General features: G+C 43.8%; 3 protein-coding genes and 1 long non-coding RNA gene across 8 annotated transcripts; 2 read left to right on the forward strand and 2 right to left on the reverse strand.

Moving 5' to 3' along the window:
- Positions 1-1,233: 1,233 nt before the first annotated feature.
- On the reverse strand, positions 1,234-19,597 carry cant1 (calcium activated nucleotidase 1). 4 transcript variants are annotated; one of them, XM_033044295.1, is made up of 5 exons: positions 19,446-19,595; positions 11,916-11,941; positions 10,756-11,416; positions 8,240-8,443; positions 1,234-5,290 (listed from the first exon to the last, which is right to left on the reverse strand). In XM_033044295.1, the coding sequence occupies exons 3-5, from the start codon at positions 11,387-11,389 to the stop codon at positions 4,920-4,922; spliced, it is 1,209 nt and encodes a 402-aa protein (XP_032900186.1). In that variant the 5' UTR covers positions 11,390-11,416; positions 11,916-11,941; positions 19,446-19,595; the 3' UTR covers positions 1,234-4,919. The 4 variants fall into 4 exon arrangements, with proteins under 4 accessions (XP_032900186.1, XP_032900187.1, XP_032900185.1 ...); XM_033044296.1 differs by lacking the exon at positions 11,916-11,941 and adding an exon at positions 11,992-12,091; XM_033044294.1 differs by lacking the exon at positions 11,916-11,941 and having other exon boundaries at positions 19,446-19,597.
- A 294-nt stretch (positions 19,598-19,891) lies between these two features.
- cog1 (component of oligomeric golgi complex 1) lies at positions 19,892-50,133 on the forward strand. Of its 2 annotated transcripts, XM_033044293.1 has the most exons (15): positions 19,963-20,501; positions 21,731-21,972; positions 26,316-26,497; positions 26,703-26,873; positions 27,708-27,864; positions 30,926-31,136; positions 32,230-33,027; positions 33,653-33,799; positions 37,023-37,184; positions 40,235-40,362; positions 40,463-40,571; positions 41,322-41,431; positions 44,037-44,115; positions 44,699-44,754; positions 49,348-50,133. In XM_033044293.1, the coding sequence occupies exons 1-14, from the start codon at positions 20,187-20,189 to the stop codon at positions 44,738-44,740; spliced, it is 2,853 nt and encodes a 950-aa protein (XP_032900184.1). In that variant the 5' UTR covers positions 19,963-20,186; the 3' UTR covers positions 44,741-44,754; positions 49,348-50,133. The 2 variants fall into 2 exon arrangements, with proteins under 2 accessions (XP_032900183.1, XP_032900184.1); XM_033044292.1 differs by lacking the exon at positions 44,699-44,754 and having other exon boundaries at positions 19,892-20,501.
- LOC116987947 lies at positions 48,309-53,356 on the reverse strand. The gene is made up of 3 exons (XR_004415831.1): positions 53,345-53,356; positions 49,925-49,930; positions 48,309-48,421 (listed from the first exon to the last, which is right to left on the reverse strand). It is a non-coding gene; the product is annotated as an uncharacterized LOC116987947 (long non-coding RNA).
- A 6,192-nt stretch (positions 53,357-59,548) lies between these two features.
- map2k6 (mitogen-activated protein kinase kinase 6) lies at positions 59,549-118,796 on the forward strand. Its single transcript, XM_033044299.1, has 12 exons — positions 59,549-59,893; positions 79,899-79,965; positions 83,028-83,076; positions 87,940-88,053; positions 97,444-97,563; positions 98,572-98,688; positions 101,598-101,649; positions 102,260-102,387; positions 104,663-104,740; positions 106,242-106,381; positions 113,409-113,454; positions 117,559-118,796. Exons 1-12 carry the CDS (start codon positions 59,740-59,742, stop codon positions 117,634-117,636), a joined length of 1,143 nt encoding a protein of 380 aa, XP_032900190.1. The 5' UTR covers positions 59,549-59,739; the 3' UTR covers positions 117,637-118,796.
- Positions 118,797-144,179: the final 25,383 nt, after the last annotated feature.

A 144,179-nucleotide genomic window follows, 5' to 3' on the forward strand; every position in this document is an offset into this window, starting at 1 on the left:
GATGTAGGCATGAACAATTACATTAATCCATCCAAACAAAGTCAATCTAACACAGGAAAGAGAATTGAGACATAAGGAGCTGCAGATGCTGGTTTACATCAGAAGACAAAGTGCTGGAGTAACTCAGCAGGTCAGGCAGCATCACTGCAAGGTTTTGATAGGCAACGTTTCGGGTCAGGACCTTTCAGTCTGAAACTTTGCTGATCCATTGTCTGCCAGAGAGAGATGTTGCTTGACACACTGAGTTACTTCTGCACTTTGTGTCTTTTCCTTAAAAGATTAGAATAGAATCTGGTGAACGATTTACATCTATGTATAAGTCACTCCTTTTTCATTATTGGACTTTCTTAACAAATTCCCAGTGCCTTTTCACAAACAATTCTGCCCAAGGGACTGAATGAATTAACATTAAACATATCCCCTTATTGTATTAAAAAACAATTATGACCAAAGCAATTATTTGAATCACAGAAGCCAAAATCAAAACTGATCATCTAGTACAAGCCACTACCTCACTATTACTGTTTTACATTAAAGATTGTTTTATTTTCACATCAAACACACAAGGCAATTTTTAATTTATTTTAATTTAGAGATACAGCGTGGAAACAGGCCCTTCGGCGCACAGAGTCCGCACCAACCAGCAATCGCTGCACATTAACACCACCCTACACACACTAGGGACAATTTACATTTATATCAAGCCAATTAACCTACTAACCTGTATGTCTTCAAAGTATGGGAGGAAACCGAAGATCTCAGAGAAAATCCACGAGGTCACGGGGAGAATGTACAAACTCCGTACAGACAAACACCCATAGTCAGGATCGAACCCGGGTCTCTGGCGCTGAATGTACTGTAAGGCAGCAACTCTACCACTACGCCACCATGCCGCAGCAGGCAATTCAATTTTTTTGTTTCTGTTGAACTAATTCAGAATTCTGTTCACTAATTCTGTTCAGAATTAATGTATTCCTGAACTCAGCATTAGGATCATTATTTTAAATGAACAATAAATATTTTCTTAAATAGCTTAATACAATTTTCAGATGCTCAAACTCAATGATGATGCTCAGTAAGATAGTGGGGGCAGAGATTTTACTTGGACTGCAAGTTGCAGTGCAAAACAAATGTGCTTTTATTTTTCAGCATTTTGGACCAATGTTCATTCAAACTCACCTCCCTCACTGACATAAAATGTGCCACAAAGAAGCACCAACTGGTAGAATTATAAATCAGTAACTGCTGCATTTATTGAGCATAAATGGTTAATCACAAAGAGTAAACATGATTGTCTGATCCTTTACCTGTAAAACATCTGTGTTAAATTGACTGAAAATTACTTAAACTATGCAGAACCATTTTGAAGTTTTATTGCTCTAGATTAAAGATTATCTTGGTAAATTAAATATCATTTAATTTGTTTAACCCTTCAACAAGTACATTATCCATTAGAAATAGGAGGGTAATTCCATAGATCCTTGAGCCTATTTTATGAATAGTCAGTAATTAAGTGACTCAACTTTCACACCCTATCGCTATATCCCTTAATTCTCTGAAATTAAAAACATCTTTAATGATTGAACAAGCACAGCCTCACAAAATTCTAAAAAATCACTAACATCTGGAGACAAAACTTCCTTGTTTCAAAATCCTCAACGTTTGATCCTTTATCCCAGGACCATAGGTTTAGTTCCAGCATCTCAGGTCTAAAGCAATCCCTTTGCTTAAACATTTCAATGTGATCAGCTCCACTCTTCTGAACCCCAGAGAATATAGGTTCACAAACTTGCTTCACTGGACATCCATCTTATCCCAAAAATTACAGTTGATTTTTTAAATTTCAGTGCCATCCAGCCAAGCATATCCTTTACAAGATAAGATGACCAAAACTGTACAGCATTAAAGTTCTGTACAATAATACACGTTTGAAAAAATAGTTCAAGTTAGTATTCACAGAATAGTAAAAGCTGCTTAAAAGATCTCCAACAAGAGGATCTGTTCTGATACCTTAACATTCAATGATATACTGATACCAAATCTTACAGTCCTTCTTGGGGGTGGGGGTGGGGGGGTCGGGGGAAGGGAAAGTAAGGGAAAAAGTAGGCCGATATTTGGCAGAAGTCTTACTTCATCTACTACTTACATTTTGTGAAGGTAAGAGTACGTCCCTCAGGTTCTTATTCACCAATGCATAATAATAAGTAGAAAACATAGACCAGAACAATGGTGAAATATATTCCACTGAAGCCTGGGTCCCCTACTTGAGCCCGACTACATTTGTCGGGTTTGAGCGGGATATACATATTGTAGAAACAAGGATCTGCAGATACTGGTATACCAAGGAAAGACACAAAATCGCAGAATGACAATGGGTCAGGCAGCATCGTCAGAGAACATGGACAGTTGACGTTTTCGGTGGAGACCCTCCCACAATACACATGTTGTGTCCTAATTCAGTATTTTGTAAATAAAGACATTTTAGCAAGTCTTGTTTCCTGCGTTAAGGACACAACTGACACGAGGATGTTCTGCCATTAAATATATTAATTGGCAATGACTTGCCTGTTGTACCAGAGTTTAAACCCAGCCAAATTCTCAACAGCACCAATGGAAAATCTCATGAAAACATCAGGAATCAGATTTTAAAGCTGCTAGTTAATACTTTTGAATTTGACCCAGCTAACTTAAACTGGTATCGGATCAGAGTGCAAAAATCATACTTGCCCAGGCACTATAATATATTATCTTGTGAGGCAACAAGATGTTGCAGAGGCAATAAAAGATACAAAAGCATAGGAAAACTTCCAGCCTAAGATACAATCCAATTCAGGAGATCAATCAGGAGCTGTCAAAGATATTTATTCGCATGGCAGAACTACAGAGTGGCTAACTAACGAGACATTGCAGATGTTTGTGGATTTCTTGAACATTTTATGAAGCTCAGGGAACAACTTGAGGGATATGGGTATCCGACATTGACCCTGGAAATTCCATGCATTGAGAAACAAATAAAATTATATACCACTTTCCTCTGATATACCTCCACAAACTATGGGCGGACAGTGGCCCAGTGAATGGCCCGCAAAGAAAGCGGGAGTGACCTGACAAGAATGGAACTTCTTCTTTTGCGTATGGCGTGCACAGCCTAAAGTTGTATACCAAGGGTAGACGCCCAGTCCAGGTGGATGGCTTTGATGCCCCCAAGGAAAAGCCTCAGTGGGCAGTCATTCACGATGTGTGGGATGGCAAGCAGGGCTGTCTGTCATCCCCCACTTATGAAGGTGATGGGCTGTTCTTGTGGGCATAAATACGAATGGACCGTTATCCTGCCTTGAATCAGTCCTAAATGTTGTCTAGCTAAAATATTCTGATGTACACAGACTAAATTTATATACCCTGCGAAACAGCAGTTGGGTTCACGACATGCCTTGACTTTTCTGGGTGGGAGAATATCTATTAAGGACGGGAGCAGACATTTCAGCAGTATTCCACACAAAGGATCATTACAGTAACAGAGACAGAGTGGGATATGTTGGGTTGGTAAAATGGATACAGAGTTATATAGCCCTAATTGGCAAGGTTGGTTAGAAATATGTTTAGCATTCAGGCAGCAGTGAGAGCAATTTTAGCGTGGCTGGAAGGTGAACTGGCAGAAGTGTGTTGCTCTTAAATTATACCTCTTCGCCCCAACATGACAATGCAGAAGACTTCCTTTTAATGCATCTTTGAGTTTTGCTCTTTCTTGATTTATGTTTTAATTGGAAATCTGGAATAAACACACACTCTATTTCAATTGCATGTTTGAAATTAGTATATTTACAGTGATGATTGGGCCATGAATGAATTTAAAAATAAAACAAGACCTCAGGATTGGGTCGTGTTCAGGTTGACCACACCTTCAGATTAATAGCAACCAAGAACCATGTTTGGAAAGCAAACTTTCTGAATATTCTTGGAAGCAGTAGAACTTTCATCCAAATCCCACCAGCTTTACACCCGAATAGACCTTCACCCCATTTTGCCTGGATAATTCCAGCTCCAACAAAATGGAAGCTCAATACTATCCCGCAAGCATCAGTGCGGTTGATCACCACTCCATCCACCACCTATACTTAATTCCATCTGTTACTCGGATACAGGAACATCAGTTACAACTGACACTGTAGCAACCCACTCAGGCATTTCAAGAGCACACCCCTGATCTATCACACAAATGGAAGTGGCTCTAGGCTCATGAGAACATTACCAGCTTCAAGTTACACATACAGACTTGGAAATGTCTTGCCATTCCTCATTTGCTGTTGCATTAAAATTGTGGAATAGCTTTGTCAAAGTAGCTGGTAAGTACTGCATGCTTTATGAAGAATAAGGAACAAATATTGGCCGAGCCACTGATACCCATTTTCCATATACAAATACATATATGTAACAAAACATGCTGGGGGAGTTCCTTTAAAAACAGTTACTGATATTGACCAAATCATATCGCGCTATACATGTGAGCTAGTAATTTTACCATTTCTTTCTGATTCCAAGATATGCAACTTCATTTAAGTTTAAAGTTAACAAGTCCACAAATCAACAAACCAAACCAGTATTAATTTGAGTTTGTAGGAGAATGGACAAGTACATTTTTCGGCACCTTTGCAGACTTTATGGCACGTAAATACAAAGAAACATCCCAGGTATACATTTTTAATGATGACGCGATAATCTGAAAAATAGCTTCAACTTTGAAGGAGAGCGCAGAAGTGATAATTTTGAAATACCTCAGAATCAGTTCCTTCAAAGAGCCCATTACAAAAGAACACACCTTCAGATTAATAGCAACCAAGAACCATTCTTGGAAACCAATCTTTCTGAATTTTCTTGGAAGCAGAAGAACTTTCATCCATACTTTTTGATCAGGAGGAAGCTTATATGAATTCTAACCCTTCATATTTAACGTCAGCCACTTTCGTTTCTTCTAAAAGGAAGCGTCCATCTAAAGTAAAAGCCATAATATAAGTAGCTATTTTCCCATTATCTTCCTCAGATTTCAGCGACACAATGATCTGGTCGTCGGTATCAGGAATGAACTTGAAGGAGGAGAATCCACGGGTTGGATTAACCTCACCAATCTTGCTCACCGCGACTTCTTTAAAATCTTGGGTACATTTAATAATGAGGTTTGTTCCTCTGTGTTCATCATCTTTCTCATTGTAGCGTTCATTGCTGGCTCTCCGTGGCAGAAAGAACCAGCGTTGCAGCCGATCGCTCCAGGCAGCAGATTCGTGAATAAGATATCCTGTGTTGGGAAAAGAAAATTATTCACATTCCACGAAGAGTATAAACTTCCAAATTGAATTTTAATTACCAAAATAGAGAGTTTAACAAAAGGATAATTTCATAAGTTCATAAGTTCTAGAAGCAGAATTAGGACATTCGGCCCTTCAAGTCTATTCCACCATTCAATCATGGCTGATCTATCTCTCCCTCTCAACCCCATTCTCCTGCCTTCTCAGCAAAACCCCCCAACACCCTTCCTAATCAATAATCTGTCAATCTCAGACTTAAAAATATCCAATGATTTGACCTCCACAACCGTCGGTGGCAATGAATTTTACAGGTTCACCACTCTCTGACTAAAGAAATTCCTCCTCATCTTCTTTCTAAAGGCAAGTCCTTTTATTATGTTAGCTTTCATAGCAAAAGGATTTGAGTATAGGAGCAGGGAGGTTCTACTGCAGTTGTATAGGGTCTTGGTGAGACCACACCTGGAGTATTGCGTACAGTTTTGGTCTCCAAATCTGAGGAAGGACATTATTGCCATAGAGGGAGTGCAGAGAAGGTTCACCAGACTGATTCCTGGGATGTCAGGACTGTCTTATGAAGAAAGACTGGATAGACTTTGTTTATACTCTCTAGAATTTAGGAGATTGAGAGGGGATCTTATAGAAACTTACAAAATTCTTAAGGGGTTGGACAGGCTAGATGCAGGAAGATTGCTCCCGATGTTGGGGAAGTCCAGGACAAGGGGTCACAGCTTAAGGATAAGGGGGAAATCCTTTAAAACCGAGATGAGAAGAACTTTTTTCACACAGAGAGTGGTGAATCTCTGGAACTCCCTGCCACAGAGGGTAGTCGAGGCCAGTTCATTGGCTATATTTAAGAGGGAGTTAGATGTGGCCCTTGTGGCTAAGGGGATCAGAGGGTATGGAGAGAAGGCAGGTACGGGATACTGAGTTGGATGATCAGCCATGATCATATTGAATGGCGGTGCAGGCTCGAAGGGCCGAATGGCCTACTCCTGCACCTAATTTCTATGTTTCTATGTTTCTATTATTTTGCTATGGTCTCTGGTCCTAGACTCTCCCACTAGTGGAAACACCCTCTCCACATCCACTCTATCCAGGCCTTCCACTATTCTGTAAGTTTCAGAGGTTTCCCCTCATCCTTCTAAACTCCAATGAGTACAGGTCCAATGCCTTCAAACACACATCATATGTTAACCCACTCATTCCTGGGATCATCATTCTTGTAAACCTCCTCTGGCTCCTCATCAACGCCAGGGCATCCTACCTCAGATATGGGACCAAAAACTGCTCTCATAATTGTGCTAGTTATAATGCAAAGTTAAACATTGTTATCAAAAAGATAAATAGAAAAGAAGAGCAGCACAATATAAAGTGCAGCTATTTAAAAGATATCCTCCTCTCTACAGATTTCACAGCACTCTCAAGACGCTTAAGCAACATTTGAAAGTGATAAAGCAAAAACAGTTGCATATTATAAACCCACCCATTGCAACTTGCCCTGAATCCAGCATTGAAATTGTGCTGATGACAAGGAAAGGCTGGGATAACTAGCAAGCACTTTAAGACTTTAGATTTTATGGAGACACAGCATGGAAATAAGCCCTTCGGCCCACCGATTCCATACCCACGTGCGATCACCTCGCACATTAGGGACAATTTTACAATTTAGAGAAGCCAATTAACCTGCAAACCTGTATGCCTTTGGAGTATGGGAGAAAACTGGAACATCCAGAGAAAACCCACGGTCACAGGGAGAATGTACAAACTCCGTACAGACAGCACTCCGTAATCAGGATCATGCAATGATTTCAATGATCCTCCCTAGTTTAATGGAAATGCGTTTTGGTCGATCCAAATAATATAACCAAACCTGAAGGAGATACTGTCAACAAAGAAGGGTTATCAATGTAACAAATAAAAATGAAAAAGGTGCATCTGGCAATAGAGCCCTTGAAATAGCCCTCGATCCACCATCAGAATCTAAGTCTATTACTTTTCAACCCTAAATCAAAACATAATTAAAAAAACAAAATAAGGGCTTGTTGTTCAGTAAGTGTAATTCTCAATTGCAATCCAGTCCCAAGCATTATAGGTCTGCCCTCTCGGTCTTTAGATGGGAACACAGCTTTAAATTGTGCATTTCCAGAGCCAAGCAGAAATGCAAAGAAGATTTATCCATACGGTGATTAATGAAGGGAAGTCATATCAATGGTGTATTCTAGTACTTGTCAAAACAAATTGTAATGCACATTAAGGCTTAATCAAATCTAAATCAGATTTTTAAAGCATAATGTAATCAAGTTTAGAGAATGGATTGCTTAATGGACATGACTTCAGAATTAAGGGACAGAAGTTTAGGGGTAACATGAGGGGGAACTTCTTTACTCAGAGAGTGGTAGCGGTGTGGAATGAGCTTCCAGTGGAAGTGGTGGCGGCAGGTTCGTTGGTATCATTTAAAAATAAATTGGATAGGCATATGGATGAGAAGGGAATGGAGGGTTATGGTATGAGTGCAGGCAGGTGGGACTAAGGGAAAAAAGTGTTCGGCACGGACTTGTAGGGCCGAGATGGCCTGTTTCCGTGCTGTAATTGTTATATGGTTAATGGGCAATACGCTAATTTTATTAAAACCGTGTTTAATCTTGTGATATAGTAGATCATAGCTTTAAAGAAGCCTGTGACCCTCAGAGGGGTGCAGTGACATGAATATTGTAACCTTGATACAATATTGGAGCATACCCACATTAAGTTCCAATTTTTTGACATTTGCATTTTTATGATCGAGGATGTTGTTCTTTCTGGCGTCCTTTCGTATCTCCAGAGGAAAATTATCTGATGCAATTCCTGACACACCCTTTACAAAAAGCCAGATTACACTATAGGTTTTTCCACATGCAAGCTGAGTCACCAAAGGTACACGTCCGCTCGAGCTTTCTTACCTGGAGAGCTGATTCCAGCCGCTGTGCGGAGGGCATTGTAGTGAGGCACCCAGTTTTCATGATTAACATCACCTTTGTAGCCAATAACCTTCACCCACTCTGGATTTTCATTGACTACCTCGCCTGTGGTTGTTGTCCATTCTTTACCCAGTCCACCTACATAAAGGCGCTCATCTTTTACTGCCAACCATTCAGCTTTGAAGCCTTAAGAAATAGCACAGAAGTTTATATTGAAGATTTATGTAAAATTCTGCATGAATGTCATATATCTGAAACAGGAACCAGACTTATCCTTTCACGGATCTGAATGACTCGTGCATATCCAGCAAAATAGATTTTATGTTTGCATACACATCAATAGACTGATATAAAAGAAAAAATGACAGCTGTAAATAATGGGGCCTTACAGCACCAGAAAACTGGTTTGATCCGGACTACGGGCGTTGTCTGCATAGTTTGTACGTTCTCCCCATGACATTTGCTCAGGTGCTCCGATTTCCCTTCACACTCCAAAGACATAGGTTTGTAGGTTAATAGGCTTTGGAAAAAAATTGTAAATTGTACCTAGTGTGTAGGATAGTGCTAGGGTATGGGGAGCACTTGTCGTTGAGGGCTCGGTGGGCCGAAGGGCCTGTTTCTATGCTGTGTCTCTAAACTAAAATATCTCCAAATTACCTACATGACATACTAAGTGCAAGGATACAGTTCTGCTTAGTTACTGGAATATTAATGCAATCTCCCATGACTCATCCCAAGATACTGGATCATCAAAAACAGCGAGAAATCTTTAGGTTTCATATTTTAACTAAACTGCGTCTAATCGTTCAAGAATGTTTCCCCCGGAACAATTCCACTGTGGAATAATTATTTTTCCATCACAGTATTTTAATTCTCCTGTAAAAATGTTTTGTTTACAGAAATCCAATGTGCTGCAAAGTGTCCAGAGACTTCTTATAGGACAAGGGAGGGAGAACCCCCAGTATGTTCTGGGCAAAATTCCAAATCCAAGAGCATGTTATATATTGGCAATAATAATGGATTGGCAGCAGGCCACTGGCCCATTCTTGCAGAAGCCATCCCAAAACATAATGGGCAGGAAGGAACGGCAGATGCTGGTTTACATTGAAGATAGACAGAAAATGCTGGAGTAACTATGCGAGTCAGGCAGCATCTCTGGAGAAAAGGAACAGGTGACGTTTTGGGTCGAGACCCTTCTTCAGACTGCAGTCAGGGTTGAGGGAAACTAGAGGTATGAAAAGGTACTATAAACAAATTAATGAAAGGTATAAAAAAGAACAAATCAAAGCCAGCAATGATGATCAATAGTCCATTGTTGGCTGTGAAAAAACCCCATAATGGTGCTGTAACTATCATATATATAAATAACAGCTTCTGTGCAGCAACATTTAAGAATCCAAGAATTGATTGTTGATAATGTTATCATAATAACTTACAATTATTAAGTTTTACAGTAATGTGCCCCATTTGTTCGTTATGGCAATTTTTCCTCCTGTTCTTTCATCCTCACTTCAGAATACCCAAAGAAGCCCTGGACATTTTTCACTGAGCTGCAACTGCGTCTCCGTTCAATCTTCACTTCGATTTCCCTTTTTCCCCCCCATACCGATTAAGTTCAATCCTTTCAGTATCAAACCAGCTTTGCTCCAATCTCCAAGCTTATTTCTTTTAAAAATCACTTCATGTCTCCTTAATGCCTTTTCCATTGAACTGCCCAGCTCATTTTCCCCCCAGATCCACGGGATCTCCTTCTATATCAGTTCCTCTGCTTCCTTCCCCATTTATGGCCCTCATTCACATCTTCTCATTTTGCCTTTGCAAACTACACCCTATTACAAATATTATTTTCTGCTGCAAAGTACTTACTATTTTTGTCACCTTCAAAGAACACTTCTTCCTGTTTATGGATTAGCCCCTATACAAGATACTAATAAGAGTAGCTATTTGTGTTTTGCTATACCATAAATTGCCCATTAAACGTGGCTGAGGTAATCCTGAAGGTTCTGCATCTTTAAATGCATAGAATTAGAACTCCCTGTCCATGTTTACAATGTCTTTCTTCATCCCATTGCTATAACATCCCACAATCCCTGTTTAACTCCACATCTGGTGCATTGTTAGCTCCTTAAACACTCGCCCAATTTCGACAAATATTAATTATATAGCTTTCCGCCTTTTTTCAATACTTCCTGGAACTCAAAGTCTTCAATCTTACCAGAGCTTTCTCCATCTTGGAGAGCATCAAAAATCTACCTCTTCAATCATTTATTTGGTCTATTTTGTTAACATTTTGCTGCATTACTGGGTATATGCTGGACAAAATACTTTACTCCAGGTTTTTTTTAAAGCAAATGTGTCATTATAAAAACAAAAAATAAATAAACCAATCTTTACGCAAATTACTAAAGATTTATGGTAATTGGAAAGTTACATTATTGTACAAGGACAGTAGAGATTTATAATGCATAAATAGAGAGAGGGTAAAATTACTGGCGTACCTTTCTCAACAGTCCCGTCACCATCAGATAGGATTACCCATGGGACAGCCTTGTCCCCATCAATATCATAAACTACTCCTGTCCTGTCGTCCACGGTGTACAGCTTTCCATTAAATGCTATTAGCTCCGACAATTCCATGCCACGTCCTTTTTCTGACAAGTGCGTTTTGAGAACGGAACCATTTTTGTCCCATTCTACAGTCACTTTGTCCCCACTGTTTGATAAAGTCAAGTAGCCTTTCTTGAAGTAACTGACCCAAGTGTCACTGTTCGATTTAGGTTTTGAGTTTGTGTCCAGGTCAGCAATTAGCCCGATACGGTATTGGATGCCTTCCGCTGTTTTCTGTGGCGGTGAAAGAGGGTAGGTATCGTTGTACCTGTCCTTTGGAAAATTAGTCATCTGCCAGTTGTGGACATTTCGTATCTGAGGATTATTTGGGGTGCTCTTGTGGAAATATACCATGTATAATATGAAGAGAGTGACAGAAGCTAGCAGTATAGCCTTCCATTTCAGGTGAAAACGAGAATCTCTTGTTTTTGTCATGGAAGCTATAACAGGAAGACCACCAATGGATATGCGAAGAGAGCTCATAGAATCATTTCCTTGAGGTAAACCATAGAGGTGACCAGACATGAGGCTGCAATAAAGGCAGAATTATATCTGAAAGAAGAAAATTTAGGCAAAATAAATGTTTGGTAAAGTGTGTTCATTCTGTGTCAATATACTTCAAAAATATGCAAACAATATTGCATGATGGCTATAAAGGCGATAATTATATATGTGAAATCCTAGCCCAATTGCAGTAATCAACAAAAGCATTACTTTCAGCAAAGCTGCGGTTTCTGCAAAATAAGTTACTTTTCCTGTAATTGGCACGACTACATGCCACAGGACATATTTTTTTCACCACATATTGGAAGTCTTGAAAAAACATGTCTGCTAATCCCCGAATACATAATTAATCAAGGCATTTTACACACTTAGCTGTACTTTGCAGTTGACACCAGAAACAATTCTACAATTAAGCTTAATTTGACAATAAGGCTTCTCAAGTGCAAAAGATGATTTTTTTTCCTGCAAGTATTGATCTACCAAAAAAAACCTCACTCCGATTTAATAAAATTTAACATGGTCTTGAACACCCTATTTCTTTACTTACATCATTTTAACTTTATGTATAGTTAACTGAAATACAAAAAATAAAAATAATTATTGGTTGTTTTATCTTGTGTTACCTTTCCCATGATGGGTCTCAGATCTGAAACATTAACTCTGTTTCTCTTTCCACAGATATTGCCCAACCTGCTGGTGTTTCAAGCACTTTTGATATTACATCTAACAAATAAAACTCCCAACCAAAACATGTCTAACAGGTTTGGCCTGTTTATAGCTCTTGCATTAGTTCAGGTAAAGAGAACACTATTTAAGAATAACAAAAGCAGACAAAAATACTGGAGAAACTCAGCGGGTGAGGCAACATCTATGGAGCGAAAGAATAGGTGACGTTTTGGGTCGAGACCCTTCTTGAGACTTCAGAATAACAATGTTCATAATGAACACGACATCAGTTTCCAAATGTTAAAATGTGCCTTTGCATTAGATTCACACACATCTTTGATGATCACTACCTTGAGATCTAAAAAGGCCAAGTATAGATCTGACCATGTATGGTCATTAGCTAAAAAGCTTTGGTATGTTGGACACACACCTTAACAGACTACATCTGTCTACAAATAAGACACAGATTTCAGTAACGTCAGGTTTGCCCAAATGCAACTAATAAAAAGGGCTCATTATTCAGAACTCCCATAGGATTTTAGCCTTGGTGGATGAATCCAGCATCAGTACATTCCTCCCTCAAAGAAAAGCTTCAGTTATATGCTCTGTGCTGCATCCAGTGATATACGAACATGACTATAAGCAATTCATCCAAGTTCTTAGAAATACATGTGCAAACCAATGATTTGAACACCTAAAACACCAATTTGGTATGCCTTTTAGATTCAACTTTAAAAAAAAAGTAAAATGAACTGCAAGTACTGCAGTAGCAAACATTCAAATACAAATTTAGATTCACTGGTTAAGTTCCTAGTTCAAAGTTGCTACATCAGTCAACAGGATATTACAGACTTATTTCCCTTATAGAGTGCAACGTGTCATAATTTTGCTCACATGATGGATGTACCAAGAAGAAATTCAAAGATTTTCCAAATTATTAATCAAAAACAGTCAATGATCTCATGAGTTTGTCTTTATTAGCCCGAAATCTGAAATGAAAGGCAGAAAGTTTGGACTTGGGCAGCACTGTGGTGCAGCTGATTGAGTTGCTGCCTGACAGTGTGTTTGGTGCAGACCTTGGGTGCTGTCTATGTGGAGTTTGCAAGTTCTCCCTAAGACCACGTGGGTTTGGTCCTGTTCCCGTCACATACCAAAGACGCATGGGTTTGAGCCTCTGTAAAATTGCCCCTAGTACGTAGGTAGTTGATCAGAGAGCGGGATAATATAAATCAAATGTGAATGAGTGATCAGTAGTTGGTGTAGACTCGGTGGGGCGAAGGGCCTGTTCCCCCGATGTATCTCTAAGACTAAACTGAAATTAAACAGCCTTGTTAGTTTATTTTCATCACAACTTCCTCAGTTATTTGAGATATTAACCCTTTACATCCAAGAGACTACAGCCTTTGATAAAATAAAGCAGAAAATGAATTAAATGTCACAATTTAGCCTTGCCTTATGAAATTTGTGGTTCTGAGGTGATCCATGACTGACATAACGTACAATGTCAGACAAAAGACCATGAATCATCTTCAATAGACCTCTCCACCATCCAAAAAGGTTGCTTTACAAATTATACGAAGAACAACTTGCTAATGCACCTTAGACATGGAAACGACATCCCAACTACTTGAGTAGGAAGGAACTGCAGATGCTAGTTTACACCAAAGATAGACACAAAATGCTGGAGTATCTCAGAAGGAGAGGCAGCATCTTTGGAGAGGGTGACGTTTCGGGTCGAGACCCTTCTTCTGAAACATCATCCATTTCTTCGCTGCAGAAATGCTGACTGTCCTGCTGAGTTACTCCAGCATTTTGTGTCTATATCAACTACTTGAGAAAAAAAATAAAAAAAATGCACTTATATATTACCTTCCTTGTATCCTAAGAAGTGCAATTAAAAAAAATTGTTATTGTGAAACTGCACTGAACATAATTGCTTAACCCAAAGTGTCACATACTGCAATATGGAAGGACCAGATATACTGCTTTTTAGTGATCACGAGTGAAAGATAAATATTGGACACGTCGCCAAGAAAATAGAGCAATCGTTTACATTTTGGAGGAGGAGCCGTCTTGGGGAACGGCTGCTAACCAGCAGCCGTCCGTTTAATCAATTTTCCCCCCAGTTTTTAGTAAGTCTTGTCTTTCGTTTGTAGGAGAAATGGACTTCTTAATGTGGGGGGAAGGAGGTAATCGTACTTCTAGGTCCCTACCTGGTCGGTGAGGCAGCTTTTTCTCCGGGCTGCCCGTCGACCCGTCCTCGTGGGCTACCAGCGGGCTTGGAGCGCCGTTTCCTGGCGGGGACCGCCCAGCACCTCGGCTTCGGTGGCGGCACAGCGCTGGAGCGTTATCGTGGTGCGGAGCGGGCGATGCCTTGCCTGGGTCGCCGCGCTGGATTGACGCGCTGGAGCTCCGGTGAGATGTGACCGCCGAGATCAACACCTCCGGGCTGCGGGTCTGCGGAGCGGGCAGCGCCGTCTTTAACATCGGGGGCCTGGGAGCTCCAACCCGGTGCGTCCCTGTCGGCTTCGGAAGCCGACAATCCCCTGCTAGGAAGCGGCCGTTCCAGGTGGCCCAGCCACTGTGAGGACTCTCCCGACGCCGGGGCAACTCCACCCGGCCAGAACGGCCAGGAACATCGGGCCTCCGTAGAGGCAATAGCGGTGGCCTCAAATAGGCCTGACTTCTGGGAGAACTGGGGTTGGGGACTGGACTTTGTGCCTTCCCCCACAGCGGTAACCATTGTGGGGGGATGATTTTTCTGTGTGTAGTTACTATGTTAGTCTGTGTCCAAGATGGCTGTCGGAAGAGAGAGTGGACGCTGGCGCGCTTTAGCTGCCGCTGCTCTCTCTTCACATTGTGTTTTTTGATTTTTTTTGATTTTGAGTCTTTGGAGCGATTTCTATCTTTAATTTGTATATTGATGATGTCCTTATTATTTATTTTTCTCCGACTATATGTTTTTTTCTCTTCTGTTAATCTTTGTAAGGTGTCCTTGAGATTTGAAAGGCGCCCGAAAATAAAATTTATTATTATTATTATTATTCACTCGAGATACTTAATTTTCTGGTAATGCAACAGTCTCTCACTGCAGGGAACTGTCGGCTGAAGTCCCCAGAGTGGGACTTGCATCCAAAACATGTGATTTAGATGAGAAAGTGCCACTAACTGAGCCACAGCTGACACACTGCTATAATTATGTTAACCAAACAGGAAAACATGTATCTGACCATTCAATGTTTTTCTCATCTAACAAATGTTAGAACTCTACAATCGAAAAAAATGACACAAGTGGGTTTGTTAACTGAAGACCAACACAAGGAATGTGCAATGGAATAGTTATCGATTAAGCCAGTGGTCTTACAATATTCCACTCTGGAAATCCTACTTAATTTTAAGCTTCCTCTATTTTTCAGTGATGGTACAACTAAGCATGGGAAAGGTAGAAAAAAAGTATTTCTCCAGTTCTTCTTCTCCATTGCTCACATTCCTAATATCACGTCATGCTTTTATTTCAATTACCTTATTTTTTTCTCCTGATCGGCTTCTTGGCTTATTTCATCACCATTGGTTTACAATCAGTTCAAAGTCTTGCTTTAATTCCTTTCTGTAAACAATGTGAATTGCCTTTTTTTTATTGATAGTTGCAGGAGATTTCATGGTAATGCAGGAACTATTGTTAACAGGGGCAAAGTCTATCTTGCAAGATCAGTACATCTTGCAAGACAGTTAACAGGTTAAAAAAGCATTCTAAAGAACCAGTGAAAAATGGTAATTATGGTATTAACATGGGACAAATAAATTTATCATCATCCAAACTCTTACCAAGAGATAATGAATTTGGGTATTCTGGATTACTAGAAACTGACAAGATAATTAAAAAACTTAAGTTGTTCACTCAGATGCTGTTCCAAATCTTTAGTGAACTAACATTACATTTACAGTAAATAATATTAACTTGAGACAACTTACTAGCCTCAAACTGTGAGGTGGCTGTCGGGATCTTTATATGCAAAGGGAAGCAGGCATTGCTACAATGATGAAAGTTACTCAAACTGTTGAGCATATGTTCCCCAAGACTGGATTGGAAAGTGTAAACAGCTGTAGAGGGAAGGCCAGTCCTTATTTGTTTACAAACAACAACAAAAAAATGGACGTACCCATGCTTTAGTGAGAAATGTTCAAATTTTACATTCCTATGAATTCAAAGCATTTGAAAGAATACTTTACGATTGTGCCACAAGAATGTCCTACGTATATGGTTGCAACTGCATAAGGCTTTGATGAGGAGGCCACATGTGGAGTATTGTTCACACTCCCGTCCCTTTATTTAAGGAAGTATGCACTAACATTAGAGACAGAACAAAAGAGATCCGCGAGGCTAATTCCTGGAATGGGAGGGAGCCCGAGGGATTATCTTATTGAAATGTATAAGACGTTAAGGGGGCATGACAGGGTAGATGTTGAGATGCTTTCATCAGTGGGAGAATCTCGAACAAGTGTGCATAGTTACAATACAAGGATGGGATCATTTCAAACTGAGGTGCACAGGAATTTCATCTTGTAGAGGAGAATCTCTTGAATGTTCTCATCCAGAGGTTGTGGAGATAATATCATTGGATGCATTTAAATGAGGTTTTGAAGTTTTTGAAAGGTTGGGAACTAAAATATATGGGAAATGGTGGATCATATTGAATAGCTCAGGTGCCAGGTCTGGAAATAGGCCCTTTGGCCCAGTGAACCTGTGCTACTCAATATCCTACCGGTTATTGTGTATTTACATGGCTTGTTGCACCTCTTAAAATGCATGACTTCACATTCCTTGTATTCCATTTGCCACTCTTCTGAACAATTGACTACTTCATCTCCATCTTCCTTCCTTCTTGGGCTCAACCACACAGACAACTCTTGTATCATTTTCACTCTTCCCTATCTTGTCCCCTATATTCAGGTCTGAATCATTACTACATATTACAAGGTGTTTGGAGGGATATGGACCAAGCGCAGGCAGGTGGGACAAGTGTAGCTCGGACATGTTGGCCGGTGAGGGCCGAAGGGCCCGATTCCACAATGTATCACTCTACGACTCTATGCAAAGGATTCCATATTGACCTTCCACAGAAATGTCAGACATTTATTTCTTCCTGCTTTTAGTTTAGTTTATTGCCACATGTATCGAGGTATGGTGAAATGCTTTTTGTTGCGTGCTATCCAGTCAGTGGAAAGACTATACATGGTTACAATAAACGGAGTCATAGAGTGATTCTGTATCTCTTCCTTATGCAACCGAGCTAACTCTGGGTCTAATTTGCATTATCCCTTGCATCTCATGGGCTTCTAAATTGTTTGACTAGCCTGCCAGGTGGCCTTGTCAATGGTACTGCAAAAATCCATGCCAATTTTATATGCACTAAATTTATCTATCAGGCTTGTTACATTAAAAAAAAAAGACATAATTCAGACAATGTTCTCAGAATTAATTCACACTAACTATTCCCGATTAATATATTACTTTCTAAATATACAGTTCCTACAAATGAATTACAATAATTTGTCTAATTCTAATAAACTGCCCACCACTGAAGTTTAACTGGCCAACGATTCACTTTGTTTAAAGGGCGGGACAAACCAAGCCAGCAGTCCAACAATCTGCTGGCACCAGTCCTGTAGCCAGAGGGATTGAAATATTGTAGTTGGGGCTTCTGCAGAGTTTTCCCTTGCCAAATGGTGCTATTTATGCCAAAGAGTGAGCCATTTTCCACTTTGCTGTGCTATGGAATTGCCTTCGTCTTCAGGTGCTGATCTACATTAAGCAATAATGTGCAACACCTTCAAAGAAATAAAAAGCTCAAATTTATCTTTACTTGAGGTTGAATGCCAATTGAGTATCAATCCAAATGACAAAACAAGGGATTGAATGGCAATTTAAATCATTTAACAAACTCACGGACAATATTTTTTGTTTCAAGTACAAGGTATAATGATGTTGTTGCTTGTGCTTTCAAACCATCAAAATTAATCAGCTCTGTAATGGGTGTAACCTGCCCTTGTTGATGGTGAGAGCTGGGTGGATTGAAAAGAGAAAGAGGGAACGAGATTGATATTCAACTCAGGCACATGTCGTTTAACTCAAAAAGTAATCATGGCTTGAAAGCCTCCTTCGGCACAAAGGACCAGTAAGAAATGTAAACTTCGGCAATGTCATTCAAATACCAAATGAAATCTATGGTCTGATGGATAAGCATACAAAAGTGGATTTCTAAACATTGCGATCAAATTAATTGAAGCAAAACTTGTTTGATCAGGTACATCAAGATCACAAAGTAAATGCTTTTAAATCCATCGGTCTATGTCTAAACGGTACAGGCTGTTAATTCCCATTGGAAAAAATCAGAGTGGTTTAACAGATGTGTACAACAAACAATCTGCTGGAGGTTTGAGTGGGGGGTGGGGTGTAGATGATGGGGAACAGGGAAGAATTGTCAACGTTTTGGGTCAAAACTCTACATTAAGACTGATGGATGTATGACCCCTGTATTAAATGAAGGGTAAAGTTGCAGGAGAAGGCTGTACAAGGGAAAAATAAAGAAGTCGAGACAAGGAAGTGCAGATGCTGGTTCAGCAGCATCAGCAGAGAACATGGATAAGTGACGTTTCGAGACCGACCCTTCTTCAGACTGAAAAAGTTGTGCTTGAATTTTAATACAAAGCTATATAATTTGATAGGGAATTGCACATAGGTTTCAGGGGGTTGGCAATCACATTTGCTGATCAGCTTGCATTCTGCAATTTAGTTGAGCCACAAAATGCTTGAGCAACTCAGCAGGACAGGCAGCATCTCTGGATGGGTGACGTTTCGGGTCGAAACCGTCCTTCAGACCCAAAACGTCACCCATTCCTTCTCTCCAGAGATGCTGCCTCTCCTGTTGATTTACTCCAGCATTTTGTGTCTATCTTCGGTGTAAGCCAGCAACTGTAGTTCCTTCCTACACATCACCCATACATACATTACTAGTTCTATCCTACACAGATGTATGTGTAATTTGTGCATCCTCCATGTAACAAAGATCCTGAAGAACTATTACTAGGATTGTCTGAACAAGGGTCTGGACCTTTCCTTTTCAGGAGACTCTATTCCTTTACTCCTGTCCTGCTGAGTTACTCCATCATTTTGTATCTGTCTTCGGTGTAAACCAGTATCTGTAGTTCCATGCTACAGATTGTATATCTGCAACGTTGTAACAGGATCTGGGCGATCCGGATCCGCGGGCATTTATTTGCGGCAAAGCTTCCTGATAAGAGTGAGGAATGGCCCGGGACGAGCAGGCCACCGCTGCATTGCCCGTTGAGACGGCGGCCCATGCTCCGGGCTCCTCGCCACCGCGGGCAACCCTGTAAAGTCAACACTTACCGCCGTCGTCCGGGAGCTTCACACCGGCATCAGAGCCGCGGGTGAGGAGCTGTCACGCCGCTCGCTCACCTGCGAACTTCCGCTGTTGCAGCTGCGCCGCCCCCATCACACGCCCCGCTCCTGGCTGGTTGGGTGAGAGGGAGGAGGGAGAGCCGCCGCAAGCCACAGCCCGGGCGGGGGGAGTCCGCCGCGCAGCCGCAAACACAGCCTCCACCGCCACCACGGAAGCTCCACTCCGGCGCATGCGTCGGACGGGACCGCTTCTCATCCGAGCCGGAGGTTTGGCTTCCACGCATGCGTCGATCAGGCGATCTCTGGGCCTGGGCGCTCGAGGTTTTGCTTCCACGCGTGCGCAGAACAGGGGCGCTTCAACCACCTCCCACTCGCGCTGTTGGTTCGGATTCCACGCGTGCGCAGAATGAGAGACCTCCAACCGTCCCCAAACGGTTGGTGGAGGTTTGAGTGTCGCGCATGCGCTGTCCGTGGGGGCCGTCCACCCCGGGCATGCGCACTCCTCCACCCCACACACAGTCCCTCCCCGTGGAGCCACGTCTCATGTCGGCGACGGCTTCCGTCACAGGCCGCTGTTGATACGATGCTGCCGCTCGCCGCCGTCCTGTGTTATGGTGGTCCCGGGTCTGCTGCTCGGGCCCGTCTGACCGTCCTTCTCTAACTGCCAGGGAGCGGTGACCATCTTCCCCCTCGGGCGCGAGTTCCCCGCGGCCTCCGTCCCGCCGAGCCATGGCCGTCCCTGCCAAGAGCCTCCGCGTCAGCGACATCCACGACACGGCGTCGCTCTTCGAGCGCTACAGCACCGAGGAGATCCGGCAGGTGGAGCGGCGGGTCCGCTCCGAGATCGAGCACAAGAAGGAAGAGCTACGACAGATGGTGGGCGAGAGATACCGCGACCTGATCGAGGCGGCCGACACCATCGCCGACATGCGGCTGTGCGCCGACAAGGTGGTGTCATCGGTGCAGGAGATGTTCGAGTATTGCACCAGGATCAAGCCGAGTGCCGCCGGCAGAGCCGCCGCCCCCTCCGCCCGCCGCAACCAGGTCGGTGTCCAACATCCACCGCGGACCTGACCCCTTCCATTCCACTCCAACGAATACCTCCCTTCCATTCAACTCCATCTACATTATTATTATTATTACATACACCTCACACTGTCACAGTAAATAAGGTGGTCAAGAAGGCTTTCAGTACATTGGCCTTCATCAGTTTGGGTGTTAAGCATTGAAGTTGGGATATTGTGTTGTAGTTGTACAAGACTTGGTGAGACCGCATTTAGTGTTGTGTTCAGTTTTGATGTTCCTGCCATAGGAAGAACGTTATTAAGCTGGAAAGAGTGAATGGAGATTTACAAAGATGTTGCCAGGACTTGGTAGGCTAGGACTCTCCTCCTTGGAGCACAGGAGTAAGCTGAGGGGTGATCTTGTGGAGATGTGTAAGATCATGAGCGGAAAAGCCCGGGTGAATGCACGGTCTTTTACTTAATAGTAATCTGAGGAGCAATTTTTTCACATAGATGGTGGTGGGTATATAAAGCGAGCTGCCAGAGGAGGCAGTTGAGGTAGGTACTATAACAACTTTTAAAATACATTTGGACAGGTAATAAATTGAGGGAAATGGGTCAAATGTGGACAGGTGGGACTAGCATAGATGGGCATCTTGATCGGCTTGGGCAAGTTAGGCTGAAGGGCCTATTTCCGTGCTGTATGAGTATTATCTGTCTTGACAGCGGTTTAGTGATTCTTTGAGAATCAGATATGTTTATCTGTCATGTGCACCAGATAGGAGCCGGAACGAGGAAAGTTCTCGCTGTAGATTTACAGGTACATTAAATGAAACAACAACAATAAATACATGCACTATAAATCAAGAAATTATTGTTCAATGAAGTTGGGATCACTCTTCAGTCAGAGGTTGTGGATTTAACAACACAATTTCATATAGCAGTAATATATCAGAGTGACAATAGTTCTGCAGTATTAAATTGGGAAATGTATTTATGGGACAACACTGCTATAATTTATATATAATTAGTTACGGTTCAGAGATGGTTCATGGGGCATCAGGAAAGCTAGTTTTAAGATTTCTTGTCTGATTAACTGGAATAGATATGAGCAAAAGTAAAAACTGGTGAATACACAGCTGGTGAATTTGTATCTGGAATGTTTAAAATAGGTTATTGTTTTCCCAGAAAATATGATATTCAGATTGTTATTTGTACCAGTAATGTAAAATGCAGATATTGATTTTGTTTTGTTTATTTTTGCCTCAGGTTCAGCAGCAACCACAGGAGAAATTCTACAGTATGGCAGTGCAGATTAAACTCCTCTTGACTATGCCAGAGAAGATTTGGAGTGCCTTAGAATCATCGCATTATCTCTATGCTACGCAGATGTACTTGTTATGCTGCCACATTCATAGCATCCTCCAACTGGACTCCTCACGTTCCCATTACAGCCCTGTCCTGGCACGCTTTCCCATCCTTGTACGACAAGTAACAGCAGGGCACTTCAGGTTAGCTGGTTATGAATAAAAAAACATTTTCCTTTATCGTGCCATTCATTAGTAATGTATTACTGGCACAAAATATACTATTTCATTCTAATTTGACGTGCTTGAGCAGTAGTGCAAGTAAGCTTTGATCTCGCCTTCCACTAAAGGTTTTTTAATTTTACTGTGAAATTGCTACCCTTTTAAGAATATTGTTTTATTTAAGATTTCATAATGGGTGGGATACTAAAAAAAGGTGGAGGTGGTGGTGAAATTCGAATAGTTGAGAATGTGGAGACACAAGGGATGTTAACTGTTGCATCAGCTGAGAAATCTGGGATTTCTTATGGACTGTGTCAGTTTATTGTCATTTACACCAGAGTCTGAAGAAGGGTCTCGACTTGAAACATCATCTATCCAGATTCTCCAGAGATGCTGCCTGACCCGCAGAGTTACTCCAGTAATTTGTTTCTTTCATTGGTAAACCAACATCTGCTGTTCCTTATTTCAACGTGTATTAATTTAATTATTTCTACCATATTTCTCCCCGTAGTAAAAGATTTTAAATCTAGAGAGCATACGCTTAAAGTGAGAGGGGAGAGATCTAAAGTGAGATGGGGAGATCTTGTTCGGGCTGCAGCAACGACCAAGCTGGTGGGATAGGATTAAGCTGCAAGCACTTTGTGCAGCATAATGTTGCTAATATTGTTCCAGTCAGAACTCTCCTTTTTTCAGATGCTTGGTACTGGTGACATGAGACCCCAGTTTGATCCTGACCTCGGGTGCTGTCTATGTGGCGTTATCACATTGTCCCTGTGACCACATGGGATTCTTCCGGGTGCTCCATTTTTCCCCCTCGCACTCCAAAACTGTGCATGTTCGTAGGGTAATTAGCTTCTACAAGTTGCCTGAATGTGTAGGTAGATGTCGAGAGAGTGATATCATAGAACTGGTGTGAAAGGGTGATCAGTGGTCTGTGTCGATGGGCCGAAATGCCGGTATCCGTGCTGTCTTTAAACTAAACTAGACTGGGATACATCCAGTATGCCAAACCGTACACAGAGGAAATGAAAGGGGATGGCAAGCAGAAATGTGGATGAAATGTATGAGGTAAATGTAGACAGGAAAAAAATCAGTTGGCTAAAGTTAAAGAATTTAATGTCATCCGTAAACCTGTAACATGCTTTACAGATATACTCTTTTGAATGGTTAATGGAATGCCAGAGGTGAGCATTAGGTTACTGAAGTGTGGTGTTACTTTTTACCTCGTCTTACATCCTAAAGGCATGCTTGATATCCTCTGCAAGATAATATCGAAAACTGTACAAATGAGCATGTATGCTAAATTGTAATTTGAATCCTTTCGGGGCTTATGAAAATTAGCCATTCATGGATCTGTGGATAATGTCTTGAATTAGAGGATTAATTAGCTTAATATTTTACTGAAAACTTGTACAATTCTTGCAGAATTTTGACCCTGAAACATCGACCATCCCTTTCCATCCACAGGTGGTTCTCTACCCATTGAGTTCCTGTAGCCGATAGATTCCAGCAGTCTCTTGTCTGTTCATTTTACAATTGTGTTAATTAGTTTCTTTAGTCCCGTTGTTCAAAACTAATCAGAATCAGCTAATTTGATTTCATGATGAAATTTTGGATTTTAAAGATGGGTAAACGATGTCCTTTATGTTTGAGAGTACACATAATACACTTAATGACATATCGCAGTCCGAACACAATTACTAACTCATGGTTCATAACTAACAAATTCATTTCACTTGCACTTTATGTGCAATGTGACGAATAAAACTGATTGTTGTTGTATGGTTAGCTTTTGAACTATTTCTATATAGTTAAACTTCGTTTGTGATGTGTTTGGTATTGTACATTATTCGATTTTCTGGCATCCTAACTTAACTGTCAGGGGCTTTGTGAATGAAAATGATCCACGGCCTTGTAAATATTCAATGCACATAGAAATTTTGCTGCCAAAGGACATTACCTTACTTCATTGTTCTTCATAGATCATAGAACACATTGTCCAGTACACTTATGATCCTTTCCTTTCTATATTGAGAAATACTATTCAAAATCACATTTCAACCTCCATTCCTACTTCATGCCTATTTGATAAGGTTGTTTCTTTCTCTCGCTCCCTACTCATCTATAACACACTCAAACTATGCAATGCGCTTAATCTATTTGTCACTCTGATCCTCCACCAACTCCTCTCCCCGTAAAGAAAATAGTGAGGCCAGTAGAAGAGAAATATGACATTCAACCCTTAGATTATGGCCAATCTTCTACTCCGTCACCATTTCCTGTACTACCTTCAAAACCCTTGACTCCTTTAATAACCAAAAATTTATTTGTGATTTTGGTCGCAATTATTGAGTGAACCTCCTCGGGGTAGGTTTAGCACCTTTTGAACAAATATTTTCTCATTTATTCTTAAATGGACTTCTTGATTGAGACTGGCAATCAAGAAGTCCATTTAAGAATAAATGAGAAAATTCCAGTTCTAAACTCCTTAGCTACCGTTTAAATATCCTTTTTGCAATTTTGTACATTTCAACGAGGTTATCTCTCATTCTTTTGAACTCAAGAGAATAGAGGTGCAGCATCTGTTTCTCCCCATGTGGGCAGCAAGGTGGGTCAGCTAGTGGAGATGCTTCCTCAGCGCCAGAGACCTCACGTTCTCCCTGTGATCTCACTGGTTTCCTCCGGGTGATCCAGTTTCCTCCCACAACCCAAAGTCTTGTGGGTTTGTAGGTTAATTGGATTCTGGAAAATGCCCCTATACAGAGAGTGGATGCGAACATGGGATAACATAAAGCTGGTGTGAATGGGTGATTGATGATCGGCTTGGACTCAGTGGGCAGAAATGGCCTGTTTCCATGCTGTATCTCTGAAAACTGAACTAAAAGCTAACACCACCAGTGCAACTGGTCTAGTGAATATTTGCTGTACTCTGACAAACAGGTATGCACAGTTTTGGGTAAAATTGCACATCACAATGACCTCAGGAATTAATACTGAGACAGAAACAGAGCTATGAATACAGAACATAGGTTAATAGCTCATGGGCTGCATTAAGGCCCAGAATAAGTTTAGAGGATTATTTTGCCCACTTTTAGAACTTGTTCCTAACTCATGAAACGTCTATTTTAAAGATCCAATTTCTCTGGCATCTTTTGACGACACATGGGCTATCTTCATTTGTGGGATATTTCCATTACAAATTCTCCATCTTTTTATGTAAGGGATTAGGCACATATAAGGCTTCTAATTTCATTACATTTGCTATGAATGTAATAGTTTTAGCATGAATACAATCGTTTAGGTAGGAAATGGCAAGCAATTTTACACTGTTGATAGTGGAGTCAAAATAGAACCACTAAACTGATGTTAGAAAAAGACAAGTATGTGTTGCACAAATGGAAATTGAAACTACTAATAAATAGTGGATGCAAGTTGAAAGTTCCTTTAATTCATGATCAGCAAAGAGCAACAACAGTTTTAACGTATACTAGACCAATTGGGACACGTTGGGTCCCATCCCCTCAACGCGCGGGGGGGGGGGGGGGGGGCGGCCTGCGGCGTCACACACGCACTAACCACTCCCCACACACACACTAACCACCCCCTTGATATTATATTAATATTATTCATTGGCTCCTTTTACCCCATCCCCGCCCTATCCACTGATGCATAGCCCCCAACTCGCAGGCACGTCTAGAGAGGCAGGGGGATAGAGAGAGAGAGGGCAGAGAGAGGGGGGGCAGAGACAGAAGGAGGGGGGAAGAGAGAGAGAGAGAGAGGGGGGCAGTGAGAGAGGGGGGGGAAGAGGAGGAAGGGAGCGGGCAGCGGGGCAGGCGTCAACCAAAGGACCAGCGGCTTCAATCCAGAGCCGGGGGGGGGGGGGGGTTTTCACAGAGGAGGGCTGATTCCCGAACGCTCCCGTTGGCGGCTGCAAGCTTCAGGCTTCATGCAGGCTTCAGGGCCTGAGTGGTCGGGGGGTGACATTACTCGCAGCACGTGGAACACAGCGAAAAACCTGGGGTGGGGGGTAACTTCACTCGCACCGCGTGGAATACAGCACGAGCAGAGCAATTGTGACGTGCCCATCTCATTCATTTTCAAAGATTTGTGAACATTTTCATAAATTATTTGAATTTTTCAGGTACGACGATTTTGGAGATATCCATGTTATCGGACATTGGTCATTCACTTTCTTCCACAGTGTATGGAAGATTAAAAATGCTTGTTTTATTGAATTTACCGAGTTATAAATTGTATGGTCAGACTTTATTTTGTCCTATGATGGAAGGAATATGGTTTCTTAACTCTCTATTTTTGTAATGTAGATCGTCCATTTTGCATGAAAGTAAAACACTTCTTAAAGGCCGTGCAGTATCAGACCAAGCTATTGCAGAGGCTCTCTGTTCTATTATCCTACTGGAAGACAGCTCACCACGCCAAGCTCTCGCTGATTTTCTTCTGGCTAGGAAATCAGCGATTCAACAGTTACTGAACCAACCACAGCATGGTGCGTACCAGTCTTGCTCCCATTTCATTTGCCTGTTTGATTCTAACCTCTGGATAAATGAAAGGGGAAGGTGTTGCTTATTACGATTAGTGGTATTTATATCAAAAGATAGTGAATTCTGTTTTACATTTGTTTAAGTAGTAGAAGTAGTTCAAAGATTGGAAGGCTGGACCACATTTTGAGCTTATTATTGCAATGTTTTTAGGAGCTGGTATCAAGTCACAGGTGTGTTCATTGGTTGAACTGCTAGCCACCACAATGTATCAGGCTCAAGCTGTATTTTACACCCCAAGTCACGGAAAAGCACCAGATTCTACACTAACCTGTGGCCTTCTCTTTACAACCTTGGAATCCATTACAAATGAGTCTGCGGCAGGTATGTGCTAGTCTGTAAATTTCAGTTACATTTGTCTTCAGACGTGTATTGTGTTTGTTGAAGGGAACTTGGCCTTTGCTTCCTTCTGTATCGAGAGTATTGGTCGATAGAAATTTAAAAATTATGAATTAAATTAATTCTGAATGGGAAGTAGCCTTGCCTTGTTTTGTAAATAACAAGAAAGAGTACCTACTTTGATGTAAAATGTCCTCAATATGCTGTGCTGTGCGAGTAATATCATACAATATCGGATCAGGTTATTGCAAAGGTTCTCTGTTCCAGTCGATTAGTGTTAGTTAACTTTTCCAAAGAATCAGTAATAAATGTTTACATGGGGTGTCATATTAAGCCATATAGATTAAGTTCTACGATCATGATCTTGGGCTAAAATGGTGAAAGTAGCAAGGGATAAGTTGCCCATGGGGGAGAGGAACACAGAAATATCCTTGGTTACTCCTGTTAACTATTTGTTTGTTTGAAAATAAATTGTGCAGTGTTTTTTTAGTTCCTGGATTTTCACATTAAAAATTGATTGCTTGGCTGACTATAAAAGGAATAGCAGCACCAATAAATGGGTTTAGCAGCATGAGATATGCATACGAGTCACTAGCAAAACTTGCAGGTGATTGCTTACACATGTTGAGCAAAAATCTAGTGCAGCATCAGATTTAATGTCATGTTGAAACATTTATTTGTGTGAGAATTTTAGTTTTAACAGTCATTATCTGTGATTTTAAAAGTCATTGCTAGCCAGCATGTATTATTAATGAGAATGTGTTTGCATTCACTGTCTGAGCAAAGGTAACTAAACATATTTTTCATTAATCTGTGCAGAAAAGGGAATCACAGTGTTAAAAGAAGAGGTGAAATCTGAGAGTTGGTTCAAATATTTGCCTCCTTCCATTGTGAATTTTCAGCCATCTCTAAGGACCCTTGCTCATCCAATAACCCATGATTATTTGAGAGACACTCTTCAACAATGGATCAACATGTAAGAAATTGGGTTTTGGTTATTATTTGTATTATATATATATGTAATATATTATATTATGAAGAGTAGAAGCTGTTGTCATTGAAATAAATTGCTTTTTAATGGCTTGCCAATATTGCCTTTGAAATCAAATGTTTGTAGATTTCTTCATCTCTACGACTGAGAGCATCTGCCTCTCTTTACTGACTGCTTGCCTTTAGCTACCTTCTTCCTCTACATTCCTCTCCCAAACACAGCTACAGATGTGTCCTTGTTTATCTTGAGTCTCTAGCAATGTTTGATTATTCAGAACTATTTAAAATTAGTGTATGAATTTCTGAAACTTTTTAAAAAAATTTTTAAAAAATATTTTATTTTTATTAGAAGTACAGTAAATTACAGTAATACACATCACATATATGTTATTACATTTGTTGTACCACTTCATTTTTCGAGCTTTAAAAAAAGGTAGAAATAAAAGAAGTAAGGAAAGTGAGCAAGAATCGTGAAGGTGCAGGAAAGTGTTGGGAGAAGAAAGCCCCTTAGGGAAGAGGTTAGAGAAGGAAGTAAAGAAAGAAAATAGACCCTAGAAAGAAAAGAAAAAAAAGGAAAAACAATCGCTCTATTATAACACAAAACTCCGCAAAAAAGGATATACCAACCGTGTTTTTTTTTAGTTTTTATTTTATACCCCCCGTTACCAGATCCTGATACCATTTATATTTTAAATTACTATTGCACCTTATGCTTGTAATAGTTCCATAAATGCAGACCACGTCTTTTGGAAGTGGTCTGCTTTGCCTGCTAGGAGGAGTCTCATCTCTTCCAGGTGTAGTGTTTCGAACATGTTTGAAATCCACATTTTTATTGTTGGTATTGGAGCATTTTTCCAAAATTTGAGTATAAGCTTTTTTCTGAAACTTATTGTGGGTTTTTTTTGTGATGGTATGCTGGTCGGCATGTGTAATTGTGATGTTGAGGGAAACGTAAGTGAGGGGAGGGCAGGGCTAACAGGTTATCATTCAGGGGTAAAGAAGCTTCTGACATGACAGAGAATAATGCAAACAAGGAGGGAAAGTCCACCTATTAATGAGAGAGAACACAATGGCAGTAGTTTCTTATGGGAAGTATTTCAAAATGGAAGAGGGTGGTCACTTTGCTGAGTTTGTACTATAGCCACCACCCACAGTAGTCCACAGTAATTAGAGAAATAGATGTAAGTAAATTGCAGAAAGGTGAATAAAATTAGGGTTATGATGGTAGGGATTTACGGAATTTTAACTTTCAGGGATTGCCTTAGTGCTGGAGCTTGGATGGAGTGGAGTTTGTTAAGTGCATTCACGAAAGTTTGGGGACAGTGGCCATAATTCTGTATGTTTCAAGATTGTTATGAAAGAGATCAGGTTGGTCCTCAAATTAATTCTTGAATTAGGGGAGAATGTTAATTTCATTAACACAGGAGAAGCCCTTGTGAAAGAACATTTTGCGGTAAACTGCTGTAGCTGATGGAAATCTTTTGGAAAAAGCCAGCATGTCTTTATAATGGTCAAAGCAAAAGATGGCAACATTATGGGATGTTAGTTGACAAAGGATATTGAAGATTTATTTGGGGAAGAAATACAAAAGGTGAAACGTGGTAGGTACAGGCGACTGGGATCAAGGGAGTCTTCTGAGGAGTATAGAGCAGGAAGAGAGAATATGGGAAATATACAAGGGCAAAAACAAAACTTTGTCAAGTAGGATTAACAATCAAGACATTCTATGAGTATATCAAGAGCAAGGGAGTAACAAGGGAAAGAATGGGTCCCTTTAAGGACCAAATAGATAATATATATGTGGAACCAGGTGATGTCGTTGAAACCCCAAATGAATACTTTTCATCTACTCACCAAAAAAGAGGGACTTGAAGGTAGTGAGTTCAGGGAGGGCTACTTGAATAATCAGTAGCAGGTTAATTTTAAGAAGCAGGAGTTTTTAGATTTTTGGATAAATCTCCATGGTCCATTGAGATCAATCTCGGGTTACTATGGAAAGCAAGGGAGAAAGTTGGGGTAGTGATAGCGATTATAGTATCTTGTTACCCACAGTTGAGGTGTCAGAAAACTGGAAGACAGCGAATACTGCTTGTTTATTTAGGTAAAGACTAGGGGTAAACCAAGTATTAACAGGCCAACGAGTCTTATTTCACTGATAGAGAAGTCATTGGAGAATATCTTAAAGGATAAGATTTATGTTAATTTGGAAAGGCAAGGGCTGATCAGAATTACACAGCATGGCTCTGCAGGGCAAATCTACCCCACTATTGCCTCATTGGTTGCCTCGGAAAAAATAACATCATTGTAAGTTATACAATTGCGGCATTTGGAACTGTCTATTTCACTCGTGATGTAGAAGGGGGCTATTTTGTCTTGTCTTTAGCTTACAGTACAGCTCCATTCTCCATTAATTTTGATCTGTCCTCCCCACATTGTCATTTAACTCCCCCGGGTTCTACCACTCACTGCACACAGTGGCTAAATAACCTACCAACCCACATGTCTTTTCTGAAGCATCTAAAGATGGCACATATCAATGAGAAAATATGCAAACTCCACAAAGACACCACTGGAGGTCAGCATTTAAAGAGATGGCAGCTCTTGTAGCTGTACCAACCACAGTGAATGGGTAGCTTGTGACGTGGAAATGTACACAAAAATAAACTCTTACTTCTTTTTACATTGTTACTATCTTATCTTATAACAACATATATGCTTTCTATAAGACCTATATAGCATCTATACTTTTAATTAGTTGTAAATCAGCACTGCAAACGTGGATTTTTAAAAATATGTGTTTGTTTTTGATCAACACTTTTCCTCAAAGACCACTCGCAGTCAGACTATTTGTATTATGATAGTCAAACTAAAATGGAATGGTGAATATTGGTATAGTCATATTTCAGATATTGACTTTTTTTTGGCAAAAATGTGTTTGTGGGGAAGTAGGATAGGGAAATTAAGCATAGGCTTTGTGGGAATTTGTAATAAGATAAAGATTCACAAAATGATGTGATTTGATTCTAAAAACTTTCACTTTTATTTAGGTGTAAGGATGACATAAAAATGGGAATTGGGAATCTGCTGATCTACGTGAAAACTATGAAGGGTCTTGCTGCAATCCGAGATGCAGTATGGGAACTCCTCACGAGTGAATCAATATATCAGAACTGGAAAACTGTTTGTTGCCGACTCTTGGAGAAGCCTTTCTCTTTCTGGGAAGATTTTCTTCAGCAACTCTTCCTTGACAGATTACAGGTAGAATATTATCCATGTTTGGCCTAACAAACTTTGATACATTAGCATTCAAACTGAATGACAATCCTGGCAAATAATTCCTATTAAAAAAAAAAAAATCAGTATACCATGTCTTTTTCATTACTCAAACCACGAATGTATTATCTTTAAAAATGTTTGCATGTCTTTATCTGACCTACAAAAGGAATAAACTCCACCCATTGTGGGATCTTGAGCAACTGAATGGCTCTCACTTGTTCAAGCTGGGAGAGCTGGGAGAACTAATGTTTAGTTTGTAATTGCTAGTGTTTGAAAAGTCAAATCAAGAATTTTGTTTTATTTCCCTTTTTTATTACTAAATTCCAGCAAATATGGTATGTCATTAAAAAATACCTGGTACCTGCTTCATCGGATAAAAGTCTGCAAATATTCTGAAGTAGTGGAACAAATTATCACAAACATGGGCTGCCATCTTTTGCCTGGGCAAATGTCTCCATTATCCTGGTGACATATTTGACATCAAGCTGAGCTTTCTATTCCATATTCCATCGTCTTAATTTCAGCATGGACTGGCTGCTTCTTTTCAGACCATTTGAGCTTAAAACCCTCTCTGACTTCTGGACAGGCAGTTTCAATGTATTTCCATCTGGCCTTCTATCTTTCTACAAGACTCATACCATTCATTTCTCTGACTATTCAATTTAAAAATAGTCTTTGTGTTTTTGCAGTGCCCACGGCCTTGCTTCTGCCTGTCGCTGTAACCTTCTCCCTTGCTGTAACTTTACTCCACTCCTGCTTCCATTATTGTCCTGTCTCACAATGAGGGCTCTTGTCTCTTCTTCCCAGCTCCCCAAGTTTTTTTTATAATTCATGTGTTTTGGCTTCTGCGTGATGTTTATTTGATCCTCTTTCCCTTACAAAGAGGGATGTTTACTTTGTTAGGAGTCCTTGTATTAATCTAGATTATTGTTGCCACTGAAACCAAAATCAAAGTAATTTTGATGTTTCTCTTATTTAACAGTTTAAAATGTGAATATCAAGGAAACGCTGTATTTGAGAATTGGATAAAATGGTTCGATAGGACGCATTATGTGAATGCCTTTCTTTTCTCCAGGCACTGACAAAAGAAGGTGTGGAATCCATCTCAAGCAGTTCCAAACAGCTCTTGATTTCAGCTCTACAGGAGCTTCAGACCAAGAACACCAGAGCTACTACGATTAAACCTGTTGAGTTTGAATACAATGTTGCTGCATACCTTTGGTCAGAGAGCAATAATGATCTTTTACCAGACACTGCCTGGGTCAGTGTTAATAATCGTAGTCACTTTGTAAAGAGTGGACTTTCTATGAAGGCTCAAGCTCTTACACTTTGTGTTCAAAGTTTTTGTTCGGCACTTGATTCCAAATTAAAAGTTAAACTAGATGATTTAATAATGTATCTTCCTCCAGCTGCTACTGCTGTAAAGGACAATGTAAATATCTACTCATCTTCGCAACTACAGAATTCTGCATTTGATAGGTACGCTGATAACGCTAAGGTGGAAGCCATGCTGCAGACACAGTGCCTTTCCTGTGTACACTACATTCTGAACTGCGTGAGAGCAGAGCTTAAAATGGCAGAAGGGAGATTGCAAAACTGTACTTACTCTCCCACTGATTGTAATCTCAACGCCGTCCTTTTTATGGCCAGATTATGTCAGTCAATAGGAGAACTCTGCCCTCATCTCAAACAATGCATTTTGGGCAAGTCAAATGGTAACGATCTTGTATGTGAGCTCCGTCCTGTTAAGAGGTTGGGCAAAGAGAAACTGCAAGAAGTGAAGCCAGCACAGGCTAAATGGCAGGAAATAAAGGATCAGCTGTTGCAACAGAGCACGAGTGCTTATGGAATTTGGAACGCTGCCATATCAAAGGTCAGTCTACTTTTACCTGATATTTGTTTTTTTTAAAGTGAATTTTACAGTGCTGAGGCTGAAGAGAATTAAAATTTGCAAGGCAAATTCTGTGGATTTGAGTTTTCTTACTTGTGCTTAAAAAGCATAATCTAAGTTAGGAAAGATTTCCACAAATTTGATCAATTGCAGGACACTTCTATCCACTTTTGTAAAGCATTTCTGCAAATTACCGCTATTTGTAAATAGTTGCTACTGTGACGGCTCTCCTGCAGTTATGCCTGCCTTGTCTACTTCTCAGCCACAATTTTTTGAAGATTATTCTGCAATTTAGCTTTGATATTCCTAAAATACAGGTATCATTTAAACTTTGGGAAATTTCATTTTGTGTTTTATGGTTCATTAGAATTGTTAGATGTAGAATTTGAAAAATGAAATGTCTGCTATGCAACCTCTTTCCCCCTGAAACATGTTCCTTTCAATCTAGTGCTTCACCCAAGTTCAGTTAGAATATTTGATACTTTTTTGTTGTAACTTTGGATGTTTGCTAGATTAAAAACACTCTTGTAAATAAGTTCTTGTCGTTTTATGCCAATACTAGTCATTTTATGTTTCTACTTTTTCATTGATTATTTTTCTTTTTAAGGCTCTAGTTTCCCATTTCACCAAAACATTGCACTCTTGTACAACTGGAGCCATTTTATCCACAGCCACGAGCTGGGATGAAATTGAAATTCAAGAGGAAACAGAGGCTGGGAATAGTGTGACCTCCAAAATTCGTCTTCCAGTGCAGGTTAGAATGGCTGTTTGTTCTTCACATTCAAATAATTTGCTTTCTACCATTTAAAACAAAACTTGTATAACCAATCACTGATATCACCATTAATATCTTATTGGTAGTTAAGATCCCTATTTGTTTTGTAGTACTCAAATATTTAGATGTTGTTTATTTGTCCCTTTCTATTTCCCTGGACTACCAGCACCATTTTCTGCTCCTTCCCATGCATCTTGCATAATTGTAGGGATGTTTTCTGTTATGAATGATATTCAGCGTATTAAATTGAATGCGCCGGAGATGACGGTAGCCTTGTTCTTATTGCAGGTTTTCCTGAAGCTCAACATTATTTGTTTTAAAGTTGTTTTTCCCTATTTGTGGACAAGTCATTTCAAATAAGCAGTCCAAAAAACTACAAGTCCTAATTTGGGTCAGGGTTTTGGTGCTGTGGACATTATTTTGCATCTGTTACATTACTAAATATATTTTTATTTAACATCCTTGTTCAATTCTATATCACTGTACGTTAATTGGTACATGTGACAATAAAAGATCTTTGAAACCTTTGAATTAAAATCTGATTGTATCTAAGCCCTGGTTAAGAACACTTCAAGATTTCCACAATCTATTTGCAATTAATGTTACGTAAGTAGCTGCAACAAAACTCCGATCTAAGGTTATTTAGAAGCAGGGGATAAGTAGTTCAGTCTGCAAAACAAGATCTGGCCTTTGCATTAGGTTCTCTCCCCCATTTGTGAGCCAGGTTTGCAGGTCACAGCAGCGCAACGGTAGAGTTGCTGACTTAGTGCCACTGACCCGGCTTCAATCGTGACTATGGGTGCTGTCTGTGCGGAGTTTGTACGTTCTCCCTATGACCTGGTGTGTTTTCTCCGGGTGCTCTGGTTTCCTCCCATACTCCGTGCAGGTTTATAGGTTGATTGGCCTCTGTAAATTTACCCTAGTGTTGTAGCATAGAACTAGTGTATGGGTGAACACTGGTCTGTGCTGGCTCGGTTGGCCGATGGGCTTGTTTCTATGCTGTATCTCTAAAACAACATTAAGAGTTATTGTGGATCTCCAAGTCATAAGTACTGGGTTATCGTGACTTCTATTGAGTACTAACTAGATTTGCTCTACTGTTATTTTTGAATAACTTGTACTACTTACCTCCTTCCCAAGAAAGTAGTTATTAAGCTACCATAGAATCATAGGCTATAGAATGACTCAATCAAACACATTTAAAGACAATTTAGCAGGACTTTGCTGTGCAAATAAATTATATATAATTAATATTGTAAAAATAAAATGATAACGTATTGACATTATTTAAAGCCATTTTTGGCCCAGAATCCAAGATGCATCTAAAGGTGGCATAGGGTGTGGACCATTCAATTCTTGATAAGCAGATCATTATTTGTCTGTTCTCAATGTATTATCTGTTTGGGGACAAATGGTCAACAAATAAACTTCAGTCCATGGCCTTCAAAAGAGGTGTTATTTATAGTGAAATATAACTGTTACTTGACTGCTGCCAGAACTTGTTGGGTTATTTCTGAGGTAGTAAAAGTAGTGCTCATGGTAACTTGAAACCACAGATGTCTGTAATCTAATCTATCACCACCGTAGATGTGGAAAAGTCTTAAATCCTGACTCCACATAACAGTGTACTGCAATGTACACGAGTAATTACTCCCATTAGTGAATACCGTACTTCCAACCCCCGGCCCCTGTTGGATTTATTTCAGTGGATATTTATTCGTAGAAGTTTGTATGTTTATACTGATTTCCTCTTCCAGTTATTCCTCTGTTCTACCTGCATAGATTTGATTTGCAAGAACGCTAAATTTGTATAGTGACAAATGCACCCAGTAATACATTTTGACTGCATATTTATCTGAGCCTTTGGAGATATCACGACATATCATCAATTTCATTTTTACTATTCATTTAGAATTCTCGCGGTAACGCGAGATAATTCTACATGAATAGTAAAAATGAAATTGTTGATATTTAGCTAATAAAATCTCTCAAGATTTTTGTCTCCACTTATTTGTTAAGTTAAAATGCTGTTAATTCCTAGTGAGAGGAAAATATTCCTTAACAAGAGCAACAGAATGAGTGTCTAAATGGAACCCAATTATAATTTAAAGTCAGATTCTGGATTTTATCCCCCTTTGCCCTTAATTATTAATTACTACAAATTGCAACCGACAAGTTTTGGCTCATTAATTGACCCCAGTCTTGTGAATCAGCCTTGTGCTTAGTTTCAGCATTGCCTTCAGTCCTTGAATCAACTTTCTTGTGAACTAGAACTGGCAAGCTGCAGTCTAACTGGCACACAGTGTATTTTGTTATTTCCTCCTCCAACTTAATATTGCTGCTCTTTCAGTTGAACTCTCGATGTTATCCAGTTTAAAAATCATTTATTGACAACTTTGTATGTTCTCTTTATTTGTCCTTGTGTGTATCATTTTGCACTACTTAAAATTATCGCTGATAAATTTTAAATGTTGTCAACATTTTTGAGCTGCTACCTCTGATTCCTCTGCCTTGCATTGTTTGCAACAACTCACAAATCTGAGAGTGCAGATTAATGTGATTCATTTGTCAGGGTGGCAAGTTACTTTGGTATGATAGATATGCAAGAATTGTGCCGTCCTCTCCATGCTTTGCTTCCAAAAAATCAAATTGTAGGTAGAATCAAGAAATATATTACAGAAGATATGCACACATTTTGACCAGTTTAATAAATGCAGGGAATTTGACCGAAGCACCGAAAGAGCTGAATAGAAATGACAATTATTTAAGTGCCGAATGTTCGCCTCTGGTTTGCTCTGTCTCCTATTATTATCCACCTCAACGATTTCTCTTACCTGCTCTTTGAATTACAGCAGCTGTCCTCCCACTTTATATAATCTCCTTGTTGAAATACAAAGCGAGTTGGAAAGTCACAGTGAGTTTGTGACAGTTATATTTGATGAATCATTTTTCCAGTGGTGGTGTTTCATCTTTTATATTTTATTCTTTAATTCGCAATATTGGAAGTTAGAAATAAATTATTTATTTTTATTTTGCACTAGTTTCTATGGAAGTCAATGATGTTAAAGTTCATATGGCCATTTGCAGTTTTGATACTAAATCTCTTACACTGTTGCTTGTCTTCCATAAATTTGTTTTTAAGAGTAATTAAATTACCCCAGCATTTAATTTGTGTACGCCTTTGTTTCTTTCCCCTCTGTAGCCTTCTTGGAATGTTCAGTCACTTCTCTTTCATTTATGCCAAGAAATAAATCGGGTTGGAGGTCATGCTCTTCCTAAGGTCACGCTTCAGGAGTTGCTGAAAGCTTGTTCGAATGAGGTGCTTTCTGGTTATGAAACTCTATGTTCCATGACCACGGATAAGGTATGGATGATTTTTTAAAAATCTTAGTTTGTACTAGACCAAGTGCAGACCCGTTGGGTCTGTTCCACCAATGTGTGGTTGTGGGGGGGGGGGGGGGGGGGGAAGGCGGCATGCAGCGTCACACACACTAACTATCTCCCCCCTCCCCCCCCGCACTCACGCTAATTACCCCCCTTGATATTATATTAATATTATTAATTTACTCCTTTTACTCCATAACCACCCTATCTACTGACGCATAGCCCCCAACTTGCAGTCACATCTAGAGAGGGGGGGGGGCGAGGGTAGAGAGTAAGGGCTGCGAGAAGGGGCAGAGCAGAGAGAGGGTGAGAGTGAGGGGGAGGGGGGGGGGAGGAAGAGGGAGGGTGGGGGGAAGGGGGTAGGGGTGTGTGGAGGGGAGGGAGGTTTAGGGGAGGGACGGTGGGGGAGGGGAGGAGGGGAGAAAAAGGGGAGAGAGAGAGAAGGGTGGGGGGGAGGAGAGGGGGGGAGGGGAGAAGAGTGAGAGGAGAGGGGGGAGGGGAGAGGAGTGAGGGGGAGAGAGGGGTGAGAGGAGGAGGGGAGGAGGAGGGAGGAGGAGAGGGGGGAGAGAGGTGAGGGGGGGAGGAGAGGGGGGAGAGAGAGAGAGAAAGGGAGAGAGACAGGGTTGGAGAGAGAGAGAAAGAAAGAGGGATAGGGAGAGAGAGAGAGAGAATGCCTTTTTACTCAACCAAAACCCCCCAAACAACCATTTGCAGGCAGTGCTTTTTTCCTCAAACTAACCATAACCATATTTTCATTTTCAAACCAAATTAAGGGTACTTACTCACAGCTGTGTAGACATTTGTTCAGTCATTCAGAGCTCAGACCTCCATGTTGCAGACTGATTGGGGCACACCACTTCCTGGTTTTATAGTCCCTCCCCCCTGCCGCCAGCGGGGGAAGCTGAGAGAATGGGGAATTTTGTAAAATCATTAATATCTCTGTCATTTTTCATCGACGGGAAAAATCCTCGGCACACATACGGCGGAGGGGGGCTCTGAGCAAGGTGGCCCAAAATGACGGGCGTAGTTGGCGGCGTTCTCTCGGAAATCGCAGCACAGAATGCCAAAACCGGTCAAGAACAGACTTTTAGTAATATAGATTGCTCTGGACAATATCATGACTCAGCAAGGTGGTGCAGCAATAGAGTTGTTGCCTTACAGTGCCAGAGACCTGGATCAATCCTGATTGTACAGAGTTTTTGCTTTCACTCGATGACCTGCATGGGTTTCCTCTGGGAGCTCTGGTTTCCTCCCACACTCCAAAGACATACAGGTGTGTAGGTTAATTGGCTTGGTATATTTGTAAATTGTCTCTAGTGTGTGCAGGATAGCGTTAGTGTGCGGTAATTGCTGGTGGGCGTGGCTCGGTGGACTAAAGGGCATTTTTCCACGCTGTATCTCTAAACTAAACTCAATAATAATGAAAGAGAGGATTTAATGAAAACTTTGAATCACATAAAGTTTAATTGACTGGGTAATAATTGTGAAAATACTAAAGATATCAAGGACTATTTAATTTGAACATTATGAGCGTAATTATTTTACTGCAACTTATTGTTGCTCGCAAAGTTCAACCTACTGCTAGTCATTTAAACTTGGCCACAATAACAGGCATATCAACATTTACCCTTTCCCAATGTGCCACCTTGTAATACCTTGTGTGTCTGGTTAGTTGATATCTAATCCAATAGGTACTGACAGGACACTGATATGCCTCCATACAAAGAAATTTAGAAATATAGATGTCAGTACAGTTCTTTGCTAACATGATCTCCGTATGAAGGGTTTGTGTGTCTAGTATGTATTGTCCTTTTCCAAGGATCATAAAATTGTTCTTTGGGTTGCCTCAACTCATGCACAAGAAGTTACATTTTTGCTGTGCCTGTAAACTCAAAAGTGCAAGACTGATTATTTTAGTTGATTTTGTGCTGATGTGACATGTGCTTCCTGGACATCAGCATGCTCAGAATTCTTGTTTTATCATAATAAAGTCAAAACACTGTAGAAACTTTTTTTGGGAGTTGAAAATTGATTTTCTGCCATAAATCCAGTAAAGAATTGAAAAAGTAGGGGCATTTCCAAGACTATTTTATTCATATATTCACTGCTCAATGTTTAATGACTTTGCAACATAAAGTAATGACAGTGTTGACACATTTGGTCTTCATATTTAAAGACATGAAAACATTGTAGAGAAAGTTCACAAGACTGATGCCTGAAGTGAAGGGGTTGATATATGAAGAAAGCTTGAGTGGGTTGGGACTATAAATTGTGCAATTTAGAAGAGTAAACAGTAATTAAATGTCAGAAAAGGACACAAAGTGCTGGAGTAACTCAGCAGGTCAGGCAGCATCCCTGGAGAATTAATACTTTGATAAAGAAATTCCAGAAGAAAATAGGTAAGCAAGTCAATATTTTAGGAGTCTTCTGCATACACACTTGTTTCAGTAAATTGCTTTGAAACCCAGCGTCTTTTTCTACATCAAAGAGTAAATATAAAATATTTTTACAGCCCTTGAATAATCTCTCTTTGTTTGATTTGATCAAGGATATTCAGAAATTGCTAGTTCCTCCTTGCATTGACAAATCTTGCTTACCTTGGCAAAGCTTTCCGTACTGTTTTGAATTGCAATCTTATCCTGAAGCATTTAAAGATGTTGTTGTATGTGCTGATGATTACTATGTTTTTATTTATTTTATTCCTCCGTTTATGTTCTATTTTTTTAGATCTACAGCTTTTAAATTTTTTTGCCAATTCACATGAATTGATAGGGAAACCAGTTTGCGATATCACTTCTTTAGTAGAATAAAATCTCCCTTGGTGGTCCTTCAGTTTGTGTATTTTTCTACGGTAAATTGCCGAACCCTTGTTATTTCCAACAGCAGTGTGATTAGAGAGCTTTATTTAAGATCCAAAGTATTTAAGCTCCAAAGTGATTTTTTAATATCAAAAAGTACTTTAATAAAATGTTATTGAACTAACTATGAAGTATATTTGCTAACTGGTACTTCTGCCACTTGGCTTTTCAGGCTGATTCTGCGTTCCCTTTAACTCAGAACAGAGCTTTGCAGCTGCTTTTTGATCTGAGGTACCTTGTTTCAATTTTAACAGTCAGAATCGATGAGGTGAAAAGCAGCAGGAATCAGCAGGAACCAAGGTAAGAAACGTTTTTGAAAAAGCCTGTATATTTTATGCAAGAGCTTTTATTGAAGAAGCATCTTGGGAGATTGATTTTCACTCTGCTTTTACTAAATTAGGGTTCAAAACGTGGTGGATACTTTGGAAAGTTACATTGATCCATTTGATTTGGATGTTTTTACTCCACATCTTAACAACAATCTGAGCAAGCTCTCTCAAAGGACTTCAGTAAGTAGAACAATGCAATCCGATATCTAATGTTTTGTATTTTTCTGGTTCACTCCTCGGTTGGATCCAGTGGCAGGGAAGGGTGCAGAGTCCTCGGCCCAGGAGTTTGGAGATGGGTTTGATTAGCATTGCGGTTATGAACGCAGAACTATAGTCAATGTAAATAAGAGTTTGATTGTAGGTGTCCTTCTATCCAGATGTTGCAGGAATGAGTGTAGGGCCATGGAGATGGTGTCTGCCATGGATCTGTTGCAACGATGCGTGAATTGCAGGGGATCAAGGCTCTCTGGAAGGCTGCAGTTGATGTGTGCCATAACCATCCTCTTGAAACATAGTGAAATAAGACATCTGGAGCACAGCTTCCAGCTGCTTTGTCAACTCCAGCTCATTATATCATCCCCATTCTGTCAAAAGTATGTTCCCTATCCTTTGATGCCTAAAATTTTCAAATAAATATCTCATTCCAAAAAATGTGCTTAAAGACCTGTTTTCCTATCACTGAAAATCGAAACTTGCAACTGTATCAAATCGTTGTAATGTAAAACCTGCCAAATCGAGGAAGGGCTGCAGTGAACATATTGAAAACATTTTGAATCTGTAATCAGTATTTATAAAGAAAACAAGACATCTGCAGTGCACAAGGTAAAGGCATTGTTGAGTTCAAACTGCTTCTTTCCCTCGTTCCCCGCTTGGTCGTGACCCTGGCAATGAAATGTTGTATTGATGTGAAAAATCGCTTTTGTTCTTCAGGTGCTTTTTGGATTATTAACTGGCACAGAGAAACAATACACCAGCAGAAGTACAATATTTAACTCTCAAGAACCTCATAACATCTTGCCATTGGCTTCCAGTCAGATCCGGTAAACAAATCCTTATTGCATTTGTGTGGCGAGCTTAGTAGGGTTTAACTGTTGTAAATTAGTGTGTCTGTCATCCAACAATGTTGTTAGATACGACCAAACTATTTCTATCAACTCTATCTCATGTATTGGTTACAACAAGTCTCGTTTCTTCCTTGAACCATGGAAGTTGAACTACATCACTTGAATATCATACAAGCTTTCTTGTCACTTTTTGTTCAGATTAGAGTTCCACCTTTCCCATGCATCTTAGTTAAGTTGATCTGGCAAGTTGGCAACGGCAAAATACCAGAGAGACAGGAATTCAGAAATAACACCCACAATGGTAGAAATACACTAAATGATCTGGCATCGGACATGTGATGGACTGAAATGTGCTTTCAATGGCTGAAAGTGGGCTTTAAGGCTTACTTTCCCATTGATGAAGCTCTAACTTCTTGCAACTCTTTTAAATCTTTTACATGTAAAACCAGCTGAAGCAGTTCAGGGTTGAAATGAACTTGCAGAAACTAAAAGTAGTGGTGGTGTTGCTAACGATGATAGTCCTGAGTTAGTGAAAAATACTGATCACCTGCCTAGCTGAGCAGAGCAATGACAGGTGGAATTTAATCCTGGAAATGTGAGATGCTACTTTCTGGGAGGTCTATTATGGGCAGGGTGTGAATGATGGGGCCCATGAGCTACTGATGAAATAGGTGGATCTTGGTGTACAAGTCCATAGAACCGTAAAGGTTGCGGCACAGGTGTGAAAGAATGCTTAAAATATAAGAGCATTGTCAAAGTGCAACTTTAAAGAATCCTTGGTTAGCCTACAGATGCAGTATTGCATGTATTTGCATTTGCCGTATGAAGGAAGTATATGAATGGGTGGTGAGAATGCATTGGTGCACTAAGATGCTTCCTGGGAAGGAACGTTTGTTATTGGCAAAGATCAGATAGGCTGGATTTGATTTGCTTGGCGGGGAAAGCTGAGAGAGAGAGAGAGAGAGAGAGAGAGAGAAATAAAAATTACAAGGGTGTGGATAATGAGAAACCTTTCCCTATAGCAGAGATCTCTAAAGCCAGACGGCACCGATTTAATGGAGCAATTAGAGAGGAATCTGAGATTTATTTTTTCCACACAGAGAGGTGGTTTCAGTCAAGCTGGTACTCTCACAACATTTAAGAATTATCTGGATGAGCACGAAGTGGCAAGACATAGAAGGTCTAGCATAGACAAGGTGAGCCTCCGTTCCTGTTTCTGTGCTGTGTGGCCAGGTAATTAACTATATAATGATGAAAATGTAGCTTGCACATGTTGGCAAACTTGCATCTACCTTGGGTTTTGTTGTAATTGAGGTATCCCCGCAGTTCAGTGGGGCCTAGAAGTTCTCCACAATAAATCAGAATATCAGGGTACCTAGTTGAGAAATCCAGGGACGCAGGTTACTAGAGCATGCCAGGTCTTGAGATGATGGATGACTGGACTTTTTCTGTACTCAGTGCAGAGTGAAAAAAGGTGTTCCAAGTCAATAACCTTTCATGAAGATAGCACATATGTTGCAGAGTTGTTCTTTTGTGCTTAAAGAAAGAGCAGAACTCACATTAAGGTGAAAGGTTCATGTTGCTGTAACTTTGTTTTGGATTGAGTAAAATTGCAAATTATTCAATAGCATATTGACTGTATTTTTGGCAATAAATCATCTAAATCTAGGTTTTACAAGCATGTTTGTTTTTGGTATGAAGATTTATCCTCTGTTTGCCAGCTTGCAAACTGGCACAAGTATAAATGATGAAATAATTGTAGCTGGTGCAAAGAAGCAAAATCTGCTTTTCGTTTTAGACACAATTGGTAGCTTATTAATTTGACTAAGTGGCATTTTAATATCCCCAAAGAGTAATTTGTTCATTCTTCTTACCCATGATCGTTTGATACTTAGTTGAATGGATGGGGCAGGTTTGGAGGGATATGGACCAAACACAGGCAGGTAGGACCAGTGTAGCTGGGACATAGAAACATAGGAAGTTGGTGCAGGAGTAAGTCATTCGGCCCTTCGAGCCAGCACCGCCATTCAATATGATCATGGCTGATCATTCGGAATCAGTACCCTGTTCCTGCTTTTTCCCCATATCCCATGATTCCGTTAACCCTAAGAGCTATATCTAACTCTCTTGAATACATGTTGACCGGTGTGGCAAGTTGGGCCTGTTTCCACGCTGTATCACTCTATGACTAACTCAAGTCAAGTCCAGAGAGTTTATTGTCATGTGTCCCAGATAGGACAATGAAATTCTTGCTTTGCTGCAGCATAACAGAATATTGTAAGCATAAATACAGAACAGTTCAGATCAATATACACATAAATAAACAAACAGATAAAGTGCAATAGCTGTTACAGTTCAGAGTCTGTTTGTTGGCAAGTTTAATAGCCTGATGGCTGTGGGGAAGTGGCTGTTCCTGAACCTGGATGTAACAGATTTCAGGCTCCTGTACCTTCTACCCGATGGTAGCGGAGAGATGAGTGCGTGGCCACGATGATGTGGGTCCTTGATGATGTTGGCTGCCTTTTTGAGGCAGCGACTGTGAACTGTACAAGTCAATAATATTATGAATCTCTGATTCCAGATTTGGTTTACTGCCACTTAGCATGACACGTTCCCGAAAGCCTAAGTCAACTACCCGAGCAAGTGAAGTTAAGAAACAGGTCGGTGCAGACTTTATTTTATGTGTTTACTTTGATGTATGGATGTGTTTTGATCTTAAGCTCTTGTACCACAAAAGCAAAACATCTAAATCTAGTTTTTACAAGCATGTTTATTTACCTGAAGAAACCTTTTAACTTTTTTTAATTTTAATTTATTGGCATTTCATCATCAAAATTGGTTTAAAGTGGTCTCTCTTAATCAGTTACACTGTGCACAACACCACAGAACTGATAGATAAAATCTATCTATAATGTTATTTTGCAAGGCGCACAGCTCCGTAAGGTTATTGCTAATTATTGAGTATTCATTTTTTGAAAAAGGTAAAGATCTTTTCAATAGATAACACACTAAATCAGCAGAGCAAGGGCATCGTCTTATTGAAATCAGCCATCAGCTATTCGCGTCATTCCCTCATTCATGTGAGCACGACTTTGGATTATTTTGACCATGTGGCAATGTTAAATTGGGCCTGGTGTGTTTTAGTTTCTTTAGCACGGTGCTACATAAAATGCACCATTTAGTAAAACCATTTTTTTTAAATTTGCAATGTGTATGCAATTTAACTGGTTTCTGTAAATTTAGTTTCAGCTGAAGCATTGGCCTGCCACAGCTGCAACCTTTTGATGACGCTTCACTGGGTATTTATAGTCATGTGTGTAGCGTGTTTAGCTTTGCATTACGCTTGGGTAATCATATACAATAAACAGCATTATGATTGGGTAACCACCAATACCAGTGTATTTGTAATGAGCAAGTGTGCATTCGTGTGAAGTCAGTCAAGCTGACTTAATGCAAGTTCTTCCAAAAGCATTTGGATACGATACGATAGACCTTTATTTATCCCAGGAGGGAAATTGATCTGCCAAAAGTCATAAAGCACAAAATACATGAAACATGAAATCAAAGAGATGAGTGGAAAGGATTGGGGATGTGCAAAGAGTGGGGAGTGGGTGGGGGGAGGGGAGTCAGTCTACCCCACGACAGAAGGGGGAGGAGTTATACAGTTTGATAGCCACAGGGGAAAAAGGATCACCTGTGTGAAGGAACCAGCCTAATTCAGAATTAGGCATGCATGATTGAAAGGAATTACCTTTTCTCTGTTCCAATGAATAATGAGTTTCATATCAGCTCTGAAATTAAATGTATCACGATTTTTAACAGGCTGACATTAAATTTTCAACTGACTCTACATTTTGAAAGAACAAACTGCTTAAGTCTTAGGACCCCATTCTATTTGTGCAATATGAACCTTAAATTGCTAAAATATAAAGATGTGCTTATAGTTATTAAAAGAAGAATAGGCTTCCCTGTCTTAGTTCATAAGTTATACAAGCATAATTAGGCCATTTGGCACATAAAGTCTACTCCGCCATTCAATCACGGCTGATCTATCTTTCCCTCTTAACTCCATTCTCTTGCCTTCTCCCCATAACCCCTAGCACCCATAATAATCAAGCATATGTCAATCTCCGCCTTAAAAATATCTATTGACTTGGCCTCCACAGCCTTCTCTGCTTTGTTTTTATTTGTGGCATATTCTCTTCCGGCTAATCTATTTGCTTACTTTAAAATATTTTTTGTCATTTTTTTTTCTCCCCTTGGTCTAATCAATATAATTGTGTGTAGGCACAAATTGCTGGAGTATCTCAATGGGACAGGCAGTATCTCTGGGGAGCAGGAATGGGTCTCGACCCGAAATGTCATCCATTCCTTCTCTCCAGAGATGCTATGTGTCCCACTGAGTTACTCCAGCATTTTGGGTCTACGGTTTAAACCAGCACCTGCAATTCCTTCCTGCACAATATATTTTTGGAGTTTGGTGACAATACCGAGGAAAAGGAAAGATGATTTCCACAATTTCCTGCCAGGTTTTTTTTATAGATCTTGGTATCATTGCAAATTTTGTGATTAACTGAATAAGCATCAAAGTTACAGGAGATTTTGCAAAATATTTGAGCTATCCTTCACTCCATAGATGCTGCCTCACTGACTGAGTTTCTCCAGCTTTTTTGTCTACCTAAGCTATTATGTCTACATTTGTGATTTGGTTGTCTGCATGTTTAGTTTTATGAAAAGAGTTGCACCATGGATTCAAAAATTCAATTTATTATTATCTTAGTTGAGGTTTTTGCTACTGAACAGAGGATGGTCCATATCTGGAATGAGCTGCCAAAGGAAGCTATAGAAGCAAATGCAATTACAACTTTTAAAAGTAATTTGAATAGATATATGGTAGGAAGATTGGTATTGTCCAATACGGGGAATTAGAACTAGCTCAATACGCCAACATGATAAGCATGGACAAGATGGGCTGAAGGGCCTGTTTCCATGCTGTATTCGTAACGGACACTTTACAGCAGGGGCTCCCAACATTTTTCGTCCCGTTTATCCCTGGCAACTTTAATAGCACATAACAATGTTATTTCACTTATTTATGAACAACTAATGATGAACAGATACCGGTATACCAGAACCAAACACAGTCAATCAATGAGAAAAAATATGTACAAATCTAGAATCAACAAATGTATCCCCTGGGTAGGCAAAATTTACCGGAGCTTGGAAATCCTTGCTTTACAGTTTAACAGTACGCACATAAAGGCTATTGTAACTTTTGACATTTTATATAAGAATTGTTATTTTCTGGGGTAAATTTGAGTTATTTAATGGAGGCACTAATGCTCTACCAAAATTCAAATGCACTGGTTATTGTTATCTGATATTTTAAAATAATTATTTATTTCTGTTGCCCAGAACTACTTTTTGTTATGATTTGAGTGTTCTGCTTTACTGCACAGCCGTTACGCACTTTAGTTGAAACTGTAAAGAACCACCAGGATGCGGCAGGGGTGGCTTATAGTAATGGGCTGGTTGCTTGCAGTTTTGCAAAAGTAATGGTGGAGTTAGGCAGGGGTGGTGTCAGTGTGACTTTTTGATGGCAACATAGCAAATTTAATAGTTGGCTGTGGTTGAATGTGCGTATTCCTTCAATGACTGGGTTTTTTTTTTAATGCATCTTGCAAAGTACTCGTACCTTTTATCTGCCATCATACACAGAAATAATTACATTTCATGAATAAATATAAAGTGCTGAGAGCCATGAGGCAAAGTTAAATGCAGAACCACAAAACTAGATCATCTTTGAATCAGCTCAAAATTGTTAACTAAATTGGTACATAGTTGCGAGTCTTTATGGTACTCGCTATATGCCATGTATGAATTATTTGTGGATAAAATCAATTGATGTAATTAATACCACAAAAATTATTCTTGTACTTTTGTTTGTAAATGTGAGGAGTTGCTGCCTTGTGTTCATAATGCAGCTTTTTTCAATATCCCTCTGTGCATGTGAGGTGTGTACTTCAATGAAATGTTGAATGGCTGGCAGAGTAATTTCTAATTGATGCAATGAAAGTCTGTGTTGACATTGTGTCGGCTGTGTTCAATTACTGTGATGAAAGATATTCAACAATACCAGTGTTGGAGGATATTATTGGACAAACTCTGAGGTAAATTCAGATCTTTTGGTTCTGTAGAATGAGAATGATCAGCTTTGGTAGAAATTACTAATCTACATCACAGCAATGGTCTGCAAGAAAAAAATACAGGGGGTAAGATTATACTGGATCAAGTCCCTTAGACACCTATACCACTCACAATCCCCACATGCTTGGGTCAGATTCTGTACCCTGGAGTCCAGCAGCAAGTTCTGAATGGCAATTGGACTGAACTCTGTAAAGCACAAAGGCCCATCCTTGAAACACGGTGACAAATGTTTGCAATAGGAGGAGAACTGACTGAACGTTATGGCCTTCCACCACAGTGAAGGATATTGATTCCACAGTGGTGGATGTTCATGTTGCACTCTATTGTGTATTGTGCTCTTTTTGATTGTGCATGTGGCAATGAATGTGAACTTGAACTTGAATAGGCAGAGCTTAGAAGTGATTTGTGTTTGTAAGGCGCTTTATTAGTTGAGATGTGCTACTAAGGATCAGGCCCATCTTTTCAATTTTATAATAGCTGAATCTTTTTAAAAAAAATCACAATAAAAGGATAAAGAGGTAAATAATTAAAACAATAACTTTATGGGGTAAGAATTCTCATTGAAATTGGAAGGGTTTGGGATTTAGTGCCATATCTCTTGAGTCTCGAGGTCCAAGTGGCATTTTTTCCACATTCAAGTGAAAGTTCTCTGCAAATCTGGTCCCTGCACCAGGGTAATGTAGCTTGACATGGTCATTCTGAACTTCCAGATGGGAAATCACATATTGGCACTCCAGCACTTAATGGCCATTCAAACTCCTGACACTTTCAATCTGATTTGCGGGCAAAATTTGCCAAGAGCTGGCCCAGCATTCTGTAAATGTGAAACACTGGAAAGCAATGACAAAATTACTGAACAACTTCACATGTGGTTCCTTTGTATCATTGTATTCAGTTGCCATCCTGCTGTTTAAAGTGTAACGTATCAAAGCATGTGAATGCATTGTCAGGAAGACTGCATGTGCCACTGTTTTACTTTGATTTGCTGTGAAGGAGGTGGTGTGGTGGCAGTAACTGCATTTACTGTGAACCATTGAATAAAAAGAGCTGTGCTCCAGATATTAACCATCTTGTTTATTACCTTCAGCCGATGGAAACTTCAATTGGAGCCAAAAGGGTTTCATATCTCAGTTACTCAGTCAGGTGAACAGCTGTGACTGGCCAGAAATACTTTGTAGCCTTTAATGTATGCCGAGTAATAGCCTTCACTGTTTTAGTTGTAATTATTAGTAGGATATGTAACAAACATATTTATTTACCTTATGCAATCTCTATCCCAAAAATGACTACATTAGGTTTAAGTTTTTTTTTAATAAGCAAGTAATGGCGACATTGTATCTTTAATCCTCAAGCAGTTGTGCATAACGTATTGTGCTCATAATGATCCTTCTGAACTCCAAAGAGAATTCTCGCTGAACAATTCTAGCAGTTTATAGACCTGCTCCTCCGTACAAATCTTTATACAGAGAGCAAGGCGAAGGGTGAGAACCTAACCGAGCTTGCCGACTTGACCAAGAATCAAAAAGTGATCACACAACTACAATCAGCTATTTGTTGCAGCATGCGCTGTTGGATTAGCCGTGACTAATGAAGGACGTTGCTTGCTCTCTCCCTAGCGTACCTTTAGTCATGCATGTTGAATCTATGCAGGAGGTAGTGCTCAAAGCATTTTTTTTCTGTTGTAGATGCTTCCCATGTTGACCGCGGAAGACGAAAGTATGAAGCCGGGCGCCTTATTTCATCAGCTGGCTGCTTTTCAAGATGATGAGACATCGTCATCCTCAGCATCATCGCTCTTTAAATTGGGTTGGCTATCGAGTATGACCAAGTGATAATGGCAGCTTTGATAATAACTGATACAAACTTTGATGTAGATATAAATTAATAAATACAAAAAAAATCAACTGCCATTGACTGAAAAAGTGTATCGATGTCTATAACGTACAATTCTGAATTGGTGGCCAGGATTAATTGCAGGATTTTCAATTGTATCTGTTGGCATTATTAAAATACAAATTTTCTATAAAAAGATATCCGCATCATGGAGACTTGAGTACGTCAACTTGGATCCTCAATGCAGATCAATAATCCCTAATGATGCTGAATTAAATAACAAGCTGGTAATGTGAGCTTGTCTCCAGGGTGCAGAGGCAACATTGTAATGAGTGGATTCTTCAGCTGTTCATTTGTGTGGCCATTCTCTGTCAGTGAATAGTTTTGGCTGTACACATCTTTCAAATCACAACTTTGTTTCATTTGCACCATGATCTGATCCTATTTTGATTCTTTATATTATCAACATTTTCATTGCTACTCGGTTAAAGGAGGATGCAACCAGAATAGAGCTTGCAAAAGATTTCCATCATCTTCCATGCAGCACAACTGTAACATGGATTTGTGTTCTATATATGTTGAGATTAAAATTTAAAATATATTAAGCCTTCAATATTAGTTAAATACATTTTTTCCCTCTAAAAAACAACCGGTTTGCTCTTAGCTAATCTCATATGTTCATGGGAATAGATGATTGGATTTTTGCCATATTGCTATTTTCTACATCTCAAACTGCGGAACATCCTGGACCGCTCACCCCCTCCATGACACACAGGTCAACCTGAGGAGTATCTTCAGCAACAGACTGCTTCCACCAAGATGCAGTACAGAACGCCACAGGAGATCCTACTTCCCTGTGGCTGTCAAGCTGTTCAACTCCTCCCCCTTCTGTAGTGATGGAAAACTGAGACCCCTTCCCCAACCCAATATTTGCACCTCCCCAAGCCTTTCCACATTGCTTTAATTTCAGTTTTCATGTATCTTGTGTTTTTATGACTGTTGGCAGATCAATTTCCCTCCTGGGATAAATAAAGTTCTATTGTATCGTAGAAGCAACACTGCAGAGCAATCCTACGAAAATGAAGACAAAAGAGACAGCAGATGCTGTTGGTGGGTCAAACAGCGTCTGCAGAGGGACAGGGACAGTTGAGTTAATGCACTGCATCAAGAGAAGAGTTCCTTCGACAGTTTGTTTTTGCCTCACTATAGTGGAGCTGTGTGATTATTGCAATTAGCTACCGTAGCTGATGTTTAATATGTTAAATCCTTAGTATGCATATTGTTTGGCATTTTGTTACATTCAACACTGACTTAAAATGGTGTTAGTCATGTCTCCATAGTAATACGAGACATTGCATGTTCAAGGTACATTCCTATTGAGGAACTACAATAGAACTGCACTTAAATGTTTCGCCAAGAGACATTCAATCATAGGAAACCAAATCTCTGATTGTAACATTATAGTTTGTCCTGTTGTATTTGAGCAATCTTTTTGCTAATGTAAATTTTGACAAATGACACAGAGATTTTGCATTAAGTGTAGCTTAATGTAAGGTTGGGGATAAATTATTGTTAAGTGCACACTGGTAAATGTGTAGTCACAGCAGGGACCCATGTGTTCGAAAACTGTTGATTTGGTGGTAGAATTAAATATTATTAAAGGAAGATTATTAAGGTAAAAAAATGTGTAGCATTAAATCCAAACATACAAGTGATTCGCACTTCTTTGCACAGCTCCATGGAACAATGGAAATTTGTGTCTGAATTCTGTCTGGAAATATTATAGTTTCCCCTGTCAAGTGAATAGGTGCATACCTGACTAGAACTACTTTGAGAGCTGAAAAGGCTTTTGTTGGTTGTCATTGGCGATGAAAGGATAAAACTGCTGACTGAAGTACTCCTGTTTGCTGTGTTCGCTGATATGGTGAGGATTGCTGATAATATAATGCAGTTGAAACTTAACACTTTCTGGTTCCAGTGTTACCATAAAGTTCCTCTGCTATGCTTCCCGTATTGTTAAATCTTTAACTTTGGTTGTACTTTGAAACATTGGAAGGAGTAAAAATTGTGGATAAATAGTGGCAATATTTTGTTGTGGTGCATGCTCAAATGATAAGTTTGAAGTTGGCCTGAAATGCGAGTGCATTTTAAATGGATAAATGCTGGTCTTCTTCTCTCGTGTCGATCTTCCATGTTTCAAATGTTGAAATCGCTGTCATCGTCCGTCCTGAAAAAGACGCAAGCTTCCGGCGACAATCAGTGGGAGCCATCGCTTGTTGCAATAGATGATGGTGATAGCAGAATTAGCTCAGGATGCTTCCAGTTTCCAGCTCTGTGATGTGGACGCCTGCCATGGGGCCGATAGATGCTGGTCACTCAATTACTTTGTAAACTGAACAAATAGTGTTAGAGTAACCCGCTGTGTCTTTTTCTATAAACAAGCATCTGCAGTTCTTTGTTTTTACTGTATAAACTTCATTCTTTATATAGTTCTTATTGTAACCCTGATTTTATAAATAACTATAACAAAACATCTTGGACGTAGCACATTTTGGACAGTCAGAAGCATAAAACAAACTGCAACAGTGGGACGAGTGAACAATCAGTTATTGACTGTCACGTGTGCCTTTGGAGCTACTTCAGATGATTTGTTTCTCATTGTTCCACTGGAGAATATCGTGACATCTATAAAAGGATGCAAGACAGTGTTACAGCACATTGAAGGAAAAGTACAGCTGGTAACATTTTGAAAAATGATTTCTTGGTAGCTGATTTCCTCTAACAGTCGTGTGTATGGAAAAGGATAGCATGTTGGTGGTACTGCTGCTGGTGGCTGCAAAGAGACAAGACATGACTGCTGGAGACATCTCTTTCATTGAGGTGGCCGTGATAGAGATTTGTAGTGCAAGGTGCCACCAGACTCATCGTGATTTCACATGCGAAAGAGGAGCTACTGTGCTTAATCCCACCATTCCAGCTTGTGGTCTTATGGTGTTTAGGATTTTATGCATGTAGATTGGAGTATGTGCCTGCAATGTGACAAGACCTTTTTCCTTTGGCAGACATTCCATATCCCCAGTACATCTTGGTGGGAAAAAAATCCCTTTAAGAGACATGAATGAGGAATGTATGGTTAACCTATGGTCACAGGCATTTGATTCTTAATAATGATTTGGACTCGAGTTTGTGTCTTACCTGCCTTAAAGTTTATTTTTATTTACTGTGACTAATTCAGATCAATTATATGTGTTTCGTTTCAGAGTTTTTAATGCTTACCGCCTTCTTGTACGTTACTTTTGCCCAATTTTTTGTGAAGATTTTGTGCTTGGGTGTCCTTTCAGGTGCTTTCTTGCCAACAGACCTGACATGTATTAATTATCCTTGTAATCTTGTTATCCTGATCCTCCTTAATCACGTGATATGCTTTCGTGGTGAGTTACTCCCTCTATGGGTTCTGTTTGGATGCACTCATCGGACTCTTAAACCTGCCCCTTTTCTGCCATTCCCTACCTAAATGTCATGCTGCTTGTTCTAAGCAGGCTCATTTTGTTGATAAATCTTGCCACCAAAGGCTTCTGATCACCTGTTTTCACTTCTGAGATTCAATTCATGTTCTTGATCGTGCATCAAACTGAAAGCTGCTGAAAAAGTAAAAGAGTTAATGTCTCAGCTTGAGGATCCCAAAACTGCGAAGCCCATTCAGCTGAAGGGCGGGTGGGGGAAGCAAGATGTCCATGATCGGGTAAATGCAGTGATACAGGAATAAGCTACAAACAAGGTTAACTGGTAAATGGGTGCAGTTGGAGAGTGCAAACTTTGACAAAAGACTCTAAACAAAATAATATAGACAAGACTCCTGACGTAGCATTTCAGCCTCAAACATTGACAGTTCCTATCCCTCCACAGATGCTGCTCAACCCACAGAGTCCCTGCAGCAGATTGTTTGCTTGATAATGGTGGTGGCAATGGCTGCGGTAGAGTTGCTGTCTTACAGCACCAGAGCCCCAGGCTCTATCCTTACTACGAGTGCTGTCTGTACAAAGTTTGTACATTCTCCCTGTGACTGCGTGGGGTTCCTCCCATATTCCAAAGATGTGCAGGTTTGCAGGCTAATTGGCTTCTGAAAATTGTCCAGTGTAGGATGGAACCAGTGTATGGTTGATCACTGGTCAGCGTAGACTTGGTGGGCTGAAGGGTCTGTTTCAAGTTCGAGTTTGCTTATATTGTCACTTAAACAACTAAGGTACAGTGAAAATTGAGTTACCATACAGCCATACTAAGTGAAAAAGAACACAAAACACACATAAAATAAAAATTTACATAAACATCCACCATATTGTATCGTGGAAAGCCATGCCTTTTGGATCAGTCTACAAACACTGAATTTAAAAAATGGAATGAACCAAAATTCCCTCTGATTTTTCTGGTTGGCAATTCAAGTCAAGATGTGCAAGTGTGGCGTGGGGTTCAACCGTTCATTCTCTTGCCCCATCACTCCTGCTTGGATTACATAGAAACATAGAAAATAGGTGCAGGAGTAGGCCATTCGGCCCTTCGAGCCTGCACCGCCATTCAATATGATCATGGCTGATCATCCAACTCAGTATCCTGTACCTGCCTTCTCTCCATACCCCCTGATCTCTTTAGCCACAAGGGCCACATCTAACTCCCTCTTAAATATAGCCAATGAACTGGCCTCAACTACCTTCTGTGGCAGAGAATTCCAGAGATTCACCACTCTCTGTGTGAAAAATGTTTCATCTCGGTCCTAAAAGATTTCCCCCTTATCCTTAAACTGTGACCCCTTGTTCTGGACTTCCCCAACATCGGGAACAATCTCCCTGCATCTAGCCCGTCCAACCACTTAAGAATTTTGTAAGTTTCTATAAGATCCCCCCTCAATCTTCTAAATTCTAGCGTGTACAAGCCGAGTCTATCCAGTCTTTCTTCATATGAAAGTCCTGACATCCCAGGAATCAGTCTGGTGAACCTTCTCTGTACTCCCTCTTACATTCTCATTTCTGCATAACATCAGTTTCCAACCACTCATCTCACAAGACCAATCTGTGGTTATCTCATTGGGGGTTGATATGTTTAATAATCCCCGGAGCGTCCAAGTGTCTGTACTCCCTCGAGTCATTTTGGATCTCCCTGCTTATGCGCCAGCTGGTTGATTTAAGAATCCCCCCTTCACATTCTGATATCTCCATTCATTCCTCCTTCAGTCTCCAAACTTTACTCATCCTGCTCTGCTTTAGTTTAGGTTAGAGATACAGTGCGGAAACAGGCCCTTCGGCCCACCAAGTCTGCACTGACCAGCATTCACCCGTACACTACCACTATCCTACTCCCACTAGGGACAATTTACAATTTTACCGAGCCTATTGGCCTACAAACCTGTATGTCTTTGGAGCGTGGGAAGAAACCCACGCACGTCACGGGGAGAACGTACAATCTCTGTACAGACAGCACCCGTTGCCAGGATCGATCCCGGGTCTGGTGCTATAAGGCAGCAATTCTTCCACTGCGCCACAGTGCTCTTTGTACTCTGTACCTGCAACATTGCCCCAGTCTATTTATGATTCAACCAATATTCTGCACCTTTTGCAACCATCTCCCCATTTACCCAATCCATTTTTTTTCTCCTCCCACTGCCAATTGGAGACCAGTTTTTGGAATGAAAATCTCTCGAGCATCTTTTTTTGTGTGAGGGTCAGTAAAGAAATACCAGTCTGTGGGCAATCAATATCAGGGCAGCAGAGATCAAGAAACTCGGATAGTAATGATAACTGTTTCTGCAGGTGTACATTTTTTACAACTTAATTTATCTGTATCTATTCCACTTGGTGCCATTCTAACTTTGAATGTTTTACCCAACATTTGTCTTTATAACATTCTGGTTACCCGCATGAGTGTGAAAAATGTCTCCCTCTTGTGCTATTCTGAAGAAAATGCATGATACTTTTTTTTGAGACCCATAAGTGAAAAATTAAAACTAAAACGCATGCAAACTGGAAAAACAGCACAGCCTGTTTATTGCCCAAGATTCCAGCATCTGCGGCCTCTTGTGTCTCCAAACCTGCTGTCCCTTACCTGGTCTGCCATCTACGGTACGTGACTTCAGGCCAACCAAAGCAATTAATTCTTAGGTACACAAAAATGCTGGAGAAATTCAGCAGGTGCAGCAGCATCTATGGAGCGAAGGAAATAGGCAACGTTTCGGCCCGAAACGTTGCCTATTTCCTTCGCTCCATAGATGCTGCTGCACTCGCTGAGTTTCTCCAGCATTTTTGTGTACCTTTGATTTTCCAGCATCTGCAGTTCCTTCTTAAACAATTAATTCTTAAGTGCTTTCTGAAATGGACGAATGGGCAATTATGGTAACGGGGCGAGGGGGGGCTGCCGAGAACTAAGAGGGACCCGGCGGGCTGGCCATGTGTGGCGGCAGGCCTGATTCACCGCTGTGAGAAGAACTTTTGAATCTTTGTCGGCGCCAGAAACGTGGTGACTTTTTGTGTACTGCCCAGGTGCTGTATGATTTTACCGGATTGTATGTAAAAACAAAGAATTTCACTGTACCTAAGTACATGGGATAATAAAGTCTTGAATCCTTGATGTTGGGCAATGAGTGCTGGCCTTGCCAATGAAACCAAGATTTAGAGTGTGCAGGAAATATCATCAGTGCTGAGCTACTATCTACCTCAGACTATTCTTAATCGTACTTTGCTGGGTTTACCTTGCGCTCAATGTTATTCCCTTATGTATCTATCTATACACTGGCTCAATTGTAATCATCTATTGCTTTTCCGCTAACTGGATAACACGCAACAAAAGCTTTTCACTGTACCTCTGTTCACATGACAAACTAAACTGAAACATTATCCCAATCAGCCAAGTTACCCAAATTATGTACGAAGATATATCTGGTGTTTGCCATTAGACATAACTTTTATTTGATTTTTTTTTTTTTGAAGTCCACATCAATGTGATTTATTTTACTTCTGACAGCTTATGATCATGGGTAACTCCCCGAATGTGTAGGAAAGAACTGTAGATACTGGTTTACACCGAAGATAGACAAAATGCTTGAATAACACAGCGGGTCAGGCAGCGTCTCTGGACAAAAAAAAAAACAGGTGATGTTTCGGGTCAGAACCCTTTGGACTGAAAGATAAAGAAGGCCAGAACAAAACAGGGCAGGCAACAGATAACCTCAGGAAGGATGGAGTCCATAATGGCCCAAAACTCCCTGAATACTGAACCTCAGTTCCATGGGCGTGCCTACATTCAGAATCTTATTGACTTTGACATTATTAATTGTTCATCTGTCTTTCTAAAATGACTTGAATGGAAATTTTGAAACACGAAACTGCAGAGGCTGGTTAATTCACAAAAGGACACAAAGGGCTGGAGTATCTCAGCAGGTCAGGTAGCATCTCTGGAGATCATGGGAAGGTGACTTTTGAGGTCTGAAGAAGGGTTTCAACTCAAAATGCCCCCTGCCAATATTCTCTAGAGATGTTGCCTGACTTGCTGAGTTACTCCAGCACTGTGTCCTTTTGAATGGAAATCTCAATTGATGCTACAAAGAACTGTAATATCATGTTAATATTATGCTTTTTTTTATGCCATTGTGGCATCAAGTAGACCTGTTTAATTCTAAATAGTACTTACTGACAAAAGATCCAGATCAAATCCATCTCATGGCCTTGCAGGAAACTTGTTGGAAAGTCAGCAAACAAGTTAATTGTCATTATTTCTTATCAGCAGCTACATTGTTATCCTGGCATACAATACCCCTAATATAGCATTGCTTGTGTATATTGATTAGCATGTTCATTTAGATTTTGTCAGCAATATTCTACATCAATGCAAGAAGTTAGGCCTATCTTTAAATTTTGTGGATTATCAAAGTAGTAGAGATGAAAAGGTGCAATCTGAACATCCCAATGTTGACTTTGATTTTAACTAAAGCATTGCCATAGCAACAATTTTGATACTGTTCCGCTGCTGCTAATAGTGTTTTCATTTTCATTGTTCTTCCTTTGGGATGCAGCCTGTCATTTTAATGCACCTTTTATGAAGAAGCAAATTGCTCTCTTGCAATTCTCACTTCCTCTTCCTAACCTAAGGCGACTTTTGGCTCTGCAGTGAGAAGACATGCAACAGCCACTGAAGAAGCACCTATTCCACCCGTACAGAAGGGTGAGATCAACGCACTGTCGCAAGAAACTGGACTTAAATCAACAGTAAATCCCAAATGATAATCATCATTGCATTTATTGCATTGAAAGGAAAATATCGTCCACGTTTTGTTTCTAATAAGTCAATTTATCAAACCTAATGTTTAACAAGAGACCAATATCACATTTCACATCTATTATTTGCCGTTTTAACAAACGTAGCTTTAATGTAATGCATACCAAGAAGTGCAGATAGGGTATTCCATGCCATCTTATTCACCTAAGGGCTCACTTGATTATGGCTTGCGACACCTTCATTGATTTTGGCGAGCGGGTAGTACCGATCTTTGTGACCAGAACCAAGTGCAACTCAACCAACCTAGGCAGAAATCTAATTCCGTGCCAACACCCTTTATCTGCAATGTAGTAACAAGATGCACAAGATTGAAGTTACTGGGGTGAGAGTGCAGGGACATTCAGAGGAAGGGTCCAGACTGTCTGTTCCCTGTCGGACTTTACTGGTTTTACCTTGCACTAAACCTCATTCCCTTTATTGTCAATCTGCACATTGTAAATGGCTCGATTGTAATGATGTTTTGTCCTGTCGCCGACTGGTTAGCACGTAACGAAAGCTTTTCACTGTACCTCGGTACACGCAAAAATAAACTAAACTGAACGTCCTCAAAAGATGCTGCCTTACCCCCCCCCTCCCATCCCATTCCTCCAGCCCATGGTCTTTTTGCTCAAGATTCCAGCATCTGCAATTTTCAGCCCATTCATGAATTACTGATGAATTCTGCACTGGTTTGTTTGTGGGATCCACTGCAACCCGAGATGACTGCTCCAGGCACAAGTCTTCATGTATCATTCAAGGCAACTGGTCCTGCAGTGGATGAAAGTGTACTTTATGGAAGTGCATTAAATACATGGAAGAATCGTAACTGAATCAGGGAGAAGGCAGGAATGGGGTGGAGATTCTGGATGATGAGCCATGATCAAAATCATAATCATACTTTATTAGCCAAGTATGTTTTGCAACATACGAGGAACTTGAATATTGAATGCCGGTGCAGGCTCGAGGGGCCCAATGGCCTACTTCTGCACCTATTTTCTATGTTTCTAAATAGTTAGACAGGTACATGGGCAGAAGATAGACAAAATGCTGGAGTTACTCAGCGATTCAGGCAGCGTCTCTGGAGAGAAGGAATGAGTGTCTTCAGCCTGGTCTTAAGAAGGGTCTCAACCCAAACCATTTCTTCTCTCCAGAGATGCTGCCTGTCCTGCTGAGTTACGCCAGCTTTTTGTGTCTATCTTCGGTTTAAACCAGCATCTGCAGTTCCTTCTTACACAGGTAAATGGACAGGAGGGGCCCAACGGCCTACTTCTGCACCTATTTTCTATGTTTCTAAATAGTTAGACAGGTACATGGGCAGAAGATAGACAAAGTGCTGGAGTTACTCAGCGATTCAGGCAGCGTCTCTGGAGAGAAGGAATGAGTGTCTTCAGCCTGGTCTTAAGAAGGGTCTCAACCCAAACCATTTCTTCTCTCCAGAGATGCTGCCTGTCCTGCTGAGTTACGCCAGCTTTTTGTGTCTATCTTCGGTTTAAACCAGCATCTGCAGTTCCTTCTTACACAGGTAAATGGACAGGACAGGTTTGGAGGGATATGGACCAAATGCGGGCAGGTGGGACGAGTATAGCTGGGACATGTTGGCCTGTGTGGGCAAGTTGGGCCGAAGGGCCTGTTTCCACACAGTATCACTATGACTATGCATATATTCCTCCCCTCCTAGACTGAGAATCAATGTTCCTTCTGCAGTTGGACTACAATCCCCAGAATGCCTTCCCCTCCAGCAGGAAGAACGCGATGACACGCTGAGAAGTTTGGAGCTGGTGAACTGAGCTCCGGCCGATCATGTAGCTGCAGCTCCGTAATTACCGAAACGGCTTTTTGCAATTGCAAACCTTCTGCTGTTTGCAGCTTGCTTCCGAGCTGTGCAACCGGCCATTCCCTTCTGCACAGCTCGCAGCTGCAAGAAATCGGTCAGGATTCCCAGGTGGATGAAAATTGGGAGGCAGCTGATTTTTTTTTGTGTGTGCGCTTTGCATCTTTGTTGCAAAGCTGAAAAGGCAAAGTCTTCTGTGATTCCCCTCCCCCTCCCATTCACAGCAAAGGGGGGAAAAAAGAACAAAAAAATGTCGCTGTCAAAAGGAGGTAAGCTATGCACAGATATATCCGGAGATAATGCAAAAAGATGAGCATTTTGTGCAAAATGCAAAGATGCACCTTGAGGTTTGCAGCTTTAGTGCTAAGTTACAAGGCTTGCAGAGCTGATTGCATTTCCTGTTTTAGCTGAACACACTGAATTTGCATGTTTGGGAGCAGGATCCTGAGGCTGGGTTTTGCTGTTCAGCTGGTCTCTGACGTGTTTGCATTCCGATTACTGAGCTCGGTGCTTTTTTGCAAACAGATCGAGGTGCTTATACATTACGTAAGCCGCTGCTCAAGTGGGTGGTGGGGTGGAAGCGTTTAAATGCGTTGCATTGATCAGTAAGGATGCGTGCAATCGTAATTTGGATCGAGCACGCACCAAATCCGGGGGGGGGAAAGAACTTTTGCAAAATGTTCAGCTTGGGCAAAAGTGCAATGCACCGCTCGCAGATACGAAAGTAATTTTTTAAAAACTTGCAAAAATTAAACCAGCGACTGTTGTATTCGGAATGCATAAAACGAATGCATTTCATATCAAGTTGCAAATTCAAAGCAAAGTCTACGCCTCCTTGGAATTTAATTCTCTGTGCGGTAATGTTATTCGCCTCATCCATTGCTGATTATATCTGATACTTGGAACGATTGGGAGAGTTGGACTAATATTAGACTTCGGCACTCGGGTTTGTTTTTCCTCCTGCGAGTGTAAAACAATCCCGTGCCCGACGCTATTTGTGTGAATTGGGCATTTATCGCCTGTAAGCACAAAGGCAGGGTGCATCTGTCGCCGTCTTTTGCATCTATTAATGAGACGGTTGCGACAGTTGTGTGTCCGATTGACAATAGCCACTGGAGACCCTTTGCGGAGATATTCACTCTCTTCCCCCCCCAATAAATCGCCACTCACCTTTGACCATCTGCGCAGAGCAACCCGCATTAGTAACCCGAGCCCCATTCCTTTATAAAATGTATGCGGGGTGCAAGTGGTGGGAATGCAAAACTTTTCCTATTGTTTGCAAGTGCTTGTATCCGGCTCCAATGTTAGCTAGAATGGAAAAAAACGAGTGCAGAACCGCCCCAGCGTGAAACCGCCTCAGCAGTGAAAGACGCACAAAATGCTGGAGCAACTCAGCTGGTCATTTTGTGCCAACCAGCATCTGCAGTTCCTTGTTGCTCCCTTTCAAGTCATCCGTTGTATCAAATATGTGCACTTTTTGTTCCTGAAGAACTAAACGAGTCTGACGAAGTTCCAGATCCAAAGCTATCGCCTACCCATTCCCTCCACAGATGTTGCCTGACCTGCTGTGTTCTTCCAGCGCTTTGTGTTTTAATCAAGATTTCCGCAGTTCCCCGTGTGTCTACTTTTTTCTCATTGACGTTTTTTTGCGAGATAAATGTTGGTCAGGAAGCATTGCAGAGTGAGAAACATGATGTAAAAGTTGGAGCTAAATGCGTGAGAAAGGGATGGAACAAAGGCTTAGTGAAAACCACAAAGTGCTGGAGGAACTCAGTGGGTCAGGCTGCATATGTGGAGGGAGTGGACAGGTGATGCTTTGGGTTAAGATCCTTCTGATAAAAAGGATTAGCTTTTTCTTCTGTTTTTCTTCAGTTTCAGCTTACTTTATTGCTTCGTTTATGTGGTACGAGGTACAGTGAAAAGCATTTGTTGTGTGCTAACCAGCCAGCGGAAAGACAATGCATGATTACAATCGAGCCACCCACAGTGTACAGATACATGATAAAGGAAATAGCATTTAGTGCAAGATAAAGCCAGTAAAGTAAGATCAAAGACAGTCCGAGGGTCCCCGATGAGGTAGATAGTAGTTTAGCGCTGCTGCCGAGTTACGGTAGGATGATTCAGTTGCCTGATAACAGCTGGGATGAAACGCTGTCCCTGAATCTGGAGGTGTACGTTTTCACACTTCTTGGTATGGAATATCTTGCACTAGGGGCAAAGTCCGGGGTAAAAGATCACCCCATTTAAGATTAATAAGGCAGAATTTCTTATCAGAAAAGGTTCTGAATCTTTAGCATTCTGTAATCCAGAGAGCAGTGAAAGCTGAGTCATTTCAGTATATTCAAGGCTAAGGCTAAAAGCATAGTAAGGTAATGGGGGCGAGGCAGGTAAATGGAGTTATGGTCAACGATCAGGTTAGTATTGATTTTATTGCATAGCAGGAATATAATTTCTGCTTCAGTTTGTCAAGACTCTAAAAGGGATACAGATCGGACTTTGCTGGCTTTACCTTGCACTAAACTTTATTCCCTTATCTATACACTAAATGGCTCGCTTGTAATCATGTATTGTCTTTCTGCTGACTGGATAGCACATAACAAAAGTTTTTTATTATACCTATAACCACATGACAATAAATTAAACTGAACTGAAACATAATGATGGAATTTTCAACAAAAAACAAAATGCTGGAGGAACTCAGTGGGTAATGCAGCATCTGAGCTTTCAGTCAGTTTAGTTTATTGTCCTGTGTACTGAGGTACAGTGAAAAGCTTTTGTTACGTGCTAACCAGCCGGTGGAAAGGCAATACATGAATATAATCGAGCCATTCACATGATAAGGGAATAATATTTAGTGCAAGGTAAAGCCAGTAAAGTCAGAGCAAAGGCAGTCTGAGGGTCCCTGATGAGATAGATTGTAAGTAGTTCAGGACTGCCCTCTAATTGTGGTAGGATGGTTCAGTTGCCTGATAACAGCTGGGAAGAAACTGTCCCTGAATCTGGAGATGTGCGTTTTCATACTTCTGTACTTTTTGCCCGATGGGAGAGGGGAGAAGAGGGAGTGGCCAGGGTGCGAATGGGCAGATGATGTTTCGGGCCAAGATCCTTTTTCAGGGAATGGTGCTTGGATATAGTGAATGAGCACAGTCTTTTTCATAGGGTAGAGTGTTCTAAAACTAGAGGGCACAGGCTTAAAGTTAGCGGGGAGAGATATAAGAGGAACCTCAGGGGCAACCTTTCTACTCATGGTGTTCTGTATCTGGAATGAGCTGCCAGAGGAAGCTACAGAAATGGATTCAATTAGGAATTTTGAAAGACATTTGGACAGATGTGTGGATAGGAAGGGTTTGGAGGTCTAAATGCATGGAAATTGAACGAATCCAATATATCGTATTGGTGGGCATTGACAAGGTGAGCTGAAGGCCTGTTTCCATGATAACAGCTCTGTGACCTATGTGCAGTTAAAATGGTAGAGTTGAGATGAATAGAGATGTGAACATGGGTAGTGGTTGTAGGTTGTACACTCTCTCAGTTTGAAGAAGGGTCCCGACCCGAAACATCTATCCATGACCTCCCGCGATACTGCCTGACCCGCTGAGTTACTCCAGCACTGTGTCCTTTTTTGTAAACATGCACCTGTAGTTCCTTCTTTCAATGTCTCTTTTAGTATGTTGATGCAAGGCAAAAATATTGAGTGTATACATAAAATACTGGAGTAACTCAGGCAGCATCTCTGGAGAGAAGGAATAGGTGACGTTTCGGGTCGAGACCCTTCTTCGGACTGATTCAGAGAGTTCAATAATATTGAGTGGATTTTTGTTTCAAAGGTATTGCATATAAGATCATGTAAACTTAGAGGCAGGTCACTCATTTCATCATGTGTATTTGGGGCAAGAAAAGTTGTTGAGGCTAACTCTTGTAGGTTTATAGTTTTGAAAGTAATGGCACATGAAATGCTCACCGATATTTTCTTTGAAAATCATTGCTTCCGCTATCTAGAAATGCCTCAATGCTCCATTAGTCCTTTCATCTGTTACCTTAAACGTCACACCATAGCTGCTTGGTATAGTTGGTATTTCCTTGTTAGGAAGTTTGCAGGAGTTGAATGTTGATGATTGTGTTGAGGGGCTTGGCTATTATTATTGTTATGGGTAATTTAATGGGTTTTTGCCTTTTAGTTGGCAAAATGACCTTTTTAATTTAAAAAAAAAGCCTTTAAGCAAATGCATTAGTTTTTCTTCCATAATAAAATACAACTAACTGGGCAAAACACCCCATAAAGCATTTCAAGTTTTTTCAAGTCATAAAGCATTTGAAGAAGGGTTTCGACCCGAAACGTTGCCTATTTCCTTCGCTCCATAGATGCTGCCTCACTCGCTGAGTTTCTCCAGGAATAGGGTCCCAAAAGCTGAAGCTGAAAAGGCACTCGGATTCAAGATTTTATTAAACTGATACAAAGCGTTTCAATTAAGTAACATCTCAAAGGTCTCTTTCTTAAGTAATGCACCAATTTATGTTTAGTTGTTTGCGTTAAGGAATAATTTAGCAATTTAAGAGAATCCAATGACATTGCGGAATTTAAGAGGAAATGTTCTTTGGTTAAGAGTCATGATGGTTCACAGAAAGTATAGCTTTCTTGGAATTGCTAAACATCTGAGGAAGGCATTGGTACTTAATATTTAATGTAAAATAATTATATAATTAACGAAGGAATGATAGTAATTGAACCAATGCAGTTTCCAGAAAAAAAAATTTGATATGTTTTCTCTAAATGTGATGCAATAAACATTTACATGACTTTCGTTTGGAGATACAACGATCAAATGGTCCCTTCGGCCCATCGAGTCCATGCCGACAAACGATCACTCGTACACTAGTTTTATCCAACACTAGGGACAATTTACAGAGCCTAATTAACCTGCAAATCTACACGTCTTTGGAGTGTGGGAGGAAACTGGAGCCCCCGGAGGAAATCCATGCGGTCATAGGAAGAACATGCAAACTCTGTACAGGCAGCATCCGTAGTCAGGATGGAACCCGACCACTGTGTCGCCCCTTATCATGAGTTGGCTCATGAATCAAGTCTGTAATGGATTCTTCATCCACTCGTGGATCTCTTCTACCCTCTTTGTACATTATCTAGAAGGAATCTTGTTACAGTGAAATACATTGCCGCATCGTTCACTGTTCTGCCACATTCAGTCATCGAATGCTGGAAGAATTTCTTTGAAATATATCTGTTCTCTGTTCAGCACTAAAACCACAGAAAATGGAGGGCATTTGGTATTTTTAAAGTAGATTAGTAAGGGTGTCAAAGGTTATGGGGAGAAGGCAGAAGAATGGGGTTGAGAGGAAAAGATAAATCAGCCGTGATGAAATTGTGGAGTAGACTCGATGGGCCAAATGGCCTAATTCTGCTCTATGACCTAAAGAACCCGTTTCTGAATGTGCTGAAGATAGACACAAAAAGCTGGAGGAAGTCAGCGGGACAGGCTGCACCTCTGGAGAGAAGGAAAGGGTGACGTTTCGGGTCGAGCCCCTTCTTCAGACTAGCGTCAGGGGAAATGGAAACGAGAGGTATAGGATTTTGTCACAAGGTTGAGCTAGCCTATTCATTATTGTTTTTGGATACTTGAATTGTACAGGGCAAGGGTTCCCAACCTGGGGTAAATTTACTCCCAGAGGGTAAAATTTGTTGATTCTGGATTTGTACATATTTTTTCTCATTGACTGACTGTGTTTGGTTCTGGTATACCGGTATCTGTTCATCATTAGTGGTTCATAAATAAGTGAAATAACATTGTTATGTACTATTAAAGTTGCCAGGGGTAAACGGGATGAAAATGGTTGAGAACTCCTGGTATAGGGTAAGGCTGTGTACCATATATGTAAGTATTGAATAATTGAATCTGAATAGGTAATACATTGGTTTTTGTGGGAACTGCTTTGTCTGTGTACTACAGTACACTTTTTCCCAATTATGCAGTTTCTAGCACAGAGACATAGAAACATAGAAAATAGGTGCAGGAGTAGGCCATTCGGCCCTTCGAGCCTGCACCGCCATTCGATATGATCATGGCTGTTCATCCAACTCAGTATCCCATCCCTGCCTTCTCTCCATACCCCCTGATCCCTTTAGCCACAAGAGCCACATCTAACTCCCTCTTAAATATAGCCAATGAACTGGCCTCAACTACCTTCTGTGGCAGAGAATTCCACAGATTCACCACTGTGTAAAAAATGATTTTCTCATCTCGGTCCTAAAAGACTTCCCTCTTATCCTTAAACTGTGACCCCTCGTTCTGGACTTCCCCAACATCGGGAATAATCTTCCTGCATCTAGCCTGTCCAACCGCTTAAGAATTTTGTAAGTTTCTATAAGATCCCCCCTCAATCTTCTAACATGTTCGATTTTGTGCTTTGAATTAAAAAAAAGGCCCCGTTCTGAAACGTCGCCCATCCATATTCTCTATAGATGCTGCCTGACCCGCTGAGTTGCTCCAGCACTTTGTGTCCATCCAGAACAATTCAGTACATTCAGTTTTATGTCGTAATCGTACTCTGGGCTTTTTATTGTCGCGGAAGATTTTCTTGCAATGTTTCAAGACAGTTCCATTTTCAAGGTGCCATTGCATATCCAGTCACACAAAGAGGCTCCAGCAAGCACAACACAGTGTAAGTATGTAAGTACATTTTATTTATAAAGCACGTTTAAATCAACTCGCGTTGAAACCAAAGTGCTTTACATAGAAGAAATAATTAAATAATTTTACAACAGATTTTGGTTATAATGGAGGGAGTGCCCTCCAGTAATCAAACACCGCTGTCTCTATAAGAACCACAGGCTACTGGTTACACTGTGGCTGGTCATTGAAATTGACAAGCAATAGCTTCGATAGACACTTGTGCAATGCTACTCTGTTGAACATTGTAACAAACAGCCTTTAGTATTTTCAACTAGCAGTCACAAAAATACAATTTTAGCAACTTTGTATTTGAAAACAACTCGTTGATCCATACACTGACTGCTAGGTGATTGGAGTGAATCTATCACTTGGTAATAGTTTGTCTGGTTTATTGTCGCATGTACTGAGCTAACCAGTCAGCGGAAAGACAATGCATGATTATAATTGAGGCATCCACAGTGTACAGATACATGATAAAGGGAATTATGTGAAGTACATTTAGTGCAAGATATAATCCAGTAGTCTGATCACAGATAGTCCGAGGGTCACCTGTGCGGTAGATAGTAGTTCAGGACTGCTCTCTAGTTGGTGATAGGATGATTCAGTTCCCTGATAACTGGGAAGAAACTGTCCCTGAATCCGGAGGTGTGCATTTTCACACTTAAGAGTCAAAGAGTGATACAGTGTGGAAACAGGCCCTTCGGCCCAACTTGCCCACACCGGCCAACGTGTCCCAGCTTCACTAATCCCTCCTGCCTGCGTTTGATCCATATCCCTCCAAATCTGTCCTATGCATGTACCTTTCTAACTGTTTCTTAAATGTTGGGATAGTCCCTGCCTCAACTACCTCCTCTGGCAGCTTGTTCCATACATCCACCACCCTTTGTCAAGAGTGTTTTATTATAATATGTCCCAGATAGAACAACAGAATTCTTGCACAAGAGAATATATAAACATAGTACACTGTAAACAATATAATAAACGAGAGAAAAAATAGTTGTGTGCGTGTAAATATATATACACATACACACAAATACACATGTATATAGATCATATATATATATATATATATATATATACACACACATGCACACACCCACACACACAGATGCAAACATATGCACATACAAAAAACCCAATAATAGTCTATGTAGTTCAGAGCTTATTGGAGGTTGTAGTGTTTAATCAGCAATAATGGACACCATTTCCCCCTCCCATGCTCTGTTATAACGAGGGTTACCTGTAACTTCAAATACGTGCACCATCAGTCACAAATGCAGGAGATGCTGGGGTTCCGTGCAGCACCACTAGGGGTGCTGTTTAGCAACCTTCTCCACCACATTAAATAAACTAATGGGAATGTCGACACACAATGTTGGAGTAACTCAGCGGGTCAGACAGCATCTCTGGAGAAAAGAGTCTGCAGGGTGGAGGGTCTGAAGAAGGGTTGTGACCCGAAACGTCACCTATTCCTTTTCTCCAGAGATGCTGCCTGACCGACCCGCTGAGTTACTCCAGCATTTTGTGTCTATCTTCGGTAAAAACCAGCATCTGCAGTTCCTTCCTACACAAACTATTGGGAGTTTTAGGTATAGACAAAGTATTCTTGCAGTAATTTGCCCTGAAAATATTTGTTGCATAAAATCTCAGCTAGATTTATAGGCGTCTTGTGCAGTAATAGGTTACCTCTGGCTCTTTTAAAAACAAATTATGAATGTCGATCATAATTCTGTTTTTCATTTTTTTTAAGGGTATGCTTCAAATATTATTTTCTGTTCCGTAAATGTTGAAAATATTGATTAAAAGTTGCGCTTATAACTTTTCTTGATTCGCTATACCTGGGCTCTGATGGTTACTAAAGACCTACTAATCTGACTACGTAGATGTTTTTTGAGGATTTTTAAAGCTGGGACGAATAATAAAATATTATTTACCACACATTTACAGAAGCTAATTAACCTACAACCCTGAAAATAGACACAAAAAGCTGGATTGCATCTTCGGTGTGAACCAGCATTTGCAGTTCCTTCCTATACAACCGACAAACCTGCACGTCTTTGGAATATGTGAGGAAACCGGTGCAGCCGGAGAAAACCTTCACCATCACGGGGAGAACGTACAAACTCTGTACAGACAGCACCCATAGTCAAGGATCGAACCTGGGTCTCTTCCACTGTAAGGAAGCAAATCCTCCGCCCTTAGTATATAGTGCGTGGATGAGAAAGTTCCTTTAGCCTACTGCATTGGGAAGCCACTGAGCACCTAGGTTATTTAAGCCACAAGCATGAAGTCTTTATTTTTAATATGGTACTTGTTTGTGATTTCTGGCAGAGTGTGTCAGATATCTTGGATGTGAAAAGGATGTGGAGAAGGCAGGAGAATGGGGTTAGGAGGGAGAGATAGATCAGCCATGATTGAATGGCGAAGTAGACTTGAAGGGCCGAATGGCCTAATTCTGCTCCTAGAACTCAAGAGCTTATGAACTCAGCGGGACAGGCAGCATCTCTGGAGAAAAGGAATTCTGCTCTTTTCACTTGTGACCCTAATGATCAAGGAACTGAATCGTCCTACCACAACCAGAGAGCAGTGCTGAACTGCTATCTACCTCATTGGTGACCCTCGGACTATCCTTGGTCAGCTAAAAAAATGGCATCTGTGCAATGTAACTATAAACATGCAAGCTTGCTACTTTGATGATGCACTTCTTCATAGAATGTGCTCTTCACATTAAAATAAGTTCACCAACACGGATACCAAACTGACACAAAAGTGCTGGGATAACTTAGCGGGTCAGGCAGCATCTCTGGGGAACATGGATAGGTGACATTTTGGGTCGGGAAGCTTGTTCAGACTTTGAAGAAGGGTCCCGACCCGAAAGCAGAGAGCAGTCCAGAATTACTACCTATCTCATGGGTGACCCTCGGACTATCCTTGATCGGACTCTGGTGGCTTTACCTTGCACTAAACGTAATTCCTTTATCATGTATCTTTCCACCATCAATGGCTCAATTAAAATCATGTATTGCTGTTCTGACTGGATAGCTCGCAACAAATAACTTTTCACTGTACCTCGGTACATGTGACACTGAACTGAACTGAAATAACAAGCTTTACAACCGAGCTGCTTGCTTCTCTTTGCAGGACAGAGGCTTCACATTCCACAGTTCTTATACTTTCATCGCTTGCACCACATGAAAATATCTGACCCTGGGTTATTATCATTTGCTTTTCCTGCTTTACCAGCTCCTTGGCTGCACCACTTTCATTTCCTTTTCCCTACGTTTCAGCAGTAAAATGATACCTGAGATATGATGTATTACCAGTCACAAAACACAATGGCAGATACTCTCCTTTGAGATTGATCTTTTTGCGTCTTTTTTCCTCTGTCTAGTTCCAATCTTTTACCCCCCCCCCCCCAAATATTTGGCTTGAATTCCTTGTCAGAAGTGATTAATTACACCGCAGACCTTTTCATGTTATGTTTTCAACTTGCTCTCGTCTCATGTCTAAACGTCCTCCTGAACAGAGTTTCTCAAAAGGCTCTTAAATCAGAAGATTGTTGTGAGGGCAATAATGTGACGTTTGATGTTGGTGATTCACACCTTCTGATACGTCTTTGAAGTGCGGGAGGATTATGTTGGACCAGGAGAAACCCCACATGGTCACGGGGTCAACGTACAAACTCCATACAGACGGCACCCGTAGTCAGGATCAAACCCGGGTCTCTGGTGCTGTAAGGCAGCAACTCTACCGCTGTGCCACAATGTGTTGCATCTGTGGTATTGCTTCATTCTGTGGTATTGCTTCATTCAATTTTTATGCTCTCATGAAGGGTACATGGAGACAGTCCAAACGTGGAAACAAGAAACCACAGATACTGGTTAATACACAAAACGTCACAAAGTGCTGGAGTAACTCATTAGGTCAGGCAGCATCTTGGGACCCGAAACACCACCTATCCATGTTCTCCAGAGATGCTGCCTGATCTGCTGAATTACTCCAGCACTTAGTGTCCCGAAGAGAGAGATGGGGCAGAGATGAACTAAAATTATTGTTTTGCTCTGAATTATAGTGTCACATAGTTCTTGTGTATAACTAGCCAGTTATTTCTCACTGGAGCTATTTTTATTTAACGTTTACTAACTACCTGTAATTAAGATGTCAGAACTACATTGTTTCATGTTCCAAATAGAATTGGGTGTTTTACAGAATTGCAACACATTGTGAAACAAATTGATGAACCGGCACTATATGGATTAACGTGGGCGACACAGCGATAGAATTGCCTCACAGCGCCAGAGATGCGGGTTCGATTCTAACTACGGGTGCTGATTGTACGAAGTTTGTACGTTCTGCCCGTGACCTGCGTGGGTTTTCTCTGGGTGCTCCGGTTTCCTCCCGCACTCCAAAGACGTGCAGGTTTCAAGGTTAATTAGTACAGGTGATCGCTGGACTAGGTGGACTGAAGAGCCTGTTTCCACACTGTATCTCTAAACTAAACTAAATTCAATTAGTGAAACTTTGAATAATCAAGTGTTTTTGAAATCCCCAAAATCTCAAATTTCAATTTCAAGACACTATAAACAACTGTAATTATATTGTAACATCTGAGATGCACACTGCACGGGGTGTATCAATTTGATCATTTTTGATACAGGCGATCCCAACATTACCACAGATTGACACAAAGTACTGGAGTAACTCAATGGGTCAGACAGCATCTTTGGAAACAAAGAATGGGTGACGTTTCAGGTCCAGACCCTTCGTCAGACATCAGCCCCACTATCCATATCCCGCTATTCCTTGCACTTCCATGCGCCTATCTAAAAGCCCCTGAAATACCACGATGCATCTGCCTCCACATGGCTGTGAAATCCAGGCCCCCACCTGTCTCTGTGTGTAAAGTAATCTTGCCCCGCACACCTCCATTAATCTTTCCCCCACTCACTTTATAGTTATGCCCTCTGGTGTTGGACATTCCCACCCCGGGAAAATTTGAATTTAATTATTTGATTATTGGAGACATTTAGAAATGGTTGACACGTTGTCAAAAGTCTCTCCGGATGCTGGTTTATACCAAAGATAAACATAAAAATGCTGAAGTGACTCGGCAGGTCATGCAACACCTCTGGAGAAAAGGAATAGGTGACGTTTTGGGACAGAACCCTTCTTCAAGCTTAGAAGAGTGCGAAGAAGGGTTCCGATCCGAAACGTCACCTATCCATGTTCTCCAGAGATGGTACCCAACCTGCTGAGTTACTCCAGCATTTTGTGTCTGTCTGAACATTGTGGCTGGGCCCCAGGATTCACCTCCTGAGGACTAGTTGTTTCACAGGGACCACTCTGCTTCACGGGATGAGTATGGCAGAGAAACCTTCCGCTCAGTTTGGACCAGGGACCATTGATAGACACAAAAAGCTGGATTAACTCAGCACGACAGGCAGCATCTCAGGAGACAAGGAATCGGTGATGTTTTGGGTTGAGACTCTTCAGTCATTCCTTCACTCAATAGATGCTGCCTGTCCTGCTGAATTACTCCAGCTTTTTGTGTCTATCTTCGGTTGATACCAGCATCTGCAGTTCCTTCCTACGTTGCGATTCCCTTTCATTGCTCATTTGACACTAAATTGATATTTTTAAAAATGGTTTATGTTTACTGGCCCAGCCACATAACTTATTACTTTAGTCTCTTAACTCATAGTTGGAGGCTTAACATTGAAGGCCGCTCCTGCTTTTGTATGTGATCTGTTACTCTTGAGTACAATTGCAGAATGTCCAGTATTTTCTTGTATACATAAAGCCAGGGTCAGGCAAGTACCAAGATTCTTTTGCGTTTCTGAGGTGGGTCGACCTTTAGCAGAATCAGTGTGATTTTTAGTTTCTGAGTCATAGAGTCATGAGTCACACAGGCCCTTCGGCCCAACTTGCCCTTGCCGACCAAGATGCCCCATCTACACTAGTCCCACCTGCCCGCGTTTGGCCAATTTCCCTCTAAACCTCTCCTTTCCATGTACCCGTCCAAATGTCTTTTAAATGCTCTGGTTGTTATTTTCTAAAGATATTGGAAACGTTTAAACAAAATGGGGCATGGTGGCGCAGCAGTAGAGTTGCTGCCTCATAGCGCCAGAGACCCGGGTTCGATCCTGACTACGGGTGCTGTCTGCACGGAGTTTGTACGTTATCCGCGTGACCGCGTTGGTTTTAGCCGGGTGCTTCGGTTTCCTCCCACATTCCAAAACTGTACCGGTTTGTAGGTTCATAGGCTTCGGTAAAAATGATAAATTGTCCCCAGTGTATGTAGGATAGTGCTCGTGGGCGGGGATCGCTGGTCAGCATGGACTTGGTGGGACGAAGAGCCTGTTTCCGCGCTGTGTCTCTAAACTCCAATATTTCCCTGGTGGCCATCTCCAAATGTAGAGTATGTAAGGCCATAAGGTCATAAGTGATAGCAGTAGAATTAGGCCATTTGGCCCATCACGTCTACTCCGCCATTCAATCATGGCCGATCTACCTCTCCCTCCTAGCCACATTCTCCTGCCTTCTCCCCATAGCCTCCGACACCCGTACTAATCAAGAATCTATCTCTGCCTTGAAAATATCCACTGACTTGGCCTCCACAGCCTTCTGTGGCAAATAATTCCACAGATTCACCACCCTCTGACTAAAGAAATGTCTCCTCATTTCTTCCTAAAAAGAATGTCCTTTAATTCTGGGGCCATGATCTCTAGTCCTAGGCTCCCACTAGTGGAAACATCCTCATTACATCCACTCTATCCTTTATACTGGAAGAAGCTAATTTAGCCCTTCCTGTGGTTTGAATTTCAATTTAATTTCTTGTTTCTCTTGAAGATTATTGTCCCACTCATTAGCACATGCCGTTCCTTGCAACAACTTTGCTCTCCTATTGACTGAGGAAGAAGGATGGTTTCCAAAGGTTCACGGCCCATTGCCTGGTTTGTGCCTTTCACTGGCCAAGCGGAGAGTTGGTCATCCTTCACTTTCACTCTCTCCCCTTGACCTGCCTTGGGTCCACAAGTGAGGATCAGTATCTTCTGTGTAAGCCAGCATCTGCAGTTCCTGCCTACACGCTCAATATGGCAGCAGCGGAAACCAAGAATTACAGATGCTGGTTTACACAAAAAGGACACAAAGGGCTGGAGTATCTCAGCGGGTCAGGCAGCATTCCTGGCGAACATGGATGGGTGACTTTTCGAGTCGGGACGCTTCGTCAGAGTCTGAACAAGCATCCCGACCCGAAATGTTGCCTATCCCTGTTCTCCAGAGATGCTGCCTGACCCGCTGAGTTACTCCAGCGCTTTGTGTCAGTTTGGTCACAGTGCTGGTGAAATATGAAAAGCATAATTTACGAAGAAGTGCATCTTTAAAACACCAAGCGTGCATGTTTATCGTTGCATTGCATAGATGACATTTTTTTTGGAGCTGTTCTGAAAGGCATGGCTGTTAATGCAGCTTAGATACAGCCAAGCCCCTAATGTACCCTCTGTGACACTGCACTGATCGTGTTCTTTGATATGGTCTATGGTCGTGCAGCACCTCGCCCCAATCAGGAATCGAGGAAATAAAGTGCCACAGAGATGCATCTTGTAGGGCAGTTGCCTCGCGGCGCCAGAGACGCGGGTTCGATCCTGACCTCGGGTGCTGTCTGTGGGGTATTTTCACTTTCTCACTCTGACAGCATGGGTTTCAAGTGCAGATGCTTTCTATGGACACTGAGGATTCTACACCACAGCTTAGCCCTCGGTTACATTAATGTTAACTAACTATGTGAAAAGGATTAGTCTCTTGGACAATCAAGTGACTCCTTAAGCCTGCTGGTACGAGATAGTCCACGGCCAGGTGTTCTGGGATGTGTTTCCACTGGGCATCAGACTGTGGGACTAAAGGGCCTGTCCCACTTACGTGTCCTTGGCACGCAAATTACACGACCTCGTGGTCGCGTTGAGGCGCACGGGCATCGTATGGCCGTGCGGGGCCGGTCCCACTTAGAAGTGCTGAGGGGTATTTAGTTGTGCGCGACAACGCGCGGGGCTCAGAAATTTTTGTAGTGACCGAAATCTTCGTTCGCCAACGGCCAGTCGTGGAACTGACGGCCAAAGTGGGACAGGCCCAAGACCCTGGCGCGATGCAACGTCTCACCTTCCACAGCAGCAGAAGCAGGCAAACGATCGCCGAACTCGGCCTGAGGCTCACGGCCGTTGCGGTCCGGATCCGCCCCCACTTCTATCCCAGAGCGGGGCCAAGAAAATTGAAGATAGACACAAAATGCAGGAGTAACTCAGCGGGACCGGCAGCATCTCTGGAGAGAAGCAATGGGTGACGTTTTGGGTCAAGACCCTTCTTTTCAGACTGAAGAAGAGTCTCGACACGAAACGTCACCCATTCCTTCTCTCCAGAGATGCATCGGTCCCGCTGAGTTACTCCGGCTTTGTGTCCATCTTCAAATGACGTAACGCGCTCCAGACGGCTGTGCGTATGCATGTAATCGCGCCCGACCTTCGCGGGACCATCGTGGCTCAACGCGACCACGAGATCGCGTAATTTGCGTGCCAAGGACACGTAAGTGGGACAGGCCCTTAACTGCCAGAGGTTTTGCAATCGCCCTAGAGATCCTTGCCCAAACCCTGTGTGTATGAAGGAACTGCGGATGCTGGTTTACACTGAAGATAGATCCTGGAGTAACTCGGCGGGTCAGGTAGCATCTCCGTGGAAAAGTAACGGGTGACGTTCCAGGTTGGAACCTTTCTTTAGACTGGAAGTAGAGGTGGGGGCGGGTGGTGGGGGAGCGGAATAAACTGGAGGCCAGAAAAAGCCAGACCAAATCGAGGGCGGCAAGAGATGACCTCAGGAAGGGTGTAGCCCATAATGGCCCGTTGTTGGCTAGGGAAGAAGTGATAACAAGAGGGGGATACAAGGATGCGTTTAGTGGAGCTGCTGGGACGACTAGGGTGGGAGAGGGGAGGAGGGAGGGAATACAGGAGTTAATTGAAATTAAAGATATCAACATTCATACCGCTGGCTTGAAAGCTGCCCAAGTGTTCATCTTCCCTCAACTCTTCCATGTCCCACTCCTCTTTCTCAGACCTTACTTAAAACTACCCTTCTTTGACCAAACTTTGAAATCACCGTCTTTTAGTTTAGTTTAGCGATACAGCGCGGAAACAGGCCCTTCGGCCCACTGAGTCCGCACCGACCAACGATCCCGGCACACTAACACCATCCTACACACGCTAGGGACAATTTACACATACACACAGCCAATTAACCTACATACCTGTACGTCTTTGGAGTGTGGGAGGATACCGAAGATCTCAGAGCAAACCCACATAGTATTTATCTATCTATCTATCTAGTCACGGGGAGAATGTATGTACTCCGCGCAGACAGCACCCGCAGTCGGGATCGAACTCGGGTCTCCGGCGTTGTAAGCGGTGTAAGGCAGCGACTCTACCGCTGCGCCACCGTGCCGCACAGTCCCATCCCAAATATTTCCCATGGCCTTGGGTCTATTTCTCTTTGACTATGTTCCCATGAAGTGCGTGCTGAAGGTCAGAGGTCAAAGGGACCCATCATATCTTCGATGTGTTGCTGTTGTGGGCCGAAGGTTCACAGGTGATGACAAGTGAGAACACGTTAGCAGGGTGTTCAAATCTGAATTTATTAGTAAGATGGTGAATGTTGTGTAACTCAAAATTCACTGATGAAGATTGTAAAGTTCTTCAGGAACTGAAATGTGTGGTAGGTTAAATTTAACCCTAAGAAATAATGTTAAATTTTAAGGGGTGTCATTGTGGCTCAACAGAGAAGGCAGCAGAATGGGGTTGAGAAGGTATTATAGATCAGCCACGATTAGATGGCGGAATAGACTTGATGGGCTGAATGGCCTAATTCTGCTCCTATGAGTGCCATCCTCGGGTGCTGTCTGCGTGGAGTTTGCAGGTTCTTCCTGGGTTATCTCTGGGTGCTCCGGTTTCCTCCCACACTTCAGAGACGTGCAGGTTCGTAGGTTAATTGGTCTCTGTAAATCGTTCCTAGTGTGAAGGATGGAACTAGTGTGTGGGTGATTGCACGGTCTCGGTGGGCCGAAGGGCCATTTTCCGCCCTCTATCTCTAAGTTAAACTGAAACTAAAATGGAAAGTGAAATATTTTGGATGGAAGAATAGGAAAGGGAACTTATACTAAATGGCACAAGTTGTGCAGGAAAAGATCAAATATGTACATAAATATCCAAAGTGGTAGGGCCAATTGATAAGTCTATTTTAAGCTGCTGGGATTGTTGTCCTAATTCACAAGTCACAGCATGAAAAAGCCGGACAGCTGTGCCAGCCCTTCACTAAACACTGGGTAGGCCTCGGCTGAAATACCGTTTAGTTTAGAGATACAGCGTGGAAACAGGCACTTTGGCCCACGTCGACCAGCGATCCCCGCACACTAACAATATCCTACACATGCTAGGGACATGAAGTGGTGAAGTGGAGTATAATGTGGGGAAATATCCAATTTGAAAGGAACAATGGGAAAGCAAACGATTATTAAAATGCTTTGAAACGACATGATATTGTGATACAACAGTATCTGGAGTGCGCGTTGATGAAGCACAAATGGTTAGTTTGCAGATGCGGTAAATATTTAACAAGGCTAATGGCTTGATTGTAGGATGCTGATAAGATTGCACATGAATAGTCCATACAGTTTTAGTCTTTACATTAGAGGAATGACATCTTTATATTTGATGTAATACAGCGAAGGTTCACTAGGTTGATTCTTGGGGCAAAGAGTTTGAATAAAGATTCATAAGTTCTAGGGGCAGAATGAAGCCATTTGGCCCATGAAGTTTACTCCACCATTCAATTGTGGCCGATCTATCTTTCCCTCTCAACACCATTCTCTTGCCTTCTCCCCACAACCCCCGACACCCACACCCACCCACAAGATGGGGAGAGGGCAGGAGAATGGGTTTGAGAGGGAAAGATAGATTAGCCATGATTGAATGGCAGAGTAGACTTGATGGGCCGAATGGCCTACTCCTGCTCCTACTTCTGTTCCCTATCATTCTTCTGAACTCCAATAAGTGTGGGCTCAATCTTTATTCAACCCGTTTGTCACCAGAATCAACCTGGTGAACCTCCTCTGTATGTTTTCCAATGTAAAGGCTAAAAATGCAATCTTAGAGACATAGTAACAGAAAATTAGGTGCAGGAGTAGGCCATTCGGCCCTTTGAGCCAGCACCGCCATTCAATATGATCATGGCTGATCATCTAAAGTCAATACCACGTTTCTGCTTTTCTCCCATATTCCTTGATTCCGTTAGCCCTAAGAGCTAAATCTAACTCTCTCTTGAAAACAGCCAATGAATCGGCCTCCACTGCCTTCTGTGGCAGAGAATTCCACAGATTCACAACTCTATGGGACTTTTCTCCTCATCTCAGTCCTAAAGGGCCTACCCTTTATTCTTAAACTGTGACCCATGGTTCTGGACTGCCCCAACATCGGGAACATTTTTCCTACATCTAGCCTATCCAATCCTTTAAGAATTTTATATGTTTCAATAAGATCCCCTCTCATTCTAAATTCCAATGAATAGAAGCCCAGTTGACCCATTCTTTCATCATATGTCAGTCCTGCTATCCTGGGCATTAACCTGATTAACCGACCCTGCACTCCCTCAATAGCAATAATGTTCCTGATGTTGGTGGAGGCCAGAACCAGGGGCCACAGTTAAAGAATAAGGGGTAAGCCATTCAGAAAGTAGATGAGGAAACACTTTTTCACACAGAGAGTTGTGAGTGTGGAATTCTCTGCCTCAGAGGGCGGTGGAGGCCGGTTCTCTGGATACTTTCAAGAGAGAGCTAGATAGGGCTCTTAAAGATAGCGGAGTCAGGGGATATGGGGAGAAGGCAGGAACGGGGTACTGATTGGGGATGATCAGCCATGATCACATTGAATGGAGGTGTTGGTTCGAAGGGCCGAATGGACTACTCCTGCACCTATTGTCTATTGTCCATTGTTCTTCCTCAAATTAGGAGACCAAAATTGCACACAATACTCCAGGTGCGTTCTCACCAGGGCCCTGTACAACTCTTTGCTCCTAAACTCAAATCCTCTCGCAATGGCTTTCTTCACTGCCTGCTGAACCTGCATGCTTACATTCAGTGACTAATGAACAAGCACACCGAGTGAGGTCTTGTTGCACCTCCCCTATCTTGCCAGCATCTTGCAATCAAGCCATTATCTTACTGCAAGAGCAATCTGTCCACTAGCTTGTCCTTTTCTGTGGGAAATAGTCATAGTCCTAGCATGAAAACAGGCCCAACTTGCCCATGCCGGCCAACATGTCCCAGCTGCATTTGTCCCACCTGCCTGCGCTTGGCCCATTTCCCTCCAAACCTGTCCTATCCATGTATCTAACGGTTTCTTAAACGTTGGGATAGTCCCTGCCTCAATGTCCTCCTCTGGCAGCTTATTCCTTACAAGAGAGTGATGGTGTTTCACTGGATGCTGGAGAAGAGTGTGGTGTCCGAGTGTTTTACTGCGTAAACACTGTGCTGCAGATGGACTTCCACAGGGGAGTGCGGAACGGCTTGGCAGAACTTCAATCAGTTCCAGAAACCAGCCATACCTGAGGTGTTCCTGCAAGGTCATTGAGGCAAAAATATGAGAACAGATAACTCCTAGTGCTTTATCGTATTGTCTTAAACTGTGACCTACTTCCGAAACTACTTCAACAATAGGAAGCATGGTCAGTTAGCCTGTAAGGTCAAGTGACTTTTTTTATTGTATTGTTCAGTTGCAGCCATATTCAGTATAAAGTATTTAAGTTTAGTTGAGAAATACAGCACGGAAACAAGCCCTTCGGCCCACCGAGTCCGGGCTGACCAGCGATCCCCGCACATTAACACTACGCATTTACAATTATACCAAGCCAATTAACCTATAAACCTGTACGTCTTTGGTGTGTGGGAGGAAACCGGGGCACCCAGAGAAAACCCCCGCAGGTCACGAAGAGAAAGTGCAAACGCAGTACCGACAGCACCCGTAGTCAGGATCGAACCCGGGCCTCTGGCGCTGTATGGTAGCAACTAATCAAGAATTTGTGCATCTCTTCCTTAAAAATATCCACTGACTTGGCCTCAACAGCCCACTGTGGCAAAAAGTTCTACAGATTAACTCCCCACTGACTAAAGAACTTCCTCCTCATCTCCTTTCTAAAAGAACGCTCTTTAATTCTGAGGCGATGAGCTCTAGCCCTAGACTCTCCCACTAGTGGAAACATCCTTTCCACATCCACTCTATCTATGCCTTTCATTATTCTGTAAGTCTCAGTGAGGTCCCCCCTCAACCGTCTAAACTGCAGCCAGTACAGGCCCAGTGCCGACAAACGCTCATCATAAGCTAATGCACTAATTCCTGGAATCATTCTTGTAAACCTCCTCTGGACCCTCTCCAGAGCCAGCACATCTTGCCTCAGATATGGGGCCCAGATTTGCTCACTGCACTCCAAATGCGGCCTGACCAGCACCTTACAGTGCCTCATTATATAACGCCTTCTCTCGCTTGTGTCTCTGCAGGTAAGAAAAAGAACCGTGGGCTGAAACTGTCAAAGGCTGTCTTTGAGCAACCGCAGGAAAGTCCCACGTAAGTAACCAACTCATCGCAGTTACTCAAAGCTGGCGTGGGCAGGGGTGAGGGTTGTTCCCTTCCAGGCTGTCCTGCCGAGATTCAAAACATCATGGAGTTTGTGCAGAGTTTACTTTAGTTTATTGTCACGTGCACTGAGGTGCAGTGAAAAGCTTTTGTTGCATGCTATCCAGTCAGCAGAAAGACAATACATGGCTACAATCGAGCCATTCACATTGTACAGGTACATGATAAGGGAATAACGTTTAGTGCGAGGTAAAGCCAGTAATGTCCGATCAACGATAGTCCGAGGGTCAACAGTGAGATCGACAGTAGTTCAGCACTGTTCACTGGTTGTGGTAGGATGGTTCAGTTGCCTGATAACAGCTGGGAAGAAACTGTCCCCAAATCTGGAGGTGTGCGTTTTCACACTTCTATAACTTGTGCCTGACGGGAGAGGAGAGAAGAGGGGGTGGCCAGAGTGCGACTCATCCTGGAACATACTGACTGTCATGGAGAAGATATTTCCACTAGTGGAAGAGTCTAGGACCAGAGGCCACGGCCTCAGAATAAAAGGACGTACGTTTAGAAAGGAGATGAGCAGGAATTCCTTTAGTCAGAGGGTGGTGAATCTGTGGAATTATAAGGCTGTGGAGACCATCAATGGATTTTGTTAAGGTGGAGATTGACAGATTCTTGATTAGTGTGGGTGTCAGGGGTTATGGGGAGCAGGCAGGAGAATGGGGTAGTAGACTTGATATCCGAATGGCCTACTTCTGCTCCTAGAACTTATGAATGGGACCAGTACGCAATGCTTTTCAGATTTACCAGGTAACAGGAATGAATAGATCTGGAAGGGAATCGCACGGAACTGCAGATGCTGCATTACAAAAAAAAAAGCGCAAAGTGCTTGAGTAACTCAGTGGGTAAGGGAACATTTCTGGAGAACACGGATAGACCATGTTTCGGGTTGGAACCCTTCTCCTGTGTGAAGAAGGGTTAAGACCTGAAATGCTACCTATCCATTTCCTCCGGAGATGCCGGCTGACCCATTGAGTTACTCCAGTACTTTGTTTTTTTTTTTTAAAGATCTGTAAGGGGCCAGAATAGACTTCATGGGCTGATTGGCCACTTTTTGCATGGTGATAGTTCAGTGATTGGAACGAAGGTTTGGGATAATGGAACAAGGAACAGTGGATGCTGATTTAGAGAAAATGACACAAAGTGCTGGAGTAACTCAGCAGGTCAGACAGCATCCCTGGAAAACATGGATACGTGACGTTTCGGGTCGGGACCCTTCTTCAGACTGGGTTTTGGATAATACTTTGTTTTGGGTGATGTTCTTTTTCACCGAAGAAGGGTCTCGACCCGAAACGTCACCCATTCCTGCTCTGCAGAGATGCTGCCTGTCCTGCTGAGTTCATACATTCTAGGAGCAGAATTAGGCCATTTGGCCCTTCAAGTCTACTCTGCCATTCAATCATGGCTGATCTAACTCTCTCCCCATAATCACTAACACCCATACTAATCAAGAATCTGCCAATCTCCGCCTTAGAAATAGACACTGACATGGCCTCCACAGCCGTCTGTGGCAATGAATTCCACAAAATCACCATCCTCCGACTAAAGAAATTCTTTCTCTTTGCAATAAATACCCCGACTGGTGATAAAAGGTTATCAAGAACTGCAGTCATGTAATATTAATTTATAATATATATAATTTAACATATAAATATCATATGATGGATCAATTGATTTGGCCTCCACAACTTTCTGAGTTATTCCAGCACTTTGTATCTACCATTGCTAATGGGTAGAGGGCAGAGAGTTGGATGTCATACAGAACGAACTGGTTAACGAGGGGTGACCTTTTCACACAAAGGGTCGTGGGTGTATGCAACAAGCTGCCAGATGAGGTAGTTGAGGCTGGGACTAACCCAACGTTTAAGAAATAGTCTTGGATACATGGATAGGACAGGTTTGGGGGATATGGACCAAACGCAGGCAGGTGGGACTAGTGTAGTTGGGCATGTTGGCCGGTGTGGGCAAGTTGGGCCGAAGGGCCTGATTCCACACTGTATCACTCTATGACTCGATGACACTCTATCAATTGGCAAATGAGACTTGTTCCTCCTACAAGGTAGGGCCTTCCTGTGAACTGAGATCGTAACTAAGGGAAACACCCGACCCAACAAAAATTGATGGGCTGGAAGGTGCCGGGGTCACAAAGGGTGGTGGTGACGTGGACACAGAGAATGCCTATCCCTACTTTGACATTTATTTTCGGATTTAAACGTAGTTTCTTCCCATCACTATTTCTCCTGTGGTCACTTTTGAGGATTTTTCCTTGAAGTTGGTTTGTGTGCAAACGAAGATAGACGCAACATGCTGGAGTAACTCGGCGGGACAGGCAGCATCTCTGGAGAGAAGGAATGGGTGATGTGTTGGGTCTGAAGAAGGGTCTCGAACAGAGACACAAAACTTTCAGACGACAGAAAGAAACAAGAAAATTGACACAAAAAGTTAGGGTAACTCAGCGGGACAGGCAGCATCTCTGGAGGGAAAGAATGGGTGATGTTCCGGGTTGAGACCTTTCTTCAGGCGAACCCAAGATGTCACCCATTCCTTCTCTCCAGAGATGCTGACTGTCCCGCTGAGTTACTCCAGCATTTTGTGTCTATCTTCGGTGTCAAGCAGCATCTGCAGTTCCTTCTATAGATGTACGTAAATGAATGTGGAGACAAGAGATAAGTTTATGTTCAAGAAGGAACTGCAGATGCTGTAAAATCGAAGGTAGATAAAAATGCTGGAGAAACTCAGCGGGTGAGGCAGCATCTATGGAGCGAAGGAAATAGGCAACGTTTCGGGCTGAAACCCTTCTTCAGACTGAGCACCCGGAGGAAACCCACGTAGTCACAGGGAGAATGTGCAAAAGGTCAGGATCAAATCTGGGCCTCTGGCGCTGTGAGGCAGCAACTCTACCAGCTGCGCTAACGTTCCACCCACCGTTCTTTAAATTGATCTTGTTAGTGATTAGGGAAACACTGTAGCTGAAACCATTTTGTTTATTCTCTCTGCAGCCCTCCCAGGGACCTGGACTCAAAGGCCTGCATCGCCGTCGGTGAAAAGGTAAGATCCAATCTGCTCTTAATTATTGGAGTAGAATAAGGCCATTCGGCCCATCAAGTCTACTCTACCATTCAATCATGGCTGACCTATCTTTCCCTCTCAACCCCATTCTGCTGCCTTCTCCCCATAACCCCTGACACCTGTACTAATCAAGAATGATTAAGCATGCAGGTACAGCAGGCAGTGACGAAAGCGAATGGAATGTTGGCCTTCATAACAAGAGGAGTTGAGTATAGGAGCAAAGAGGTCCTTCTGCAGTTGTACAGGGCCCTAGCGAGACCACACCTGGAGTATTGTGTGCAGTTTTGGTCTCCAAATTTGAGGAAGGATTCTTGCTATTGAGGGAGTGCAGCGTAGGTTCACGAGGTTAATTCCCGAGATGGTGGGACTGTCATATGTTGATAGAATGGAGCGACTGGGCTTGTATACACTGGAATTTAGGAGGATGAGAGGATATCTTATTGAAATGTAAGATTATTATTAAGGGATTGGACACGCTGGAGGCAGAAAACATGTTCCCGATGTTGGGGGAGTCCAGAACCAGTAGCCACAATTTATAAATAAAGGGTAGGCCATTTAGAACGGAGATGAAGAAAAACTTTTTCATCCAGAGAGTTGTGAATCTGTGGAATTCTCTGCCTCAGAAGCCAGTGGAGGTTAATTCTCTGGATGCTTTCAAGAGAGTGTTAGATACTCTTAAAGATAGCGGAGTCAATGGATATGGGGAAAAGGCAGGAACAGGGTACTGATTGTGAATGATCACAGTGAATGGCGGTGTTTGCTTGAAGAGCCGAATGGCCTACTCCTGCACCTATTGTCTATTGAATCTATCTATCTCTGCCTTAAAAATATCCATTGACTTGGCCTCCACAGCCTTCTGTGGCAAAGCTCCATCTATTAAGACCAGGATCTATTGGAATAACTCAGCGGGTCAGACCGAAGTCATCTTCCAGTCTGAAGAAGCGTCTCGACGTGAACCGTCACCTATTCCTTTTCTCCAGAGATGCTGCCTGACCTGCTGAATTACTCCAGCAATTGTGTCTCTCCTTGGTGTAAACCAGCATCCTACACAACCTACAAACCTGCACGTCTTTGGAACGTACGAGGAAACCGGTGCACTCGGGGAAAAAACCCACGCAGTACTCAGGGAGAACGTACAAACTCTGTGCGGACAGCTGTTGGATGAAGAGTCTGTTTCCGTGCTGCATCTTGCTATGGCTGGTTGACATCCTGAATTTTGTTCTCCTGCATTGTGAGACTGGAATTTAACTTTTCAAGTGACAGTGTTATTTATTGTTCTTCTGGACTCTGTGCAGTTGTTGCTGTTGCTATGCAGGCTTTCACCACTCGAGGGCGATGCATCACTATTCTCTGTCGAAATTGGAATAGTTCTTGACTGCCCGAACAGTGTATACTTTGCGCCCATTTGTTTATATATATATATATATATATATATAATTTTTTTTAGAGATACAGCGCGGAAACAGGCCCTTTAGCCCACACAGTCCGCACCGACCAGCGATCCCCGCACATTGACACCACACTACACACATTAAGGACAATCTACACTTATACCAAGTATACAAACCCAGGCCAATTAACCTACAAGCCAGTAAGTCTTTGGAGTGTGGGAGGAAACCGAAGATCGTGGAGAAAACCCATGCAGGTCAAGGGGAGAACGTACAAAACTCCGCACAGCCAGCATCCGTAGTCAGGATTGAACCCTGGCGCTGTGAGGCAGCAATTCCACTGCTGCGCCACCGTTTAGTTTAGAGATACTATGAGGCGGCACGCTGGCGCAGCGGTAGAGTTGCTGCCTCACAGTGGCAGAGTTCAATCCTGACGATGGCTGCTGTCTCTGTGGAGTTTGCACGTTCCCCCTGTGACCGTGTGGGTTTATCCCGGGTGCTCTGATTTCCTTCCCACGTCCCAAAGACGTGCGGGTATGTACGCTAAATGGCCTCTGCTTGCAAATTAGCCCAACAATCGTAAAATTGGGATGAGGTAGGACTAGTGTGAATGAAAGATCGATGGTTGGTGTGGACTCAGTCGTCCTCAGTCATGCTGTATCTTTCAATGAATGAATCAATCATGTTAGAATCCATGTCAACATTGGTACAAAGACGCTGAGAAAAGCTTGGGGCATCTCTCTATAGTCCACGGTAAAACAAGACGACCAAAGATGAACATTGAATTCTCCAATTTTAAGTAACTTTTTTCAACCCTCCCCTTTCCTCTCTCCTGTCTCCACCTCGATCCTCTTTCTCCCCATCTCCATCCCCTGTGTCGCACCTCGACTCCCACCTATTTCTCTCCTCCCCCTTTTCCTGCATTCCTTCCTCCGGCTTCACAATTACGTTCTATGTCTCCTATCCACGTTTTCCAGAGATGCTGCCTGCCCCGCTCAGTTACTCCAGCATTTTGTGTCTTTCCTAGGTAGACCAGCACCTGCATTTCCTTGTTTCAACAAACCCTTTAGGATTGGAAGTTCTTCTTTGTAAAATCCCATTGTGATCACCTTTAAAGTTTTCTACCAGAATTACCACTATTGACATTTTAGATAACTAAGTTTATTTAGTTATCTGAATCTATATTCCCGAGCTCCCTTGTTGGGCTTCGAACTGAGACCATTCCTCAGGATTACAAGTGTGTAGGAAGGAACTGCAGAGGCTGGTTTAAACTGGATAGGCCCAAAGAGCTAGGGTAATTCATCGAAGGTAGATAAAAAACTGAAGAAACACAGCGGGCGAGGCAGCATCTATGGAGCGAAGGAATGGGTGACATTTCGGGTCAAGACCCTTCTTCAAACTGATGTGGGGGTGAGAAGAAGAAAGGAAGAGGCGGAGACAGTAGGCTGTGGGAGAGCTGGGAAGGGGAGGGGAAGGAGGGAGAAAGCAAGGACTACCTGAAATTGGACCAGCCAATGTTCAAACTGCTGGGGTGTAAACTACCCAAGCGAAATATGAGGTGCTGCTCCTCCAATTTGCAGTGGGACTCACTCAGGCCCATCATGGAGTAACTCATTGGGTCAGACAGCATCTCTGGAGAAAAGACAGCAGCATCTGTAGTCAGGATCGAACCCTGGTCTCTCGTGCTGTAAGGCAACAACTCCACCATTGTACACACAAAGGGTGGTGGGTGTATGAAAGTAGCTGCCGGAGGAGGTAGGTGAGGTAGGTACTATCGCAACGCTTAAGAAGCAATTAGACAGGTATGTGGATAGGTAATACGTGGATAGGTAATTAGACAGGTACGTGGATAGTAGCCCTTCCCTCCCGTACCACCCCCTCCCCGGGCGCTTTCCGTTGCAACCGCAAGAAATGCAACACCTGTCCCTTCACCTCCCCCCTCGACTCCATTCAAGGACCCAAGCAGTCGTTCCAGGTGCGACAAAGGTTCACCTGTATCTCCTCCAACCTCATCTACTGCATCCGCTGCTCTAGATGTCAGCTGATTTACATCGGGGAGACTAAGCGGAGGTTGGGCGATCGTTTCGCCGAACACCTCCGCTCAGTCTGCAATAACCTACCTGAACTCCCGGTGGCTCAGCACTTCAACTCCCCCTCCCATTCCCAAACCGACCTCTCTGTCCTGGGTCTCCTCCATTGCCAGAGTGAGCAACACCGGAAATTGGAGGAACAGCACCTCATATTCCGCCTGGGTTGCTTGCGTCCGGATGGCATGAACGTTGAATTCTCCCAGTTTTGCTAGCCCTTGCTGTCTCCTCCCCTTCCTTAACCCTCGAGCTGTCTCCTCCCATCCCCCTGCCCTCGGGCTCCTCCTCCTCCCTTTTTCCTTCCTTCTCCCCCCCACCCCCCATCAGTCTGAAGAAGGGTTTCGGCCCGAAACGTCGCCTATTTCCTTCGCTCCATAGATGCTGCTGCACCCGCTGAGTTTCTCCAGCATTTTTGTGTAGGTACGTGGATAGGACAGGTTTAGAGGGACAGGGGCCGAACGCAGGCAGGCGGGACCAGTGTAGATGGGGCAAGTTGGCTGGAAGGGCCTGTTTCCATGCTGTATCATTCTATGACTCAAAGAGGCAGCTCAGTCGTGAGAAGAATGTTCTGTTTGCCCGTGGAAATGGCAGGAATGCATCGATGATGGATTTGACTATTCCACCTGCAGTGGAGATGGTTGGCCCAGAGGTGGCAGCAGTGACCCGTGAATTTGGTCACGGGTCTTAGTGGAGCAAACTTCACACGGTGCTCGAGTTCCCTCCCACACTCCATCAACGTACAGGTTTGTGGGCTAATTGGCATCGGTAATATTGTAAATCTTAGTGTTTGGAGTGATCGGTGGTCAGCGCGGACTAGATGAACTGTTTCCACGCTGTATCTCTAAGGAGAGCCACATCTCGTGTCAGTGGGACTAACTTACCACTTCATCCAAGCCAGTGATAATTTATTTTAAGAAGGAACTGCAGATGCTGGAAAATCGAAGGTACACAAAAATGCTGGAGAAACTCAGCGGGTGCAATAGCATCTATGGAGCGAAGGAAATAGGCAACGTTTTGGGCCGAAACGTTGCCTATTTCCTTCGTTCCATAGATGCTGCTGCACCCGCTGAGTTTCTCCAGCATTTTTGTGTACCAGTGATAAATTTTGTAGGTTAAGTGGCTTTTGTGCACTACATTTCCCCCTAGTGTGTGGGGGAGTTGGATAACGTGGACCGAATTGAATGGGTCAGCATGGACTCGGTGGGCTGAAGGGCCTGTTCCCACAGTCTATCTCTAAACTAACCTAATCTCAAGGCCTAGACACGAAACATCACCCATTGTTTACCCTCCAGAGATGCTGCCTGTTCCTCTGAGTTACTCCAGCTTTTTGTGTCTCAGCTAAACTGTACTAAACTTTGTTTTCCTAGAACTTTGAAGTGAAAGCAGATGACCTGGAGCCGCTGTCGGAGCTGGGACGTGGCGCGTACGGTGTGGTGGAGAAGATGCGGCATACGCCCAGCGACACGCTGATGGCTGTTAAGGTAGGGCCACTGTTATACGGTCATGATTCTCAAGTTCAAGTTCAAGTGAGTTTATTGTCATGTGTCCCTGTATAGGACAATGAAATTCTTGCTTTGCTTAAGCACACAGAAAATAGTAGGCATTTACTACAAAACAGATAAATGTGTCCATATACCATGATATAAATATATACACACACGAAAAAAAAAAATGATAGTGCAAATAACAGAAAGTGGTTGCTAATAATCAGAGTTTTGTCCGAGCCAGGTTTAATAGCCTGATGGCTGAGGGGAAGTAGCTATTCCTGAACCTGGTTGTTGCAGTCTTCAGGCTCCTGGACCTTCTACCTGAAGGTAGCAGGGAGATGAGTGTGTGGCCAGGATGGTGTGAGTCTTTGATGATACTGCCAGCCTTTTTGAGGCAGCGACTGCGATAAATCCCCTCGATGGAAGGAAGGTCAGAGCCGATGATGGACTGGGCAGTGTTTACTACTTTTTGTAGTCTTTTCCTCTCCAGGGCGCTCAAATTGCCGAACCAAGCCACGATGCAACCGGTCAGCATGCTCTCGACTGTGCACCTGTAGAAGTTAGAGAGAGTCTTCCTTGACAATCCAACTCTCCATAATATTCTCAGGAAGTAGAGGCGCTGATGTGCTTTTTTGATGATTGCATTAGTGTTCTCGGACCAGGAAAGATCTTCAGAGATGTGCACGCCCAGGAATTTGAAGCTCTTGACCCTTTCAACCATCGACCCGTTGATATAAATGGGGCTGTGGGTCCCCCTCCTACTCCTTCCAAAGTCCACAATCAGCTCCTTTGTTTTGCTGGTGTTGAGGGCCAGGTTATTGCGCTGGCACCATATGGACAGTTGCTCGATCTCTCTTCTGTACTCTGACTCATCCCCATCAGTGATACGCCCCACAATAGTGGTGTCGTCTGCGAACTTGATGATGGAGTTCGCACTGTGGTTCGCTACGCAGTCATGGGTATAGAGTGAGTACAGCAGGGGGCTGAGCACGCAGCCTTGAGGTGCTCCCGTGCTGATTGTTATTGAGGCTGACACATTTCCACCAATACGAACAGACTGTGGTCTGTGGACGAGGAAGTCAAGGATCCAGTTGCAGAGGGATGCGCAGAGACCCAGTTCTGCGAGTTTGGTAACCAGTTTGGAGGGGATGATTGTGTTAAATGCCGAGCTGTAATCAATGAATAACAGCCTGACATATGAGTTTTTGTTGTCCAAGTGGTCCAGTGCGGAGTGGAGGGCCAGCGAGATCGCATCCACCGTTGATCTGTTGTGGTGGTACGCGAACTGCAGTGGGTCCAGGATTTTGTCGATGTAGGAGTTGATTTGCTCCATGATCAACCTCTCAAAGCACTTCATCACCACCGGCGTTAGTGCCACTGGTCGATAGTCATTGAGGCATGTCACCTTACTCTTCTTGGGCACCGGTATAATTGATGCCCTTTTAAAGCAGGTGGGGACCTCAGACCTCAGAAGTGAGAGGTTGAAAATGTCCGTAAAAACTCCCGCCAGTTGGTCCGCACAGGTTTTTAGAACACGACCGGGTATACCATCAGGACCAGGTGCTTTTCGGGGGTTCACCCCTCTGAAGGATTTCCTGACATCGGCCTCTGTGACTGAGACTGAAATGCCATCGCAGCGAATGGGGGATCGGGAAGGCACATCAGTATTCTCCCTGTCAAAGCGTGCGTAAAATGCATTGAGCTCGTCAGGGAGTGATGTTACACCGGCATTCGAGCTGCCTCCTGGTTTTGCCTTGTAGGAGGTGATTGCATTCAGACCCTGCCACAGCTGCCGAACATCTGTCTCGTCCTCCAGTTTGGAGCAGAAGTCCCTTTTGGCCTTTTTGATGGCCTTATCAAGGTCGTATCTGGTCTTCATGTAGGCCACTGTATCATCGGAGGTGAATGCCCTGTGTCTGGACTTCAGGAGAGTGCGAATCTCAAAGTTCATCCAAGGTTTCTGATTGGGAAACACTCGGAAGGTTTTTGTAGGGATGCAGTCCTCCACACATTTCTTTATGAAGTCTGTAACGACTGTGGCGTATTCGTTCAAGTCCGTTGCCGAGTCCTTGAACATTGCCCAGTCTACAGACTCCAAACAGTCCTGGAGTTGTTCTTCTGCCCCCCCCCAACCAGCTCTGTGCTGTCCTCACTTCTGGGGGTGCGCTCTTTAATTGCTGCTTGTAGGCAGGAAGAAGCAGCACCGCGGTATGGTCGGACTTACCGAAGTGAGGACGATAGGCATTCTTGATGGTGGTGTAGCAGTGGTCGAGGGTGTTAGGTCCTCTGGTGCAGCAGGAGACATGTTGGTGGAAGTTGGGGAGTGATTTCTTGAGGTTCGCCTTATTGAAGTCCCCAGCAATGGTGGTAAATGCCTCGGGGTAAGACGTCTGGTGTTTGTTGACCACGGCCTGCAGCTCCTCCAGTGCCAGACGGACGTCTGCCTGGGGTGGGATGTAGACCGCGGTCAGGATTACGGAGGTGAATTCTCTCGGGAGGTAGAAGGGACGGCACTTCACCGCCAGATGTTCAAGGTGTGGAGAGCAGGAGTTGGACAGGACTGCCACGTCTAGATGAAGAATGAGGCCATTCGGCCCATCAAGTCTCCTCCGCCATTCAATCATGGCTGATCTAAAAAAAATACAAAGTGCTGGAGTAACTCGACAGGTCAGGCAGCATCTCTGGAGGAAATGGATAGGTGACGTTTCAGGTCGGAACCCTTCTTCTGACTGGACAAGGGTTCCAACCCGAAACATGGTCTATCCATGTTCTCCAGAGATGTTGTCTGACCCGCTGAGGTACTCCAGCACTTTGTGGATTTTTTTAATAAGCCAGCATCTGCAGTTCCTGGCTATTCCCTTCATACATTCTGGTGTTGGTCCCATTCATAATTCTAGGAGCAGAATTACACCATTCGGCCCATCAAGTCTCCTCCGCCATTCAATCATGGCTGATCTATCTCTCCCTCTCAACCCCATTCTCCTGCTTTCTCCCCATAACCCCTGACACCCGCACTAATCAACAATCCGTGAATCTCTGTCTTAACAATATCCATTGACTTGGCCTCCTCGGCCTTCTGTGGCGATGAATTCCACAGATCCACCACCCTCTGACTAAAGAAATTCCTCCTCATCTCCTTTCACACCTCCAGAATAAGGGACAGTGCAGCATTTTACTCTGAGGCTCTGGCCTCTGGTCCTAGACTCTCCCACTAGTGGAAACATCCTCTCCACATCCACTCTATTCAGACCTTTCACTATTCGGTAGTTTAGTTTATTTATTGCTTCAGGAGGAGGTACATAAGTGGGGCTGTTTAGAGGGGAGATTCTAGAGCATGGGTGGGGAGTGGACTTTGCAGTTTGCTTTGTTACAGATCTAATAGTTCCCATCCTCAGCATAAGTAGACGGCTTTAGTTTAGAGATACAGCAAGGAAACAAGTCCTTCGGCCCACCGAGTCCACGCTGACCTGTGATTACCCGTACACCAGTCCTATCCTACACACTAGGGACAATTTAAAGAAGCCAAAACCGTCGCCACTGCCAAAGAAAGCAGTGGTGGCAAGGTGGTGCTGGTCGGCGTGGACTCGGTGGGCGGAAGGGCCTATTTCCGCGCTGTATCTCTAAATTAAAAGAAACCGTCAGCAATTACCTTGTGTGAGGTTGAAACTTGTTCCCGGTCCCATGTACTTGGGGTAGAGAGGAGAACGTGATGTGCTGTATACGCGAATTGTATTTCAGAGTCGCGCATGTTTAGTAGCAAACACTAGCAGACTGTTCTCCTGACCCAGAATGATTTGGTTGTGCAGTAATAGCTGTGTTGTACGGGTTTGCTCAGGTCAAGTGCTAATCACCGTGTCATCTCCTTGCCATCTGATACGGAAATAAGTTTGCCTTCTGATTGTTGTCTGCCCGTTTGCACTTCACCCCAGATACACTTTGTTGGTATTTTCCCAATAGCTGTGTTTTTATTCAAATCCTCTCTCCCTCTCCCTCTCCCTCTCCCTCTCCCTCTCCCTCTCCCTCTCCCTCTCCCTCTCCCTCTCCCTCTCCCTCTCCCTCTCCCTCTCCCTCTCCCCCTCTCCCTCTCCCCCTCGCCCTCGCCCTCGCCCTCGCTCTCCCTCCCTCTCCCTCTCCCTCTCCCTCTCCCGCTCTCCCTCTCCCTCTCCCTCTCCCTCTCGCTCTCTCTGTGATTACAAGACCAATTTTTCACATTGCATTCCCCAAATTTGTCTTAAAAGAGGCAGCTGATAAAAGTGTTATTTATAGCAGGCAGAGGTAATTCAATAAGCAACCAGCTTGTTGCAAAGGGGGTCAAGCTGCAGTCTGCACGTCTAATTTAAGATAGCTGGTCGGTGTGGAAATTATGTCAGATATGCAGTCACCGAGCTAATTTTTTCAGATAACCTTTGACTGTAGCGGCTAATATAAAGATGGGGGAAGGAAAGCCTTCTCTCTAGTTGGATTACATTTTTCTTCCCCAAAAAATGACGTTTGTTGAGCTTTGGTGCTTAAAATTATTTTATTGTCATAAAATGTCTTCAAATTCCTCTCTTTGCAAAGTGCACAAAGCTTCTTTGATCAGCTTGTTTAGTTTAGAGACACAGCATGGAAGTCGGCCCTTTGGCCGTCTGAGTCCACTCCAACCATCAAGCAACCCTTCCCGCTCATTCCATGTTATCCAACATTCCCATTCCCTGCACACTAAAGACAAGTTACATTGCCTTTTAACGTTTAATGAACATTTTTTTAACGTTGATTAATTTTTAATTTTTTTTAATCCTTTCGCTCATTAATGTTTAATTAATATTTAATTAACTAATTACATCGTTAATTAACTATGGATTAATTAGCAATTAATGTTTAGTTAATGTGAATTAACGTTTAACTTGAAACATTAGTTAACGTTTCACGTCTAGTCTGAAGAAGCGCCCTGACCTGAAACATCGCCCGTCCATTCCCTCCTCAGCAGCTGCCTGACCCGCTGAGTAACTCCTGCACTTTATGTTTTGCTCAAGATTCCTGCACCTGCAATTGCTTGTGTCTCCATTATCTATTACGCATGGTCCCTGAAATGAAAAGACAGTTATAAATCTACCACTCTGGTTAGATGGGGTCTCATATATAGTTTAGTTTAGTTTAGTTCATTATGCTTTTCTTTTGTAGAATTTTTTCCCTCAACATTTTCCAGAATCTGTAATGTTAGAAATAGATCTACACTTTACATCATGTGTTTAGTTTAGTTTAGAGACACAACGTGGGAACAGGCCCTTCGGCCCACCGAGTCCGTACTGACCAGCGATCCCCACACACACACTCACCGGGGACAGTTTTTATATTTACACCAAGCCAATTAACCTACAAACCAGTACGTCTTTAGAGTGTGGGAGGAAATCGAAGATCTGGGAGAAAACCCACGCAGGTCACAGGGAACGTACAAACTTCACACAAACAGCACCTGTAGGTGGGATCGAACCCGGTCTCTGGTGCTGTGAATTTGTAGAAATCAGTAGCACAGAGGAGACAGTGTTTCAGCGACGGCGAAGATGCAAGCCACCAAAAAACAATTATTTAGGCTGATTTCACGCACTAGTTTAGTTTGGTTTGGCTTGGTTTGGAGCGGCCTGCGGAGCTTCTAGCCTCGGGCGCTGCGTGGACTTAGAATCCGGAGCGGGATCCCTCGCCGGGCATCCTGAAGCCTCCCGCGGTCTCCGGTAGGGAAGCACTGATTCCAGACGAGAGGGCCTGTACATCTGGCTGTCCGCAGCGGCGACTGCGGAGGTTTATGGCCCCGACCCATGGGTGAACAATGGAGAAGGAATAACTGTACTTTGTGCCTCCCACCACAGTGAAGAATACTGTGGTGGATGTTTGTGTTGAATTTTTATTGTGTATTGTGTGTTCTTTTGTGATTGTACCTCTGCTGGCAAGTTCATTTCACTGCACTTTATTGTGTATGTGATGAATAAATCTGATTGATTGATTGATACAGCATGGAAACTGGCCCTTCGTCCTGCTGAGTCCGTGCCGACCATCGATCACCCATTGAAACCAGTTCTATGTTATCCCTCTTTTGTATCCACTCCCTGCACATTAAGGGCAAATTTCAGGGGGCAATTAAACTTCAAACCCGCATGTCTTTGGGATGGGGGAAGAAACCGGAGCACCCGGCGGAAGCCCACGCGGTCACGGGGAGAACGTGCAAACTCCGCACAGGTGCACCGATGCAGAGATGCACGGACGGACACACACACGCCCGCACGCACACACGCGCGCACACACGCACGCACACACACGCACGCACACACGCACGCACACACACACACGCCCGCACACACACGCGCACGCACACACACACGCACGCACACACGCACGCACACGCACACGCACGCACACACACACACACGCACGCGCACACACACACACACACACACGCACACACACACGCACGCGCACACACACGCACGTCCCACATTATTATTGAACCCAATCTGCCTGTAAATGCTATTCCTGATCGATGCTGCCTGTCTGGCTGAGTTGCTCCAGCATTTTGTGCCTATCTTCGGTTTAAACCAGCATCTGCAGTTCCTTCCTACACATTTCGTCCACTCCACTGTGAAATCTCCTCAAGGTGTGTCTACTTTCTCTCGCTGCTCCCCCTCTGTGATTCCTCCAGCTCTCCGACTCTACAATCTCTCTACATCATTGTCTATATCTCTCATTTTCCTTTCCCGTGACTTTCAGTCTGAAGAAGGGTCTCAACCCGTTCCATCTCTCCAGAGATGCTGCCTGTCCCGCTGAGATACTCCTCCAGCATTATGTGTCTTATCTCCTGATTTCACTCCCATGGTGTCCAGCTGCAGATCTGGATTTCACCACTAGATGGAGCAGCTTCTCTACCTCTCCCCTCTCCCATCCTCCGATCAATATTAAAACATTTCGACTGCATAACCCGGCACCACAGGTCTGCAACTGGTGCTCTTTGTTTAACCCCGTGAGCCCTGGTATCACGCTGCTTTACCACTTCTAAGGCCAGGGTTTCATTTTTGACATTTAAGGATTAATTCAATAAAACAACCCCGGACCCGTTTAGGACAAATCATTTGTGTGACATCCCTTTCATATCTCCCAGTCGGAGCTGAAGGAGATACAACCATCGATTCACATTACTCTCATCCACCCCCTGCCTTTCACTTGTTTTGGCCTCCTTGCGACAGGTAGAGACTCTGCTTAATAGACAATAGACTATTAAGACTACCTTAGTTCTGAATTTTCCTGAGGGGATCAATAAAGTATGTATTAGACAATGGGTGCAGGAGTAGGCCATTCGGCCCTTCGAGCCAGCACCGCCATTCAATCTGATCATGGCTGATCATCCCCAATCACTACCCCGTTCCTGCCTAATGGAGTCATAGCATGGCCCAACATGCCCACACTGACCAACATGTCCCAGCTACACTAGTCCCACGTGGCCCATATCCCTCTAAACCTATCCTGTTTACGTACCTGTCTAAATGGTTCTTAAACGTTGCAATAGTCCCAGCCTCAACTACCTCCTCAGGCAGCTCGTTCCATACACCCACCACCCTTTGTGTAAAAAAATATATAAAGTTACCCCTCGGGTTTCTGTGAAATCTTTCCCCCCCTCACCTTGCTGGACTTGCTTCCAAAGATAGACACAACATGCGGGAGAGGGAGAGGGGGACACAGAGATAAGGAAGGGTAAGGTGTGAAAACGAGACACCAACAGAGATGGAGGTCAAGAAAAATGTAGAATAGATCATTGTTAGCGAGGAGAAATTGACAACAAACCAAACTGAGATAAAATTGAATCGGGGACAGTCAGACTGGTCGGAGAACTAGGAAAGGTGGAGGGATGGAGAGAGAGGGAAAGCAAGGGTTACTTGAAGTTAGAGAAGTCAATATTCATACCGCTGAGTTGTAAGCTGCCTGAAGGGCCTGTTTCCAAGCTGTGTCTCTAAAGTCTACATTTCTCACCACATTCGCCTTACTCCAATTGTTTGTTTGTGTGGAATCGACCTTCTACAAGTGTAAACAATGCATGTTGTGTGACTTTGCTGGTGTATATCTGTGCGTCTGTATCCTTGTGTGCTGAGATGTAAAGGCCTTGAGCCCCTTATTCTGTGTTAACCGTTCAATGTGAAAACTAATGTCATTGACCATAATTGTGAGGAAGTTGAGTGTTGTTTGACATTCCGCAATGCTCGATTAATTAACGTTGGCCAATGGTGTCTTTTGACCTTCACCGAGAACAAGTGTCTATTGTCACAGTGTGGAGGCCAGGTCCCACTTGTTGACGGTCCCTCTGTGACCTCGCTGATTGCCCCAAGCTCTTGACCAAACCCCAAGCTCTCGACAGTCCCCCTCGCACTGGACAATCCCCCTCCACTCTCGCTAGCGCCCCCACGCACTCGACCGATCCCGGTTCACTATGTTGTCGATGGGCCCCCCCCCCCTATGCTCACTACAGTGTTCCTTGCTGTCGATAGCCCCCCTATGCTCTTCTTGCTGTCGATTGTCCACATACACTCTCGACAGCCCCCCCTCACTCGACAGCCCCCCCACCCACTCTCGACAGCCCCCCTCACTCTCGACAGCCCCCCCCCTCACTCTCGACATCCCCCCACTCACTCTCGACAGCCCCCCCACTCACTCTCGACAGCCCCCCCCCTCACTCTCGACAGCCCCCCCTCACTCTCGACAGCCCCCCCCTCACTCTCGACAGCCCCCCCACTCACTCTCGACAGCCCCCCCCTCACTCTCGACAGCCCCCCCTCACTCTCGACAGCCCCCCCCTCACTCTCGACAGCCCCCCCACTCACTCTCGACAGTCCCCCCTCACACTCGACAGCCCCCACTCACTCTCGACAGCCCCCCCCTCACTCTCGACAGCCCCCCCACTCACTCTCGACAGCCCCCCTCACACTCGACAGCCCCCCCCCCTCACTCTCGACAGCCCCCCCCCTCACTCTCGACAGCCCCCCACTCACTCTCGACAGCCCCCCCTCACTCTTGACAGCCCCCCCCCTCACTCTCGACGGTCTACGGAGATTGGCGGGGATAGTTAATCTGGGATTGTACTTATAGAGCCATAGAGTGATACAGGCCCTTCGGCCCAACTCGCCCACACCGGCCAACATGTCCCATCTACCCTAGTCCCACTTGGCTGCGCTTGGTCCATAACCCTCAAAACCTGTCCTATCCATGTACCCGCCCAACAGTTTCTCAGACGATGGGATAGTCCCAGCATCAGCAGAGCCATTATCTTACTGATCCGTTACAAAAACAGAACGTTGCTGCACCGTGGTACACGTGACAATAAAGGGACCGTCCAATCATTGAACGTCCTCCTTTGGCTTTTTGCAGAGGATCCGTGCCACAGTGAACAGCCAAGAGCAGAAGCGGTTGCTGATGGACCTTGACATCTCCATGCGTACAGTGGACTGCCCCTTCACCGTCACCTTCTATGGGGCACTTTTTCGAGAGGTAGGTAAATCATCAGACTGCCCCCCCCCCCCCCCACCGACTCCAAGCCCGAAGAAGGGTCTCGGCCCGAAACGTCACATGTTCCTTTTCTCCAGAGGCGCGGCCTGACCCTGCTGAGTTCCTCCAGCTTTTTGCGTCCATATCTCCTGCACGGAATGAATGTCAGGTTTTGACATCGAGGAGGACAGAATTTGCAGACCCTCATCCGCTTGTGACCCGATGAGTGGACAACCCCCAGAAGATGCCCAAACCCCCATGAAATTATTTGTTTTATTTCCTGCAGTGATACAGTGTAGAAACAGGCCCTTCGGCCCAACTTGCCCACACCGGCCAACATGTCCCAGCTACACTAGTCCCACCTGCCCGCATTTGCACCAAATCCGAACCTGTCTTATCCATGTACCTGTCCAACTGTTTCTTAAACGTTGGGATAGTCCCTGCCTCAACTACCTCCTCTGACAGCTGGTTCCATACACCCACCATCCGTTGTGTGGAAAAAGTTACCCCTCAGATTCCTATGAAATCTTTTCCCCTTCACCTTAAACCTATGACCTCTGACCCTCGATTCACCTACGTCGGGCAAGAGACGACCCGATCTATTCCTCTCGTGATTTTATGCACGCCTAATGAGTGGTCACGGTGGCGCAGCGGTAGAGTTGCTGCTTTACAGCAAAATGCAGCGCCGGAGACCCGGGTTCGATCCCGACCACGGGTGCTGTCTGCACGGAGTTTGTACGTTCTCCCCGTGATCTGCGTGGGTTTTCTCCGAGATCTTTGGTTTCCTCCCACACTCCAAAGACGTACAGGTTTGTAGGTTAATTGGCTTGACAAATTGGTTCGATAAAATGTAAAAATTGTCCAGTATAAAATTGTCCAACTTCCAGTATATTCCCTGGTGGACTCTTCGGATGTAATGACCACTAGGCACAAGGCAAGCTGGAAGGGATGGGCGGTCTGCACTTGCTTTTATTCATTACTCTGTTTTTTTGCTTGCCACCGTCCTCGCAGGGTGATGTGTGGATATGCATGGAGTTAATGGACACCTCCTTGGACAAGTTCTACAAGGATGTCATAGAAGGAGGCATGACCATTCCTGAGGACATCTTGGGGAAAATAGCAGTTTCCGTAAGTTGCTTTCTAATGTTATTAACTCCTCCTAAGACTTTTTTTTCCACAAGCCCCCCGTTTTGGTGGAACGTCCAAAATGATTGGGCGAATGTGTCTGGCCGTGGCGGGCATCATTTGCGATGGCGCCCCTCAACAAAAGTATCTAATTACCGAGAGATTGGACGATCTTAGAGTGCCCTTGTTTTCTTGGCCGCTACATAATCCTGAAAGAATTTAACCCGAAGTAAATCATGTTGGTAGACACAAAATGCTGGAGTAACTCAGCGGGAGAGGCAGCATCTCTGGAGAGAAGGAATGGGAGACGTTTCGGATCTCGCGACCCGAAACGTCACCGTTTCCTTCACTCCAGAGATGCTGCCTCACCCGTTGAGTTACTCCAGCATTTTGTGTCTACCTTCGATTTTAACCAGCATCTGCAGTTCTTTCTTACAGATAAATCATGTTGGTGTTAATTTCTGGACAATATCGTGACAGTCATAGATGGGGTAAATGCACAAATAGTATTTTACCCAGATTAGGGGACTCGAGAACCAGAGGACATAGGTTTAAGGTGAGGGGGGGGGGGGGGATTTAATAGGAGCCTGAGGAGCTCCTTTTTTAACACAAATTGTGGGAGGGGTATAGAATGAGCTGCTGGAGGAGGTAGTTCAGGCAGGTACTATCACAATGTTTCAGAGACACATGGACAGGTACATGGATAGGAAAGGTTTAGATGGATGTGGGCCAAACGTGTGCAGGTGGGACTGGTGTAGATGGTGCATGACGGCCGGCGTGGGCAAGTTAGGCCTAACTGCCTGTTTTCACGCTGCATGAGTCTATGACTCTGTGAACAGGCCTTCGGCATGTCAAAGAGGATTCTCCTGAACTTCTACAGGTGCACAGTAGAGAGCATGCTGACTGGTTGCATCGTGGCCTGGTTCGGCAACTTGAGCGCAGTCCAGGAGCGGAAAAGACTGCAAAAGGTTTTGACCACTGACCAGTCCATCACTGGCTGTGACCTCACCACCATCGAAGGGATCTATCGAAGTCGTTGCCTCAAAAAGGCAGCCAACATCATCAAAGACCCACACCATCCTGGCCACACACTCATTTCACCATTGCCATCGGGAAGAAGGTACAGGAGCCTGAAAACTGTAACGTCCAGGTTCAGGAACAGCTTCTTCCCTGCAGCCATCAGGCTATTAAACACAACAACAAATAACAACAAATAAGCTCTGAACTACAACAGACTATGATTATTATTGCACTATACTTGTTATTTATTGAGATTGAGTATGTGTGCATGTGTATACACACACTGAACTTTGTTTCTTAAACCATTATGTACTATGTTTACATATTCTGTTGTGCTGCAGCAAGCAAGAATCTCATTGTCCTATCTGGGACATATGACAATAAAACATTCTTGACTCTCTTGAATCGAACCATGTTGGAATTCAGAAACAAAAACCTGCTCATGTTGGAATTCAGAAACTGATACAGAAGATGCTTGAAATACCCAGCAGGTCAGGCGGCCTCTGTGGAAAGAGAAGTGTCTCAGGTTGGAGACCTTTCGTTAGAACAGCGCTTTGTTGCACTGGGCTTTAGTGTTTTCCAGCATTGCTGGGTTCCCATTGTTGGAGACCAGTAGTGAATAGTGAAAGTCCTACACAGAGTGGATGTGGAGAGGAAGTTTCCACTCGTGGGAGAGTCTAGGACCAGAGGCCACAACCTGAGAATAAAAGGACATACCATTAGAAAGGAGATGAGGAGGAATTTATTTGTCCAGAGGTTGGTGAATCTGTAGAATTCATTGCCACAAACGGCTGTGGAGACCACATCAATGGATATCTTTAAGGCAGAGATTGATAGATTCTTGATTAATATGGGTGTCAGGGGTTATGGGGAGATGGTAGGACAAAGGGGGCAATGAGGGAGAGATAGATCAGCCATGATTGAATGGTGGGGTAGGGCCGAATGGCCAAATTCTGTTCCTGCAACTTATGACCTAATGGTTCATTCTTTTGTGTCATCGACAAAGGACATCGCAGTTTCTCATCTTGGCTAATCGTATGGCACCTCAAAAAGTTGCTTGGTCTAAGAACTGGAGCTCCCTACCCAAGCAAAGTGGGAGCACATTCACCAGAAGCGATTCAAGACCAAGATTCATGACCAAGCTAGATTCTTGGTCCTCGTTTTAAGGCGTGGACAGAGTGGATGTGGAGAGGATATTTTCACTGGTGGGAGAGTCTAGGACCAGTCATAGCCTCAGAATTAAATGCGTTCTTTTAGGAAGGAGATGAGGAGGAATTTATTTAGCCAGTGGGTGTTGAATCTGTGGAGGGAGAGGTAGATCAGCCGTGAATGAATGAATGGCGCAGTAGACTTGATGGGCCGAATGGCCTAATTCTGCTCCTATCACTTACAACCTTTTTTCACCACTCACTACCGTCTAGACAGTTAGGGATGGGCAGATAGTGGCTTTGCTTGAAACATTCACTCCCTGTCTCTTTCCACAGATGCTTCCTGACCTGCTGAATGTTTTCGCCATTTTCTGTCTTGTTTTTCATCCAATTGCCCGATTTTTTTTTTTTTCTTTTCTTGATGGAATCCAATTTGGCACCAGTTCGAACCCCATCAAAGCTTGAGTGTGACAAATTAGGGTGCAATCCAATTTCCAGGAAAATATGTTTTGATTCTCTTTCCTGGTGGAATTTTAATTGGATTCATTGCAGGACACCCTGCTCCAATATAATTAATGAAAACCTCACTCGATTATGGATTTCATCTTCATCCAACTTGACCTAAGTCTTCATTTTTGCATTAATTCTTTCTCTCGACTTTGTTTAATCAGCACTAAAAACCAAATGCTGCTTCTGCACTAGACAACATTCTCCTGATCTAATTGCACTGGGCTTGTTTTTCAGATTGTGAAGGCCTTGGAACATCTACACAGTAAGCTGTCTGTTATTCACAGAGGTACGTGCTTAGAATTAGAGTTTATTTTATTGTCACATGTTGTGAATCGAGGACCAAAGGACTGGCATTAAGGTGAAGGGGAAAAGATTTAATAGGAATGTGAGGGGTGACTTTTTCACACTAAGGGCGGTGGGTGTGTGGAACGAGCTGCCAGAGGAGGCAGTTGAGGCAGGAACTATCCCAACATTTAAGAAACCGTTAGACAGGTTCCATGGATAGGACAGAGTTTGGAGGGCCAAACGCAAGCAGGTGGGACGAGTGTAGCTGGGACATGTTGGCCAGTGTGGGCAAGTTGGGCCGAAGGGCCTGTTTCCACACTATCACTCTAACAAAAGTTCACAAAAAGCTGGAGTAACTCAGCGTGCCAGGAAGCATCTCTGGAGAAAAGGAATAGGCGACGTTCTGGGTCGAGACCCTCCTTCTCGACCCTGAAACGTCACTTATTCATTCTCTCCAGAGATGCTGTCCGAGCCGCTGAGTTACTCCAGCTTCTTGCTTCTATCTTCTGTTTAAACCAGCCTCTGCAGCTCCTTCGTAAGCTAAAGTTTGCTAGGTGAGTCTTGGTCTCTTTGATCAGAGATTTGCTTCAGTCGTGGCCTTTCTCTTTCAGACGTGAAGCCGTCCAATGTCCTGATCAACGTGCACGGCCAGGTAAAGATGTGTGACTTTGGCATCAGTGGCTACCTGGTGGACTCGGTGGCTAAGACCATGGACGCGGGCTGCAAACCTTACATGGCTGTAAGTCAAAGTCTTTGCAACCTTCAGCTCTTGATGTGAAGAGCTAATCTGGGCCTGGTCTACTTGAGGACCTTGCGCTAGTACGTACAACATGCAAAAGAATTGCACACTGCAGATATCGAAGACACGGTGACTTTAAAAACAAGTTTACTGGCATAATTGCGAAAAATAATCTGACCTTTTATTAGCATTTTATCTGTAAGAAATCCCAAGTTACCAGCTGTAAAACTGCTTGCTTGTACTGTTTCTGAGATGCTTATCTAGGATGTATCTGAGTGCTTATCAGTTCAGTCTAGTTTATTGTCACGTATGCCGAGGTACAGTGAAAAGCTTTTTGTTGTGTGCAACCCCAGTCAGCAGGAAGACAATACATGATTACAATCGAGCCATTTACAGTGTATAGATACATGATAATGCAAGGTAAAGCCAGCAAGGATAGTCCGAGGGTCACCAATGAGGTAGATAGTAGTTCAGCACTGCTCTCTGGCTGTTGGTAGGATGGTTCAGTTGCCTGATAACAGCCGGGAAGAAACTGTCCCTGAATCTGGAGGTGTGCGTTTTCACACTTCTATTCCTTTTGCTCGATGGGAGAGGGGAGAAGAGGGACTATTGTGATACTTGTACTGAAATGTGTACAAAAAATGCGTTCAGTGTTTAAAGGTGCTTTATTGTCACATGTACAAAACACAGTGAGATTATTTTCTGAGTTGCCAGATTTGGAGCCATTTTCCAGTCTGGTCCGTGAGCTCGGCCTAATGGAGTGTGTAAGGAGTGTGTGCCTTGGCTACATTCTGTGTCCCGCTGCCACTGTCAAAGTTCATAAGTGACAGGAGCAGAATTAGGCCATTCGGCACATCAAGTCTACTCTGCCATTCAATCATGGCTGATCTATCTATCCCTCCTAACCCCATTCTCCTGCCTTCTCCCCATAACCCGACAGCCCTGCTATGATACCGAAGTGCGATGAGCGGTAGATTCACAGAGAAAGATTGCTTGCGGATTACATCTTTAACTTACCATTAAAACATAAAGCACTTGTGCTATAACACCAGGATAAGCACTCAACCAAGAAAACCAAGCCCATGGCCAAAGTAGTATCTAAACTGCTTATACACACTTATGCTTAATGATAATAACTAACTTCATATGCAATAATAGGCTATCTACATGCTGACAAGCACATAACAACTGGTTGTGTGGATGCCAGTATATCATTGGGGTTATCAAGTGGTCACCTCCCTTCACTGGTGTTTCGTTGAGTCAGGCCCACGACACATTAGGAAGGCTCAACAGTGGTGCAGTGGTAGAGTTGCTGCCTTACAGCGCCAAAGACCCAGGTTCGTACCTGACCACGGGTGCTTGTCTGTACCGAGTTTGTACGTTCTCCCCGTGGCCGCGTGGGTTGTCTCCGGGTGCTCCGGTTTCCTCCAACACTCCAAAGGCGTGCAGGTTTGCAGGCTAAAATTGGCTTTGGTAAAATTCCTTTTCTCCAGAGATGCTGCCTGACCCACTGAGTTACTCCAGCCTTTTGTGTCTACCTTCAGTTTAACCCAGCATCTGCAGTTCGTTCCTACACAAACTGAAAGTTAGTTCGGGCTTCCCAAAAAGGTTAGAGCTGCAGTTAAAGAAAAATAATTATTGATTGCAATTTGAAACGTAGAACTGTAACTGCTCAGCATCGTGACACTGTGTTGTACAAAACAATAAAAGCTATTAGTCCTGGCATTTCACTGTGCGTTAGTACATGTGACAATACCGGACCATTGAATTACAGCAAGAATGGTATGTCTGCAAATTATTACAGGGACCCATTAATATCAAAAGTTTATTTTAAGTCCCAGAAATAAGATGACGCCATTCTCTCATCCCTTATTTCTGGTGACGCTCCTTCCAGTGTGGGTGCTGAATGACCTTGCTTGACGGGAGGGGAAGGGGGTGGTGAACAATGGAGGACCCGGCATGGGGGAACCGCTGTGAGGGAGGGGGGGGGGGGGAAGGAAGAACAAAGGAGGAGCTGGTGTGAGATAGTTTGTAACTTTGTTGTCGCCCTTTATGTGGCGACTCTTTGCATACCTTGGGTTGGCAAAACAAAGAATATCACCATGACTTGTCGCGTGCAACGATAATATACCCATTCATTCATTCATTCATTCATTCATTCATTCATTCATTCATCCATCCATTCATCCATCCATCCATCCATCCATTCATTCATCCATTCATCCATTCATTCATTCATTCATTCATTCATTCATTCATTCAATTTTTTTTGCAGCCAGAGAGAATTAACCCGGAAGTGAACCAGAAAGGTTATAGTGTCAAGTCGGACATCTGGAGTTTGGGAATCACCATGGTAAGTGTCCACTCCAGGAACCCCGCATCAGACGGGCAGCCCGGTGGCGCAGCGGTAGAGTTGCTGCCTTACAGCTCCAGTGACCCGGGTTCGATCCCGACTAAGGGTGCTGTCTGTACGGAATTTGTACGTTCTCACCGTGACCTGCGTGGGTTTTCTCCGGGAGCTCTGGTTTTCCCTCACACTCCAAAGATGTACAGGTTTGTGGGCTAATTGGCTTTGGTATAATTGTAAATTGTCCCTAATGTGTGTAGGGAAGAGTTAAAGAGCGGGGATCGTGGATCGGCACGATCTGTCAGTCAGGGTATATACACTGACTGGAGACATCCTCTCTTGATGTACCACCCGCTGGAAATTGTGTTTAGTTTTAGCTTAGTTTAGTGATACAGCATGGAAACCCTGTGTCCCACCGAGTCCGCACCAACCATCGGTCACCCGTTCGACTAGTTCTCTGTTATCCCAGTTTTGCATCCCCCACCCTAGGGGGCAATTCACAGAGGCCAATTAAGCAAAAAACCTGCACGGCTTTGGAATGTGTGATGAAACCGGAGCACCTGGAGGAAACCCACTTGGTCACAGGGAGAATGTACAGTCAGCACCCACGGTCTGGATTGAACGTTTAAATGTTATTATAAATTAAAATAAAAGTATAATTGGAACGAATTAACACAAGAGCTAAGAACTAGCACAGGAGTTCTTGTAACATCATTTAAAAGACATTTGGACAGGCATATGCATAGGAAAGGCTTACAGGGATACTGGCCAAATGCAGACAGATGGGACTAGTGTAAATGGGGCATCATGCTCAGCGTAGGCTGAACGGCCTGTTTCTGTGGCTTCGTGACTCCATCTTGAGATTAGCTTTGAATGAACTTCAGTGAATCATACCCCACGATCCCTCCAGGGCTCTGTGTTATAGATCGTTGTTCTGGACAGGACCAAATTCCCCACCCTCCCTAGTCCGCCCCCATCCCCCAACCTGTCCCCCGTGTTATTGTTTGATTGTTCTGGTCAGGACCAAATTCCTTCCACACCCCCGGCCCCCCAGTCCGCTACCACCCCCCACCCTGTCCCCTACATCTCCCCCACCCCCACCCCCCTTCCACCTGCGTGGGTTTTCCCCAAGATCTTCGGTTACCTTGTCACACACTCCAAAGACGTACAGGTTTGAAGGTTAATTGGCTTGGCATAAATATATATTTTAAAATTGTCCCTGGTGTGTGTTAATGTGTGGGGATCACTGGTCGGTGCGGACTCGGTGGGCCGAAGGACCAGTTTCCGCGCTGTATCTCTAAACTATACGATAGAACTTTATTCATCCCTGGAGGGAAATTGTAAACAGTCATAACACACAACGAGATACACGAAAACTTGAAATTAAAATTTAATTTAAAGTGAAAAAAAGAAGACAAATGAACTAAAGTAAACTAAACTAGAAGGCTGTTCATTGCCAGGAGCCTCCAATTCACTAACCCTGCCTCTCTCTGCGTGTTCTCCTTAGATTGAGATGGCGATCCTAAAGTTCCCGTACGAGTCCTGGGGTACTCCTTTCCAGCAACTCAAACAGGTGGTGGAAGAGCCTTCTCCGCAGCTTCCCACTGACAGATTTTCCCTGGAATTTGTCGACTTCAGCGCCCAGTGGTAAGAGTCAGGAATCTCTCTCTTTGTTTTTTTTAAATTTTTTTAATTTTTTTGTTTATTTTTTTATTTTTTTATTAGAAGTAGACATATTATAAAGTATAGTTACATATTATGGTAAAAAAACTTTTCATATACATCAGTCATACATTATTAAAATTTTCAATTGTCGATTACTTCTGCTTCTAGTGTTTTTTTTTAATATAGAAAAAGAGAGAAAAAGAGAAAAAAGAGTTACAAATATCAAAAAAAACAAAAAGGTGGAATGGATTACTTATAATACGTCATTGGAGATAGGTTCGTAGATTATAAAGTATGACTTTTCATCTAATCCTGAGTTCAAGTTACAGTTGGGTTTTCGTGCTGGGCCAATCTATCCCGTCAGATAATTAATGAATGGAGCCCATATTTTATCAAAATATTCTTGTTTGTCCATTAAGACAAGTCTAATTCTTTCTAGATATAGGGTCTCCGACATTTCCACAATCCACATTTTAATTGTGGGGGTCGTAGGGCCTTTCCAAAATTTTAATATTAATTTTTTCCCGGTTATTATACTGTAGTCGAGGAAATTTCTTTGGCTTGTTGTGAGTGTTAAACTTTGCTCTGATATTCCAAGTGTTATTCATTTTGAGTTTGGATCCAGTTTTGTATTAATAACCTGAAATTATTTCAAAAATATCAGTCCAGAAATGTTTAATTTTTATACAATTTGCAAACGTATGTGTTAAATTAGCCTCTAGATGTAGACATTTATCACAAATAGGAGAGATTTGTGGGAAGATTCTATTTAGTTTTATTTTAGAGTAGTGTAATCTATGTAAGACTTTAAATTGTATTAAAGCATGTCTGGCATTTAACGAACATTGATGTATATGTTGTAAACTTTCGTCCCACAAATCTTTCGTTATAGGATGACCTAATTCATTTCCCCATGTGTGTCTATATGGTTCCGTCGGTGGTACCTCGTTGTTTAGGAGGGTGTTATAAATATAAGCTATTAATTTTTCAGTGTTAGGATGCTTGTTCAAACATTCATCAAGGATTTCTGGTTCCCTATTCCTGTAGACTTGTGTATTAGATTTAACATCATCTCTAATTTGTAGATATCCGAAGAAATTATTTGAGTGCAGTCCATGATTCTGTTGTAACTCCTGAAATGAAACTCCTGAACTTTCTCTCTCTCTCTCCCTCTCGCCCTCTCCCTCCCTCTCTCCCCCTCTCTCTCTCTCTCCCGCTCTCTCTCCCCCTCTCTCTCCCCCTCTCTCTCCCCCTCTCTCTCCCTCTCTCCCTCTCTCTCTCCCTCTCTTTCTCCCTTCTCCCCCTCTCTTCCTCCTCTCCCTCTCTTCCTCCTCTCTTCCTCCTCTCTCTCTCTTCCTCCTCTCTTCCTCCTCTCTTCCTCCTCTCTTTCCTCCTCTCTTCCTCCTCTCTCTCTCTTCCTCCTCTCTTCCTCCTTCCTTCCTTCTGTCTTCCTTCTGTCTTCCCTCCTCTCTTTCCTCCTCTCTTTCCTCCTCTCTTTCCTCCTCTCTTTCCTCCTCTCTCTCCTCCTCTCTCTCTCTCTCTCCTCCTCCTCTCTCTCTCTCTCTTCCTCGTCTCGCTCTCTCTCCTCGTCTCTCTCTCTCCTCGGTGTTTGGGAACATATAGAAACACGAGGTTTGCATTTGCCTCGGACCTCAGTGCTCACCAATTTGTAACGTGTCCTAAATGTACAACAAGTAGTTTGCAACAGTTTAGTGATGTCTGAATGTGTCTCAGGCTAAGGATGGACTTGTAGTTACTCCATTTATACCTCTGGAATTGGGGGTGTCCATGAGGTCATGCAGTAAAAAGATAAAATGAGCATATCAAAAAGATTATACGTCTCCACAATGTTTGTGCTGAACTGACACCAAGTTACACTGATCTCATCTGCCTGTACATCATCCATATCCCTGCATTTTCCTCTAAAAGCCCTTTCAATGCCACTATTCAGGCCCCCACTGCACACTGCGTAAAAAATAACTTGCCCCGCACATCTCTATTAAACCTTTAAACTCTCACCTTATAGCTATGCCCTCTAGTGTTGGATATTTCCCCCTTGGGGGAAAAAGGTTCTGACTGTCTGCCCTATCTATGCCTGTCATCATTTTATGTGCAGCACAAGAACAGGCCCTTCGGCCCACAGTGTCTGTGCCAAACACGATGCCAAGACCAACTCCCATCCGCCCGTACATAATCCGCGTCCCTCCACACGCTGCATATCCGTGCACCTGTCTAAAAGCCTCCTAAATGCCATTATCGTATCTGCTTCTGCCACCACCGCTACCGGCAGCACGCTCCAGGTACTCTTGACCCTCTGTGTGAAAACAAACAACTTGTTGCTTGGTTAATCGGTCGCTGTAACTTGCCTCTGGTGCGCAGGGAGTGGATGTGAAAGTGGGATAAGGTAGATACAGTGGGAACGGGTGATCGAGGGTCGGCATGGACTCGGTGGGCCATGGGGCAGTATCTCTAAACAAGATAGTGGGCAGCTGTAGAGCTGCTGCCTCCCAGCGCCAGAGACCCGGATTCGATCCTAACCACGGGCGCTGTCTGTACGGAGTTTGTACCTTCTCCCCGTGACCTGCGTGGGTTTTCTCCGAGATCTTAAGTTTCCTCCCATGCTCCAAAGGCATACAGGTTTGTAGGTTAACTGGCTTGGTATGAATGAATGTTAAAATTGTCCCTAGTGTGTGTCGGGTAGTGTTAAGATGTGCAGGGATCGCTGGTCGGTGCGGACTCGATGGGCCGAAGAGCCTGTTTCCACGCTGTATCTCTAGAACTAAAAGATTGGATATTTGGTGAGCCAATCTAAACTACCTGACGGAAACAGGACCTTGAATGGCAGAAGCATCATAGTTCAAATCAATTCACAGCCGACCAACTGGGAAACTTGTTTAAATCCATGTGAGGAAACAGCCCAACTAAATACGTATTAAATTGCTGAGTGGAAAATTGTGATTTGTGACTTCTCAGACTGTCAAAATGAGCTGGCGCCAAGCAACACTCGAGAACTCAGTACGTCCTTCTTAGATCAGCTGCATTTCCACTACAGTGACTGCAATGATGTGCTTTTGAGATTTATGCCATTTAACAACGTGGGTGGAAAAGAAAGTGAATATCTTTTTTTGGGCTCAGTTCATTTGTAATGCATAATGCTCAGATTCTGGACTGCGGTCATAAGGTATAGGAGTAGAATTTGGCCGTTTCAGCCCATCAAGACTATTCCGCCATTCAATCATGGCTGATCTATCTCTCCCTCCTAACCCCATTCTCCTGCCTTCTCCCCATAACCTCTGACACCTATACTAATCAAGAATCTATCTATCTCTGCCTTAAGAGTGAAATCAGTTTAATATTTAAACTAGTTTTGGATAGTTTTAATTCAGAGATACAGCGTGGAAACAGGCCGTTCGTGCCGACTGGCGCTCCCCGCACATTGACACTATCCTACACATACTAGGGAGAATTTCCATTTACACTCTGCGATTTCTAATATTATATATAATACATATATATATATAATGCAAGAGAAATGCACCTGATGTCTAAATAATCTACTCCTGATCCCCTTCAGATAACAGTACTTCCTCTTAAAGAGGCATTTTTGTTTATGTGTGAGTAAGCAAGTTGCACTTTGTTTAGCAGATAGACACAAAATGCTGGAGTAACTCGGCAGGAAAGGCTGCATCTCTGGAGAGAAGGAATTAGTGACGTTTCGGGTTGAGACTCTTCTTCAGACTCATTTTATTGCACCTGATCAGATTGCACTTTGTTTAGTTAAGTTTAGAGATACTGCACAGAAACAGGCCCTTCGGCCCACCGAGTACGTGCCACTTCGGCCCGCACTAGGGACAATTTACACTCATACCAAGTCAATGAACCTACAAAACTGCATGCGTTTGGTGTGTGGGAGGAAACCGAAGAACTCGGAGAAACCCCACGGGGTCACGGTGAGAACGTACAAACACCGGACAGACAGCACCCGTAGTCGGGATCGAACCCGTGTCTCAGGCGCTGTAAGCGGTGTAAGGCAGCAACTCTGCCACTGCGCCACCGTGCCGCGTGGTGAAACTGTGCATATTAATCTCATGCAGCTGAGTTTGCGCTCTCAACGTTAGCAAAGTCTTGCGATGTGAAAAAGGGTTTTTTAACATTCTTAAAACCAAAACAACAGAGGTTATGAAGACCAAATTCTTCCAGTGCCCCAACTTGCTCATTTGATCTCTGCGACTGTTCGGTAAAACAAATTTCAAAATACCGTGAACTTAAACAATTCCCAGTGGAAGCATTCCAAAGCAAACAGTCTCTCCATCTTTCACTGGAAAATTAGGTTACGAAAATAAAGTCCCACACAGTACATTTTCTAGTGAAATGTCAGAACACACACAGTTGGGCATCAGCTCCTGACAGCCACAACCAGACTCCATGATAAATCCTCATGTTGGAAAGGTGTTGGTAAAGATGATCCCAACCTCTACAAAATCACCATCAGTTGATGTCCCAGTTAAACAACACCTTTAGTGTGGCACGGTGGCGCAGCAGTAGAGTTCCTGCCTAACAGCACCTGATAGATAGATTCTTGATTAGTACGGGTGTCGGGGGTTGTGAGGAGAAGGCAGGAGAATGGGGTTATGAGGGAGAGATAGATCAGCTATGACTGAATGGCGGACTGGACTTGATGGGCCGAATGGCCTAATTCTGCTCCTATCACTTCTCAAGTCCCGGTTTGATCCTGACTATGGGTGCGATCTGTATGGAGTTTATTTCTTTCAGTATATTTTATTGTCACGTGTACCAAGGCTCGTTGTTGCGTGCTAACCAGTCAGTGGGAAGACTACATGATTACAATCTGTAACCGCTTGGGTTTTCTCCGGGTGCTCCGGTTTCCTCCCACATTCCAAAGACGTGCAGGTTTGTTGGGTTAATTGGCTTCTGCAAATTGACCCTGGTGTGTTTAAGACAAGACTAGTGTGCGGGGTGATCGCTGGTCGGCATGGACTCGGTCAGCCAAAGGGCCTGTTTTCACGCTGTATCTTTAAAGTCAAATGTCTAAATCTGGGCTGGCAACTGATGACTTCAGGAAGGGTGGAGCCCACAATGGCTCATTGTTGGCTGGGGAAGGCGTGATAACAAGAGGGATACAAGGATACGAGCAGTGGAACTTGTTGGACGACTAGGATGGGGGAAGGGGGGAGAGAGGGGTAGGTAGGGAATGCAGGAGTTACTTGAAGTTAGAAAACAAATCTACGCTGGGTTGTAAGCTGCCCAAGCGAAACGTCTTAATGTTTGGTTCGGGGGCAATGATGGATGTATTAAATTAGTTTATATGTGTTAGTTTAGTTTAGATTAGTGATACAGCAAGGAAACAGGCCCTTCGGCCCACCGAGCCTGCGCCGACCAGCAAATCCCGCTCATTAACACTGTCCTACAAACATTAGGGACAATTTTACATTAATACCAAGAACATTAGCCGACAAACCTGTATGTCTTTGGAGAGCGGGAGGGAACGGAGGATCTCAGAGAAAACCCACGCATCCAAACTCCACACCGACAAACACCCGTAGTCAGGATCAATCCCGGATCTGTGGCGCCATGAGGCAGGAGCTCTACCGCTGCGCCACTTATAGCCAGGCTTCCCTACTATCTCCATTATCCCGTGAAAAAATAAACTCCGCACCTGTCCTTAGTTACTTGGGAATTTCTGACGTTCCCAGTGGCCCATTTGGCAGGGAGCGGAGCATTACTGGCATTCAGCAGCGTTACTGGAAACACTGGGCTGGAAGGTGCGGAGAAATGCCAGCGCTGCAGTGCCAGGCCCCTCCAACCTCCTCCCCCCCCGGCGTCAGGTTACCCGTCCCAGCCACACCAGGAGGGGAACCTGCGGGCGGCGGTGCTCCTCCCCCTCCCGGGTGACTGCTTGGACCTGCTCTCCAGGAACCTGTGGCAGGGAGCTGAGATGCAAGTTAGTGCGGCTTAGAGATACAGTGTGCAAAGTGGCCCTTCAGCCCACCGAGCCCACGGCAAGACAAGAATGTTTTATGATCATATGTCCAGAAATGGGTCAATAAAATTCTTACTCGCAGCAGCACAGCAGATAGGTAAACACGGCACCCACGAAAACCTATAATTAGCAACAAAACGGTTGTGTGTGCATATATATATATATATATATATATATATATATACATCTCCAACCTACAAGACCTCAACGGCGGACCAGGCAGACAAAGTTATCTTGAACTCAACGGCTGTGAAGGCGGATGAAGGCTGCAACAGATTTATCAGCTCCAATCATCTTGGTCCCCTTGCCATTGGGATGAGTTGATTGATTTGTGATGGACCGTGTGCTTCTTGGAGCGCAACATCAAGTACACGTTAAACAAACACACGCACAGGCGTCTCCGTTCTGCGAGCAGCACGAAACTTCTCGAGACTTTCGGCGATCCGGGGCAGGGCGACGGGAGCAGGCCACGGAGATGGCTGGAAGCTCCTCCTCAAGAACCGGCACGGAAGCGGTGAATTCTTGATTCAATCGCTCAACTTTGGACAGAAGCAGGAAAGTCGTTCGGTAGCAGTACCGATGCCAAGGACGGGGAACTCTGGCGACCAAGAAGGAACAGCGACCTGCGAAGCCAACAGATGCGCAGAATTAGAAAGAGGGTGCTGTCTGTACGGAGTTTGTACGTTCTCCCCGTGACCACATGGATTTCCTCAGGGTGCTCTGGTTTCCTCCAACTCTCCAAAGGCGTGCAGGTTTGTCGATTAATTGACTGCTGTAAATTGTCCCTGGAGTGTAGGATAGAACTAGTGCGCGGGTGATCGTTGGTGGGTGCGGACCCGGTGGGCCGAAAGGGGCTCCTGAAAGCTCAGACCCAGCTCCCAATCTTGCAGTTTTCCTGTGTTTGAGGCCCATCGATCGGTAGGAAGATCGATCGCAGCCGCTGCGAGGGATGGGGTGAAGGCGTAACACTACGTTTCACTAACCGCTATCTGTGCATTTCTTTTCCAGCTTGAAGAAGAACTCCAAAGACAGACCAACATACTCAGAGCTTATGGTAAGGATCTATTGACCAATGCTTGTAAACATCAAAAGGATTTCCTTAACTGAGGGCTGATTGTTCTGTTGTTATTCTTAAGATTTTAGTTAGCAGACTGGGCTAAAAGAATCAAAGATGTTATATTTCCAGTTTAGGGTGGATGTGTCTGTTATTACCGATTGTCCGCAATAACAGAGTGAGGGGGAGTAAGGAACTGCAGATGCTGGTTTACACCGAGGACACACACAAAATGCTGGTGTAAGTCAGCGGGACAGGCAGCGTCCCTGGAGAGAAGGAGTGGCTGACGTTTCTGGTCGAGACCCTTCTTCAGACTTGAGAGTCAGGGGAGAGGGGGTCTAGAGATATGGAATGGTGAGGTGTGAAATCGACAGATCAAAGCAGATGGCGATAAGGAGATGTAGAATGATTTATTGTTAGCTATGGGGAAATAGAAAATAAGTATAGGAGTAGGCCATTCGGCCCTTCGAGCCAGCGCCGCCATTCAATGTGATCATGGCCGATCATCCCCAATCAGTACCCCGTTCCTGCCTTCTCCTCATATCCCCTGACTCCGCTATCTTTAAGAGCCCTATCTAGCTCTCTCTTGAAAGTATCCAGAGAACTGGCCTCCACCGCCCTCTGAGGCAGAGAATTCCACACACTCACAACTCTCTGTGAGAAAAAGTGTTTCCTCATCTCCTAGCTGAGGGGAAACATAGAAAATAGGTATAGGAGTAGGCCATTCGGCCCTTCGAGCCAGCATTGCCACTCAGTATGATCATGGCTGATCATCCACAAACCAGTACCCCGTTCCTGCTTTTTCTTCATATCCCTTGATTCCGTTAGAGCGAACTCTCTCTTGAAAAAATCCAGCGAAATGGCCTCCACTGCCTTCTGTGGCAGGGAATTCCACAGATTCCCAACTGTCTGGGTGAAAAAGGAAGGTGACAACGTGACTCACAAACAGTAATGTTTAATCAGAAGGACAGTAGAAACTATTGGAGAACGAGTAAACCCAGGGCCGGTTAAACGAGCAAGAATTCACAGGGTTGGGAGCTGCAGTGCCCCTGGTCCCACACACGGTGCACGGGGAACGAGCTCGGTACTCATGCTTCCTTCATGTAGCTCGCTCTCTCGCTCCCGCTACCGGAAGCTTCAGCCACGTGGCGCCATCCAGTCGGGTAACTGGCCACGGGAGTCTCGGTCTGCTATAACCAAGATCGCCTTGTAGTTTGCACCTCAGCGGTATGACCGTTGACTTCTCTAATGTTAGATAGTTCTTGCTTTCTCCCTCCTTCCCCTCCCCCTTCCCAGTTCTCCCACAACTCCTACTTCTGCCTACTTCCTTTCTCTTTCCCGCCCCCCCCAACATCAGTCTGAAGAAGGGTCTGGACCCGAAACATCGCCTATTCCTTCTCTTCATAGATGCTGCCTCACCCGTTGAGTCTACCTTCCGCTATATACAGGGCAGCTTTTGCCAGCGTTTACTCTCCTCCTATCAGCTCCCCCCCAACCATTTGACGGCACTGGGCTTGTACTCACTGGGAGTTTATAAGGATGAAGGAGGGAACCTCAATGAAACTTACATGTTAGTGAAAGGCCTGGAGAGAGTGGAAGTGGAGAGGATGTTTCCACTGGTGGGAGAGTCTCAGACCAGAGGTCACAGCCTCAGAATGAAAGGACGTACCGTTCGAGAGGAGATGAGGAGGAATTTATTTCGTCCAAGGATGGTGAATCTGTGGAATTCACTGTGGAGGCCAAGTCAGGGGATAATTTTAAGGCAGAGATAGATAGATTCTTGATTAGTATGGGTGTCAGGGGTTATGGGGAGAAGACAGGAGAAGGGGGTTGAGAGGGAAAGATGGATCAGCCATGATTGAATGGCAGAGTAGAGGTGATGGGCTGAATGGCCTCATTCTGCTCCTACAAGTTATAAACCAGTGAAAACATCCCTAGTCTTTCCGACCTTGTGTAATGAATGAGGCAGCTTCCACCCAAATCCCAGACTCCCTGTGGAAGGCGTTGATCCCACTCCATGTGGGAGTAGACTTGATGGGCCGAATCAAGTTGCATCTAAACCTGCGGGCAGTGAGACCGCAAAGTTCCCTGGCCTTGCACACAGTTATAAGCTGCGCCCAGCAACTTGGCCGCACGTCGATCACCGCAGACGCCCCAGGTGATGTGAAATGCCGGCGTATTTTTCCAATTTAAAAGAACGCTCCGTCCTTGGAAGATGTGGGTATTGCTTTACATAATGTGTTGACTTTTGGTCCCAAGGTACAGTGGGGATAATCAACGGCAGAGACGGTGGTGATTTGAGCCTGAAGCCCTAGCGCTCGGCGAACAAAACACAGACTCATGCCGCTGGCAGGCGGCTGAACCCAGATCCCTGGTCGGTCGACTTGCTCCTGTGTCTCCAGTGTCGCAGAGTCAAGAAATACAGTGCGGAAACAGGCCCTTCGGCCCCCTGAGTCCGCACCAACCCGCGACCGACCCCCGCACATTAACATTATCCCGCACGCACACTAGGGACAAGTTTACAATTATACCAATGACATCCTGTATGTCATAAGGTCGGAAAAGGAATAGGAGTAAAATTAGGCCATTCGGCCCATCAAGTCTACTCCGCCATTCAATCAGGCTGATCTGTCTCTCCCACCTAACCCCATTCTCCTGCCTTCACCGTACTAATCCGAATCTATCTATCTTAGCCTTAAAAATATCCACTGACTTGGCCTCCACAGTAAAGAATTCCACAGATTCACCACCCTCTGATTAAATGCATTTCTCATCTCCTTCCTAAAAGTTATGTTAAAGTTATGAAAGGCCGGATGAGAGGTTTATTTCCCGCTGACTCTAGCGCTGTACAGTAATACATTTAGTTTAGTTTAGTTTATTTTAAAGATACAGCATGTGTGTGTCTATCTTCAGTGTAAACCAGCATCTGCAGTTCCTTCCTACACATACGATGCTGTCTGACCCGCTGAGCTACTCCCGCTTTTCGAGTCTATCTTTGGAGCTGACTGAGAACGTAAATAAAGCCCACGCGGTGTACTCGAATACATCTCAAAGACAATAGTAGACAATAGACAATAGGTGCAGGAGTAGGCCTTTTGGCCCTTCGAGCCAACACAGTGGCTGATCATCCACAATCAGTACCCCGTTCCTGCCTTGTCCCCATATACCTTGACTCTGCTATCTTTAAGAGCTCTATCTAACTCTCCTTGAAAGCATCTAGAGAATTGGCCTCCACCGCCTTCTGAGGCAAAGAATTCCACAGATTCACAACTCTCTGGGTGAAATCTCCATTCTAATTGGCCTACCCCTTATTCTTAGACTGTGACCCCTGGTTCTGGACTCCCCAGAAAACCAACCAAAGGTTGGTCGCGGAAAAAGTAATGGGCCTTGATTTCCAATTAAGCAGACCTGGACGCCATGAATCCCTGTTGCTTAACCGTCACCGGCAGCGTGGATCACGAGGAAACTGAGTCGGTGTTTTGGATCCGGTTTACAGTCTTGCGACACGGTGCGAGCGGCCTGAACAGGTCACGTTAGTGCGATCCTCTACCTAGCTGCATGCTGGCATCGCAACCTGCCGTAGAATCAAAGTGTTGAAACCTGAACTCGGGATCTGACAGGATCCCTGATTAAACGCAGCCTCGTTGCCCGCGCTGAGAGTGGAGTCTCCCAGCAAACCAAGCAGACTTGGCTGCAAATCCCTTTCAAACCGAGATTCCTTAAAGTAAAACCAAACACAGTTTCCGCCCCCGCCTTTTGTTATCAAGGTAGTTATATTTCCAGATGTGCAGAGCGGAAAACACAGTGATTAGTACGGGTGTCAGAGGTTATGGGGAAAAGGCAGGAGAATGGGGTTAGGAGGGAGAGATTGATCAGCCATGATTGAACGGCGGAGTAGACTTGATGGGCCGAATGGCCTAAGTCTACTCTTGATTATTTTTGATTATTATAATGTACAAGGCACTTTCCATGCCGAGTAACTGCATCGTTTTAACAGGTGACATGCCAAGTTCCCTCTGGGATAATTAAGGCTGTGTCGTATCGTCCCGGCAATGGTCAGACCGTCGCTTGAAGTGTAACCTTTGTGCTTTCTGCTTTCTGTAGCAACACCCCTTCTTCACGCTACACGAAACCAAAGAAACAGACGTGGCCTCTTTTGTGAAGCTTATTCTGCGAGACTGAGAGGGACCGAGGCAGCTCGACGGCTTTTCCCGATCAGTTTCTACGCCTTCTACATTTGGGATGACATTGTAAGATATCCTCTGCCACATTCGGCCTCCGAAACACATCACCGGTTGCAGAAGTAAACTCCAGTCTCTGGCAAGAGCAGCAGAGGGGGGGTGGGGAGGGGGGGGGGGGGAGGGGGGGAGGGGAGGGGGAGGGGGGAGGGGGGGAGGGGAGGGGGGTGGGGGCGGACAATGGGTCGAGGGGAATGCATTTGGGGGAGGGTCCAGAGTGGGCTCCACTGAATGTCGGGACAGCAGAGCGAAATTTCTAGCTGGGAGGTGGGTTACGGGAAAAATCTTCTGCTCAGCTCAAATAATTGGCAACCAATTCACTTTTTAATTGACGATTTTAAAAAAAATGTGGGAAATTGTCAGAGGACTGCGCCCACAGCATTAATTCCCAGTGGCGATTCACCGTGTGACCATGATAAAAGCGTTTTTGCAGTGACTCAGATGGTAAATTGGTCTCTTAAAAGGCCAGCTTAGCCTCTGAAAATATCACGAGGCTGTAGAGCGTGCGTGTGCGCATGTGCGTGTGTATATGTGTGTGTGTGTGTGTATTTTTAATAGGTGCACTGAAAATCGTGTGAATGCAGTCATATTAGGGGGACAGCCACGCATCAGTTCAATTGAGCAAGGGGTCGACATTTTGGAGCCATATCTTGGCTGAGTCGACCCACTGCCCACGTACGTACATGCGGTGTGTGACTTTTAGCTCTGTGTATAAAACTTTGTTGTGTAAATAGTGGTAGTGGCTTTGGATTCAGAAACCCTTGCTCCCCAGTCTCACTCAAGCAGCAGGAGACAAGATGGAACAGGTGAACAAACTGTTCCGTTTTCACCTGCTGGAGCCACTAAAACGGAATACTTCATTCCCCCCCCCCCCCCCCCCCCCCCCCCCCCCCCAACCACACTCCGACTCAAAGTAAATTTAAAATTCTTAAATACCCATAGGTTAGCTCTGATATCACACACCAATCCACATCACAAATCGCATACGATATCAATTCTGTAAATTTTTACAAGTTGTATTTAATTGGTTGGGATGAAGATTGTATTTTTAAATAATGTTTGTACAGGTCACATTAAAGGCTGTCGTAGATTTTAATAAGCCAAGTGATTTTACTTGGTTGATTTTTTATAAATCAAGGTAGACTTGAATTAATTTTTATAAATCGAAGAAGGAACTGAATATCGTAAATCTTCGTCCAACGAGTAGCACAGGCCATGCAAGAAACACTGGCAACTTAGACCCAACCTGCCGTGTCCACTCTTCATCGTGTCATTAACATCCCCCAGATCACCGATCCCATCAGAGCACGTAGGAAGGAACTGCAGATGTCGGTTTATACCGAAGATAGGCACAAAATGCTGGAGGAACTCTCAGCGGGTCAGGCAGCATCTCTGGGGAGAAGTAATGGGTCCGAAGAAGGGTTCCCATCCGAGACGTCACCTATTCCTTTCCTCCTGAGGAAATGTCCAAATGTTTCTTAAACGTTGTGATGGAACCTGCCTGAGCACCAAGAGACGTCCGAAAAAATACACGGAAGGCACAATGTACATGTAATGTTATTATGTTGCCTGATTCCCAAAGACTGATGGACAGGAAGTTACCATAATATGACCATAAGACATAGGAACAGAATTAGGCCATTCAGCCCATCGAGTCCACTCCACCATTCGATCGTGGCGGATCTATTTTTTCCTCTCAACTCAATTTTCCTGCCTTCTCCTCATAACCTTTGACACCCTTCCTAATCAAGAACCTATCAATCTCCGCTTTAAGAATACCCAGCATCCTGGCCTCCACAGCCATCTGTGCCCATGAATTCCACAGATTCACCACCCTCTGGCTAAGGAAATTTCTCATCATCCCCATTCGAAAGGTACGTCCTTTTATTCCGAGGCTATGCCCTCTAGACTCTCCCATTAGTGGAAACATTATCTCCATGTCCAATCTATCTAGGCCGTTCATTATCCGGTTCTGGTAAAATAGAGGCCTTAGTTCTACCCTTAGGCACAGGTACCTCTTGCATTGGGTCTTGCACAATGCTGAACTGGAGTCTAGCAAGTGGAGAATCATTCAGAGATGAGTGCAGTTTAGCAAACGTCCAATCGCACAAAGGCAAACCGTGCGAGAACTTTGTTAATAAATTTGCCTGAAGAAAGAGGGTTAACAGGTCAAGGGTAAAAATGGGCAACCAATAACTAGAGGGACACAAGGAACTGCAGATGCCGGCGAACAAAGAAAAAAAGACACAAAGTGCTGGAGTAACTCAGCGAGTCAGGCAGCATCCCTGGAGAACACGGATAGGTGACGTTTCGGTTCGGGACCCTTCTTCAGACCCAACAATAGCTGGCTTTCTGCTTGTCTGAATTTCACATGCGGAGGGGCAGCTGTTAGATGGACTGGCGGTTTACTTTCCACATTATTTATGTTGCTGCCTTTACATTGAGCTCTGTGCATCAATCAGTCAGCCTGAGCCATTAGCAATGCCACAAAGTGTAGCTTTCAGCTTGTGGTCTGATGGTTATAGTTTGAGTGTGAGACGGAGCACCTCTGATCACTAATGTCACCTCACCCCTCATGCGATGGATCCTTATCGTCACGTGTGCATATTCCACAGTGGGATTATTGTTTGTACAGCTCACACGTGCACTAGTCTCCGTATTTCGACGCCCATTAACAAATAGTCCCAAGACGGGCTCGTTGCACTGGAGCGGCTACCGATCCAGTTAGGTCCCAGGCTGCTGCGGGGCCTCCACTGTCGCCCTCGACATGTTCGGCCCGCCAACCGACGTCCCTCTCCTCACCCGCCCGACCGACCACCTCTGTTCATAGGTGATAGGGAAGAATTATGCCATTCGGCCATTCAAGTATACTCCGCCATTCAATCATGCCTAATCTATCTCTCGTTCCCAACCCCATCCTCATAATCCCCGACACCTGTACTAATCTATCTATCTCTGCCTTAAAAATATCCATTGACTTGGCCTCCACAGCCTTCTGCGGCAATGAATTCCACAGATTCACCACCCTCTGACTAAAGAAATTCCTCCTAATCTCCTTCCTGTGGGAACATCCTTTGATTCTGAGGCTATGTCCTCTGGTCCTGGAATCTCCCACTAGTGTAAACGTCCTCTGTGTCCCGGGGACGCCTCCTGCAGCCGACCTTGAAGGCGCTGGAAGCAAAAACCCCGGTCCCTCTCCTCGCGACCGACGTCATCTGATGTCAACGACGTCCACACCTTTTTATTTGGATCACCCATAGACTCCCAAATGTGACGACAACCAATTCGCTCGTCATTTAGACTTATTTTTTATCCTGTTGCTCAACTTGTATCTACTTCTCAGTGGGCATGTGTAAGGCAGAGATAAGACAAGTTCTTGAATAGAACGGGTGTCAAGGGTTGTGCGGAGAAGGCAGGAAAATGCGATGAGGAGGCAGAGATCAGCCACGATTGAAACTTAGAAACTTAGAACATAATGGACCCGAAACGTCACCTCTTCCTTTTCTCCAGAGATGCTGCCTGACCCGCTGAGTTACTCCAGCTTTTTGTGTCTATCATTGATTGTAAAGTTCTCATGAAAGGAATGTGTGCGATGCAAAGTAAATGCAAGTCTTTTCTTTGCTCATCTTCATTAGAAACTGTTAAATGCCTGTTTAACGGAAGGGGCGTCGTGCTAATCACACTCTTCATCAATATAAATCACATAGCAATCTGTGTGCTGCCATCATCAAATCTGTTCAAAGCCAGCAGTTTGACCACAAATTTATCGGCCAGGCTCAACGTGTGAAGTTTACTCTTCAATGCAAAATAGCCTTAGAACTCTCAAGTAGATTCCTGATTACAATTGAGCCATTTACAGTGTGTAGATGCATGAAAAGGGGATGACATTGATATCAGTGCAAGGAGTCCGATCAAGGGTGCTGCAGATCTGAGAGGAGTTTTAAGAAGATCGTGGTTAAAGTAAGAAAAGTTGCTGCAGGAATAGAGATTTAAGAGTGTGGAGCGATTGTAATATGTGATTGTAGATCTGCTTCTGTGGATAGCACGCAAATAGCCGCCTGGGTTGGACGCCATCTTGGTAAGCATCTGTCTCCCAATCCCTCACTCATCATCATCAAAATCATCAATCTGCGTGCTATCATCATCAACTCTGTTCAAAGCCAGCGGGTTGACCACAAATCTATTGGGCAGGTTCAGCGTGCGAATTTTACTCTTCAATGAGAAATATGCCGTAGGATTGTCAAGTAGATTTGGGAACCCCAGGGCTCGTCTTCTGCTAGCTTGTAACAGGAGATCATCCCGTAATTTTGTTTTGAAAGACTCCACTCATTCAGCCTCCCTCTTCCCTCCCCCACTCCCCATCCCTCTTCACCCATTGAACCAATGCTGATCAGCTTTGGATTATTAAGCTGTGATTTCTTTTTTTTTGTGTCCAACCAGTACATGTATATTTGGATGATGCCAGACAAGTCAGTGGAATTATTTCTGTGCTGCTAAAACCCTCCTTAACTTGGATTAAGCCCTACGAACAGACGACATTTGGCGACTTTAGAGTCATAGAGTCATACAGCGCGGAAACAGGCCCTTCAGCCCAACTGCCCAAACCTTGGCATGGTGGCGCAGCGGTAGAGTTGCTGCCTTACAGCGCCAGAGACTCGGGATTGATCCTGACTACGTATGGCTGTCTGTATGGCGTTTTACGTTCTCCCCGTGACCCACGCGGGTTTTCTCCGAGATCTCCGGTTTCCTCCCACACTCCCAACGAGGTGCAGGTTTGCAGGCTGATTGGCTCGGTATAAATGTAAATTGTCACAAATGCGTGTAAGATAGTGTTGGTGTGCGGGGATTGCTGGTCGGCACAGACTCGGTGGGCCGAAGGGCCTGTTTCCGCGCTGCATCTCTAAACTAAACCAAACTAACCCAAACTGGCCAACATGGCCCGGCTACACCGGTCACTTGCGGCAGGGACGAGTTTAGCCAACTATTATCCTGTTCGATTCTACAGCCCACATCTCAACCTCGCCTGTCTCTGCCAAAAGACTTAACATTTAACCCATAGTTCTGGATGATTAAGAAGAACAGCGTTTCCCGAAAACTTACGGTTAATTTACGTTTGAGATGAGCAGTAGGCAGAATGTACAGTTCTCAGTGAATCTTGCTTTGGAATTATCCCAGCGTGCGTGCATGTGTGTGTGCGTGTGTGTGTGTGTGCCTGATCGTGTGGGGTGTAGGATAGGCTTGTTCATTTTAAATGTATATGTTTTCAAAAATACTGCACAACTTGTTTGAGTTTATTATATTTATGGCTGGTGTATAATTTAACTTGATTTATTTGAAGTCTGAAGGGCATGTATTACGCAGGGGAGTGATCAAAGTAAAGCTGCTGTATTCCTTTTTGACGTCTACATGTTTCTCTGGGGAACCATTCACCGTTTGGTGGGGACAGACGCACTGCACTGTGATGGGGCATCGAAGATTGAAAGCCAGCGATCTGCTATGTCGACCGTGAGCCTTCTTCACAAAATGGCCCACTTTGATAAAGGCCCTCTTCTTAGTTTAGTTTAGTTTAGAGATACAGCACGGAAACAGGTCCTTCAGCTCACTGCGTACGCGCTGACCAGCGATCCCCGTACATGAGTTTAGTTTAGAGATACGGGGTGGAAACTTCAAGCCAACGAGTCTTCACCGTCCAACGATCACTAGTTCTATCCCACACACTAGGGACAATTTACAGAAGCCAATTAACCTACAAACCTCTACGTCTTTGGGATGTGGGAGGAAACTGGAGCACACAGTCACGGGGAGAACGTACAAACTCTGCGCAGACAGTGCCCGTAGTCAGGATTGAGCCCGGGTCTTTGGCGCTATAAGGCAGCAACACCACCGCTGCATCACCATGGTGGTCCAGAAAGCCCTGACTGGAATGCTTCTGCAGTCAGCTGCTTAGCTGTGAAGTGTTTCAGGCAGAGGGTACTTTCCTTACTTTTAATCACTACTCAGCCAAGGCAAACGTAAAGTGAGAAGAACGCAGAGTGCTGCAGGAATTCAGCAGGCCAAGCTCTGAAGAAGGGTCCCGGCCCAAAAAGTCACTTATCCATGTCCTCCAGAGATGCTGCTTGACACGCTGAGTTACTCCAGCACCATGTGTCCTCTGCAAGATTCCAATATCTGCAGTTCCTCGTTTAGTTTTTTGTTTAGTTTAGAGGTACAGCGCAGAAACAGGCCCTTCGACCCACTAAGCCCACACCGAACATCGATCCCCGTACACTAGCACTATCCCACACCGGAGACAATTTGCAATCTTCATCAAAGCCAATTAACCTATAATCCCGTATGTCGCTGGAGTGTGAGAGGAAACCGGAGCACCCGGGGAAAACCCACACGGTCACAGGAAGAACATACAGATCCCGTACAGACAGCACCCGTAGTCAGGATCGAACCCGGGGCTCTGGCGCAGTGAGGCAACAAGTCTACTGCTGCGCCACTGTGCCATCCCTTTGTGTTAAGAAGTGAGGGGGGGGGGAATAAATTGGAGGCAAGAAAAGGCCAGAACAAATCAGGAAATTGGGGCCGGCAACAGATGACCTCACGAAGCGTGGAGTCCATAGTGGCCCATTGTTGGCTGGGGAAGAGGGATTCAAGGATGAACAGTGGAACTGGTGGGACTGCTAGGGTGGCGGAGGGGGGGAAGGGGAGGGAATGCAGGAGTTACTTGAAATTAGAGAAATCAATGTTCATACCACTGGCTTGTAAGGTGCTCAAACGAATAGTGTATTTTGTGTCTATCTTTGGTATAAACCAGCATCTGCAGTTCCTTCCTACACGTTCTTTATGCTAAGGTAGGCTATTTTGACCTCGTGAGTATATGCGGCCTCGTGGAGTGGTTCGATGAGGAGCCACTCCATTATCCACTTATTCCGATGACATACGCTCTCTATATTCCCACCAACTTCCCCAGATCCACCAGTCATTCGCACATTGGGGGGCAATTCACAGTGTAGGAAGGAACTGCAGATGCTGGTTCACACCGAAGGTAGACACAAAGTGTTGGAGTAACTCAGCGGGACAGGCGGCATCTGTGGATACAAGGAATAGGCAACGTTTCGGGTCGAGACCCTTCGTCAGACGGCAATGGCCTACAGATGTGTAGATAGTCTTGACCCGAAACGTCACCTATTCCTTTTCTCCACAGATGCTGCCTGACCCGCCGAGCTACTCCAGCACTTTGTGTCTATCTTGGGGGCAATTTACAGTCGCCAACTAACCCACCAATCTAGACACGCAGGTGCTGGAATCTTGCGTAGAACGCAATGTGCTGGAGTAACTCAGCGGTTCAGGCAGCATCCCTGGAGGATATGGAGAGGTGACCTTTCGGGTCAGACTGAACCTATTGATCTCAATGTCTTTGGGACGTGGGAGAAAGCCAGAACACCTGGATGAAACACACAAGGTCACAGGGAGAACATGGAGGCTGTATTTCGGAATCACCAGGAGGTCTGGTTTGAACCCGCGTTGCTGCAACTGTGAAGGACCGGCTCTACTGCTTGCGATGGATGAGGCCACAGAAGACCATCAGGCACAGGAGCAGAATTAAACCATTTGGTCCATCGAGCCTACTCCACCATTCGATCATGGCTGATCTACTTTTCCCTCTCACCCCCATTGTCTGCCCATCCCCCCCCATAACCTTTGACACCCTTATTAATCAAGAACCTATCCATCTCTGCTTTCAAAAATATCCAATGACACAGCCTGAACGGCCATCTGTGGCGATGTATTCCACAGATTCACCACCTTCCGGTCAGGGAAATTCTTCCTCATCTCCATTCTAAACATAGAAATTAGGTGCAGGAGTAGGCCATTCGGCCCTTCGAGCCTGCACCGCCATTCAATATGATCATGGCTGATCATCCAACTCAGTATCCCGTACCTGCCTTCTCTCCATACCCTCTGATCCCCTTAGCCACAAGGGCCACATCTAACTCCCTCTTAAATATAGCCAATGAACTGGCCTCGACTACCCTCTGTGGCAGAGAGTTCCAGAGATTCACCACTCTCTGTGTGAAAAAAGTTCTTCTCATCTCGGTTTTAAAGGATTTCCCCCTTATCCTTAAGCTGTGACCCCTTGTCCTGGACTTCCCCAACATCGGGAGCAATCTTCCTGCATCTAGCCTGTCCAACCCCCTAAAAATTTTACAAGTTTCTATAAGATCCCCTCTCAATCTCCTAAATTCTAGAGAGTATAAACCAAGTCTATCCAGTCTTTCTTCATAAGACAGTCCTGACATCCCAGGAATCAGTCTGGTGAACCTTCTCTGCACTCCCTCTATGGCAATAATGTCCTTCCTCAGATTTGGTGACCAAAACTGTACGCAATACTCCAGGTGTGGTCTCACCAAGACCCTGTACAACTGCAGTAGAACCTCCCTGCTCCTATACTCAAATCCTTTTGCTATAAAAGCTAACATACCATTCGCTTTCTTCACTGCCTGCTGCACCTGCATGCCTACTTTCAATGACTGGTGTACCATGACACCCAGGTCTCGCTGCATCTCCCCTTTTCCTAGTCAGCCACCATTTAGATAATAGTCTGCTTTCCTGTTTTTGCCACCAAAATGGATAACCTCACATTTATCCACATTATACTGCATCTGCCAAACATTTGCCCACTCACCCAGCCTACCCAAGTCACCTTGCAGTCTCCTAGCATCCTCCTCACAGCTAACACTGCCCCCCAGCTTAGTGTCATCCGTAAACTTGGAGATATTGCCTTCAATTCCCTCATCCAGATCATTAATATATATTGTAAATAGCTGGGGTCCCAGCACTGAGCCTTGCGGTACTCCACTAGTCACTGCCTGCCATTGTGAAAAGGATCCGTTTACTCCTACTCTTTGCTTCCTGTTTGCCAGCCAGTTCTCTATCCACATCAATACTGAACCCCCAATGCCGTGTGCTTTAAGTTTGTATACTAATCTCTTATGTGGGACCTTGTCGAAAACCTTCTGGAAGTCCAGATACACCACATCCACTGGTTCTCCCCTATCCACGCTACTAGTTACATCCTCGAAAAATTCTATAAGATTCGTCAGACATGATTTACCTTTTGTAAATCCATGCTGACTTTGTCCAATGATTTCACCACTTTCCAAATGTGCTGCTATCCCATCTTTAATAACTGACTCTAGCAGTTTCCCCACTACCGATGTTAGACTAACTGGTCTGTAATTCCCCGTTTTCTCTCTCCCTCCCTTCTTAAAAAGTGGGGTTACGTTTGCTACCTGCCAATCCTCAGGAACTACTCCAGAATCTAAAGAGTTTTGAAAGATTATTACTAATGCATCCACTATTTCTGGAGCTACTTCCTTAAGTACTCTGGGATGCAGCCTATCTGGCCCTGGGGATTTATCGGCCTTTAATCGATTCAATTTACCCAACACCACTTCCCGGCTAACCTGGATTTCACGCAATTCCTCCAACTCCTTTGACCCGCGGTCCCCTGCTATTTCCGGCAGATTATTTATGTCTTCCTTAGTGAAGACGGAACCAAAGTAGTTATTCAATTGGTCCGCCATATCCTTGTTCCCCATGATCAACTCCCTGTTTCTGACTGCAAGGGACCTACATTTGTTTTAACTAATCTCTTTCTTTTCACATATCTATAAAAACTTTTGCAGTCAGTTTTTATGTTCCCTGCCAGTTTTCTTTCATAATCTATTTTTCCTTTCCTAATTAAGCCCTTTGTCCTCCTCTGCTGGTCTCTGAATTTCTCCCAGTCCTCCGGTATGCTGCTTTTTCTGGCTAATTTGTACGCATCATCCTTCGCTTTGATACTATCCCTGATTTCCCTTGTTATCCACGGATGTACTTACCTTCCCTGATTTATTATTTTGCCAAACTGGGATGAACAATTTTTGTAGTTCATCCATGCAGTCTTTAAATGTCTTCCATTGCATATCCACCGTCAACCCTTTTAGAATTAATTGCCAGTCAATCTTGGCCAATTCACGTCTCATACCCTCAAAGTTACCTTTCTTTAAGTTCAGAACCATTGTTTCTGAATTAACAATGTCACTCTCCATCCTAATGAAGAACGTCATTTTATTCTGAAGTCATACTCTTGGTCATTAAGTCATAGTCACACAGCGTGGAAGGAGGCCCTTTGGCCTACCTTGCCCACACCGACCAACATCTACACCAGTCCCACCTGCCTGTATTTGGCTGAGATACGATCTCCCATGGTCCGATGCACGAGACCTCTGATCATCTACAAACCATTGCAAGTTTTTTTTTCACAGCGCAGGAACAGGCCTTTCGGCCCATCCAGACTGCGCCGTCCAACGATCCCCGCACATTAACATTACCCTACATACACTGGGCACAATTTACATTTACACCAAGCCAATTAACCCACATACCTGTATGTCATTGGATTGTGGCAGGAAACTGAAGATCCCGGAGGTCACGGGGAGAATATACAAACTCACTACAGCCAAGCGCCTGTTGTCACGATCGAACCCAGGTCTCTGGCGTGGTAAGGTAGTGGCTCTACTGCCTTGTGTTCTCACCTCCTAGTCATCTTGTTGACATTGCCAACCAAGTTCCTAACGTTTCTCACCGCAGCTCAAGGCATTTAGAATGCCACATATCTTTGCGAAGCATGAAGTCCCAACCTGCTTGAGGTTATCTAAAACTATATTAACTTGCAGTAATTTATCCCCAAATCTGATAATTTCTTTGCTCCTGCAAACACTTTAATCGATCTCAATTCAAATGAAGATTTCGTTTAGTTTCACTTTATGTCACGTGTACCGAGGTACAGTGAAACGCTTTTGTTGCGTGCTAACTAGTCATTGGAAAGACAATACATGATTACAATCGAGCCGTCCACAGAGTACAAATACATGTTAAAGGGAATAACAATTAGTGCAAAATAAAGTCCAGGAAAGTCCGATCTAAGATTGTCCGCAGGTCTCCAATGAGGTCATTGGTGGCTCAGGACCACCCTCCAATTGTCGATAGAATGGTTCATTTTATTCAACAATTGTGTACAGTTATTAAAACAAAAGTTGATATTTTGCAGCACATTAAAAATTCATCTGGAACTTTTGCAAAGATTAGACATTGCAAGGAAGTAAGATGTAAGCTAGACCCACTACGAAAACACCAATTCAGTTCTTCCGAAGATAGACAAAAAAAGCTGGAGTAACTCAGCGGGACAGGCAGCATCTCTGGAGAAAAGGAATGGGTGACGATTCGGGTCGAGACCCTTCTTCAGACTGAGAGTCAGAGTAAAGGAAAACAAGAGCTTGGATGGTGATATAGAGAGATATAGCACACATTAATGAAAGATATACAAAAAAGTAACAAGTAACAGGCCATTGTTAGCTGTGGGTCATAAGTGATAGGGGAAGAATTAGGCCATTCGGCCCATCAAGTCTACTCCGCCATTCAATCATGGCTGATCTATCTCTCCCTCCTAACCCCATTCTCCTGCCTTCTCCCCATAACCTCTGACACCTGTACTAATCAAGAATCTATCTCTGCTTTAAGAATATCCATTAACGACCTCCACAGCCTTTTATGTCAATGAATTCCACAGATTCTCCACCCTCTGAGTAAAGAAATTCCTCCTCATCTCAGTCCGAAAAAAACGTCCTTTAATTCTAAGCCTGTGACCTCTAGTCCTAGACTCTCCCACTAGTGGAAACATCCTCTGCACATCCACTCTATCCAAGGCTTTCACTATTCTGTACCTTTCAATGAGGTCCCCCTTCATTCTTCTAAACTCCAGCGAGTACAGGGCCAGTGCCGTCAAACGCTCATCATATTAACCCTCTCATTCCTGGGATCATTCTTGTAAACCTTGTCTGGACCGTCTCCAGTGCCAGCACATCCTTCCTCAGATATGGTCTTAAAAATGGCTCACAATATTCCAAATGCGGCCTGACCAGCTCCTTGTAGAGCCTCAGCATTACATCCCTGTTTTTTTGTATTCTAGCCCTCTCGAAATAAATGTCAGCTAGGTGTAGTCTAGCTGAAATCGAGTTACGGACAATGAGTCTCAACAAGGCGACTTTGAAGCTAGTACGACTTGGGTGGGGCAGGGACGGAGAGAGAGGGGATGCAATGGTTACTTGAAGTTCGAGAAGTCAATATTCATGCCGCTGGGTTGTAAATGCAGTCCTTCCCCAGTGTTTTCCAGCACTGCGCTGCCTCGCGTGTGAGTTAGGGAACAGACAGTTGCTAGGAATTAGGATAGCCGCTGACGGAAAGTTGAAGAGTGTCTCTCCATTCAGTTCTCTGAGTTCTGGAGGACGCTGATTTGCATTCCGATTCATCTGGGGAAGTAAGCAGAACGTCGTGAGCTTGGCAGGAGTTGAAAGGAAACTATAACTAGACTGGGTAGATCGTTCAGTTCGGGGAGCCAAGTCCAGAAGTGAACTAAAATCCAAGAGAACAAAACAAAAAAGTACAAAATTCAAAACTCTGGAAACATTCTGTACATTACTCCGAGTGTATCGGATGTGAAAGTGGGATCACATAGAACTAGTGTACGGGGTGATCGATGGTCAGCCTGGACTTGGCAGGCCGAAGGGCCTGTTTCAATTCTGTGCCTCTCTTAGGTTTAGTTGAGAGATACAGCGCGGAAACACCGGGTCCATGCCGGCCAGCGATCCACGCACATTAACACCACCCTACACCCACTAGGGACAATTTTTACATTTACCAATCCAATTAACCTACAACCATGTATGTCTTTGGAGTGTGGGAGGAAACCGAAGACCTCTGAGAAACCCCAAGCGGGTCACGGGGAGAACGTACGAACTCCGTACAAACAGCATCCGTAGTCGGAATCGAACCTGGGTCTCCGGCGATGCAACTCTACCACAAGGGCACAGTGACCGCCCTCTCTCTAAACAATGGGTAAGTTAGAAGTAATAAAGAGGAACTGCAGATGCTGGTTTACACTAAAAATAGATACAGAATGCTGGAGTAACAGCGGGGCAGGCAGCATCTTTGGAGAAAATTCAAATGCACAGGTGACGTTTCGGGTCTGGACCCTTCAGATTCTGCTGAACAATGGGCAAGGAACGGAAGGGCCAGACCAGATGATGTTTATAGCCACTCGCTGCTTTCCCTGGTACTATGTCTGAATTGGTTTGATGTTGGAGTTTACACTCCCAGGTGACAACACAACCCCATGGATGTATGAAGGAACTGCAGCTGCTGGTTTAAACTGAAGATAGACACAAAAAGATGGAGTAACTCAGCGGGACAGGCAGCATCTCTGGAGAGAAGGAATGGGTGACTTTTCGGGTCGAGACCCTTATTCAAATCCCCATGGGAATGTGTGCCAAAATTACTCGTCAGTAGAGATAGTGAGTGCATGTGGAGAGGATGTTTCCACCACTGGGAGAGTCTAGGATTAAAGGTCACAGCCTCAGAATTAAAGGACGTTCTTTTGGGAAGGAGATGAGAAGGAGTTTCTTTGGTCAGAGGGGGGTGAATCTGGAATTCATTGTCACGGAAGGCTGTGGAGGCCGTCAATGGATATTTTAAAAAGAGAGATATGTAGATTCTTGATTAGTACAGGTGTCAGAGGTTATGGGGAGAAGGCAGGAGATTGGGGTTAGGAGGGAAAGATAGATCGGCCATGATTCAAGTTCAAGTTCGTCACATTTATTGTCACATGCACCAATGGGACCGTGAGATTTGAGTTACCATACACAGCCATACGAATAAAAAGAACACAATACACGATAGAATATAACACGAACATCCCCCACAGCGGAATCAACGTTTCCCACTGTGAGGGAAGGCAATAAAGTTCCGTCATCTTCCTCATTGTGGAGTAGACTTGATGGGCCGAATGGCCAAATTCTGCTCTTATCACCTATGAATTTATATTGCAAAGGTAGGTAGAGGAACGTCAATCTTAATTTAAGATCTGCGTGAATGTAATCCAGGGCAGTCTGACCCAATATGTTGTAAAACGTGTGAGTGAATGACACAATTAGTGGCGTAGGAAGGAACTGCAGATGCTGGTTTACACCGAAGACAAACACAAAATGCTGGAGCAACTCAGTGGGCTCTAGAGAAAAAGCTAGGTGAAGTTTCGAGTCGGAACCCTTCTTCAGACTGTGACAATCAGCGGGGCAGGGTTAAACACAACAAGATTTCCATCTGTTTTTGACAATGAAGTGTGCGTGAAATTTGCTACACAATCACAAAAGATGTGGAGTTTCAAATATGAAAGAAAATTGCAGAAAACTGTACTTCCAAGATATTTTCTCCAGTGTAAATATAATTTGGCTTGAATTCAGGACCACCTGCAGAGCTAACAGTACTCCCGATAATACCAACATTGAATGCTTCTATTCAAAGCAGATATTCAGACGGAGCTTTATAGACGAGCATCCTTGGTGCTTTTTTTTTTAACATTTTCAGGTTTATTTAAAAATCACATTTTAGACTAGAAATACAGTGCGGAAACAGGCCCTTCGGTCCACTGGGTTTGCACCGACCAGCGATCACCCCGTACACTAACACAATCTTACACACTAGGGGTAATTTACAATTTTTACCGAAGTCAATTGATCTACAAACCAGCACATATTTGGAGTGTGGGAGGAAATTGAGCACAATACTCCAAATGTGGCCTCACCAACGTACTCGTACAAGCAGGTGAATTTTAAAGGCAGCTAAAGCTGCCACCCAACCAATACGTAAAGCTTGACGTCTTGATGATAACAACATTTCCTCTGAACACGCTACTGTGAAGCAGCCAGAAGATGGTGCTGTCAGTTCAGTTTAGTTTATTGTCACGTGTACCGAGGTACAGTGAACAGTTATTGTTGCGGGCTAACCAGTCAGGGGAAACGTTATACTCGATTACAATCGAGCCGTCCACAGTTTACACATACATGATAAACGTTTAGTGCAAGATAAAGTCCAGTGAAGTCAGAGTAGAGATAATCCGAGGGTCTCCAGTGAGGTAGATAGTAGTTCAGAACCGCTCTCTGGTTGGTGATAGGATGGTTCAGTTGCATGATAACAGCTGGGAAGAAACTGTCCCTGAATCTGGAGGTGTGCGTTTTCACACTTCAGTACCTCTTGCCTGATGGGAGAGGGGAGAAGAGGGAGTGGCTAGGGTGAGACTCGTCCTTGATTATGTTGGCAGCTTGAGGTGTCGATGGAGTCATTGGAAGGGTAGTGCACACATTATTGCTCAGTTGACCATCGCCTTCACAGAAACCCATGCCTGTTAAACCTGGTTACACTGTAGATATCCGAGACTATTGCTTTGTACCCTGGCACAGATTACAGTTTGAGTTTCTCAGGACGAACGCACAAGCCATAATTGTAAAGGCTGATGGCAAAGTAATTCCACCAGAACCTTTATATGGTCAACCGAAAGCCTTTTATAAACTCTGCTGTGTTAGAAAAACAATGGATAATATCAGGAAATTAAATCAGGCTGCCATAATCAGAACAAAATTCTGAAATTGTGGCTCGATTGCGACCTGCTTGAGTTTGCTACACGCTGTGGTAAGTCTCCCAATAGTCTGCTACTGTTTTGGTTTTTGAAAGGACATATGATTTTCTAGAGAAACAAAGAACTGCAGATACTGGGATATACCAAAGATAGACACAAAATGCTGGAGTAAAATGCTCCATACAGACAGCACCCGTAGTCAGGTTTGAACCCGGGTCTCTGGCGCTGTGAGGCAGCAACTCGACCACTGCACCACTGAGCCAAGATAAGGAACATTTAAATAATGTTGGCACGCTGTGTGCTTAACCTGTATTTATAGATTAGTTTCATCAGATAAATACGCTCGGCGTAATGCTCTGATTATATCTGTGACCGCAAGTTTGAAATAGCAAATGGATGCTCCTTTGTCTTGAAGTTCCAATTTGAACCTAGTGTGGCCTTTCTTGGTCAATAGGCCACTGCTCATTCTGGACATAAACTCTGCTGCACAAGAGCTGATTTGTACAAGGCTGACATTCTTTCATCTTGAAAGGCGAATACCAGAAAACGTTAATTTGTCAACCTCTAAAGGCATTTGGCATGGCGAATACAAGGGTTCAAGTTGCATAATTGCCAGCTAGGTTATTTGAAAAATGCAGGTAAATTATAAAGTTATTTGAAATTAATTTGCTGCTTTTGCACGTCGTTAGTCTCTACAAGGCTCGGATCACGTAGGCACTCACATTCTTTTCATCAAATGGCCGAACTAGGAGGTTTAAAAATGTGTAGGAAGGAACTGCAGAAGCTGGTTTGAACCAAAGATAGACACAAAAAGTTGGAGTAACTCAGCAGGACAGGCAGCATCTCTGGAACGTCACCTATTCCTTTTCTCCAGAGATGCTGCCTGGCCCGCTGAGTTATTCCAACACCATCACTCCCAGCCCCTGCAGGGAACATGGAGGTGGGGGAACAAATGCTGGCCTTGCCGATGACATGTACACCCACTGAATGTATGTGATGGTCGTGGTGTGTCCACGCTGCATGTTCAGTGATTGTGTACACGAGTGTGGGCCTGACTCGCTATCTGAAACAAGAAGAGCAAGACTTTTCTCTGTGGGACTGCATTCAAGGTGAGGACGAGGAATGAATACCAGGTAAAACTGTTTCTGAGTTAATACATCCTTATTCTAAAAAAGACAAAGCAAAAAAAAATCCTGCAGATGTTGGAAAGCTGAAATAAAAATAGAAAACGCTTGAAATACTCCCTACGTCAGGCAGCATCTGTGGAACGAAAAACAAAGTTAATATTTCAGGTCTGTTTATTTTATTTTATCAGCACATTTACCGAAGTACAGTGAAAAGCTTTTGTTGCGTGCTAACCAGCCAGCAGAAAGACAATACGTGATTACAATCAAAGGTCGACACAAAATGCTGGAGTAAATCAGCGGGACAGGCAGCATCTCTGGAGAGAAGGAATGGGTGACGTTTCGGGTCGAGACCTTTCTTCAGACTGAAGGGTCTTGGCCCACGAAACGTCGCCCATTCCTTCTCTTCAGAAATGCTGCCTCACCCACTGAGTTACTCCAGCATTGTGCGTCTACCTTCGATTTAAACCAGCGTCTGCAGTTCTTTCTTACACATGTGATTACAATCGACCCATTTACTGCGTATAGATACATGATAAGGGAAGACCTGAAGGTCTGAAGAAGGGTCTCGACCCAAAAAGTCACCTATCCATTTTCCCCAAAGATGCTGCCTGACCCGCTGAGGTACTCCAGCATTTTGTGTCTTATCTTCAGCCAGCATCTGCAGTTCATTCTTACACATCAAGGTTTCAGGTTATAGACTGCTCATCAGCTGGGAAAGAGCGATGTGAGAGGGTGGTTTTAAGTTGAAGTAAAATTGTCAGGAGGATTGGAGAGGGCAAGTGGAATATCTGTGAGAGGACAGGTCGAATCATTTGATAGTTGGATAGTTTTAGTTGTAGATTTGGAAATACCACGTGGAAACAGGCCCTTTGGCCCACTGAGTCCATGCCAACCAACGATCACTCTGTACACTAGTTCTATCCAACACTCTAGGGACAATGTAGAGCAGCCAATTAACCTACAAACCTACATGTCTTTGGGATGAGGGAAGAAAACCCGGAGAGAACCCATGTGGGTCACGGGGAGAACGTACAAACTCCATATAGACAGCACCCGTAGTCAGGATCGAACCTGGATCTCTGGCGCCGTGAGGCGGCAAGTCTACTGCTGCGCCACCTAACTGAGTTGAGTTTCATTTATTGGTACTGATGTACAGTGAAAGGTTTTTGTTGCATGCTAACCAGTCAGCGGCTAGACATGATTACAACCGAGCCATTACAGTGGACAGATACATGATAAAGGGAATAACGTGAATAACACATGATGACACAGAGAAAGAGATGAGGCTTGGGGCAGCGGCCATGATCATATTGAATAGTGCAGCAGTCTTGAGGGGCTGGATGGGCTACTACTGCTTCTACTTTCTTATTTTCCCAGGGCTGAGATGATTGAAATCCAACCAATACAACCTTTGTCATCCAGTGGCATATTTCTCCATTGCTTGCGACTGACTTCACTTTTACCAAAGCATAGAGTGATACAGCGTGGAAACAGACCCTTTGGCCCAACTTGCCCACACCGGTCAACATATCCCAGCTACACTAGTCCCACCTGCCTGCGTTAGGCCCATATCTCTCCAAACTTGTCCTGTCCGTGTACCGATCTAACTGCTTCTTAAACATTGGGAAAGTCCCAGCCTCAACTACCTCCGCTGGCAGCGTGTTCCATACGCCCACCACCCTTTGTGTGAAAAGGTTACCCCTCAGATTCCTATTAAATCTTTTCCCTACACCTTAAACCTATGTCGTCTGGTCATCGATTCACCTACTCTGGGCAAGAGATTCTGTGCATCTACCCAATCTATTCCTCTCAGCATCTTTTTATTACTGGTCTGGTGCCAAGAATGGACACCCTCAAATAATCTTTTCCTTTCATGTAAATCTGTGTAATTCCTGTTGCCATGAATGGATGGTCTGATTTAAGATCCCTGCTAGTTTTTCTAAGCTCAAGTGGAGATCACTGCACCGTGATCACAATATCATTTTGGTCGGAAAGTTGCCCTCAGGCGACTTCCTGTCTGATACTCCTCAGAACTTCAGAACTCAGGGGTGGCACGGTGGCCCAGCGGTAGAGTTGCCATCTTACAGCACTCGCAGTGCTGGAGACCCGGGTTCGATCCCGACTATGGGTGCTTGTATGTACGGAGCTTGTACGTTCTCCCCGTGACCTGCGTGGGTTTTCTCCGAGATCTTCGGTTTCATCTCACACTCCAAAGATGTACAGGTTTGTAGGTTAATTGGCTTGGTGTAAATGTAAAATTGTCCCTAGTGTGTGTAGGGTGGTCTTCTTCTTCTTATTGAGTCCACACACAAGATTAGAAGTTGTTCAGCCGGAGCTGAACACACTTCTCGGCATCTGCACAATGGTGTCTGTCTTGCGCTTCTTGTGCGTGGTGGTGGAAAGATTGGTTGAAACAGGGCCGCGACGTGAACGCTCTTTCCTTGGCCCCTGTAGGGTGGTGTAAAGTGCAGAGATCGCTGGTCAGTGCGGACCCGGTGGGCTGAAGGGCCAGTTTCAACGCTGTATCACTGTATAAACTAAAATTATAGTTCTTCCCTCTTGTTTAAAATGGGTCAATCTGCTGTCCATGGGATATTTACAATGACCTTGACTGTGACGACATGAAAACTCCTGGTGTGAATTGTCCGTTGTTTCCTTCTTTCCTGCTATTAATTCCCCCACCACGCTCTCCAGGGATCCCAAGCTTGGGTTTTCTCTGAGATCTTCGGTTTCCTCCCACACTCCAAAGACGTACAGGTTTGCAGGTTAACTGGCTTGGTATAATTGTAAATTGTCTCTAGTGTGTGTAGGATAGTGTTAACATGCGGGGATCGCTGGTCGGTGCAGACTCGGTGGGCCGAAGGGCCTGTTTCTGCGGTGTACCTCTAAACTAAACTAAACTAAACATGCGATTAAGCTCCTGACAGAATGTCTCTTGGTCACACGGGGGCAGCAACTTCAAGAGAATTCAATGTACTAAATGAGCAACAGAAAGGTCCAAATATTTGCAGAGAACAGAAGAGCAAGTGAAGAAGAAACTATTCCCTCTGTGTGACTCCCATTCAGGGGGTGATCACAGGTCAGGGCCTGAAAATTAGGTCAGGTGAAGAGCTCTCTCTGGGTAGAAGATCCAGTATAAACAAGAGACCTTCTGGTTCAATTTTCAGAAACGCCGGAGATTTATATTATTATTTTTTTCAATGGCTGAATGGAAACTTGGAGCTGGGACAAGCTTCACGTTCATACTTAAAATACTTGACAGGGTATTGTGCTCCAGGGGTGGGTCAGCTGAGATGCAATAGATATGAGAAGGAAAAGTCTGGATGAAGCCAGATGTTTCTTCCAAAGCCATGTTTCGTTCCTCTCGGATTTACATGTCACCTGCAATTGATTGAAGAAGATTCAGTTTTTTTTTAAACCTTTGCTTGCAATGTCCCATCAAAATGTTTATTATTAGACCAGGCTTTGCATTAGGCTGGAATAACAGAGGGAGGATAGTTTAGATTTAACACTAGATTGCACAGAGGTATTTGACTATTCCTGGTGCAAATATGATGAGGGGAATAATTCCCTTGATAAATTAATGCTGAGAGAAAGCAAATGGAAGAAAAATAAAACAGTACAAAGCATTAATATTTTAATTCTGTATTCATTGCTTCTTTCTTTAAAATCCCGTCTTCATATTTCAAGTGTTCAAGTTCAAGTGTCCAAGTGAGTTTATTGTCATGTGTCCCTGATAGGACAATGAAATTCTTGCTTTGCTTCAGCACAACAGAAATTCGTCTTTTTGATCTGCATTCTTGTGTGTTTTTTCACCCCCTTGAAAGGGTGGCACAGTTGCGCAGCTGGTAGAGCTGGTGCCTCTCAGCGCTGGAGACCCCGGGTTCAATCCTGACCTCGGGTGCTGTCGGTGTGGAGTTTGCATGTTTTCTCAGTGGCCGCGTGGGTTTCCGCCACATGCTCCAATTCTCTCCCACATCCCAAATACGTGAGGGTTTGTCGGCTAATTGACCTCTGTATTAAAAAAAACGCTATCGGGAGTGGCTATCGGGAGTGGATGAGAAAGTGGGATCCAGGTCGTCATGGACTCGGTGGGTTGAAGGATCTCCTTCCATTGTCTCTCCAAACCAGAACTAAAACTAAACCAAAACTAAAGCAAAACTACACAAACATAGAGATCCATGTCACACTGTAATTGTACTCTCTTGCTCGCTGAAGGGCTTGTTTCCATGCTGTGTCTCTACACCAAACTAACTAAACTAAAGTAAACTAGACTTAGAAATCCATATCCATATTCATAATAAAAACTTCCTATGTAAACACGTCACGCTGTAACTGTATTCCCTTGCTCGCTGAAAGGCGTGATTCCATGCTGTATCTCTAAACTAAAATAAACAAAACTAAACTAAATTAAAGTAAACTAAACTAAACTAAAGTAAACTAAACTTAGAAACCAGTATCCATATTCGTAATGGAAACTTCCTATGTAAACATGTCACGCTGTAAATGCACTCTCTTGCCAGCGGTGGCGCACTAGGCCGGCTGGCTCTCCCTGATGAGGACGTGAGATGCTGACTTTTCGTCTTTGATCAGGAGCTGTAATTCAAAGCTGAATTGTGATATTAAAAAATAAGGACAGCTTTAAAATGTGGAATTAATTTGTGCCTGCATGAACCTATTCAATAATTTCCTGCCCTTTAAACTTTTTAAATCACACTTGCTCTTGACCTCACTTCTACAGCAGCACGGGATAAGGACTAGAATTGGCAGGAAGCATCGCTGAATATTTTTGTTGAATCTTTATGCTTTGATTCCAACACTGCATGTATGTAGCCAGGCTCTTTGCTGCACCCTAAACTCACCTTGAATTCACGCCAATCCGCAATCTGTTAATTTGCCACATTTATTAGGTTTGAAAAAGTTTAGCATTATGACACAGAGCATGGCAATATAAACAGAGGAGGGAATATTACAGGAGCAGTGTATCATGCATAATTTTACAGCAAAATATATTTGTCTAAAGTAGGAACTTAAGCATTAGGAGCATGAGTGGGCCATTCAACCCATCTACAGGCTCCCCCGTTTTATACAAACCTGTTGATCTGATTGTAACTTCATCTTTGCATTCCTGTTTATCCAAAGGATCAATATCCTTAAAGGACACTCAGTGCTGGAGTAACTCGACGGGACAGGCAGCATCTCTGGAGAATAAAGATAGATGAGGTTTTGGGTCGAGACTCTTTTTCACAGGGCGGCACAGTGGCACAGCAATAGAGTTGCTGCATGACAGCACCAGAGACCCAGGTCCGATCCTGACGAAGGGTGCTGTATGTATCAAGGCTGCCAACATTGGGTGAGAGTTGGGAGTGAGAGATTGCGAGAGACCAAGCCCTAGGATGGTAGCGACCAAGGGGGGGGGGGGGGGGGGGGGGGAGGTGTGTGTAGGGTGTGGGAGGGGGGGGGGGCGTCCCCCCTCCCATTGGTATGGAACTTTTGCATTTCTCAACTTGAAATTGTGCAATCTGGTGCATACTGTGGCGAGTCGTTTAACTCACACTTGAATGCAATATTTATGCTTTAAATTGGATTAGCTATGAATAAGGTTAGGCTAAATTACATTCCTAATTACATTCCACAGGAGAGCCAGGCTCTGGGAAATTCGGTAATTGTACAATTGTGGTTAGTGTGTAGGATAGTGCTGGTGTAAGGAGTGATTGCTGGTTGGCACAGACTCGGTGGGCCGAAGGGCCTGTTTCCGGACTGTATCTCTAAATTAAACCAAAACCAGCATCCACAGTTCTTTGTTTTTGCACTACTATCCTTCCTTAAATAACCTTTCATCATATAGGTAATCACGTATATATATTTACTTCTACGTTAAAAATATTCAAAGACTCAACTCCCACTGCCCTTAAAGGAAGAGAGTTCAAATGACTCACAATCCTTTGAGAGAATAATGTTTACCTCATCTCTGCCTTAAGTGAGTGACTCCTTGCTTTTAAACAATGACCCCTATTACTGGATTCTCCCACAAGAGGAAACATCATCTTTGACAGCATCTTCCAAAGCTGTGATCTGTAGCTCCTGGAAGAGCTAGAGCATCATGAATGAGGAAGAAACACCAGTTGGATTCATAGTCATAGTGACTTGTCCCAGCTACACTAGTCTCACTTGACAACATGTCCCAGCTACACTTGTCTCACTTGCCAGCATTTGCTCCATATCCATTCAAACTTGTCCTATCCATGTGCCTGTCTGTTTCTTCAACATTAGGATAGTCCCTGCTTCAACTACCTCCTCTGGCAGCTTGGTCTTTACACCCACCAACCTTTGTGTGAAAAGGTTACACCTCAGATTCCTATTAAATCGTTTTCCCTTCACCTTAAACCTATGTCCTCTGGACCTCGATTCACCTACTCTGTGCATCGATCCAATCTATTCCTCTCATGATTCTCTACACTTCTCTAAGACCACCATGTCACAACTCATCAGGATCTTATGCTTCTCAATCAAGTCTTATCTCTCTCTTCTAAACTTCAGCACACACAAGCTCTGCCTGCCAATTTGCTCTCAAAAGACAACCTGCCTGTTCCACTACTAGTCCAGTAAGCCCTTTCTGAACTGCATCCGAAATATTAATCCCCTTCTTTAGATAAAGTCAGCCGTACTGTCAGTGGTTCTTGAGACATTGATGTCCTACATAAATGAAGCATAACCTCCCTACTCATGTAATGAAAAGGAGCTGCAGATGCTGGTGTATACCAAAGAGAGACACAAATTGTTGGAGTAACTCAACGGGTCAGGCAACATCTTTGGAGAAAATGGATAGGTGACATTTCGGGTCGGGGCCCTTCTTCAGAAACGTCACCTATCCATTTTCTCCAGAGGTGCAACACATAATCCTCCGAAATTTCTGCCATCTCCAATGGGATCCCACCACCAGTCACATTTTCCGATCTCCACTTCTCTCCGCCTTCTGCAGAGACCGTTCCCTCTGCAACTCTCTGGTTAACTCATCCATTCCCACCCAAACCACCCCCCCTACACCCCCAGGTACCTTCCCCAGCAACCGCAGAAGATGCAATACCTGTCGCTATACTTCCTCCCTCGACTCTGTCCAGGGACCCCGACAGTCCTTTCAGGTTAGGCAGAGGTTCACTTGCACCTCCTCCAACCTCATCTACTGTATCCGTTGTTCAAGATGTGGGCTCTTGTACATCGGCGAGACCAAACGCTGACTGGACGATCGTTTCGCGGAACACCTTCGCTCAGCACGCCTGGACCAACCTGATCTCCCGGTTGCTACACACTTTAATGCTCCTTCCCATTCTTACACAAACCTTTCTGTCCTCGGTCTCCTCCATTGTCAGAGTGAGGCTAAACGCAAATGAAAGGAACAGCATCTCATATTTCGCTTGGGCAGCTTACAGCCCAGTGGTATGAATATTGTTTTATCTCACTACAGGTAGCTCCAGCATTCCCTCTCTCTCTATCCCTCCCCCACAAAAATCACACCAGCTTCTCATTTTCACCCTACAAACAGACGTTACTTTTTTTGCATATCTTTCATTCATTGTTCTTTATCTCTCCACATCGCCGTCTTTATCTCTCGTTTCCCTTATCCCTAACCACTGAAGAAGGGTCTCGACCCGAAACGTCACCCATTCCTTCTCTCCAGCGATGCTGCCTGTCCCGCTGAGTTATTCCCGCTTTTTGTGTCTACACATAGGGACGATTTTCAATTTTACCAAGCCAATTAGCCTACTAACCTGTACGTCATTGGAATGTGGAAGGAAATCAGAGCTCCCAGAGAAAACCCACGCAAGTCACAGGGAGAAGGTACAAACTGTATTGTATTGTTCAAATTTAGAAGCCTCTGTAAGAGGAAGATAGTGTTTGATAATTTTCACCCTCAGATAAGTAAGAAGTTAGTAGAAATGCTAATCGATACATCATTGCTATTGTCTGAATGAACTCTGAACATGTTCCATGAAAAAGTGAAGTCTTATAATACTGAAATGTACTTGATTTGAAACAGGTATAGGTGAAGTGTCAGAAGTAAAATCCTAAACATTGTTAAATGTTCATATTAAAAGCAGGGAAATCTTTCATACAATATCAAAAGAAAATATCAATATCTCGAGGGAGTTATTTAGCTCTTTGGGCTAAAGGAATCAAGGGATATGGGGAGAAAGCAGGAATGGGGTACCGATTTTAGGTGATCAACCATGATAATATTGAATGGCGGTGCTGGCTTGAAGGGGCGATTAGCCTACTCCTGCACCTATTTTTTCCCTAAAATTACCTCAATGGGCATGGGTCAAATATATCTATATTCATTTAAATATTCGGTATATAGGGTGACGTTAGAATTATAGCCCCAGAGACCCGAGTTTGACCCTGACTACAGGTGCAGTCTGTATGGAGTTTGTACGTTCTCCCTGTGACCGCGTGGGTTTTCTCCGGGTGCTCTGGTTTCCTCCCACCCTCCTAAGATATACAGGCTTGTGGGTTAATTGGGTTCTGTAAATTGTAAATTGTCCCTGGTGTGACGAATAGTGCTAGTATACGTGTTGATCGCTGATCGCCACGGACTCGGTGGGCCGAAGGGCCTGTTTCTGCAACGTATCTATAAAGTCTAATCTGAAGTCTAACATTCCACACATATTGGCCCTTAGCTAAATAAATTGATAATGCAATATTTCAGTAACAATTTAGTTTAGTTTAGAGGTACACTGCGGAACCAGGCCCATCGGCCCACCGAGTCAGTGCTGACCAGTGATCCCTGTACACTAGCACTATTCTACACACTAGGGACAATTCACAATTTTTACCGAAGTCAAATTAACTTACAAACCTGAACGTGTTTGGAATGTGGTAGGAAACCGGAGCGCCCGGCGAAAACCCACCCGGTCACAGGGAGAGTGTACAGACTGCACATGTAGTCAGTATCGAACCCAGGTGGTAAGAGTCACGACTTAAAGAATTCGAACAGGAGGAGATAAATTGCCTGTGTTATTTTTCACGCAATCATGTGGAAAGTGCAGGGCAAAAAAAAAGGATCAATATATCCCTAGTTGAAAAATTCCAAAACATAACGATGGGCCAATAGTGGTAAGGCGAGCTGGCAGAACATTGATATTAAAGAGCTGTTAAAATGGCCACAAACTCCCGGCTCCGACAAATCATGCCAGAAATGAGCATTTGTTTGCCTTTGTTATGGAAGTAAAAAACCTTATTTATGTTGCTTTTTGTCAGCACCTGCTTCCACAACATATATCTATTGTCATGGAGTTATGTTGCTCGCCACCTGCCACCGCTGACGCATTCTGTTTTGACGCACATCCTTACCCCTAGCGCTAAACTCCAGGCCCCTTGTCCACACTGAATCACTTGGCCACAGGCATATTTTTAGCTCTTGAATCCGTGAGCATTCCCAGTTGACACTGAGCTAGAAATATTGTGCGACTTCCACACAGCCGAAAGGATTGCCGAGTTCTTCCTTCCTGTCCACATGAAAGGGGCTCTGAGATCCATGTTTGTATGGGAAACATCACACCACCGCTGGTCAGCAGCGAATACGTTTCTCGCTCTTCGACGAGCGCAGACAAGATTGGAAGGACAAAACAGGAGTCATTTGATGATATTCCCCCACTTTGTGAACCCTGGCTGCTCCACCACTTCCGGTGCAACAAGAAATTGTGAATGAAGTGAGGAAATTGTGAATGAAGTGAGGAAATTATGAATGAAGTGAGGAAATTGTGAATGAAGTGGGGAACGGAAGGTAACCACCACTGCCTTTTCCCATGCTGCGTAGCAAGGGCGAAACACTTGTCGGTTTATCATCCAAGCCTGCTGATA

Source organism: Amblyraja radiata, chromosome 26 (genome assembly GCF_010909765.2).
Source record: "Amblyraja radiata isolate CabotCenter1 chromosome 26, sAmbRad1.1.pri, whole genome shotgun sequence".
NCBI lineage: Eukaryota > Metazoa > Chordata > Chondrichthyes > Rajiformes > Rajidae > Amblyraja > Amblyraja radiata.

Excerpts from the sequence above, each read along its gene's own strand:
- cog1 (XM_033044292.1), top strand. The coding sequence starts at position 20,187 with ATGGCCGTCCCTGCCAAGAGCCTCCGCGTCAGCGACATCCACGACACG. Across the intron at positions 37,185-40,234 it reads GTTCCATGACCACGGATAAG|GCTGATTCTGCGTTCCCTTT; the intron begins GTATGGATGATT and ends TTGGCTTTTCAG. Across the intron at positions 44,116-49,347 it reads CAAGTGAAGTTAAGAAACAG|ATGCTTCCCATGTTGACCGC; the intron begins GTCGGTGCAGAC and ends TTTCTGTTGTAG.
- cant1 (XM_033044294.1), bottom strand. The coding sequence starts at position 11,389 with ATGTCTGGTCACCTCTATGGTTTACCTCAAGGAAATGATTCTATGAGC. Across the intron at positions 8,444-10,755 it reads TGACGGGACTGTTGAGAAAG|GCTTCAAAGCTGAATGGTTG; the intron begins GTACGCCAGTAA and ends CTATTTCTTAAG. Across the intron at positions 5,291-8,239 it reads GGCTGGAATCAGCTCTCCAG|GATATCTTATTCACGAATCT; the intron begins GTAAGAAAGCTC and ends TTCCCAACACAG.
- map2k6 (XM_033044299.1), top strand. The coding sequence starts at position 59,740 with ATGAAAATTGGGAGGCAGCTGATTTTTTTTTGTGTGTGCGCTTTGCAT. Across the intron at positions 101,650-102,259 it reads GCTGTCTGTTATTCACAGAG|ACGTGAAGCCGTCCAATGTC; the intron begins GTACGTGCTTAG and ends TTTCTCTTTCAG. Across the intron at positions 102,388-104,662 it reads GCTGCAAACCTTACATGGCT|CCAGAGAGAATTAACCCGGA; the intron begins GTAAGTCAAAGT and ends TTTTTTTTGCAG.